General features: G+C 34.1%; 3 protein-coding genes across 4 annotated transcripts in view; 2 read left to right on the top strand and 1 right to left on the bottom strand.

Annotated features, from left to right (window-relative positions):
* LOC145247370 (5'-nucleotidase domain-containing protein 3-like) overlaps window positions 1-6,793 on the top strand; it is a 293,359-nt gene extending 286,566 nt beyond the window's left edge. The window contains exon 16 of the mRNA XM_080109050.1: window positions 6,509-6,793. Coding sequence (XP_079965176.1) covers window positions 6,509-6,722 — 214 coding nt within the window. The 3' untranslated portion in view covers window positions 6,723-6,793. The remainder of the gene's footprint in view (window positions 1-6,508) is intronic.
* A 21,320-nt stretch (window positions 6,794-28,113) lies between these two features.
* Window positions 28,114-93,963, bottom strand: LOC145247369 (serine/threonine-protein kinase 40-like). Of its 2 annotated transcripts, none has more exons than XM_080109048.1 (9): window positions 93,825-93,963; window positions 92,872-93,022; window positions 89,673-89,758; window positions 87,331-87,465; window positions 61,573-61,809; window positions 59,797-59,965; window positions 43,922-44,066; window positions 38,519-38,638; window positions 28,114-28,817 (listed from the first exon to the last, which is right to left on the bottom strand). In XM_080109048.1, exons 2-9 carry the CDS (start codon window positions 92,999-93,001, stop codon window positions 28,628-28,630), a joined length of 1,212 nt encoding a protein of 403 aa, XP_079965174.1. In that variant the 5' UTR covers window positions 93,002-93,022; window positions 93,825-93,963; the 3' UTR covers window positions 28,114-28,627. The 2 variants fall into 2 exon arrangements, with proteins under 2 accessions (XP_079965174.1, XP_079965175.1); XM_080109049.1 differs by having other exon boundaries at window positions 93,780-93,907.
* A 28,376-nt stretch (window positions 93,964-122,339) lies between these two features.
* On the top strand, window positions 122,340-127,395 carry LOC145247365 (E3 SUMO-protein ligase ZBED1-like). Its single transcript, XM_080109044.1, has 2 exons — window positions 122,340-122,571; window positions 124,442-127,395. The coding sequence occupies exon 2, from the start codon at window positions 124,442-124,444 to the stop codon at window positions 126,461-126,463; it is 2,022 nt and encodes a 673-aa protein (XP_079965170.1). The 5' UTR covers window positions 122,340-122,571; the 3' UTR covers window positions 126,464-127,395.
* The last annotated feature ends 16,784 nt before the right edge of the window (window positions 127,396-144,179 follow it).

Here is a 144,179-nt window from a genome sequence, read left to right as displayed (position 1 = left end):
CATACCAAGATGATGACTTATACAATAAACACAGAGAGCGACAGACGCGGAGAAATTTTCGCTAACATAGACTACGAGGATGCGGAAAATAAAATACACAAAATAAGAATGAAGGTCGACACAGGAGCAAACAGAAATATTTTACTCGTTCAGATATATAAAAAAATGGGCAGGATTGCAGTTTACAGGGAAATCAAGGGACGCAACTCCTGCCAAACTAAAAAGGACGCAAACAGAATCACCGGGGGGCACCTGTTTCAATTTTTCTTTTTCTTGTTAATTTAAATGAACTGTTTGAATAAGTTATTTTTTTAACAAAGGAAGAACATAGAACTTTATAAAACAGTTATAAATTATTTTAAGAAAGAATTATTTTAATAACATAGAATTATTTGAAGAACATAGAATTTTATTAAACAGTTAATTTTTAAAACGAAAAACAGTTATGAATTATTTTAAGAAAGAATTATTTGAAGAACATAGAATTATTTTAAGAACATAGAACTTTATTAAACAGTTAATTTTTAAAACGAATACTGTTCGCGGATGCATCTGATGATTCGTGGAAAACATTCACCCTTCTCTCTTTTTCGCCATAAAAATTCCATCAGATGCAAGCCGAACATATTTTGTCGATTCCCGAACTTTCGTATATGTTTTTTGGCGTGTGACCATAGTCCTTCAATAGTCTGTGTGTGCACTGAAGGGTCCAACGGTTCAACAAAGTTGTCTTCGTGGACGACAGTGTCGTGCTCATAAATTCCTTGAGCGAGTCGATCAAGTCCTTGGTAAGCCGCCCAACCGTCAGAAATAATTCTTGTTCCTGGCAGGCACCATGAATTTATGATTGGAAACAGGGTATCTCGATCCCTATTTTCCACTATTGCGAAATTGCACAAATTCGAGCCTCTTTCCACTGCGCCAAAAAGCCAAACGCCCTTCCTCACACGTCCCCTATTATACTTTCGTCGGAAAAAATATGACTCATCCACCTCCACTTCTTTAGGTGTCGAATGTTCGTCTCTCCCACCTAACATGATGGGATGGTCCAGCATGTCCTGTTCACAGACTTCTCTTATGAATGACATCCAATCTACGATTGTATGGTTACTCACACTTGCTTCCTGTTTAATTTTAATCTGCGGCATCTCCATGCTCCAACTGAGCAAAATAACTAAAATCTGCTTTATTGTCAGATGACTTCTCTGTAAGAAGGAACCCATCCTTGGCAAACCACCCTTCTTACAGACAGGACACTTCCACGCAAAACCATCCCCTTTGGCTCCGTTTTTATAGAGAATTCGATCTCTCTCACACGAACTGCAGAAACTCCTATTCGGTATGAGTCCCAATGAGGCCGCTGTTTTTCGTTATTTGGTGGCAGCAAATTATACAAATGCTCATAGGTCCACTTCTGCTCTTCCACTTCAGTCGTAGACATAACGTGGTCAACGATAGTAGTTCTCATTTTGGTAAAAAAAATAAAAACGTAAAGAATAAAAGTATAACAAAAGATTGTAAAAACAAAAAAATTAAAGAAGAAAATAATTTAGAAGTAAAACGAATAAAAAACAAAGGAATTAGAAAGAAATGAACTATTCAAAAGAAATCTTAAAACTTGTTATATTATTCCACGTGTAGTAGGTTCGGTTAAAATTCGTAATTTAAAAATTGAAACAGGTGCCCCCCGGTGATTCTGTTTGCGTCCTTTTTAGTTTGGCAGGAGTTGCGTCCCTTGATTTCCCTGTAAACTGCAATCCTGCCAAAAAATGTACCCAAACAAATGGCAACGGAACAAGAAACAAAACGGAAGATGGACAAAGGGAGCTAACTCTTGGATACTGAAAACAAGAGTTAACTACCCTATGGCTGCAAACGGAACCAAGATAAATCAATATGGATCAATATGATCTTAAACCTCCGGAACTATCAGAGCAAAGTTCTTCATCTTCGACAGCGACACCACAATACTGGGTCTAAAACCAAGCATCCGACTTGGTCTCGTAACCATCAACCGTAGCATAAGCAACGTGCACACAATAAAACAAATAAAAAATATAGAGGAATACCCAGACAGATTCCAAGGCATAGGAAATTCCCAGGCGACCAAAAGATACATCTTGTTGAAGACGCAATACCGGTAGACAAAATGGAACACATGGGTGTCATAAAAAAAAGTGACAGAGCCTACGGAATGGGTCAATGCTATCACATGCAGCAGAAAGAAAAATGGAAACCTACGAATTTGCCTGAACCCCAAACCATTAAATAAATGCATAAAAAGGACACCTCGTAAAACCCCAACGTTGGAAGAAATTTCACACAGACTAGCAGGTGCAAAACATGGGTACTGGGCAATACAACTAGAAGAGGAATCAAGCCTGTTCACCTGTTTCAACACCCCGTTTGGGAGGTACAAATATTTGAGATGTCTGTTTAGTCTAAAGATGTCACAAGACATTTTCCAACAGAAAATGGACCAAATAATAGAAACATGTAAGGAAGCCATTGGAATATCTGATGATGTATGTATATATGGTAGAAAAATACAAGAACATGATGAAAATCTGATAGAAACAATGGACACAACCCAAAAATACGGCCTAGTCTTCAACAAAGAGAAATGTGCCATCAGACAAAAAAAAATAAAATTTTATGGTCTCATCTGGGATGAGAATGGCTCTCACCCAGACCCCAACAAATGTGATAGAATCAAATCAAAACCAGCACCAACCGAGAGAAACTTCAGCAACTCCTGGGTATGATACAATACCTAAGTCCCTTTACACTGAATCTCAGCACCAAAACAGCACCACTGAGGTCACTACTCAAAAAAGGATGCAGAATCACTGGAATGAGACACACGATAAGGCTTCCCAAATGTTAAAAGACAAAAATCTTTCTCTAGCATACTTCGATCCCAATACAGAAACAACTAAGTAGACTCAAGCATGTTAGGACTAATTAGCAACACTAATTAACAACAACAAAGTTGCCGCCTTTGCAAGCAAAAGACGAACCGATACGGAATCGCGTTATGCGAACATAGAACGAGAATTACTAGCAGTAGTTTTCGGATGTGAGAGATTTCACACATATGTATACGGGGAAAAAATAATAATGGAAACAAACCACAAACCATTGGAAAATATCCAGAACAAGAATATATCACAGGCACCCCCACGGCCTCAACGAATGTTATTAAGATTGCAGCCATATGATGAACAAATTATATATAAACCAGGAAAAGAAACGTGCATTCCAGACTACATGTCAAGAGTCCAACCAACTTCAGGCAAAGAAATTGAACTTGACATAACTATAACACTGTAGACATAACAGCTCAGAAACAAACCGAATTACAAAATGCAACAGAAGATGAAGAGCTCATAACACTCAAACAGGTGATATTAAATGGATGGCCAGATGACATAAAAAACACTCCTAAAATAATTAGAAGCTACTGGTCATTAAAAGAATGCCTATTGGTCCAAGATGGTCACAAAGAGACAATCCATAGTCATACCCAAAAGTATGCAACACACAGAGAATACAGAGAATCCACGATGGACACCAGGCCATCGAAAAATGTCAACTGAAGGCGAAAAACAGTTCTGGAGAGGAATGTATAAGGACATGTGAGATCTGCAGAGAACACGAGAGGAAAAATCCAAAAGAAACAATCATTAAGGAACATGCAATGCGATCATTCCAATACATCGCAGACATTTTTTAATTCAGTGGTCAACAATTCCTATTGATCGCCGATCAACATAGCAAAATGCCATTTGTCAAAACACTGAAAAGCATAAATAGCACCAGTTGCTATACTTCAAAGCAATCTTTGCTGTCCACGGCATACTTACTTGTACTTGAAACGACATTCACCCTGGAGGAGTTGAGTCGGCTTCATGAAGATGCACATCTCGTATCGCTGCGGCCCAAGCCCGGCGATCGGAGGCAAGATCCAGAGTGAGCAACAGCCAGTCACGTCTCCAACGAGACAGGCCATAGATGAGCGGGCCCGAAATAAGTTCAGCGTCGGTTTTGATAGTCCCGAGCCACGTTCTTAGCTGGCCACCGACACGTTTTTTCCAGCCGGGTAGAGGACGTGGGGAGATAGCCTCGTGGATAAAGACCCCTGCATCACGGCGAGAGGCATGGCCGAACCATCGAAGGCGTCGGGCCCGCAGTAGGTCAGTAATTGCCTGGAGATTGCAGCGACGCCGGACTTCTTTGTTGGCGACGAAATCCAAGGGACGGACATGGAGAATGCGGCGGAGATTGTAGTGGTCGAAAACTTCTACGCGTCGCAGATCCGCTTTTCGTATGGGCCAGGTCTCACATCCATACAAAAGTATTGAGCGGACGAGGGCCTGGTAGATTCGTATTTTTGTCCTCAGACGTATTTCAGGCCGTGACCATAATCGCCTTTGGAGTCGACAAAAGGCAGCTCGTGCGGCATTAATGCGCGTTTCAATCTCATTCATGCCTTGACTGGTACCAATGAACGTGCAGCCCAGGTATTTGAAGCTATCCGTCTCCTCGAAAGACTATATACAGATAATGCCAGGTACTTTGTATCAAACGAATTCCTCAATTTTGCCACAGAATAGGAATTCACTCACATCACATGAAGCCCCAGGTACCCACAATCAAACGGGTTTATAGAACACATGGTTCAAACCATAAAAAAAAAAACATTTATAAAAGCCAAACAATCAAAAATGGATTATCAAATGGCTCTTCTTTGAACAACCCCAATTGACAGTCATCTGCCATCCTAGGAAAATAAGAACAAGACTTCCAACCTTTTTTAAACAGAGACACCCCAAAAGACGCTGAGATCAGAGAACGATTGTGTGCCAAAAGCAAAAAACAGCAACAACAAAAACGCAAAGGATCTCCCAGAATTAGTTGTTGGTAGCAAAGTGTCAGTCCTACAAGAAGATAACACCTGGTTGACAAATTCACTGAGCCGTGTAGTTACATCGTCAAGATGCATGGTGATGGAAGAATACTGAGGCGCAACAAACGACATTTACAAGATGTATATAACCGTCTGAGACGAACTGCGCTCAACACACACATTTAAAATACTAGTTGGGGTGATACAACACTACTGCCCCAACAACACACCGACTCATTGGAAGCCAGTACTCCGTCCAATACTAACAATGGATACATTCCATTAGACAACCCGGGACAACCAGAGGAGGCAAAACAAAGGCCAGAGATACTGACCCAAAACCGACCCAAAAGAACACGGCAAGTCTCCCCCAAATACAAGGACTTTATATACAAATAGATAAGTAAAAAAAACAAAAAAAAACAAAAAAAAAACACTTTTTCTTAACAAAGGGGATGTAATAAATAAAGAACCCTTCAATAAATCGAGTTACTTCCCCTTATATAAAAAAAAGAAGCTATTCACATATTAATAAACATGTCTTCATCATAATTCTATCCTGTTTCAAGTGTCTTCATTAACATCCCTTGGTACTACACTGTGTAAATAATATAAGAGAGTATTCATTTTTTTTAATTCAAAAATAAGATCAATTAAAGTAAAAACTAAAAAAAACTTCAGGGAATTGTAATTTAGATAATGACATCGTTTCAGTTATAGATACAGTCTCCATTATGACTAAGAAATAATAATCATTTGGAATAATTTTATTTGTACAAGCAAGAAACAATCATCCTTTTAATTTGATATCTGTTTACATAGAATGTGTGTAGAAGACACATAAATTTGTAATTGATTGTTTCAAATCACATTTCAAATGTAAATGGCAAAAATACTTGGGAAAATGGACAACTTGAGCAATTGAAAATGTGGAAAAGTGACATGAAAACCAAAAAAGTGAATCTGCCAAAGACAAAAATGATGGCTTCAAATCTGCAACAATTGAAATATTCGCATTAATATTCTATGTACAGGAAAGGAAGTAGGATTCAATGCTATACAATGCTGTCTTTGTGCATGATACGTCCACAAAAAGTGTAGTGACTTGTCCAGAAACCTAACACCACACTCCAACTATAAGTATCTTGGAAGGCATGCTAACTTGATTGCTGACCTTACCCTGAGGCTGACAGCCCTTTGGTGAACTTCTTTCATTATCCTGGGATATGTCGAATGCTGAAGGTAGTTGTGAGTTTAATTTCATTAAAATTTTGATGAAATTTACATTTTTTTTAATTTGGAAAATTTTTATCATGCATATTTTTGTTTTATTAACTCCAGTAAAGCAATGATTTTTGTTGGACTCCAATTCTGAAGAGGAAAATTTTGAATCCAATCTGTAGATACTCTGTTCTGTAAAAATATTTTTTTTTCTATGAAATTTGTGATACAAATAAATATTTACTCTTCATTTGAATTATTCAAAGAATTAAAAAAAAAAAAATCTTGTAATTATCTCCAAATCCAAATACATTTATATTTGAAATATTTTCTTTAAAATCATGATAACTTTCTCTGTACTTTTTATTTATTTTTTAGGACATATGCGAAGCAGATGTTTAACCCGCGTTTTGGGAGTGTTTTTCGTACGCATCACAATCCTACCTACTTTTCACGCCGCTTATCTCGATTTGCAGATCTCTACATGTCAAACTTGACTAATTTGCTGCGATATTCCACCGATCACACATTTTACCCACGTCGTCTAGCACTACCCCATGAGGCACAACCATTTGCCAGTATGTTCACCTGAATGCTCCCCCCCCTCAATGTTCTTATGAGGTTGCCACAATTACATGTTGTCATTTAGGATAGCAACAAAAATATTGAAACGAAAAATCTATTCTTGCGATAGAAATGCAGTTTTTCATTTTTTCTCTGTCATCATCAAGTCATTGATGTATGATCTTGAAAAAGCAAAGTAACCCAATCTCCAACCAACAAAAGATCTATTTTTCAATGCATTGTAGCAACACATTCAGTAGAAGTTGGTTGTTGTGGTTCTTTTCTCAAAATCATTGACACATTTCTTACAATTGGTTTAGACATCAGAAAAAACTAATAATTCACAAGTTATAAGGCATCTTATTGAAACAAAAATAACAAAAAGCTGAAGTTTAAACTCTGCCTTTTATTTATGAAGCAGAGTAATATAAAGCATTTAGTTTCTCATATTTATTGAAAGAATGTCAGTAATAATAATAGGAATTATTTTTTTTTTTTTCTTAAACTGTTCTGTTGTATTAATCGTTTTTATTTTGATAATTTTTTTGATTGTACAACGTTAGAGTACGCATATGTACTTTTGCATGATCTGATGATGTGCAGTGGAAGCTTGTCACCTTGTGCCATTATTGTCAGATTGCACTGAATACATAATCCAAATTAATGAACGTGTGTAACAGAAAGCAGCATACATTCAGCTTTTGCAGACAATACTCGAGCAAATACTGTGTGGAATGAAAAGTCAACCTTTGTATTTACAAACACTTTATTTACAAAATAAATTTATTAGTTTTGTTAAAAATGTCTTCATTTTTTTTTTTCAATTTATTGCCATCTCTTTTTTTGGTCTCATACAGCAACAAAGAAAAGAAAATCTACTCAGTGGTTAATTTAAAAGCAGTGGAAATAAAAGTTTTAACAAGAAAGCTAAAAGCTTCTCAAAAATTAATTCTACACATAACTGGTGCTTAGAACAGATGCCCGTTCATTTATTTGAGGGTTCACCGATTGGATAAGACTCCTAATTGAGATTTCCGAGCAATTCACATTAATGAGTAAGGCAAAATGATGGACAGTTTTGAGGGACCCATCCCCAGATATGTTGCGTAAGCTCAAGAAAGATGAGTAAATAGAAATAAGAAATTGGAATTAGAAGTTAGCGAGAAAAAGCCAGTTGATAGGAATAACCTCTGAACACATGGTGGATAATGTGTTTCAGGAGGAAATGCTGAGAGAATTACCAGCAGAAGCGATGGTCATGACGTCAAATCAGATCGTAATCAAAAAGGTTAGAATAATGACTAGGATGAAATTGAGAAAGCTTGGATCGAACAGGAAATTAGAATAAGTGAGCTGAGGGTTGTAATGCACGAATCAAATGAGAACAGGTAAAGTAGAATCGATGTGGCAAAACAAGTTCACCTGATTCCAAAGTTTGTGGAGAAAGAAATAAACGATTATTTCGCACAGTTTGATAGAACCACCCTCAACATGAACTGGCCAAAGGAATACTGGGAAATGCTTTTGTAAACAGCATTGAGTGGCAAAAAAAAAAAAAAAAACACGTCTTCCCAGCAGAGAACTGCATGAACTATGAGACTGTAAAGAGAGCTATCCTAAAGGCATACGAACTAGTACTGCAGGTGTTCCAGAGTGAGGGTCAGACATATGTAGAATTTGGTATTTCAACTGGTGATGCAATTCTAAGAACGTGGATGAGAGCTCTGAAAGAGTGAAACATTAAGCAAAGTTCCAAAACTAACGTTCCCAATGATAAAAATCTAGAGACTTTGGCAGACAAATATGTGATAACGCACAGAAAAAATAGATCCAAACCCTGAGAACTCCTCACATCTGCTGGTCAGCAAGAATTATATATCTAACAAAAAAAAATTATATATCTAACAAAAAAAAAATTATATATCTAACAAAAAAAAAAATTATATATCTAACAAAAAAAAATTATATATCTAACAAAAAAAATGACAATCTGTGTACACCTATTGAGAACCATTTACAGTTAACCGACCGTTGCGAGAAACCAGACTCGTAGTGTATTTCAACTGCATGAAGCTGCATCATACACTTGCAAAATGCCAGGTGAGGCAAATTATAGAACCTATTTGGGTTGTCCCACAAGGAGTATTGTGTCAGCAAATAGATAAGGAGTACAAACACTTCATGTCAAGAGGATATGTTTCTCAAGACGGTAAGCTGGATGAAATGAATTTGCATTCCTTAGTGAGAAAAAAGCATATAGCTAAAGAAGCGAGAATGGTTGTAGGTAAATCAATCACAATTAAGGGTGTAAGAAATAAACCAAAGAATCAAAATGGGGCTCAAGAAAAGTTACGATAGGGGTGATTGATAACTTACAGATGACAGGCATGGTAATGATACTGGCTAACAATATTGCCAAAAGCCAAATAGAACGCTGTAAATCAAACTGGGCAAGGAATAAATGCGAGGCAGAAAACAAAAGAGGTGGGAAACAAAGCATGGGAATAAGACCAAGAAGTAAAGAAAGGTGGACAAAATATGTCATAGGTTGACGGATAAAGTGTTTATTTGAGGAGGGCAGAAATTGTAACCCAACCTGTGATTTATCCATGTCGCAACAAGAGTTAATCAAGGAACAACAAAATCATGTTCAACAGAGTTGGAGTAAAAGACTTCGAGAGCTCGAGAAACCAATATTTCTTCAACACTGGAGTGCTGATGAGGAAATGTAACTCTTCCAAGTTACCGGAAGGAGTACAAGACAGACGAAAACAGATGATGGTACCTGGTATATATTGTGAGACATAAAGCCACACACAAGATACTGATGACAGGTCACTAAGATATAAAAAGCTGACCAGATTCTTTTACTGGCCAGGAATCCTGGATGACGTGAAAAGGTTTTGCAGAACCTACAGAATATGTCAGATAACGGGAAAATTCAACCAAAACATTCCCTGACCACCACTTTAATCCATGCAAGTTAGTAGCGGAAACACTCAGTTGAGTGATCGTCGACTTTGTGGGACCCTTGCCTCGAACTAAGACATGTCACAATATGTGTTGACCATAATGTGTGCATCTAGGAAATTCCTGGAAGTGATTCCATTACACAGTATCTTAGCACAGAAGATAAAAGATACCCTTGTAAATTTCTTTACCAAAGTTGGACTATCAAAGATAATACAGATGTTGAAAATCTTCAAGCAAGTAACAAAATAATTGGGAGTCGCACATATAAGATTGAGTGCATGTCCTCAGTCCAAGGAGGCATTGTACGATTTCATGGTGCCCTGAAAACTATGCTAATGACATACTGTATACAACACAACATTCAGTGAGACCAAGGGATTCCTTTTGTGCTTTTCGCAGCTCACAAAGCAGTTCAAGAATCATTAAGATTCAGCCATTTCAAACTAGTCTTTAGACATACAATACAGGAGCCATTAAAAAGGAACAATAGATCAGGGATGAGTCTGTCAAGCAATATGTTGAAATATGTAGTTAAAATGCGACAAACCTTAGCTGAAGTGCAAAAGTTGGCGAGAACTCATTTAGAAAATAGCCAGAGTTATGAAAGCTGTATAAGAAGTTTTGATACTCCTATCCTTGAATGGTCAGCCATTCAAAGCAAAATACCAGGAAACTATATATTGTTGCAAAAAAGATTAATCCCCTCTAAGCATAGAAGAAAAATGCAAAAATGTCATATCAATATGATGAAAAAATGTCATAGGCACCTGGAGCACCACACTACTGTGAAGTTGTGGAACAAGTCTCTCCCGAGAGAGCAACTTGCATAGAGAAGGAACCACCCATTAAGTTCAATAATTTGATAATTCTGAGAAACTTGGAGTCCAAACTTGCACAGCTACCCCAAGAAGAATCTTGGAGATTAAAAGCAATATGATAGAAATATAAAGTTTTATTCTTAGACTCGGGCACACAAACGCAGTGGAACATGATGTGGAATTGAAGGAAGACAAAGCAATTAGGCAACACCCATACTGGCTGAATCTGAAAAAACTAGCAATATTGAGTAAGAGATAGAGTATATGTTGAAACACAAGATAATAGAACCTAACCAGAGTGAATGGGTGTCACTGTGCGTACTAGTAGACAAGCTTGACGACAACCCTAACAAATAAACATAAAGTAAATGCACTCACTAAGGCTGATTCATATCCTATTCTCAGAATGGATGACTGTGTAGACAGTACAGAACGGGCAAAGTATATCACCAAATGTGACCTCATTAAAGGATATTGAATGGCACCTTTAACAAAGCATAACAAACATCAGCATCTGTCATCGCAGAGGGAACATTAATATCGAGTAATGCCATTTGAAATGAGAAATTCTCAGGGGATGTTTGTAATTCGCCGAAATTGTAAACATAAGCAGGCGTACAGATGATAGAGTGACATATAGACAGAACACGTCAAAATAATTATTTCAAAGGATGCGGATGGCCAAGTTAACTATAAATTTGTCAAAAAGTGAATTCCACCAAATTGAAATGCTTAATGTACATGGTTGGTTGGTTGTTTTTGTTTTACGGCATATCAACCCTTTTCGGGTTATTTAATGCCGAATCCAAAGATTTTGAAGAAAAATTTTTTAATAGAATATATTTGTTTTTTTCAAATCGGTTTCTATTTAACCCATTGTTGGAACCCTAACAGGTACTACCACTCCGGGTCAGAGTGGACCTGTGAGCAATGGTAATTAAAGGGTGGCTCCACACTCCCCAAAGCCCACAAGCTGGGGCCTCACCACTGGATATAGTTTAAGGTCATATCCAGGACCATAATGCACATGGTAGATCACGTCAAAATAATTATTTCAAAGGATGCAGATGGCCAAGTTAACTATAAACTTGTCAAAAATGTACGTGGTAGATCACATCAAAATAATTATTTCAAAGGATGCAGATGGCCAAGTTAACTATAAACTTGTCAAAAATGTACGTGGTAGATCACGTCAAAATAATTATTTCAAAGGATGCAGATGGCCAAGTTAACTATAAACTTGTCAAAAATGTACGTGGTAGATCACGTCAAAATAATTATTTCAAAGGATGCAGATGGCCAAGTTAACTATAAACTTGTCAAAAATGTACGTGGTAGATCACGTCAAAATAATTATTTCAAAGGATGCAGATGGCCAAGTTAACTATAAACTTGTCAAAAATGTATGTGGTAGATCACGTCAAAATAATTATTTCAAAGGATGCAGATGGCCAAGTTAACTATAAACTTGTCAAAAATGTACATGGTAGATCAGGAAATAATCACTTTTTATAACATCATAATTATGTTGTTTTTTTTTTTGGTTCACTCCCACTTTGGTCACCGAGTTGTTTTGTGGAAATTCCATACCAGTTGGATTCCTTACTGTAATAAAATGATCTTTTTTACAAAAATAAATAAATTTGTCTTTTTTTCTATGAGTTTTATTTCCTGCCATCCATATGCATCGCTTGGAGATCTGATGAAGAGAGCTTATCTTGAACCAGATATGTCACAAAGGTCGTAACAGGCTAACATCATTTTATATTTTTTTTATTTATATGTTGTAAACAATGAAGGGAGAACTGTCAATATGTAGAGTTAAAGGTTCTGTACAAGGTACTACACACAATTCTAGTCTCTCCAGACTCATATCGGTCTGCAATTGAAATTGAAGCTGTCCAGCAACAAAAATGTGATAGGTAATCAAAATTATTTTTCTCCAGAAAAAATCGACAGAGATAAAAACCTTTAAATTAATTTAAATTAAAATGTTTTCTAAAAATTTGCTGGTTTATTCTCGGCTATATGCCACTTCTGTCAGTTCTTGGAAGGTCATCATTTCCACATACTCACATATGCTTTTATTAGACACGTTGCAACATTCTTCACATAAATACTATCCTTTTGAGCTTTGTCAAATGAACTACATCCTATAATTCATCTTCAACGTATGTCATATCAAGAGAATAGATAACATCCCAGCGCACTTTATTGCACAGACTTAATTTCTGCCTGGTAGAACCTTGTATTGTTGTAAGCAACAAAAAGACAAAAAATTTTGAAAGCTTCTAAAAAAACAATTGCATCTGATAACCATCACCTATCGCAAAAAAAAAAAAAAAAAAATTATGTGACAGCAGCACAAACAAGCTACGTCCAATTCACATTTAGTGCAGTACATGGCCGAGCACATTCTCTACGCTAATATATCTGTATGCCTTTTAATGGACAGATATGTCTGGATGAAGATGTGTGTGAGATGCTAGAAAACCAAGATTAACTATCATACTCGAGCTCCTTTCGTTACTGAAAAGAGATTCACAGACAATTTCCAACACTGTTATATGTTGGCTTGTATTAAGAGATGCCTTTGAGAGTTTGAAACATTACCAATGCCAAACATGACAGCATATACAACTGCCAGAAGATTTTTTAATAGCTGGGTGTAAAAATTCAATGTCCTGGAGAATCTAATGACAGAGATTGACAGTTTGAGTTCAAGCTATTTAATAAAAACTGTTAAGACTTTTGAGCATGAGGAACATCACTTTACTCGAACTCGCAAGTAAATGTCAGGTTGAAAGAGTACATTGCAGTTTGAAAGTTCTTTACATACAGATCCAAATATATGGTTAAATAATAAATTGTATTCTGTACTTTCATCTAACAATTTTGTGGTTAAAGTCGTCACACTGTTGTCCAAGTTCAGGAGTGCAAATTCGCTCCAGTCTCAGGAAAAGAGGTTTTGTATTCAAGCTGGCAGCATTTCATTTGCATAGCTAATGAGATCCACTGGCAAACTAAATGCAGCAGATATTGTTTCTTTTTTATCTAATATGCTGCATAAAATTGGAGGAAATAACGTAAAAGTAGATTTACTTTTATAGACATATATTTGTGATGCACCATCAACGGAGTCATATAGGATGTACATAAGTTGGGGGGGGGGGAGCTAGAAAACAACATAAAGGATGTACATAAGTTAGGGGGGGAGCTAGAAAACAACATAAAGGATGTACATAAGTTAGGAGGGGAGCTAGAAAACAACATAAAGGATGTACATAAGTAAGGGGGGAGCTAGAAAACAACATAAAGGATGTACATAAGTTAGGGGGGAGCTAGAAAACAACATAAAGGATGTACATAAGTTAGGGGGGGGAGCTAGAAAACAACATAAAAGAAGGACATAAGTTAGGGGGGGGAGCTAGAAAACAACAGAAAGGATGTACATAAGTTGGGGGGGGGAGCTAGAAAACAACATAAAGGATGTACATAAGTTAGGGGGGGGGGAGCTAGAAAACTACATAAAGGATGTACATAAGTTAGGGGGGGAGCTAGAAAACAACATAAAGGATGTACATAAGTTAGGGGGGGAGCTAGAAAACAACATAAAGGATGTACATAAGTTAGGGGGGAGCTAGAAAACAATATAAAGGATGTACATAAGTTAGGGGGGGAGCTAGAAAACAACATAAAGGATGTACATAAGTTAGGGGGGGCAGCTAGAAAACAACATAAAGGATGTACATAAGTTGGGGGGGGAGCTAGAAAACAACATAAAGGATGTACATAAGTTGGGGGGGAGCTAGAAAACAACATAAAGGATGTACATAAGTTAGGGGGGGAGCTAGAAAACAACATAAAGGATGTACATAAGTTAGGGGGGGAGCTAGAAAACAACATAAAGGATGTACATAAGTTAGGGGGGGGAGCTAGAAAACAACATAAAGGATGTACATAAGTCAGGGGGGGAGCTAGAAAACAACATAAAGGATGTACATAAGTCAGGGGGGGGAGCTAGAAAACAACATAAAGGATGTACATAAGTTGGGGGGAGCTAGAAAACAACATAAAGGATGTACATAAGTTGGGGGGGGGCTAGAAAACAACAAAGGATGTACATAAGTTAGGGGGGGAGCTAGAAAACCACATAAAGGATGTACATAAGTTATGGGGGGAGCTAGAAAACAACATAAAGGATGTACATAAGTTAGGGGGGGGAGCTAGAAAACAACATAAAGGATGTACATAAGTTAGGGGGGGGGGAGCTAGAAAACAACATAAAGGATGTACATAAGTTAGGGGGGGGGCTAGAAAACAACATAAAGGATGTACATAAGTCAGGGGGGGGAGCTAGAAAACAACATAAAGGATGTACATAAGTCAGGGGGGGGAGCTAGAAAACAACATAAAGGATGTACATAAGTTAGCGGGGGAGCTAGAAAACAACATAAAGGATGTACATAAGTTGGGGGGGGGCTAGAAAACAACAAAGGATGTACATAAGTTAGTGGGGGAGCTAGAAAACAACATAAAGGATGTACATAAGTTGGGGGGGGAGCTAGAAAACAACATAAAGGATGTACATAAGTTAGGGGGGGGAGCTAGAAAACAACATAAAAGAAGGACATAAGTTAGGGGGGGGAGCTAGAAAACAACAGAAAGGATGTACATAAGTTGGGGGGGGGGGGAGCTAGAAAACAACATAAAGGATGTACATAAGTTAGGGGGGGGGAGCTAGAAAACTACATAAAGGATGTACATAAGTTAGGGGGGGAGCTAGAAAACAACATAAAGGATGTACATAAGTTAGGGGGGGAGCTAGAAAACAACATAAAGGATGTACATAAGTAAGGGGGGAGCTAGAAAACAATATAAAGGATGTACATAAGTTAGGGGGGGAGCTAGAAAACAACATAAAGGATGTACATAAGTTAGGGGGGGCAGCTAGAAAACAACATAAAGGATGTACATAAGTTGGGGGGGGAGCTAGAAAACAACATAAAGGATGTACATAAGTTGGGGGGGAGCTAGAAAACAACATAAAGGATGTACATAAGTTAGGGGGGGAGCTAGAAAACAACATAAAGGATGTACATAAGTTAGGGGGGCAGCTAGAAAACAACATAAAGGATGTACATAAGTTAGGGGGGGGAGCTAGAAAACAACATAAAGGATGTACATAAGTCAGGGGGGGGAGCTAGAAAACAACATAAAGGATGTACATAAGTCAGGGGGGGGAGCTAGAAAACAACATAAAGGATGTACATAAGTTGGGGGGAGCTAGAAAACAACATAAAGGATGTACATAAGTTGGGGGGGGGGCTAGAAAACAACAAAGGATGTACATAAGTTAGGGGGGGAGCTAGAAAACCACATAAAGGATGTACATAAGTTATGGGGGGAGCTAGAAAACAACATAAAGGATGTACATAAGTTAGGGGGGGGAGCTAGAAAACAACATAAAGGATGTACATAAGTTAGGGGGGGGGAGCTAGAAAACAACATAAAGGATGTACATAAGTTAGGGGGGGGGCTGGAAAACAACATAAAGGATGTACATAAGTTGGGGGGGGGGAGCTAGAAAACAACATAAAGGATGTACATAAGTTAGTGGGGGAGCTAGAAAACAACATAAAGGATGTACATAAGTTAGCGGGGGAGCTAGAAAACAACATAAAGGATGTACATAAGTAAGGGGGGGAGCTAGAAAACAGCATAAAGGATGTACATATGTTAGGGGGGAGCTAGAAAACAACATAAAGGATGTACATAAGTTAGGGGGGGGAGCTAGAAAACAACATAAAGGATGTACATAAGTTAGGGGGGAGCTAGAAAACAACATAAAGGATGTACATAAGTTAGGGGGGGGCTAGAAAACAACATAAAGGATGTACATAAGTTAGGGGGGGAGCTAGAAAACAACATAAAGGATGTACATAAGTTAGGGGGGAGCTAGAAAACAACATAAAGGATGTACATAAGTTAGGGGGGGAGCTAGAAAACAACATAAAGGATGTACATAAGTTAGGGGGGGAGCTAGAAAACAACATAAAGGATGTACATAAGTTAGGGGGGGAGCTAGAAAACAACATAAAGGATGTACATAAGTTAGGGGGGAGCTAGAAAACAACATAAAGGATGTACATAAGTTAGGGGGGGGCTAGAAAACAACATAAAGGATGTACATAAGTTAGGGGGGGAGCTAGAAAACAACATAAAGGATGTACATAAGTTAGGGGGGAGCTAGAAAACAACATAAAGGATGTACATAAGTTAGGGGGGGAGCTAGAAAACAACATAAAGGATGTACATAAGTTAGGGGGGGAGCTAGAAAACAACATAAAGGATGTACATAAGTTAGTGGGGGAGCTAGAAAACAACATAAAGGATGTACATAAGTTAGGGAGGGAGCTAGAAAACAACATAAAGGATGTACATAAGTTAGGGGGGGGAGCTAGAAAACAACACAAAGGATGTACATAAGTCAGGGGGGGGGAGGGAGAAAACAATATAAAGGATGTACATATGTTGGGGGGAGCTAGAAAACAACACAAAGGATGTACATAAGTTAGGGGGGGGAGCTAGAAAACAACACAAAGGATGTACATAAGTTAGGGGGGGGAGCTAGAAAACAACATAAAGGATGTACATAAGTTAGGGGGGGAGCTAGAAAACAACACAAAGGATGTACATAAGTTGGGGGGAGCTAGAAAACAACATAAAGGATGTACATAAGTTAGGAGGGGGAGCTAGAAAACAACATAAAGGATGTACATAAGTTAGGAGGGGGGAGCTAGAAAACAACATAAAGGATGTACATAAGTTGGAGGGAGCTAGAAAACAACATAAAGGATGTACATAAGTTAGGAGGGGGGAGCTAGAAAACAAAATAAAGGATGTACATAAGTTGGGGGAAGCTAGAAAACAACATAAAGGATGTACATAAGTTAGGGGGGGCAGCTAGAAAACAACATAAAGGATGTACATAAGTTGGGGGGGGGGCGAGAAAACAACATAAAGGATGTACATAAGTTAGGGGGAGGCAGCTAGAAAACAACATAAAGGATGTACATAAGTTAGGAGGGGGGAGCTAGAAAACAACATAAAGGATGTACATAAGTTAGGGGGAGCTAGAAAACAACATAAAGGATGTACATAAGTTAGGAGGGGGAGCTAGAAAACAACATAAAGGATGTACAAAAGTTAGGGGGGGAGCTAGAAAACAACCTAAAGGATGTACATAAGTTAGGGGGGGAGCTAGAAAACAACATAAAGGATGTACATAAGTTAGGGGGGGGGAGCTAGAAAACAACATAAAGGATGTACATAAGTTAGGGGGGGGAGCTAGAAAACAACATAAAGGATGTACATAAGTTAGGGGGGGGGAGCTAGAAAACAACATAAAGGATGTACATAAGTTAGGGGGGGAGCTAGAAAACAACATAAAGGATGTACATAAGTTAGGGGGGGAGCTAGAAAACAACATAAAGGATGTACATAAGTTAGGGGGGGAGCTAGAAAACAACATAAAGGATGTACATAAGTTAGGGGGGGAGCTAGAAAACAACAAAGGATGTACATAAGTTAGGGGGGGGGGAGCTAGAAAACAACATAAAGGATGTACATAGGTTAGGGGGGGAGCTAGAAAACAACATAAAGGATGTACATAAGTTAGGGGGGAGGAGCAAGAAAACAACATAAAGGATGTACATAAAATAGGGGGGGAGCTAGAAAACAACATAAAGGATGTACATAAGTTAGGGGGGGAGCTAGAAAACAACATAAAGGATGTACATAAGTTGGGGGGAGCTAGAAAACAACATAAAGGATGTACATAAGTTAGGGGGGGGAGCTAGAAAACAACATAAAGGATGTACATAAGTTAGGGGGGAGCTAGAAAACAACATAAAGGATGTACATAAGTTGGGGGGAGCTAGAAAACAACATAAAGGATGTACATAGGTTAGGGGGGAGCTAGAAAACAACATAAAGGATGTACATAAGTTAGGGGGGGGGAGCTAGAAAACAACATAAAGGATGTACATAAGGTAGGGGGGGAGCTAGAAAACAACATAAAGGATGTACATAAGTTAGGGGGGGAGCTAGAAAACAACATAAAGGATGTACATAAGTTAGGGGGGAGCTAGAAAACAACATAAAGGATGTACATAAGTTAGGGGGGGGGAGCTAGAAAACAACATAAAGGATGTACATAAGGTAGGGGGGGAGCTAGAAAACAACATAAAGGATGTACATAAGTTAGGGGGGGAGCTAGAAAACAACATAAAGGATGTACATAAGTTAGGGGGGGGGGGCTAGAAAACAACATAAAGGATGTACATAAGTTAGGGGGGGAGCTAGAAAACAACATAAAGGATGTACATAAGTTGGGGGGAGCTAGAAAACAACATAAAGGATGTACATAAGTTAGGGGGGGAGCTAGAAAACAACATAAAGGATGTACATAAGTTGGGGGGGGAGCAAGAAAACAACATAAAGGATGTACATAAGTTAAGGGGGGAGCTAGAAAACAACATAAAGGATGTACATAAGTTAGGGGGGGAGCTAGAAAACAACATAAAGGATGTACATAAGTTAGCGGGGGGGGGGAGCTAGAAAACAACATAAAGGATGTACATAAGTTAGGGGGGGAGCTAGAAAACAACATAAAGGATGTACATAAGTTAGGGGGGGAGCTAGAAAACAACATATAGGATGTACATAAGTTAGGGGGGGGAGCTAGAAAACAACATAAAGGATGTACATAAGTTAGGGGGGGGGAGCTAGAAAACAACATAAAGGATGTACATAAGTTGGGGGGAGCTAGAAAACAACATAAAGGATGTACATACGTTAGGGGGGGGAGCTAGAAAACAACATATCGGATGTACATAAGTTAGGGGGGGGAGCTAGAAAACAACATAAAGGATGTACATAAGTTAGGGGGGAGCTAGAAAACAACATAAAGGATGTACATAAGTTGGGGGAGCTAGAAAACAACATAAAGGATGTACATAAGTTAGGGGGGGAGCTAGAAAACAACATAAAGGATGTACATAAGTTAGGGGGGGAGCTAGAAAACAACATAAAGGATGTACATAAGTTAGGGGGGAGCTAGAAAACAACATAAAGGATGTACATAAGTTGGGGGGGGGGAGCTAGAAAACAACATAAAGGATGTACATAAGTTAGGGGGGAGCTAGAAAACAACATAAAGGATGTACATAAGTTAGGGGGGGTTGAAAACAACATAAAGGATGTACATAAGTTAGGGGGTGAGCTAGAAAACAACATAAAGGATGTACATAAGTTAGGGGGGGGAGCTAGAAAACAACATAAAGGATGTACATAAGTTGGGGGGAGCTAGAAAACAACATAAAGGATGTACATAAGTTAGGGGGGGAGCTAGAAAACAACATAAAGGATGTACATAAGTTAGGGGGGGAGCTAGAAAACAACATAAAGGATGTACATAAGTTGGGGGGGAGCTAGAAAACAACATAAAGGATGTACATAAGTTAAGGGGGGAGCTAGAAAACAACATAAAGGTTGTGCATAAGTTAGGGGGGGAGCTAGAAAACAACATAAAGGATGTACATAAGTTAGCGGGGGGGGAGCTAGAAAACAACATAAAGGATGTACATAAGTTAGGGGGGGGGAGCTAGAAAACAACATAAAGGATGTACGTAAGTTAGGGGGGGGAGCTAGAAAACAACATAAAGGATGTACATAAGTTAGGGGGGGGGGAGCTAGAAAACAACATAAAGGATGTACATAAGTTAGGGGGGAGCTAGAAAACAACATAAAGGATGTACATAAGTTGGGGGAGCTAGAAAACAACATAAAGGATGTATATAAGTTAGGGGGGGAGCTAGAAAACAACATAAAGGATGTACATAAGTTGGGGGGGAGCTAGAAAACAACATAAAGGATGTACATAAGTTAAGGGGGGAGCTAGAAAACAACATAAAGGATGTACATAAGTTGGGGGGAGCTAGAAAACAACATAAAGGATGTACATAAGTTAGGGGGGGGAGCTAGAAAACAACATAAAGGATGTACATAAGTTGGGGGGAGCTAGAAAACAACATAAAGGATGTACATAAGTTAAGGGGGGAGCTAGAAAACAACATAAAGGATGTACATAAGTTGGGGGGAGCTAGAAAACAACATAAAGGATGTACATAAGTTAGGGGGGAGCTAGAAAACAACATAAAGGATGTACATAAGTTAGGGGGGGAGCTAGAAAACAACATAAAGGATGTACATAAGTTGGGGGGGAGCTAGAAAACAACATAAAGGATGTACATAAGTTAAGGGGGGAGCTAGAAAACAACATAAAGGATGTACATAAGTTAGGGGGGGCTAGAAAACAACATAAAGGATGTACATAAGTTAGGGGGGAGCTAGAAAACAACATAAAGGATGTACATAAGTTAGGGGGGGAGCTAGAAAACAACATAAAGGATGTACATAAGTTGGGGGGGGAGCTAGAAAACAACATAAAGGATGTACATACGTTAGGGGGGAGCTAGAAAACAACATAAAGGATGTACATAAGTTAGGGGGGGGAGCTAGAAAACAACATAAAGGATGTACATAAGTTAGCGGGGGGGATCTAGAAAACAACATAAAGGATGTACATAAGTTAGCGGGGGGGAGCTAGAAAACAACATAAAGGATGTACATAAGTTAGGGGGGGGAGCTAGAAAACAACATAAAGGATGTACATAAGTTAGGGGGGGAGCTAGAAAACAACAAAGGATGTACATAAGTTAGGGGGGAGCTAGAAAACAACATAAAGGATGTACATACGTTAGGGGGGGAGCTAGAAAACAACATAAAGGATGTACATAAGTTAGGGGGGGAGCTAGAAAACAACATAAAGGATGTACATAAGTTAGGGGGGGAGCTAGAAAACAACAAAGGATGTACATAAGTTAGAGGGGAGCTAGAAAACAACAAAGGATGTACATAAGTTAGAGGGGAGCTAGAAAACAACATAAAGGATGTACATACGTTAGGGGGCGAGCTAGAAAACAACATAAAGGATGTACATAAGTTAGGGGGGCAGCTAGAAAACAACATAAAGGATGTACATAAGTTGGGGGGAGCTAGAAAACAACATAAAGGATGTACATAAGTTGGGGGGGAGCTAGAAAACAACATAAAGGATGTACATACGTTAGGGGGGGAGCTAGAAAACAACATAAAGGATGTACATAAGTTAGGGGGGGGCTAGAAAACAACATAAAGGATGTACATAAGTTAGGGGGGAGCTAGAAAACAACATAAAGGATGTACATAAGTTAGGGGGGGAGCTAGAAAACAACATAAAGGATGTACATAAGTTGCGGGGGAGCTAGAAAACAACATAAAGGATGTACATAAGTTAGGGGGGGAGCTAGAAAACAACATAAAGGATGTACATAAGTTAGGGGGGGAGCTAGAAAACAACAAAGGATGTACATAAGTTAGGGGGGAGCTAGAAAACAACATAAAGGATGTACATACGTTAGGGGGGGAGCTAGAAAACAACTTAAAGGATGTACATAAGTTAGGGGGGGGGAGCTAGAAAACAACATAAAGGATGTACATAAGTTAGCGGGGGGAGCTAGAAAACAACATAAAGGATGTACATAAGTTAGCGGGGGGGAGCTAGAAAACAACATAAAGGATGTACATAAGTTAGGGGGGGAGCTAGAAAACAACAAAGGATGTACATAAGTTAGGGGGGAGCTAGAAAACAACATAAAGGATGTACATACGTTAGGGGGGGAGCTAGAAAACAACATAAAGGATGTACATAAGTTAGCGGGGGGGGGGAGCTAGAAAACAACATAAAGGATGTACATAAGTTAGGGGGGGAGCTAGAAAACAACATAAAGGATGTACATAAGTTAGGGGGGGGGAGCTAGAAAACAACATAAAGGATGTACATAAGTTAGGGGGGAGCTGAAAAACAACATAAAGGATGTACATAAGTTAGGGGGGGGGAGCTAGAAAACAACATAAAGGATGTACATAAGTTGGGGGAGCTAGAAAACAACATAAAGGATGTACATAAGTTAGGGGGGGAGCTAGAAAACAACATAAAGGATGTACACAAGTTAGGGGGGGGGAGCTAGAAAACAACATAAAGGATGTACATAAGTTGGGGGGAGCTAGAAAACAACATAAAGGATGTACATAAGTTAGGGGGGGAGCTAGAAAACAACATAAAGGATGTACATAAGTTAGGGGGGGAGCTAGAAAACAACATAAAGGATGTACATAAGTTAGGGGGGGAGCTAGAAAACAACATAAAGGATGTACATAAGTTAGGGGGGGGGAGCTAGAAAACAACATAAAGGATGTACATAAGTTAGGGGGGGAGCTAGAAAACAACATAAAGGATGTACATAAGTTAGGGGGGGGAGCTAGAAAACAACATAAAGGATGTACATAAGTTGGGGGGGAGCTAGAAAACAACATAAAGGATGTACATAAGTTAAGGGGGGAGCTAGAAAACAACAAAGGATGTAAATAAGTTAGGGGGGGGGGAGCTAGAAAACAACATAAAGGATGTACATAAGTTGGGGGGAGCTAGAAAACAACATAAAGGATGTACATAAGTTAGGGGGGGAGCTAGAAAACAACATAAAGGATGTACATAAGTTAGGGGGGGGAGGTAGAACACAACATAAAGGATGTACATAAGTTAGGGGGGGAGCTAGAAAACAACAAAGGATGTACATAAGTTAGGGGGGAGCTAGAAAACAACATAAAGGATGTACATACGTTAGGGGGGGAGCTAGAAAACAACATAAAGGATGTACATAAGTTAGCGGGGGGGGAGCTAGAAAACAACATAAAGGATGTACATAAGTTAGGGGGGGAGCTAGAAAACAACATAAAGGATGTACATAAGTTAGGGGGGGGAGCTAGAAAACAACATAAAGGATGTACATAAGTTAGGGGGAGCTGAAAAACAACATAAAGGATGTACATAAGTTAGGGGGGGGCTAGAAAACAACATAAAGGATGTACATAAGTTGGGGGGAGCTAGAAAACAACATAAAGGATGTACATAAGTTAGGGGGGGAGCTAGAAAACAACATAAAGGATGTACATAAGTTAGGGGGGGAGCTAGAAAACAACAAAAAGGATGTACACAAGTTAGGGGGGGGGGAGCTAGAAAACAACATAAAGGATGTACATAAGTTGGGGGGATCTAGAAAACAACATAAAGGATGTACATAAGTTAGGGGGGGAGCTAGAAAACAACATAAAGGATGTACATAAGTTAGCGGGGGGGGAGCTAGAAAACAACATAAAGGATGTACATAAGTTAGGGGGGAGCTAGAAAACAACATAAAGGATGTACATAAGTTAGGGGGGGAGCTAGAAAACAACATAAAGGATGTACATAAGTTAAGGGGGGAGCTAGAAAACAACATAAAGGATGTACATAAGTTGGGGGGAGCTAGAAAACAACATAAAGGATGTACATAAGTTAGGGGGGGAGCTAGAAAACAACATAAAGGATGTACATAAGTTAGGGGGGGAGCTAGAAAACAACATAAAGGATGTACATAAGTTAGGGGGGGAGCTAGAAAACAACATAAAGGATGTACATAAGTTGGGGGGAGCTAGAAAACAACATAAAGGATGTACATAAGTTAGGGGGGAGCTAGAAAACAACATAAAGGATGTACATAAGTTAGGGGGGGAGCTAGAAAACAACATAAAGGATGTACATAAGTTAGGGGGGGAGCTAGAAAACAACATAAAGGATGTACATAAGTTAGGGGGGGGGAGCTAGAAAACAACATAAAGGATGTACATAAGTTGGGGGGAGCTAAAAAACAACATAAAGGATGTACATAAGTTAGGGGGGGGAGCTAGAAAACAACATAAAGGATGTACATAAGTTGGGGGGGAGCTAGAAAACAACATAAAGGATGTACATAAGTTAAGGGGGGAGCTAGAAAACAACATAAAGGATGTACATAAGTTAAGGGGGGAGCTAGAAAACAACATAAAGGATGTACATAAGTTAGCGGGGGGGGGGGGGAGCTAGAAAACAACATAAAGGATGTACATAAGTTAGCGGGGGGGGGAGCTAGAAAACAACATAAAGGATGTACATAAGTTAGGGGGGGAGCTAGAAAACAACATAAAGGATGTACATAAGTTAGGGGGGGGGAGGTAGAAAACAACATAAAGGATGTACATAAGTTAGCGGGGGGGAGCTAGAAAACAACATAAAGGATGTACATAAGTTAGGGGGGGGGGAGCTAGAAAACAACATAAAGGATGTACATAAGTTGGGGGGAGCTAGAAAACAACATAAAGGATGTACATAAGTTAGGGGGGAGCTAGAAAACAACATAATGGATGTACATAAGTTGGGGGGGAGCTAGAAAACAACATAAAGGATGTACATAAGTTAAGGGGGGAGCTAGAAAACAACATAAAGGATGTACATAAGTTGGGGGGGAGCTAGAAAACAACATAAAGGATGTACATAAGTTAAGGGGGGAGCTAGAAAACAACATAAAGGATGTACATACGTTAGGGGGGGAGCTAGAAAACAACATTAAGGATGTACATAAGTTAGGGGGGGGGAGCTAGAAAACAACATAAAGGATGTACATAAGTTAGCGGGGGGGAGCTAGAAAACAACATAAAGGATGTACATAAGTTAGCGGGGGGGAGCTAGAAAACAACATAAAGGATGTACATAAGTTAGGGGGGGAGCTAGAAAACAACATAAAGGATGTACATAAGTTAGGGGGGAGCTAGAAAACAACATAAAGGATGTACATAAGTTAGGGGGGGAGCTAGAAAACAACAAAGGATGTACATAAGTTAGGGGGGAGCTAGAAAACAACATAAAGGATGTACATACGTTAGGGGGGGAGCTAGAAAACAACATAAAGGATGTACATAAGTTAGGGGGGGGGAGCTAGAAAACAACATAAAGGATGTACATAAGTTAGCGGGGGGGAGCTAGAAAACAACATAAAGGATGTACATAAGTTAGGGGGGGAGCTAGAAAACAACAAAGGATGTACATAAGTTGGGGGGGGGGAGCTAGAAAACAACATAAAGGATGTACATACGTTAGGGGGGGAGCTAGAAAACAACATAAAGGATGTACATAAGTTAGGGGGGGGAGCTAGAAAACAACATAAAGGATGTACATAAGTTAGCGGGGGGGAGCTAGAAAACAACATAAAGGATGTACATAAGTTAGGGGGGGAGCTAGAAAACAACAAAGGATGTACATAAGTTAGGGGGGAGCTAGAAAACAACATAAAGGATGTACATACGTTAGGGGGGGAGCTAGAAAACAACATAAAGGATGTACATAAGTTGGGGGGGGGAGCTAGAAAACAACATACAATAAGAAACAAATGATAAAAAGTTACATTTAACCAAGAATTTATCCATCAGCATTTCATTATGATTTTGGATAATATTTTGATATATGAAACAGATGAATATACCAATAATCATTAAAAACACATTCTCCATTCAGAAACACAAAAATGAAAATGGACTGCTTTATCAACTGTAGTTAAGATAATTTTCAGTGGAATCATTTGCAATCAGTTCAGAAACAAAATAACACCAGAATGTGCCAAATATTTTTATCTTCTGAATTATAAAATACTTGAAATAACATGTTAACCATTGAACTTAATTTTTACTGCAGTATTTAATGATTTAATGATTTTCTGGGAATTTTTACTGCAGTATTTAATGATTTAATATATTCTGGGAATTTTTACTGCAGTATTTAATGATTTAATATATTCTGGGAATTTTTACTGCAGTATTTAATGATTTAATGTATTCTGGGAATTTTTACTGCAGTATTTAATGATTTAATATATTCTGGGAATTTTTACTGCAGTATTTAATGATTTAATATATTCTGGGAATTTTTACTGCAGTATTTAATGATTTAATGTATTCTGGGAATTTTTACTGCAGTATTTAATGATTTAATATATTCTGGGAATTGCTAAAATCTCATTAACACATTTGGTTTTATGTGATCGCCTTGGAATATCGACATGCATTTCTCTTCATATGTTGCAGCAGAGAGTGACTTCCACACCACCATGTTTTCAGCAGTGTATAATCACATGCGCTGTTGATTTCAACTTCAGTCTTTGAACCGCTCTCCCATACCCAATGTCCTACATTTTCTAGATATAAACACAAACTAATAAACTCATATTTTAAGCTATGTTAGTACATTTCGGTCTTAGGTTTACAGTTTGTTGAAGGTATTTCAGTGTTCTCTATGTACGATAACCTGTGGACAGTTCAGTAGTGGATATTTTTAATCCGTCAGCTTCAGAATTTGCTACCTACAAATACCGTTTCTGTTCCTACAGCAGATGAACAGCTTCTGTAAGATTATTTTGAACCATTGCAAATCTGCCTATTCTTTGTTGCAAGAACATATTCACATCAGAATTTCAGCAACAGTGAAACTTATTTCAGTTAGAATTCTCTAGATGAATACGAGATCTGAATTTACTGCCTGGACCCTTTCCATCTTTCTCTGTTCAATATTGCTGACGATATGACTACATCCACATGAACCTTGGTTAGTCAAGCCTATGCAAAACAGTTATCACTTTTCAATAAAAAACATTTTCTACTTTTTTAGCAAAATTTCATTTTGCAACTTAAATACACTTTTGATCATTGTGTTAAATAGTATTAATTTTATTTATTGTGGACTATTATCCTCATCTTAAGCGTCATAAAACAACTAAGAAAAGATGAGGATAATAGTCTACAATAAATAAAATTAATAAGTAATACTCCTCTCAATAATGAATTCCAATTAAAATAAGTGTTAGTATTGTTATTGTTTTTATATATGAACAAGATGTATTTGAATGAATTAGCCTGAATATGCTATCTAGCATTTCCCTGCTTGTAGTGATAAGATAAAATGATTAAAAAGTTTGTGTAAATCTGGCTAAAATATTAATTCAACTGAATAAAAATGTGATGCATAAGGTTTTACATTTTGAAAGTCTTACCTTCAGTGTGAAAGTGATTCAGAAATATTAGTGTTCAGAGGTTTTAGAAGATTTGATCATATATAGATGATTATTATTTTAATAACCTTTCAAATATCAACTTATATCACTAATAAATTGAAATAAACAGTTAAGCTTCTTATGAGGAAAATCAGAAAATGTTAGGAATTTAAGATTTAATCTTTCACTCATAAAAAATGTAATTTCTTTTTAAATTTATTAGTCACATTTAAGAAATGATAGGATAAAACTTTGGTATATCAAAATAGTCAAATCATATTTTTAAACCGTTAACAATTAAACAAGTAAAAATTGTAAAATCAATTTGACATTTACCAACATGCTTGAATAAAGCAATATTTATATAATAGATTAACTGCTCCTTGATTAGCAGCCAATCAGAACCCAGAGAATATTTTCCCATCCAAGCAATAATAGATTGTCACAGTGTGTGCTTATAGACCAACATCTTAAGCTTCTATCTCAGTTTTCTAATTCAGCTTAAATGGTTAGACAACAAACACCAACTATGAAATTCAAGACAAATTATGTATAAAAAACAAAAAAGTTTTTTCAAATCTCACAACTATTATTTATTCTTTTTTTTTTGTGTTACTTTGATATCAGCATGAAAATAGTCATTATCACATGTGTTTTAAATTTACAACAAATACTTTCAGACATGTCTTTTTCAAACATAGTATTTTAGGAGAATTACAACATAAATTTCCCTAAAGCTGAAGTAAAAACAAAAGTTTTGTCTCTAGAGAAACAAAACAAAATTGTTAAAACTTTTGGTTGAAGACATTTTTAGAAACTTAAATCATTTGAAAGAAATATTAATGCAAAATTTACAAAAGAAAAAAATTGAAATTAATTTATACATTTGTTGTTTAAAAAAAATGGTATCATTTGCTCAGGTAGCACCCAACTGTTTTCAGTTTTTCTGACTGTGATAAATTCTGTGAATTTTATTCAGATTTGATGAAAATTTATGACAGCCATCTTTGCGACTGAAGACGCAATGTGAAATGTAATTTCTGAGAGATCCATTAGATCTTAAGAATAAAATGAAAGTAGCATCAGAAAGCTATGAAGGCATCGCTGATGTTATCCACCTCACTCTGCTCAGGGGTTGACGTCTGGACTGGTCTTTGGGGCATATAGGCGGGAGGAACTTGCTGAGGATTTGGTTCCCATTCTGATTTTGGGATTTCATCATCAATATCCGGCACAGTCTGGAATGGAAGATTCCGGCTGGATTTGGCTCTCCTAGTGAAATGGAGACAAAAAGAAGCCAAGAGTGAAAAAAAAAAAAAAAAAAAAAAAAAAAAAAAATTCAAATCAAAAATATCTCTTGCTAAAAGAACATTAACAGAAAAAAAATATTTGGAATAGGAGGTAGGATTCTATGAAACAAACATTCAACTTGTTGACAAACATGAAAATTGTGTGTGCAATACTTGAAATAACATTTTTGCCCTCAATATACTTTCACAATATCTTGCTCTATATAGTTAGGTATGTTTATATATTTGGTTGATTAATTTATGAGAGCATCCTGTACATGCAATCATTATAAATTTTAAAACAGCTGACAGGCATAAGGAACTCAAATGTGGGCTACATTTTGTTGAATGCAATTTTATATAAATGTAATGAAGGCCCTTGAAATTACAAAATGTATGATTTTTGTGAAATTTTAACATTAGGTATTAGTCATTAATAAATATTATTTTTTCAACATTAGTCATTAATTAATAAATATATTAACATTAGGTATTAGTCATTAATTAATAATTTTTTTTAACATTAGTCATTAATTAATAAATATTTTTTTTTCAACATTAGTCATTAATTAATAAATATTTTAACATTAGGTATTAGTCATTAATTAATAATTTTTTTTAACATTAGTCATTAATTAATAAATATTTTTTTTTAACATTAGTCATTAATTAATAAATATTTTTTTTTCAACATTAGTCATTAATTAATAAATATTTTAACATTAGGTATTAGTCATTAATTAATAATTTTTTTTAACATTAGTCATTAATTAATAAATATTTTTTTTTAACATTAGTCATTAATTAATAAATATTTTTTTTTCAACATTAGTCATTAATTAATAAATATTTTAACATTAGGTATTAGTCATTAATTAATAATTTTTTTTTAACATTAGTCATTAATTAATAAATATTATTTTTTCAACATTAGTCATTAATTAATAAATATTTTAACATTAGGTATTAGTCATTAATTAATAATTTTTTTTAACATTAGTCATTAATTAATAAATATTTTTTTTTAACATTAGTCATTAATTAATAAATATTTTTTTTTCAACATTAGTCATTAATTAATAAATATTTTAACATTAGGTATTAGTCATTAATTAATAATTTTTTTTAACATTAGTCATTAATTAATAAATATTTTTTTTTAACATTAGTCATTAATTAATAAATATTTTTTTTTCAACATTAGTCATTAATTAATAAATATTTTAACATTAGGTATTAGTCATTAATTAATAATTTTTTTTTAACATTAGTCATTAATTAATAAATATTATTTTTTCAACATTAGTCATTAATTAATAAATATTTTAACATTAGGTATTAGTCATTAATTAATAATTTTTTTTAACATTAGTCATTAATTAATAAATATTTTTTTTTAACATTAGTCATTAATTAATAAATATTTTTTTTTCAACATTAGTCATTAATTAATAAATATTTTAACATTAGGTATTAGTCATTAATTAATAATTTTTTTTTAACATTAGTCATTAATTAATAAATATTATTTTTTCAACATTAGTCATTAATTATAAATATTTTAACATTAGGTATTAGTCATTAATTAATAATTTTTTTAAACATTAGTCATTAATTAATAAATATTTTGTTTTAACATTAGTCATTAATTAATAAATATTTTTTTTTCAACATTAGTCATTAATTAATAAATATTTTAACATTAGGTATTAGTCATTAATTAATAATTTTTTTTTAAAATTAGTCATTAATTAATAAATATTATTTTTTCAACATTAGTCATTAATTAATAAATATTTTAACATTAGGTATTAGTCATTAATTAATAATTTTTTTTAACATTAGTCATTAATTAATAAATATTTTTTTTTAACATTAGTCATTAATTAATAAATATTTTTTTTTCAACATTAGTCATTAATTAATAAATATTTTAACATTAGGTATTAGTCATTAATTAATAATTTTTTTTAACATTAGTCATTAATTAATAAATATTTTTTTTTAACATTAGTCATTAATTAATAAATATTTTTTTTTCAACATTAGTCATTAATTAATAAATATTTTAACATTAGGTATTAGTCATTAATTAATAATTTTTTTTAACATTAGTCATTAATTAATAAATATTTTTTTTTAACATTAGTCATTAATTAATAAATATTTTTTTTTCAACATTAGTCATTAATTAATAAATATTTTAACATTAGGTATTAGTCATTAATTAATAATTTTTTTTAACATTAGTCATTAATTAATAAATATTTTTTTTTCAACATTAGTCATTAATTAATAAATATTTTAACATTAGGTATTAGTCATTAATTAATAATTTTTTTTAACATTAGTCATTAATTAATAAATATTTTTTTTTAACATTAGTCATTAATTAATAAATATTTTAACATTAGGTATTAGTCATTAATTAATAATTTTTTTTTAACATTAGTCATTAATTAATAAATATTTTTTTTTCAACATTAGTCATTAATTAATAAATATTTTTTTTTCAACATTAGTCATTAATTAATAAATATTTTAACATTAGGTATTAGTCATTAATTAATAATTTTTTTTTAACATTAGTCATTAATTAATAAATATTTTTTTTTCAACATTAGTCATTAATTAATAAATATTTTAACATTAGGTATTAGTCATTAATTAATAATTTTTTTTTAACATTAGTCATTAATTAATAAATATTATTTTTTTAACATTAGTCATTAATTAATAAATATTTTAACATTAGGTATTAGTCATTAATTAATAATTTTTTTTTAACATTAGTCATTAATTAATAAATATTTTTTTTTCAACATTAGTCATTAATTAATAAATATTTTTTTTTCAACATTAGTCATTAATTAATAAATATTTTTTTTTCAACATTAGTCATTAATTAATAAATATTTTAACATTAGGTATTAGTCATTAATTAATAATTTTTTTTTAACATTAGTCATTAATTAATAAATATTTTTTTTTCAACATTAGTCATTAATTTATAAATATTTTAACATTAGGTATTAGTCATTAATTAATAATTTTTTTTTAACATTAGTCATTAATTAATAAATATTTTTTTTTCAACATTAGTCATTAATTAATAAATATTTTTTTTCAACATTAGTCATTAATTAATAAATATTTTAACATTAGGTATTAGTCATTAATTAATAATTTTTTTTTAACATTAGTCATTAATTAATAAATATTTTTTTTTCAACATTAGTCATTAATTAATAAATATTTTAACATTAGGTATTAGTCATTAATTAATAATTTTTTTTTAACATTAGTCATTAATTAATAAATATTTTTTTTTCAACATTAGTCATTAATTAATAAATATTTTAACATTAGGTATTAGTCATTAATTAATAATTTTTTTTAACATTAGTCATTAATTAATAAATATTTTTTTTTCAAAATTAGTCATTAATTAATAAATATTTTTTTTTCAACATTAGTCATTAATTAATAAATATTTTAACATTAGGTATTAGTCATTAATTAATAATTTTTTTTTAACATTAGTCATTAATTAATAAATATTTTTTTTTCAACATTAGTCATTAATTAATAAATATTTTAACATTAGGTATTAGTCATTAATTAATAATTTTTTTTTAACATTAGTCATTAATTAATAAATATTTTTTTTTCAACATTAGTCATTAATTAATAAATATTTTAACATTAGGTATTAGTCATTAATTAATAATTTTTTTTTAACATTAGTCATTAATTAATAAATATTATTTTTTCAACATTAGTCATTAATTAATAAATATTTTAACATTAGGTATTAGTCATTAATTAATAATTTTTTTTTAACATTAGTCATTAATGAATAAATATTTTTTTTTCAACATTAGTCATTAATTAATAAATATTTTAACATTAGGTATTAGTCATTAATTAATAATTTTTTTTAACATTAGTCATTAATTAATAAATATTTTTTTTTAACATTAGTCATTAATTAATAAATATTTTTTTTTCAACATTAGTCATTAATTAATAAATATTTTAACATTAGGTATTAGTCATTAATTAATAATTTTTTTAACATTAGTCATTAATTAATAAATATTTTTTTTTAACATTAGTCATTAATTAATAAATATTTTTTTTTCAACATTAGTCATTAATTAATAAATATTTTAACATTAGGTATTAGTCATTAATTAATAATTTTTTTTTAACATTAGTCATTAATTAATAAATATTTTTTTTTCAACATTAGTCATTAATTAATAAATATTTTAACATTAGGTATTAGTCATTAATTAATAATTTTTTTTAACATTAGTCATTAATTAATAAATATTTTTTTTTAACATTAGTCATTAATTAATAAATATTTTTTTTTCAACATTAGTCATTAATTAATAAATATTTTAACATTAGGTATTAGTCATTAATTAATAATTTTTTTTTAACATTAGTCATTAATTAATAAATATTTTTTTTTCAACATTAGTCATTAATTAATAAATATTTTAACATTAGGTATTAGTCATTAATTAATTATTTTTTTTAACATTAGTCATTAATTAATAAATATTTTTTTTTAACATTAGTCATTAATTAATAAATTTTTTTTTTCAACATTAGTCATTAATTAATAAATATTTTAACATTAGGTATTAGTCATTAATTAATAATTTTTTTTAACATTAGTCATTAATTAATAAATATTTTTTTTTCAACATTAGTCATTAATTAATAAATATTTTAACATTAGGTATTAGTCATTAATTAATTATTTTTTTTAACATTAGTCATTAATTAATAAATATTTTTTTTTAACATTAGTCATTAATTAATAAATATTTTTTTTTCAACATTAGTCATTAATTAATAAATATTTTAACATTAGGTATTAGTCATTAATTAATAATTTTTTTTTAACATTAGTCATTAATTAATAAATATTTTTTTTTCAACATTAGTCATTAATTAATAAATATTTTAACATTAGGTATTAGTCATTAATTAATAATTTTTTTTAACATTAGTCATTAATTAATAAATATTTTTTTTTAACATTAGTCATTAATTAATAAATATTTTTTTTTCAACATTAGTCATTAATTAATAAATATTTTAACATTAGGTATTAGTCATTAATTAATAATTTTTTTTTAACATTAGTCATTAATTAATAAATATTTTTTTTCAACATTAGTCATTAATTAATAAATATTTTAACATTAGGTATTAGTCATTAATTAATTATTTTTTTTAACATTAGTCATTAATTAATAAATATTTTTTTTTAACATTAGTCATTAATTAATAAATATTTTTTTTTCAACATTAGTCATTAATTAATAAATATTTTAACATTAGGTATTAGTCATTAATTAATAATTTTTTTTTAACATTAGTCATTAATTAATAAATATTTTTTTTTCAACATTAGTCATTAATTAATAAATATTTTAACATTAGGTATTAGTCATTAATTAATAATTTTTTTTAACATTAGTCATTAATTAATAAATATTTTTTTTTAACATTAGTCATTAATTAATAAATATTTTTTTTTCAACATTAGTCATTAATTAATAAATATTTTAACATTAGGTATTAGTCATTAATTAATAATTTTTTTTAACATTAGTCATTAATTAATAAATATTTTTTTTTCAACATTAGTCATTAATAAAAATATTTTAACATTAGGTTTTAGTCATTAATTAATAATTTTTTTTAACATTAGTCATTAATTAATAAATATTTTTTTTTCAACATTAGTCATTAATTAATAAATATTTTAACATTAGGTATTAGTCATTAATTAATAATTTTTTTTTAACATTAGTCATTAATTAATAAATATTTTTTTTTCAACATTAGTCATTAATTAATAAATATTTTAACATTAGGTATTAGTCATTAATTAATAATTTTTTTTAACATTAGTCATTAATTAATAAATATTTTTTTTTAACATTAGTCATTAATTAATAAATATTTTTTTTTCAACATTAGTCATTAATTAATAAATATTTTAACATTAGGTATTAGTCATTAATTAATAATTTTTTTTTTAACATTAATCATTAATTAATAATTTTTTTTTTTTTAACATTAGTCATTAATTAATAAATATTTTCCAAACTTCAGTGTCTTTGGAATAGTCTAAACGGTTTTTTTTAGGAGGCATAAGGACACAGCTTCCAATTTGTAAAAATTAAAATATACCATTTAATTTGATCCACAGTAATTATACAGAATGAAACAAAATTCTTTGAATTTAAATTTCTTAAGGTCCTCAAACTTAATGTTTATCTTTTAGACATTTTCTAGAATGAAAATCATGTAATGGATTTTGATCAAAATTAGAATAAGGATTCTAGACACAAGGTTTAGTGTCATCAAATCTTGATTTCAATCTTTGCAAAACGGATATAAAAAGTAATACAAAACTATTCTGTTCAGGAAATTCATTTTAGTATATATATATATATATACACATATATCAGTTAATTTCTCATTCTCATAATTATATATTTATTTTTATGATTTATATTTAGCAACAACAACTATGATAACAAGAGCAAAACAATAGAATCTTAATAAAATTCAGGATGACAGTCCAGATATATTACAGAAACTTCATGATATATATGGCTGGTATTACTGAAATACTAACTAACAAATATCAAGGTGGAAAACATGTTAATGTCAAGACTTAAAAAAATACTGAAACCACTTGGAAATATTTGATTGCTCTCTTTATGTCAATTTAATGAAAGAACATTTGATATTTTAAAGATTTGGCATTTTTTACAAATGGTTGATAAGTTCAAAGGAAATTTCAACAGGTTGAAAAACTCTTTCAGATGCGAATAAAACTGGATTCTATCATGAATTTATTTGTACCATTAGTAAGATAAACATTTAATGGTTCTTTGCCATTGTGTAATCTGATGGTGGACCGGGCAATGCTGAATGACCTTGCTTGTTAGGTTAGGAAGCAGTCAGCATCTGGGTTGTCCTTTTGACAGAAGTCGAGGGGATTTCACATAGTTAAATGTAACAGTGATGATGATGATGATGATGATGATGAAAAGAAGAAATCTGTTTTAACAGAATCAAAATGACTATTGCCACACAAGCTGGATAGCTGAAGGATCTAAGTTGGAATCATAAAATGTTTTCAGACTGAAGATTGACTAAGTTTTATTTGCGGGACCATCAGAAAATCAAGTAGATAAATTGTCGAGTGGATTTTAAATATTGGATTGACTGTGAAATCACTTTTGGAAAGAGGATCAATTATGATGACCGATTCACTTATCCTACCATACAGATGGCTTTTGAAAAACTATCCCACCAGTGATAAAAAAAAAGGGTAAAGATTTAACGGCAATGGGGATGAAGGCACTGGGGCCCTCACACTTTAGTAATGATGAGAGGTATGTACTAAGAAAGAGGAAGAAAAGGAAAAGGTCCCTCAAAGCTTGAGAAATACAATAATTTTTTAGATTGATTTATGGTGAATAGTGAAATAAAGTTCTGTTGATTGGGGTGGGGACTAAGCCTACATGGTTCTGAATATAATGAGAAGCAACAATAGTCTCAAGGACACCTCTGCCTAACCGCCGGGAGACCCAGACCTTAAGGGAAAACATATTTCACTTGGGTCTCACTCTGCTCCAAACCACCGAATCCACACTGTGAAGAGACAGGCCCGTCAGACTTACGGTTGGTCGCCCTGACTTTACTAACAAAAGCCACCAGTCCCAGAGTATTTGTATCTGGAGTCAGAAATGGTCAAAATTTGTAACTACCACTGAATAATTATCTCGTTTTTGTTATACAAGTCAAGTTTTAGTCAACAGAAAAGGCTCAATTCTCATCCATGACAATGCCCAACCGCATGTTGCTAAACCAACCCTGCAAAAGTTCAACGAATTGGACTACGAAACTCTGCCTCATTTGCCATACTCTCCAGACCGCTCACCTACCGGCTATTACTTTTTCTTGATAACTTTCTATGTGAGAAATGCTTAAAAATTCTAAGCGATATCAAAAACGCCTTCAGAGACTTCATTGCCACCAGAACGCAAGATTTTTACGTTACTGGTTGGCAAAAGTGTGTTGATTCTGATAGTGCTTATCGTGATCAATAAATTTTTGCTTGAGCCAAGATATGTTTATCTGAATTTAAAAGTTAAAAATCGCAAGAATCTTCTTGTCAACCTTATACCTTATTGTTTTCAGTAAGTTTTGGATATTTTTTATTACTGCAGCATTACAATTCAGTAGATATCACTGGTTTCACTTGAAATTCAATCTTTCAATTTTTGAATTTTGTTACAATAATGAATTTATTAGAAGGGAAAAATTGTTAGAAAAAACTTAAAATAAATGATTGAAAAATCTGTTTGTTTACATAATTAGAATTGAATTCGAAAAACAAAAAAAAAAATGGATGAATGAAAGAATTTTTGGATTTAATCAATATTTTATTTAGAAAAGATTATTCTAATTTGAAATTATTTAACAGACTAAAAATACCTTTATTGACCAACATTCATTTAGATGTTCACAATTAATTAGTTTGTTGATTCCATTAAATTTAATATTTTTTCAGCAAAAACAGATTTTTTGGCTTTGTCATTCAGATGGTTAGGAAACAAAAATATTAAGGAAATTATGTTATTTTCTAGACTTTAAGAAATACTGTTTTGCTTTAGTTTAGGAACCAAAAAGCAGCATAATGTGGGACTTAAGATAAATTACAATTTTTCAAATATAAGTTTTGCACCAATTTTGTCTTTTTATGAAAGTTAAAAATCAGGATATAAAAACCTTATGTCTATAATTCTTAATTCAATTTTAATCAAAATCTATTACATGATTAAAATATTCTAGAAAATGTCTAAAATTTAAACTTAATGGATCTTAAATTAAAATTCAGGAAATTTTAAATGGTGCCAAATGACTATGGATCAAATTTAATGTAAATCTGAACTATTTGAAGTGCCCTTATGTCTGCAAAAGGTTTCAAATTGAAATTTTGGGCATATTTATTTATAGAATTTCACAAAAATTAAAGTTATTTAAATTTTCACAAAAGGCTTCCACCTCCACTGTTCTCATCTTGCATAAAACTAAATATAAACCAAATTACAATTCCTTATGCTTAACAGCTGTGTGCTAAAATTCATAATTATCGGTAATTAGTTAATTGAATTTTATACATAGAAATATAAACATATACACATACCTAACTTTATAGAGATTAAACTATTAGATTTTTTTTCTGTAAATGTTAAGTGTATACACCTACTCGATATGTTACACAATTGTTTTGCGCATACATTTACTTCTAAATGGATTATTTTGTGATTTTTTTATTGATTAATATTTTTGATAGATTACTCCTAAAAATACTGATGAAACTTGGGAACATTATCATTAACTTATTAATTTGTATAAATGATGTATTCCAATTAGCAAGTAAAATGTTAATTTGTAAAATGATTATATTTTAAAAATTTTAGTTTGAATATGCAACAGAGCTAATCAAAAAAGGCTGAGCAACATCTTGCTGAAGCAGCAAAAAATAATCAGAAATTATTTTTTTCATCAGAGAAGTCAGAACAACTTTATTAAATGTAATGAAATTCGGTAGAATAGACAAAATTAACTTACCATTGTCCGATGATCGTGGCTAATGAAGCAAGTACTTGCGACGCAGTCAGTCTAGTTTTTGGATCAAGAATAAGCAATTCTCTTATAACTCGAATTGTATTTTCACACACTTGTGTATCACTAAAACAGAAAAATACTTTTCCAAATCAAACTGGGATTGCAGGACAAAGAAGTACAGATTACCCCCCCCCACACCGCCACCCTCAATGTCAGTCATGAAATTGTTAATCCTTTCTGTAATCTAACTATATTCAGTACAAGATTCTCATCTTGTCCACCAGAGATTTTGTTCATTGCACACGAAAACCATATCACTTTAAATACCAACATTACAATATTTTAAACTTGTTTTGCTTCCAAGAACCATGTTGAAAGTGTTCCTTTACATGCTAAAGTTTTAACATTTTAAATTTACGCTGTTCACAAAAAATGTACCTTTTTCTCTTGGCATTGTTTATGTTCCTCTATTCTTTGCCGGTTTTATAAATTATAAATTGCATATTTTTATACAATCTTTTGCATCATTGTTTCTTCAGTGTGTTTTATTAATGGATATCTATATATCTATACAAGTGAAAATGTGTGCGTGTGTGTGTACATTTCCCTATCAAATAACTCAATTTTCGGTCTAGAGACTCGACATTTGACAGGAATATTGAGATTTGGGAAAATCTTTTTAATCAGTTTTTGGCCAGATATTTGGCTGTCAAGGGGTCAAAGTTCAACGATTTGACCTTTGACAACTCTACCAAACTCCTTCGTCAATTTTGGGTCTAAACAATTGAAATTTTAAATGTAGGTTACTTGGATACGGACCAAATTTTTAATTTGATTAGAGCCCAAAAAATAAATGTTAAGGGGTCAAAATTGGGGTCAAAGTTAAAAAAAAGTTGACCTCTGCAGTCTCTACCAAATTACTCAGCCATTTTCTGGTCCAAACATTTAAAATTTTACAAAAAGGGTATTCAGAGTATTGGGATCAGACAAATTTATAATGCAAAGGGGAGTAACTCTTTGCTTCTTTGGGCAAAGTCGCCTCCTTTTGTCCAGTAGTCCTAAACTTTAATTGCTCGCGATTTCAACAGCCGGAAGTGGAGGGAAAAGACTGATTTTGAAAATGGCGAGATGAACATCATTTCCCGTTCATCCATTTATCATATTTGGACTTCTTTCATCTATCAGGTTTTGAATTGTAGGTACGTGTGTGTGCGTGTCTCTTAATAAACGTATATCGTTATGTAACAGTGAAATGTTTCCTTATTTGTTCGTAAGTGTCACGTTCTTTCCTCATGAGCTGCTACACACCGAACATGAAGGTTGGACTCCTTGCGGCAAGATATTTTATGTTATATTGATCTAACGCATTCCACAATATAACACAGAGATAGGGCAAGCTTTTTAATCAGTTTAGGTAAAAAATTTGAGCTGGCAAGGGGTAACAGTTCAAAAGATTTGACCTTTGTGGTGTCTAGTAAACTACTCAGCCAATTTTGGATCTAAACATTTGAAATTAATACATAACAAGTATTCAAACATACGGCAAGCATTTTAATCAGTTTATGGGTGAACATTTGGCTGCCAAAAGTTCAAAGTTGAAAGAGTTGGCCTTCGCAGATTCTACCAAATTCCTTTACCAATTTTGGGTCTAAAGACTTGAAATTTTAAATGTAGGTAACTTGGACATGGATAAAACTTTGTATTTTGATTTGAGACCAAAATAATAAATGTAAAGGAATCAAACTTTGGGTCAAAGTTTTTAAAAAATGACCTCTGCGGTGTCTACGAAATTACATTACAAATTTTGGTCTAAACACTTGAAATCTTACATAAAGTATTCACACGTAGGGCAAGTTATGAACAGTACATAGGGCCCGAGCAAAGCCAGGCTGAACTGCTAGTCTTTTCTAAAATGCAAAGTGGAATTTGAAATGGATAATCATCTTTTTACTCTCATTTGAATATTGCTCATTTCATAGAGGGACGAATCTGAATGCTTGTGGGAAAGAATGCAATATATAATTTTGAATGGATTGGAAATGAAAAGAGAACAGATAATGTTGGTATCTTTATTGCAAAGAAATGGTAAAAAAAATGAAAGTCAAACATGTAAGTGATCAAATCATATTGATGAAGTTGATGATTGGTGAGGAAATGTCCATAGCAATATCTGTTTATTTGCCACAATGTCATCCGAGTGAAAATGAGTTTTATGATAGGCTTATTTAAATAACTAGTAAGGTTGAGGAGAAGAAAGTATATGCTGGCAGGAGATTTAAATATTCACACAAATATCCCTTATAATTTTGAGAGTATATATGTAAAAAAAAGAAAAAAATCATCAGATTTGGTTTAACTTCCATTTTACATGCTATCATATGTTGCACAGCTTTAAAAAATTTTAATAAGAAATAGTCAATCACTCCAATGTGACAACAATAGATTGTGCATAAAAATTTAGAAATTTGCATAATGGTTGGGTGATAAAAGTGGAGAGACACATGGGACAGAGGAATCAGAATGTACAAATAGCAATAAGTGTACAAACAGCAATAATTGTACAAATAGCAATAATTGTACAAATAGCAATAATTGTACAAACAGCAATAATTGTACAAATAGCAATAATTGTACAAACAGCAATAATTGTACAAACAGCAATAATTGTACAAACAGCAATAATTGTACAAATAGCAATAATTGTACAAACAGCAATAATTGTACAAATAGCAATAAGTGTACAAATAGCAATAAGTGTACAAATAGCAATAATTGTACAAATAGCAATAATTGTACAAACAGCAATAATTGTACAAACAGCAATAATTGTACAAACAGCAATAAGTGTACAAACAGCAATAATTGTACAAATAGCAATAATTGTACAAACAGTAATAATTGTACAAACAGTAATAATTGTACAAATAGCAATAATTGTACAAATAGCAATAATTGTACAAACAGTAATAATTGTACAAATAGCAATAATTGTACAAACAGTAATAATTGTACAAATAGCAATAATTGTACAAACAGTAATAATTGTACAAACAGCAATAATTGTACAAATAGCAATAATTGTACAAATAGCAATAATTGTACAAACAGTAATAATTGTACAAATAGCAATAATTGTACAAACAGTAATAATTGTACAAACAGTAATAATTGTACAAACAGCAATAATTGTACAAATAGCAATAATTGTACAAACAGCAATAATTGTACAAATAGCAATAATTGTACAAATAGCAATAATTGTACAAACAGTAATAATTGTACAAATAGCAATAATTGTACAAACAGCAATAATTGTACAAACAGCAATAATTGTACAAATAGCAATAATTGTACAAACAGTAATAATTGTACAAACAGTAATAATTGTACAAACAGCAATAATTGTACAAATAGCAATAATTGTACAAACAGTAATAATTGTACAAATAGCAATAATTGTACAAACAGCAATAATTGTACAAACAGCAATAATTGTACAAATAGCAATAATTGTACAAACAGCAATAATTGTACAAATAGCAATAATTGTACAAACAGTAATAATTGTACAAATAGCAATAATTGTACAAACAGTAATAATTGTACAAATAGCAATAATTGTACAAACAGTAATAATTGTACAAACAGTAATAATTGTACAAATAGCAATAATTGTACAAATAGCAATAATTGTACAAACAGTAATAATTGTACAAACAGTAATAATTGTACAAACAGCAATAATTGTACAAATAGCAATAATTGTACAAATAGCAATAATTGTACAAATAGCAATAATGACGGTTTATTGTTAAGAGATCGTCTTAGATTATATTTTTGTTTTGCATATTCCATATTTTCAGTAACCTATATCTGGCCAGGTCTTTATTCTTCATGTGCATTTTCATTATTTCTTCTCATGTGTTCGTTGCCAAATGACCCTGCTACCTCAACTGTCTCCCCAAACTCTCATCCATTCTTTTGACACAGTCATACCATCAAAGTTTCCTGTTCTGCACACATCTAGCTATAAATTTTAGATTTAATCTTCCTCAGAAATCATCGGAACTAAGTCTGTAAAGATTCTCATTACACACTTATCGCATCATTTTCAGCCTTATCGCATCATTCTCACACTTGTCGCATCGTTCTCACACTTGTCGCATCGTTCTCACACTTGTCGCATCGTTCTCACACTTGTCGCATCGTTCTCACACTTGTCGCATCGTTCTCACACTTGTCGCATCGTTCTCACACTTGTCGCATCGTTCTCACACTTGTCGCATCGTTCTCACACTTATCGCATCATTTTCATACTTATCGCATCATTTTCATACTTCTTTCCATGCAACACTCACTTACCACGTTTCAATTCCATATGTCATCACACTGCGTATAAACATGCCTGATCATCACTCTTCCATTGGTTGATAGTGGTAACACTCTGCAAGTTAGTAATGGCAGAATTCTTTAAACATATTCAAAATTCTTGTAATCACACTTGTACTTGCTCCAAAGGTAACAAAACTTACTCATAACTTCAACAGCTTTGCCATCCAAATATATTTTCTCCACATCTGAGTTCTCATCCATCTCCATTTTCTTCCACGTCTTGAAAACAAACTGGTCATCTCTCAACCTACTAATAACTCTGCTGCAATTCTTGTGTACTTACTAATGCTTTCATAAAAAAAAAATTGCACTCAACTTCCTTTCTAAAAACTGAGCAAGGAAACTTTTTTTTATAAACTTTTCAACACTAGAACAACTGATCATCATTTTGGTCATCATAACATTCATTTTTACATCATTATTTTCTACAGTATTTAAAAAGAGATTATTTGCACAGATTAGGGGCAAATGAGTGATTGAAGGTTGTTCAAGCAATGTACAGAAATGCTTAAAATCATGTTAAGATCGACAAAACATTTAAAGATATTAAATGTTAAAGTGGGATTACATCTGGGTTCTGTAGTGAATCAGTAGCTTTTCATTTGTGTCTTACAAGTATTGTCCAAAGAGTTTCATATGGATTGTCAGTCAAGTTACATGCTGCATGATTCAGTACTTGTTTGTGAAATAATGGAAACGTTCACTTATAAAATTAAAGACATGGATGAATTCTCTTTTTTTTAAAGGTATAAAAGTGAACGTTACCAAGAACAACGTGATCAGTGATTGTAGTGTTGGAAAGCGCCAGATAGAGTAAAGTACCTTTTAGCAATAAGGTTTCAACTCATTTCTTCAACCAAACTATTAGTAATGAATGGTGCGGCTTATGACACTTTGTAGCCTCAAGTCATCTCAACTCCTCTAAAAAACTTCTGAAACTCAATATGGCTTAACTTTGGTACTCAAACGAAAACCAATGTTTTAAATGCTAACTTTTTTTAAACCAATACTCACGGTGGAATGCTGTACTCAGCCACTTTAATTTTTCTAAATAATTCTTGTGGTGCGCTATCATAGAATGGGAATTGCCCATAAATCATTGTAAACAAAACCACACCAAGAGCCCACATGTCACTCGGTTTTCCAAGGTAGGGTTTTCCTGAAAGAGCAAAAATGCAAAATTCATTTATTATGGCTTTCGACATTTTTAATTAATCTCATTTCAAATAATGAAATCTTATAGAGAATAAGCAATCCATAAAAAATCTTATAGAGAATAATCAATCCATAAAAAATCTTATAGAGAATAATCAATCCATAAAAAGGCTCAACCATGCTGTAAATATTGTAATTTTTTCATTTTCTTTTAACTATAATGAAAATAAATTTTCATCTTCCAAATAAACAAATCTGAAATTATCTCTTTTTGCTTGCACAAAAGTTTACTAATTCAGAACAGTTTAAAGAAAATGTAACTTAATTTGAAACTTCATATTAAAATAACAGTATGAAAACCATACTACTAATAATAGAACTTTAATAGAAATTTTATATGTATGCTTGAAAAAGTATAATATATAACTAAAAATTAAGAATGCAATAATCTTAATTTCTAATATGTCATTCTTTTCCTTCATCTATAGGTAAAATGTTTAAGACTTGAATAATAGAATAATTTATTAAAATGTAAATTGTTTGAAATATTGAAGAATTGTGACTAAAGACAATTTTCTAATATTTATTCTATAAGAATAAAAACTCAGCTTTAAAAGGAATTTTTATAAGATTTTATAGTAGATTGCTAATCTATTACAAATTAAGGTAAGTTCAATTTTACTTCCGCTTAATTGCAAATTAATTGATAGATTAGAATTATTTCCCTTGAACAGACTTTTGGCCACAATGAACATATCTACTTGGCTCCCAGAAATAATTAATGAACTTTGAAATAATTTTTAAAATTTTCTTTGAAATGCTGATGTGACAATTAATCTTTGTTCAGTGTTTGTGTCTTTTACTGGTTTTATCTGTTTTTACTTTTTTCCATGAGAAGCAATTTTGATTCTAAACTCAAAAAGAAAAACAAATGACACGTTTGTGATTTCTTGCTAAATACTGAAGTTGAATCAAACTTAGAAACAAATTGGCTTTTTGAAATTTGGTTTGGTACTTGTACAGTTTAATCATGACAGTAAAAAATGAAAATACCAAAAAAAGGTTATATTGTACGTATCCGTTTTGGACTGAAGATCTTTGGAAAAAAATTTCACTTAATTTGATCGAGTAGTTTTTTTTTGTTTTTTTTTTTACACCGGAAAAACACTTTTTCATGTTGAACGGAGCCATCTTTGAATTTTTTTTAACACAGATTAAAGCGCCGACACTCCCTCCCCATCTTTAATACTAGCTTTTCTTCTTAAAAGTCAAACCTTTTACTTGGTATCATGAATTGTTTTTTCGTTATAAAAAAAAAAAAAAAAAAACTACTTGATGAAATTAAGTTAATTTTTTTGGGAGGCAGGGGGGGGACTTTTTTTTTTTTTTTTACATAGGCATTACCACATTATCAACGCCAAGAGGCCACTCAAGGATAAGGGTTAAAGAGTGTACAGTAGAAATTGGATAATATAGTAATCATTAGTAATGAAAATTTGGTAAATTTGATAACTTATATGGAACGGCTCATCAAGAACTTATTTACGTTAGACTTGAACACAACCATATTGTAGTCAGCCGGAAAGCAGGAAAACGGAAGACAATTCCACAGGCGTGCAGTTCTAAGAAAGAAGCTTTGTTCATGGAATCTACGTTTAGGTTTAGGCACAGATAAAGAGTGGGGGGAATTATTGATAGTGTTTACAGCTAGACGAGTGTTTCTTGTGAAAGTTTGGCGAGGGAGAACCACAGATTGAAGCTCAGTCGAACACTTTCCATGAAAATAACGATACATCAGAGACAAACTCGCAACATCTCTTCTGTGAGATAGAGGTTGCAAGGAGGAGAAAAGGACATCTCCTACGAGGCTACGAAGTCTATTTTGAACTCTATCAAAGCAGGACAAGTCCTTTCTAGCAGCTCCTGCCCAGATGTGGCAACAGTATTCCATCCTTGGACGTACCTGGCTCTTATATAGATAGAGAATAGAATCAGCAGTGAGATATTTACCGGATCGATAGAAAGATCCCACCATTTTTCCAGCGGCCTTGGCAACAGATTTGATGTACGTGTTCCATTTAAGATCAGGAGTAATGGTCAAGCCCAGAAGCTTGTCAAAACTTGAGGCCTCCTGAAGACGAGAGCCATTCATTTCAATTGATGCCAGATGTGGATTAGAATGTTGATGATGTAAAGAGAGAAGCTTGGTTTTAGATGCATTAAAAGTAACCAGCCACTCCTTTCCCCATTGTACTACGTGCTCAAGATCAGAGGAGAGAGAATTGGAGAGAACTTGGTCGTTTACTGTCTTAGATGTGCTACCATAAATGGTCGTGTCGTCAGCATAAATGTCTACAAATGATGTAAGGATGTGATTTGGAAGATCATTAATGTAGATCAGGAAAAGAGTTGGGCCCAGGATGGACCCCTGAGGGACACCGGCATTAATACTGTGAGCTTCTGATTTTTGCCCCTCAACTACTACTCTTATGAATCTATCAGAAAGAAATGATTTAATAATTGAGAAGACTTTTCCAGCTATACCATAGCTAGCGATCTTATGAAGTAAACCTTTATGCCATACCCTATCAAAGGCTTTAGATATGTCAAGAGCAATTGCCCTAGAAAGATTGCCACCGTCGAGAGATTTGCTAATCCTATGCGATATAACTGTAAGCACATCTGCTGTAGATCTAGCAGAACGGAAACCATATTGAGTGTCACTAAGAAGGTTATTTTTGTTGAGATGGTTGATTACTTCTGTATTCAACACAGATTCTAGCAACTTACTCATGACGCACAGGAGACTTATTGGCCTGTACTGAGAGGGGGATGAGCGATCACCTGAATTCTTAAATACAGGGCATAGTGATGAAATTTTCCAGGGAGATGGGAAACTATTCTCCTTAAGATAACGTTTAAACAGTTTTGTAAGTATGGGCGCTAGTTCAGGTTGAAGTTTTTTGAGTACTATAATTGAAGCCGTCAGGGCCAGTTGCTTTACTAGAATCAAGGTTTTTGGTTAGCTTGGCTACATCACGTACAGATATACGTATATCACATAGCGTGTTTTCTGATACAGGAGGAAATATTGGGGGTTGGCGGCCTTGGTCGCAAAGGGTAGAATTAGCTGCAAAGTTCTTGACAAAGAGTTTGGCTTTGTCTGATGCTGACGAGATTACCTCAGGTCCATTGATAATAGTTCGGATGGAGCACACGCTTCTGTTCAGGATTAGGGGTGGGGGACTAAAAAGGATAATATAATGGATTGATTATACAATATTTAAGATCAACTCGGTAGATAAACATTTATGGACGAGAAAAAAAGCTAGCATTTAATACAACAGAAATACATAAATTAAATACTGAAATAAAATGTAGTTATTAATATTTGAATCTAAAAATAAAAAGTGCGAATTAGTATTGAAATCACTTATCTCAAAAACACTTCCGTCTCCAAAATGCAAACTAGTAAAGAATTTAACTTTTAATAGCGTTCAGAAGATTTTTTTTTTTAAATTAACCGTTAAAAGAAAAGCGTGATTTTATTCTGAACTTTAACTAGTCACATTTTAAGAAACTTACAATATAAAAGAAAAGCGGATGGGGAGGGGGACTTCATTCCATAACAGATACGTACAACCTTTTTTTTAATATTTTCATTGTTTATTGTCTTCATTAAACTGTACAAGTACCTTTGGTTTAAATTTTTTTTTTTTTTAACTATATCAAACACATTGCTCAATAAGTCTTAAGCTTAACCAATAAAAGAACTTTTAGGACAAATTTGGACTTTAATCATTAATATAGTCTCTTTCTGGGGTGATACACTGATTGCAAAACTTGTCTAATAATTCAATGCCTTACTGGAGAAGCTTTTATCTTTGGCCTCAAAATACACCCCAGTTTCCAATATGGCTTCTTTGGAGCATTCTTTTAAAGTCTGCAAATAATCAGCAGTTGCGGTAGACTAGATCTGAAAAATAAAGTGTGGAAGCAATTTGAAGTGAAATTCATGCAGTTTTGTCATCGCTGTGATCAACTTTTGATAGAGTGCATGGTTTTAATGAAAGAGCACATATTTCTTCTTCATTTGTGACCATTTTTTTGATAATTTCTTTCTTCAAATGGACCAACAATGATATATAATATTCGCTATTGATGATTCTTTCTTAAAGTAATCGATAAACAAAATAGATTGTCAATCCAAAATATATCAACAACAAATGCTGCTTTGGATAGTTTTCACCTGCTGTTGGCCACTCAATTGACCGCCAATTTGACTCTACAGTGATGAACTATTGAATCCATCTCACATATTGATGTTGCATCGAAACAATTGCATACAATGCTCGGAATCATTGCCATGCTATTGTTTTGATTGACTGTAAACAAAGCACAGATTTAAAATACAGCTTTTTCATTGACAAATGTTCATGAAAAATAATTTTTTGCATTCTAATATTTTAAAATCTTCAGCTAAAAAACTTGATGTTTAATCTTTTTTTTTTTTTTTTTTTTTTTACATGGGGGGGGGTCACCACTTATCAAGAACCGGCAACCACTCAGGGATAAGGGTTATTACGTGTACAGTAATCAATGAGATAGTATTGTAGTAATCATTAGTATTGGAGATTTGATAGAGTGTCTTACTTAAGGGGGCGGTTTGTCAGGAGCTTGTTTATGTTGGACTTGAAGACATCCAAGTTGTAGTCAGGTGGGAAACAGGCAAGCAGCAGAGAGTTTGTGTGTGTGTGTTTGCGTGTACAACTCCCAATGACCAAAGAAATATAAATGCCATATGTGTGTACACCTCTCCTAGTCAAGAAATATTAATGCCCATGATAGGATACTTCTGTCAACAGAGACATTATATTGTATACGTAATTTCAATATATAGCATTCTTCAAACCACATTTACATTATTGAGTTACGGTCATTAGCATATCACATTAAATTAAATCTATTTAAATAATTAGCTCGATGACATTACTTATTCAACATAATAGCTTTGTTTCAACTGTACTAATCAAAATTTTTTTAATTATTTAGTTTATTTAAATTTCAAGTTATATTTGATTTAACTTATTTTATCTGAAACCGTTTTATTTTCAAACCAAAAACCAGAAAACCAAAAGGGGAAATAATTGTGATAGTTTAATTGAAAAATTGTTTTAAATGGAGCACGTTATTAAATATTTTCGGTAATAGATTTGTTTTCATTTCGAAATATTATTCTAAGCTGAATTATTATTTTTATTTCGGAGGAAATTTTTTTCCGCTTATTCTTAATTTTTAAGTAATCTTTTTTATTTGTTAGAGAAAAATAATTAAAACTAGTGTCCTCATTTACTTGCATCCTCACGAGAGCAGAGTTAGTCAGAGACATGTGAACAAAATCAATCATCCCCTGCTCCTTTTGTTTTTTGTTCATAAAATTTAATCGGTGTTGCCCAGGATTTATTATAATAATTATACCATAGCAAGTGTGTTTAATTGCCTGCGAAACAGATTTTCTTTATAATTTATTTAATATCTTAAATTAAAAATGGTCAATTTTTACGACGTGACCCAGCGTCGTTTAACCGCTAGAAAAAAAAGACCTGTTTTTTTGTGGCCGAATAAGTTTAAGCAGTCTTCATATATAAAAAATGTGAAAGAATAAATTTTGAAAAAATAAAAATTAATATTTTAGCATGGAGAATAACTTTTCTATACAAATTTAACGTAAAATCAGCACCCACTTTTTGGCCACAAAAGTTCAACCAGACATGTCAGCTCTAGCATTTTTTCAAGTTTGGCAATCGAGAGGGGGGGGGGGGGACAAAACATGACAAATACAAAATTTTTTTTTTTTGGGGGGGGGAATTACATTTGAAACATAAAATAACGATAAATTTAATTCATTTTTATGAAACCATTCTGTACTTTCACCTAACAATTTTATAAACAGAACGAACCCCAAAATATGGCAAATTCAATTTTTTTTGGGTGGGGTGGGGGGTGGGGATTTACAATAGAAATATAAAATAACGAAAATGTCATTTAATTGTTTTTGAATTAATTTTTGGTAGACTTTTTTTTCTTTTTTTTTTGCGATCGCACAGGCATTCACTGCTATTTTTATTGAAACAAAAGTTGTATAATGATTTATTTTTAATTATCTTTTTTTTTGGGGGGGGGGGTCTTTCCAGTGCTCAATATCTGGAGAATAGTTTCTTCTCTTTGTAGCCCTTCTGCCGAAATATCTGGTGGAGAGGGTATCACATACTTCTTTTTTTGGGCGATTACATTTACATGTTTTCATCCGTTCTTTTATTTTTGTTGTGGGAGTATCCACATTGCCCATGATGAAATTGATTAGTATACAGGTGTGTTTTAAACAGAACTTCATGTCAATCCAGGCAATGCTGGGTACCCATGCTAGTTCTTACTAAGATCTCTGGTCTTATTTTTATAAGAGAAAAACATTATACACCAATTGTTAAGAAAATGTCCCAAGTAGTCTGGAGGAATTGAAAGTTTGTGATAACTTTGATAAATAAAGCTTCAAACAATTTCACATTTAGATACAAATCATATGTCAAAAATTATTGTTAGATGATGTAAATCAGTAAAAACATACAAGAAACAATTTGATAATGTATCAAATTTTTAGTGAAGGCCTGGAAAACATCTTCAAAACAAATTTTGAAATGACTGAAAAACTTCCATACAAACGAAAATTTCCTATCATGTATAAAAAAAAAAAATATGCACAAATCACCTGCAGGTAAATTGTTCCATTGCTACATGTAGTATCTAAAAGCATTTAATCTGCTTTTCTTGTTTTTTTAACACAATCACAAATGTTTTACTCGATTTTCTTTATTACAAAGCAAATTCTCTATTGATTATTATATTGTACTCAAATTTCAGATTCTAGACAACACTCAACCGGCTCTTGAGAAGTTGAACAGACAAAACAATTGCAACTAAAAATTTTTCTACATTTGATTTTACAATTTTTGTGCATGAAGATCTGATAGATATTTCAAACAAGGTCATTAACAAATTAATCACAAAAAGTAGGAAAAAATTTTATTTCCTGTTCAGGCAAAAAGGGTTCTGTAGGTAGCAGAAAGACAATATTTTCATTTGAAACCCTCATTCAAAGTTGGTGTTGGGTTTTTAACTGAAAATTGCAATTTTACTACAGAAAATTTACTTGTAAGGCAAAGAATAAGCAAACCAATCTCGCTCCATGTTAAGTCAAATCATTGGTATGAGAATCGATTAATGTTAAAACTGATCTGTCAAGAGAAATGAAAGACAATACATTTAATTTAAACTTTTAGTTTTATTCACATTCTTTTAGATGTAAATGATGTTTCTTGAATCATGGAGGAATATCTATCCTCTAAACTTGGGATTGAAACTTGAGCACAAAGGAAATGGGGTTACATTACTGGTTCTTGAAATCGAGATTCAAAAGATGAATTTTGGTATAAAATGTTTGACAAGATACCATACTTATATTTCAATATATTTCCGTATGGATCACTTTATTGACTTTCTAAGAATTGCCTGATGCACTTCTAATATTGATAGTTTTATTCCAACAACACATAGGTTGTTTCAGAAAATGAAATGTCAGGGTGGAAATGAATTCTTCGTCTTTTAGATAAACTTCATTCGGGGACAGTAGATAAGTTCGGATTTAGCACTTAGGTCAATGATTAAGTTAAGGACATATGGTAGACAATAAAGAAAGGCTGAATTACCTATGGGTAGTACGGAGCAGTCATTCATCATTCTACGATATTGAATTACCTATGGGTAGTACGGAGCAGTCGTTCATCATTCTACAATATTGTTTGTGAGTGCACTTTAGATCTGTAAGCATTTAAGTAATAAGTTATATTCGATGTTAAGCAGCACCTTTCATTAGTGTGCAATATATGACTGGCTTAAATTGCCAACCTCAATTGGTGCATTTTTTACATAATTTTTAACCGTATTAGAAAACATATAAAGCTGGATACAGAATTCACTTTATAATATTTTCATACATTTGTTCTTCGTGACTATGGGATGTGTATTTTGAGAATGAAAAAATATGCCATAAAGTTTGTCTTTTTGTTTAATCAGCATATTGGCCTACTTTGGGTCATTTAATCTATATATCTATAAAAGTGAACGTCTGTGTGTGTACATTTCCCTACACAATAACTGTCAATTTTAAGTCTACAGACTCAAATTTTGATATACAGGGTACTGAGATTTGGGAAAATCTATGTGATCGGTTTTTGGCCAAAAATTTGGCTGGTAAGGGGTTAAAGTTCAACGATTTGACCTTTGAGAACTCTACCAAACTCCGACAATTTTGGGTCTAAACACTTGAAATTTTAGGTATAAGTTTCTTGGACATGAATCTAACTTAATAACTTGATTTGAGCCCAAAACAATAAATGTTAAAGGGTCATAGTTAAAAAAATTTACCTTTTTTTTTTTTTTTGCTCAGCATACACCTCCTAACACCCGGGCAACACTGGGCACCCATGCTAGTGCTGTATATAAAATTTTAATTTTTATATGCTTTTGGAGTTGATTTTTGCTGAATATATTCAAGTAATGTTTTGGTAAAGTTTGTTATTTGATGGTATTTATATTTTATGGTAAAGATTTGCTCTTTTTAGGAAATTAAGAATGGTTTTAGGGTTTTCTTTTTCGAAGAGTTCTTGTGGCCTTGTAGTAGTGTTGATGGATTTGGGTGAGGTCATAGCAGTTAAGTAAAAAATGGTTTACTGTATAAGGTTCGTGACATGGTATACATGGTGGTGAGGGGGTCTTCACTTTTTAGTATGAAAGAGTGAGTTATGCATGTGTGTCCTATCCGGATACGTGATAAGACTACTTCATCTTTATGTGATTTTCTGGAATCCAGTAGTTTTTAAGTCTAGGCATGATTTGGAAGAGTTTGTTGTTTTGGCAATTGTTCCAGTTTTCTTGCCATTTCTTTATAATAAAATTGTTTATTGAAAGTTTTGTAGTTCATATATCGGACCTTTATGATGCTTATTTGGAGTTTTAAAGAATTTTTGGCTCAAATGTCAGCTTTTTCATTCCCATGGAAACAATAATGACTAGGAATCCAACAGAAGTTTTGTGTTGTATGATAGAATGGATCCTTTGTAAGAATTTGATTAGTACGTGATTGTTTAATTTTTGATTTTTTAATAATTCTAGTACTGATAGGGTCTACTAATATTATGCATTTCTTGGAGTTTTGATTGATGATAATATCTAGAACCAAGTTTATGGCTGTAATTTTTGCACTATAGATTGAGGAATTATTTGCTAATCTTTTTTGCTGAATAGTGTTTTCTGAAATAGCGGCACATCCCACTTTATTTTGATCTTTGGAACCATCCGTGTAAATATGTATTCAATTTGGGTAAGAATTCAGAATGTTGTTTAGTTTTTGTCTATAGTCAGAGGGGTGAGTATTGAATTTAGTATATATTGTCAGGTCTAGCAGGTGGGAGTTCTGCAAAATTTTTCTCGTGGATGCTGGTGTGATCTATTGAGTTGTCTATAAGTGGTTTTATAGTTTCTTCCATGTAAAGACCAAAGGGTTTAATTGCATTTTTTTTAATAGATGTGTGTAGTTGGGATTGAAAGTGCATTGATAGGCAGAAGTTTTGGGGTTGATTTGAGTTTTAGATAATATTTTAAGCCTGGTTTTTCATGTCTTAATTTTAATAGGGGATCATAGGCTTCAGGATATAAACTTTCTATCAGGGAGGTTTTGAATGACCCCAAGGCAAGTCTTAATCCTGTGTGATAGATGGGGTCCAGAGTTTTAAGATAAATTTTTCTGGTTAAACTATATATAAAGCTTCCATAGTCTAGTTTGGCTGTTAGCAGGTTCTATATAATTTTAGGAGTGATGATCAGTCTGATCCGCATTCAATTTTTACTATAACGCTTAATAGTTGTAGAGTTTTAAAACATTTTTGTTTTAAATATTTTAAGTGACGGATGAAGGAAAGTATTTTTATCAAAAATAAGTCCCAGAAATTTATGTTGATCAACTATTTCAATTTTTGTTCCTTTTAGGGTCATTGTGCATTTTCCTATGAGTACAGAAATGGACACATTTAGTTTTGGTTGTTGAAAATTTAAAGCCATTTTCTGTGGTCCATTGTGTTAGTTTGTTTATGCACATCTGTAGTTGGCATTCTGAAGTATGAATATTTTTTGATCAATGGCAGATTACAAGGTCATCCACATATAAGGAGCCATTTGTCTCATTGTTTAGACAATTTACAATATTATTGATTTTTATATTGAAGAGCATAACTGATAAAATGCATCCTTGTGGGAGTCATTCTTCCTGTGTTTTTGTGTCTAATTCTTACTTTAAAACTTCTATCAGATAGAAACTCTTATCAGGATGGGTAGTCTGCCCTTGATTCTAAGCTTGTCTGGGTCTTATACCCTATCGCCATGTTGTAGCGTAAGACTTTTCTAAATAAAAAAAAGACAGCTATTACATGTTCTTTGTTAATGAAAGCTTTTTTGATAAAGGTTTCCATAGATTATGTTATCCATTGTTCCTCTTTTGTTTCTAAAACCACTTTGTATGTTGGCAATTGAGTCATTTATTCTTTCATATGTTTTGCAACTTGTCAATGCAATTGGTCTGAAATTTTGTGGATCTGAACTGGCTTAGGGATTGGGATCACGATAGCATGTTTCCAGCTATTGGGTAGTTTTCCCTTGAATTATATTTTGTTGAGTGTGTTTAAAAGATGTGTTATTGATTTGGGAGGAAGTGGTTTCAGAAACTCATAATGTATCTGATTCACACCGATAGCTGTATTGTGGCTTTTAGGAGTTTATTTTTAGAAAAAGGATAGTTGTATTCTTTTTTGTTTAAGTTGAAATTTAATTTGTTTATCTTTTTTTCTGTATCTTGTTTTGTCTTTTGGAAGAAATTGTTTTGAAAAGTTTTGGTGAGAAGATTTGCTATATTTTTTTGTCTCTGTTATTTTAATGTTGTTTTGTAGGAGATGATTTAAAGGAGAGGGTAAGTTTTTGCCAAAGATTTTCCTTATGTTCCACACTTGTTTGGGGTTTGTATTTGAGTTTATTTTATTTGTATTATCTTTCCATGATGTCCTTTTTGCTTTTCTGATAACTTTACGAGCTATTGCTCTTTTTTGCTGTACTTTGTTGGTTGGGAGCTGAATTTTCATAAAGCAGCTTTATGTAGGTGAATTGCTTTTTGACATTCATCGTTAAACCAGCATCTTTATTGTTTGTTAGTTCTGCTACTTTTAGGTATACATTCATGTGCAATGGCTAGTAAAGTTTTAGAGAATTATTCTATAAATTTATTTAGGTTTTCCTCCACTGAGAATTTTTGTTGACATTTTTTTTTATATTCCTCCCAATTTGCCTTTTTATTTTTCATTGGGAGAAACGGTTGTTTGTTTCTAATTTGTTAAAACCACTGGGAAATGGTCACAACCCCATGAATCTTCTAGAACCTTCCAGTTGTAGTCCATGAAGATAGTAGGATCACACAATGATAGATCTAGTACTAAGTAGGTGCCTGAAGCAGGCTGAAGGTATGTGTTGGATTTATTGTTTAAGTCATTGTCGTTAGTAATTTTTTCAAGAATTTTTCCTTTCTTATCCAAATATGCAGATCCCCATATATTGTTATGATGATTAAAGTCACCGAACAATAAGAAGGGTTTAGGTAACTTTTATTATTTTGTTTAGCTGTTTCGTTTATTTGATGAGGTGGGATGTAGATAGTGCATGTATTTATAGTTCTGTGTAGTGTGGCTGCTGTAGTGGCTTGAATATTAATGTATAGATCTATTTTGCTTTGAGGAATATTATTTCTAATAAGAAAAGATACTCCTCAAGAGGCTCACTGTTGGGTATTGTGAATGTGATTGTATTGTTTGTAGCTTTTTATATTTATTTTATCTTCAGTTTTTAAAAGTTTCTTGGAAACATATGATGGCTGGTTAATGGTTTGTTATAAGAACTAATAGTTCATTTATGTTGGGTCTTAGGTGTTGGGGCAGTTCCATTGGATGATTTTTGGGGTTATGGTTTGATTTTATGTATTCATTTTTAACTTTTGTTAGTCGTTGGTATCTGATTTTTTGTGTCCATTTTCTCAAATCTATTTTGGATTGAGTCTTGGATTGGTTTGGATTGAATGTTTTCTATTTATTTTGGTTTTAACTTCTTTGTTGGTTGGTGGTTTGTTTCCTTTTTCTTCATGGGTACTTTTTAGTGTCTTTTTTTTGTCTTTTTTGTGAGAGGGGTTATTTCTATGGATGTTGTAGCACTTTGGGGCTTTATGGGTCTTTTAAGTTAACTTTTGGTTTGAGAGTTTTGTTCAGTTTTGTAATCTTTATTTTCAATGTTGATTTGTTTTGTAATTTTTTTTAAACTCTTCCATTAGTTCCCTTATTTCATTGAGTAATTTCATAATGTCTTCTGGTTTGATGTTTGGATAGGTTTGCTTTTGTTGTTTGGTCCGGTGGTATACTATGTTTTTTTTTTTTTTTTTTTTGTTATTTCAGAGTATTTTGTATTTTCGGCTAGGTTACGAGCTTCTTGGAAGGTTATATTTTTGGTATATTTTATTTAGTAATTTCTTTTTCTTTCTTTCCTTTTTTGCATTCTTTGGAGTTTGCACTACAGCCTTTTTAGTACATTTTGGCTCTTTTTAGCAATCTGTATGGGTCTCGTTTTCTCCACAGCTCATGTATATTGGAGAGCGTATGCACTGGTTTGGATGGTGTCTGTACCTTTGGCAGTTGTGGCACCTGAGAGGGTTTGATATGTATGGTTGGGTGTTTATATTTTCATATCCTATTTACATGCGATTTGATGTTAAAAGTAAGGATGTAGGAGTTTGTATCGATAGTTTCACCATATCTTTTAATTTGGATTCTTTTTACATTGATAACATTTTGGTTTCTCAAGTTAGTTTTGATTTCTTCCAAGGAGCACAGGGATAATTCTGAACTCTTGATCACTTCTTTACTGGTATTGAGCATTTCGTGGGGGTAGATTTTTACTTTTGGTTTGTTAAAAAGTCTCCATTTAAAAATTTCTATTATATGTCTTTGGCTTTCTACTTCTATGAGTAATCTGCTGTTATTTAGTTTCTTGACCATTTTAGGTTTGATGTTTGAAAATATATTCTATTTTGAAGGGAGACACTTTTGTTATCAGTTCTTCTTTGGTTATTTCTATAATTATAAAATAATGAAAATTTTGATTTAGATTTGGGTTTCAGGATTCTGTTTCTGAATCAGAACTAGATTTATCTGAAACTTCAATGGTTACTTTTTAAGGCATTTTATTTGACATTTACATATTTTGGATTTTTCATTTCTCCTGCTCCTCACCCGCCTCGGAGCCTTATAAATAAATATACTCATCCTGCTGATGGACTCAAGCACTCGTTTCCTTCGTCTTTTCCAATGGCCTCATTTCTAGAAAAGATGTAAGTTTTCCAGCCATGTTTTATCCATTCTTCAGTCACCGCTTACTAAATCAATTTATTGCCTAATGTGAGAAGCATGAGCATATTTTCTTGAGTTTGATTGAGTGCTAGCCATGACCAATTGATTGACTGGATCGGACCTATCCAACCACCAGTTTTAAGTAAGAGTCAAAGTGGTGTGTTGCATCTCATGTCCTAATAGGTGGTTGAGCATGATCTGCTCAACCACAAGGATCCCGTTCTTAGTCATTATGGGCTGCCATCCGTGGTCAACAGGTGGCCCCATTGAGGGACTTTTACTATCTGCAGGGAGGCAGTCGGTGTATTCTAATGCCCCACCAGCAAGGCAATGCCATAAAGATAAATAAAAATAAAAAACATTACTTTCAGGAGTCGATAGATTATCTTCACTATATCGGTTAGGTATGTGTACAAGTTTATTTGTATGTATAGGATTTACTTCTAAACTAATTAACCGATCATTATAAATTTTGGAACACAACTGTTAAGTGTGTGATACTATAAAGTGGCCCTGGGGTGGATTTGAGCCACTAAGTGCTTAGAGGGGGGGGGGGAATAAACAAAGAAATCGACAATAGACAAAGGGATAGGAAATAGCTTAGAAAAACAAAGAAATCGGAAATATCCTACAATTAACCATAACAATAGAAACCTACTGATAAAACAGGGAAGGGCAGCTTTCGGTAACCAGGATGGGGTGGGCGACCAGTGATACCAACTTAGAGGGGACAGTCAGTTGAAATCGAGATGCGCTCGAGAGCGGATGGAAGTTGAACAGTGATAGTTGAACAGTTCTAGAGTTGACTGTGAACTAGAGACGTGGACAATTTTGGAGTTGATTGTGAAACAGAGATAGACAAATGTAACATCGATAGAACGGGGGGAGGGGGGGGGGGAAGACACACACACAAGTCGAACAGTCAATTTATATGTGAACATTGGCGTTTGTGTTTTCCTTTCTTTGTTCATATTTCTATTTTGTGAACCGCGTGTGTTCTCATCGACAATCGCCAACAGGAAAAGGACGATCTGGCCATAAGAAGAACAGTCGAATGAAAAATCCACGGTTCACGACGTTGGGAGTTCGGCGATCTGAGGAGGAGCCACACACGTGGGGTTACAGGTGTAAAGGTGGGTAATGTGAGCTATAATTAGTTTTAGTTTTATGCAAAGAGGAAAAGTTAAAATTCAGATACCTCTAACTTTTGTGAAATTTGAACAATAGATGTTAAACATTAAATATTCTTCCAATTTTAATTTTCTTGGACTGTTTTAAAAAAGTGTTTTAGAAACATAGTATAGCATTAGCACGCATTTGAAAATTCAAATATTTTCGATTTGCTTTAAATTTAATACATTATCATTAGACACCAATTAAATAAGATTCCCTCAATTTCAATTTCTTCTTTAATACTTGTTAAGCTTAAGCCTTAAATTTCTGACATTTTTTAGACTTAAAATCATGATGGATTTTTATTAACATTGGAATAAGAATTTTTTTTAAATTTTGTTCACAACAAACAAGGCATATTGCCACTTGGATGTAAGGGATAATGTTTACAGGAGACTATGTAAAGGGATGAGCAAGAGGTCTCTTTACATCTAAACTTTTGCATGCCAGTACATTTAGGGGAGCAGGGAGGGAATTCCAAAGTCTAGCAGGAATTCTAAATTTTGAACTCTATCTAAGAAGGCGAGACTAGTGGTAGATGCACCAATCCAGTTGTGGCAACAATAAATCTAGAAGTGAAGCTTGCTGATCTAAACTATCTGAGATGTTGAAAACGTGATTGTGTAAGGGAATGAGCTTTAGAGAAACTGAGTACAGTGACAAGTTGCATCTGTGTAACTCAAACCAATTACTGTGGTAGATATTAGAAGCAAACAGATATACTTGGGTGTTAATATCTAAAGAAATATGAACTGTCAGGCAGACGGTTGATTCTAGAGAAAAATTTATGTATCATCATTGTAATCTTCAAAAATGGTGCAAAACTATATTTATGAAATGAATTTTAGCTGCGCTGAGATATGAACTTTTCTAGTATATAAATTGTGTTTGAAAGTTGGATACAAGAAGACAAGGTAAACAGAATAAAATATTGAAATTTTACAGAAGAGGGCATTTATGACTATAAGAATGCAAATAGTGTTACTAATTGAGGAAATAAACTTTTCAACTGACCACTTAACACATCAGGGCTGATATAAGCTGGACTTCCTCGTTGATCTTTGAGTAAATCATTCTCTGAAACAAGATGTTTACCAAGACAAAAATTGGTGATGGTTACTCGTCTCGATTTCTTATTCAGCACTATATTTCCGAGCTTCAGATCTCGATGGACTATATTTTTCTGAAAATAAAGAAAAAATAACAATGACAGAATAATCATAATATTTTTTAATAAACATTTTCTTAGAGAAGTTAAAAATATAACAAACATAATTTAAATTTGTGTTCTTATATCCGAGTTATTATGTTTCAGTTGTTCACAGGTATCTTTCACCTTCAAAATATTTCTAGCTGAATACATTATTCAACCAATGAGAATGGCCAGATCTGTTAAAATACAAATTTGGTTGCTTCTTTTTGAAAAAAAAAAAAAAAAAAATCCAATGCACTTGGGAGACTTTGAGAAAGTTTGATTTATATTAAAAACTGAGTTTACACCTCCAAATGAAATCCTCAAAATTTGATAAAAACAAAATTGATTACAAAAGCCGTAACATTTTAAATAGACTGGAAATACACATAAAAATCTAAATATCAAAATGGCAGCAAATAATTTAGAAGAGAATTTGAAAAATTCCATGCACGTTTCATTTTAATTTTCAAAAGTGATGCAAAACTGTTCTATTTATGGAATGAATCTAAATTTGAATGCTACGTCAGAAATGAGATTTGCTAACATGAGATATTAGAACAATTTATTCACTGCAATCAATGGCACATTTTACTTTTGGCAATGAAATCTTGTAAATGAGAAGCTGAAAGTATTTTACAGCAAGTATAAGAAAGAGAAAAAATAACAAAAAGAAATTTTAAACGATCAATTTAAAATGGTCAAATTAAGAATGGTAAATGAGAAAACATACTTGCATCAAAAGTGCAATTCTAAAGTGTCGGCCAATTGATCAATTTTCAAAAAAAATTCCCAGAAAATTCTTTTACATTTTCTATATAAATAAAACAGATGTGTGTATGTCTGTGTCTGTATATATTTAACCGATAAACTCTTAAACTACTGGTCACATAACACTGAAATAGTAATCATACACCAAAGATGGTTTTTAACCTAGTAAAATCTTTGTTTGGATGAATAACGTGTACATACATATTGGCAAGTTGAAATGCAAAATGATCATTTTAACTTACCAACATATTTTTTATTTATGTCTGTGCATCTCCAAATTCAATTCAGTTTTTCAAGTGGTTTGATATTAAATCTTTCTTATCTTTCTCTCGATGGCTACATCAGTAGGAACGTTAAATGTTTTGGTTTTGATTCTAGCTGATGACACTCAAGTCAGTTTTTATTCATTTTTGAAACCACTACTATATATTAGGTACAATATCATATTCAATAGAGAATTAGCTTTGTAATAATAAACATGAAATCTGCATGAACTAAAACATTTAAACATTTTACAACTCAGGAAGTTCATTGAATAAACAATCAATAGAAAGCAATGTTAAATATAAAGAACTTGTTCTAGAAATATAAACAAAAAATATAACTTATAAATGAGCTTAACACAAGAAATTTTAAAGATTATGAAGGATGAGTTATGTTGAGTTTTATTTTGCAGAGAATACATTTAGACTGAAAAAGAGATAAGGACTGTGCACTGAAATTAAGAAACACTAGAAATTAAGTTTTGTATGAAAGCCTCAGATCAAAATATGAGGCAGATTACAGAAAGCAAAACAGAAAAACAAAAAAATAAAATGAAAGATTACTTTATGCAAACTTTCCACAATTCTGACAATATCAGCAAATATGATCACAGCTTCTTTTTCACTGAGTTTCTTTTCTTTAATCACATAATGTTGGAGGTTCATGAGATCAGATGTTCTGCTGCTGAAATCGTGGGGAATAAGACAGTCCAAGACAAGACAGAGACGATTTCGTTTTCTACCAGTAAATTCAAGGTAGCCATTAGCATTCACCATGCCTTTCTCCTCACGAGCTTGGTCCTGAAATTAAAAACTTTTCAATATGATTAAAAAATAAACATAAGTGTATAAACAATTTGCAATTAAACTGAACACAAGACAAAGATAAATGAGCCTAAGTGTTTTTAACAGAATTTTTTTGACACATTCAAATTACTACAAAAAAAAAAAAAAATTCATCTCTTACAAAGCAATAATACTTAATAGGCATAAAATATTATGAAGTTTTTATATTTGTAGGTTTCCAACAAAACTTCTGAATATTGTTTAAACAGCAATGTCATAAAAAATTACATTTTCTACAGGAAAATTTAGACCCCCACCCCTATAACGACAAAAGAAAAAACAAAAATTTTGCAAATAGGTACATATGACATATTTTAAAATAATACTGGTGTTGTTTCAGTACCAATTAAAAAATAAGAAAATAAAAAATTTTTAAATACATATTCTCAAATCTTTCACAAAATTAGAGAAAAACATAAATAAAAAGTTTTTAGAAAATTATATATTTTTTTTTTTTCATAAATCAAATGCTATGTCTCTGATGATTTCACATGTTTGGACTAAAAAAATTAACTTATGAAAACAACTCTGGGTATGGGACAGCCAAACCAGCTGCTCAACATTGACCTGCTTTTTATTGGAACCAACCGAGAGCTCTTTTTAGTATCCTTGCTGTTCCCTTAAGTGCAATTGTCTGGATCTCTTTTGTACTTGGTTCACCAGGAATATTAGTTAGTAGGACTTCAGGTTCTTCATAAGCCCTGTGGCACCTATAATAACTGGTATGATTGATATCTCTCTAAGATTCCAGTTTCTTTTCATATCATACATGAGACCTTGATATTTGGTCTATTTCTCCTGTAGAGTCGAAGAAAATGAAGGGAGGAAGCGCCCACGTGTCTGCGCGTCATGCCTTACCTTGGAACGCTCCTACGGTGTGCGTACGTGCATGGCCGAAACATGAAAGAAATTCCAAAATGGCGCCGTCCTCATCTTGTAGATTGTGCAATCATCACTGGGCCCCACGTGACCGTTCTTTGGCTGCTGATTGGCCGAGGACGAACGCCGAAAGGATAAAGGGAGTGTGTTTGGAACATGGGGGCGTCTTTTCTAGGATCGACGTCAGTGTGATCGTATCGGTGAACTGCTGCAGCTTTAAGAGTACTTTAGTGTGTGTGTGATTTTTTGGGACTTGCTCGTCTGCTGACTTTACAGGACTTTCTTTTCTGCTGATTCTACAGGACCTGCCCTTCTGCATAACTTGGAACAAAACTTCAAGCCTTTTCTTTCTTTTCACACGTAGTCGCCTAAAAAGGTAGAATCCGACTTACTTGTGAAACGGCTTTCAGCTCTGTTCAGACCTTCATTATTAGGAACACTCACTTCAATCAAAGTTGCAACTCTCTCTGACTTGTTTCATATAACTATGTCAGGTTTCACAGCAGTATTTTTAAGGTAGGTGGCTGTGGTCGTAATGTATGGTATATAAGTCACTTCCAACTGTTTTTTCAGGTTGATGTTCCCAGGATTTGCTGCTACATTGGATGTTTAATTTTTTACAGATGGTCCAATGGAGGTAATTTCATACTTCATCATGTCTCACTGTATAGTAGCCATTCCCCAAAAGAACTTTGCAACTTAATACAAGATAACTCTCACTTTCCAATTCTGTATGGCAGAACCTGCATTTGTTATCATTAGTGATCCCTGCCATCTTCTTGAATGCATTGGTTATCAATCTCTGGTCTTGAGCAGCCATTATAACCCTTTCCTGATCGTGGTGGAGGGCAGTCCAAGGAACCTTCTTTGTCTATGTATTCCTGAGAGAGTTCCCCCAGAAAATACTTAGCACGCTGAGGTTGGTCCCACTCTTTAAGGTTCCTTTTTTGGAAGGTCTCTGTATATTTCTGCCGACTCTTGCTATTTCTGTGACAGGCTTGTTTAGTGTTTCAGTCTCATCTGTGAGACAGCCCTGACCAAAATACTTTGCCAGCTGGGTGACTGATGTTGTTCTGCTGGCTCTTGTCTCTTGATGTTCATAGACCATTAAGAAGGTGTGGTTCTGGGAGCTTCTCAGATACTGGCCTATGCTTACTATTGTTGCCCTATGTTGGTGGTTGATCTCTGAGAGCTCTAGTCCTCCTTCTCCCTTGGGCAAATACAGTCTAGGTAGACACTGATTTCTATATATAATTTTATGAAGTGTTGGTAACTTCCATGTTTTGACATCTAGCCGGTTGATGTATTTTTACGGCCAGTTAATAATACCAAAACTATGTTATTACTGGCATGGCAAGTTGGTTGACAGTAGTAATTTTATTTTTTATTTGTAAGCTGTGTTTTGCAGATTTTCCTAACAGTGTATATACTCTTTGCCTATCTTCTCCCTCATCTTCGCATATTGTATGTTGTCATTTTCTTCAATGCCAAAGTATTTATAAGACTCATGCTCTTCTAGATCCCTGATGTCGATGTCTTCATTTAGCTGCATATTTTCTGTGTGGATCTTTTTCCCAGCTCTGAGTGTACACTTGCCACGTTTATCCAAACTTCATTCCGATGTCACTGGAGAATGTGTGTACTACCTGCAGAAGCTGGTGCAGATCCGTGTCAGAGCTGGCATACAGTTTAAGATCATCCATGAAGAGTAGATGGTTTACTTTCTTGCTTGGATCAAACTGTAGGTGCTCGGATTGTTATTCAGGAGCTTGCTGTGTGGGTCTATTGCCATATAGAAGAGTAAGGGAGATAAGCTGTCACCTTGGAATATTCCCCTTTCGCTTTTTACTTCAGGGATGATGGTCTTTCCTCCATTATGACTTAAGGATATTGTGGTTTTCCACATCTGAAGGCGAGCCGCCAGTGTTTATCTAATTACCGGGTGGATCTTGTATAACTCAAGGCACCAAAGTAACCATAAGTGTAGCACGCTATCAAATGTCTTCTGGTAATCGATCCATGCCATGCTCAGGTTTCTTTGCCTCTTCCTACAGTCTTCTAAAATGTTTTCGTTGATCAATAGCTGGTCTTTGGTACCAAGGCATTTTCTTCTGCACCTTGTCGGCTCTTTTTCCAGGTCCCAGAAGATAGGTGCTCATATATAATGTCAGCTATCAGACCAGTGAAAAGCTTGTAGGTAGTTGTTAGACAGCATATTGGCCTGTATTTATTTGGGTGATGTGTCTCTTTGGTCTTAGGTATGAGGCTGGTGTCCCCCTCTGTCAGCCAGAGTGGTGTTACTTCTTCACCTCTTAGCATCCTGCTGAAGCAATCACTGTAGTGGCGATGGAGTGCAGTCAATTGTTTCAGCCAAAACTTTTGGACATTGTTGATGCCAGGTGCTTTGTGGTTGGATAATTGTGCCAGTTTTCTGGTTACTGTACCAGGAGTTATAACTAGTTCTGGCATCTGAGGCTTGGTTTCGTTGAGCCTAATTATATGTTCAATCCACTGGGCTTCTTGATTGTATTTGCCTTCTGTTTCAAATAGAAGCCTACATTAGTTTTTCAGGTCTTCCTCTGCAAGTGGACTACCTATAGTAATGCTGTCCCCTTATAAGCTGCCTGTAAAAAGTCCTTTGGTTTGTTTTAAATTGCCTATTTTGAATCTGGTTGATTGGTTTTACAGCATATCAACCTATGTGGTCATTTAATACCGGAGTCCTTTTTTTTTTTTTTTTTAAACTATTTTTTATTGGGGGGGGGGGACTTTTTCAGCCTTTCCTCCCTTTTTTTATAAAATCGATCTAAGAAATTAAATGTTGTATTTATACATGGTTGTGTATATTTGGGTGACTTTAAATTTCCTTAAATTTTCTTATATAAATTTACTTTCCTTAGGTATGCTAGAATATTTGTTGAGTTGACCTTTTCAAAAAGGTCCTCCATATTGCTTTCTGTATAATATAGTTTTCTAGTTGGGGCAAGGTCATCACACCCAACTAGGATATGTTTTACTGTGAGTGTCTCCTGGCATGGGATGCACTCTGGCGCCGATTCTCCATTTAGTATATAAGAATGAGTAAAGTTAGTGTGTCCTATGCGCAGCCAAGTCAGTATCACATCTCGGCGTGATCTCTTGATGTCCGGACATCGTTCCTTAAGTTTAGGTTTGATTGAGTATAATTTGCTGCCCTCTTGCTGACTCCACCGCAGTTGCCATTTTTCCTGTATGTATGCTTTTATCTGGGGTCTAAGATCAGTATGTGGAATCTTAAAATTGTCAGTTGGAAGGTGAGAAGATCTTTTTGCAGCTGTATCTGCCCTGTCATTGCCTTTGATCTCCACATGGCTGGGGGAGCCAGACAAGAATAATGTTTTTAGTGGTTGAAAGGATATTGATTTTTTCTATTAATTTTGTTGTTAGTGGATTTTGTTTTTGATTTTGTATAGATAATAGGACTGATAGAGAATCTGTGAGAATGATGAAGTTTTTGGTGGTTTCCTCTGAAATTATGTTGAGTGCTAGATCGATAGCTATAGTCTTTGCAGTGAATATAGATGCTTCATTTTGAAGATTTCTCTTCATTGTGGTTTTATGGTACGTTGCTGCACATCCAGTGTGATTGTTGCTTTTAGACCCGTCTGTGTAGATAAAGGTGTAGTCTGAATATCGTAATTTTAAATGTTGAAGTTTGTCAGGGTATTCAATAGGGTTTGTGGTAGATTTGGACTTTTTGTTTAGGTTCAGTTTTATTTCTACTTGTTTCATGGTCCAGGGGGGTGTTTTAGGCAGTATGAAGTTGTGAATGCTGGAGATTGGAATTTTCGATTCTTCAATGCTTTCCTTCATTCGGAGCCCGAAAGTTTTGATAGTTTTTCCTCTCATGTTGAAGAGTTCTTCATATTTAGGATAGAAGGTACATTGGTATGCAGGGTTGTTTGGGGAAGACTTCAGTTTGAGTAAATATTGAAGGGCTAACTTTTCTCGCCTTAGACCTAGTGGGGCTTCATGTGCTTCCGTGTATAGACTGTTCACGGGGGAGGTTCTGTATGCTCCTAGGGCCAATCTTAGGCCAGTATGGTGAATAGGGTCTAGGCTTTTTATATATGATGTTCGGGTTGATCCATATATGAAACAACCGTAGTCTAGCTTTGAGCGAACTAGTGCTCTGTAAAGTTTAAGGAGTGTTTCTCTGTCTGCACCCCAATCGGTATGTGCTACCACTCTCAAAAGATTTACAGCTTTGTTACATTTTTTTTCAGATATTTTATGTGTGGGATGAATGTTAACTTTTTGTCAAATAAAATCCCTAAGAATTTGTACTGGTCAGTAACGGGTATGGGCGTTCCTTCCATGGTTAGGACAGGATCATTATGCATGTTCTTTAGTTTGCAGAAATGCATGCATTTCGTTTTTCTTTTGGAGAATCTAAATCCATTCTCTTCCGTCCATCTCATTACTTTGTTTAAGCTAGTGTTGGGACGATTCCTAATTTTTATACGATTCCGATTCCAGGAAAATATTGATTAACGATTCCGATACCAAGTACGATTCCGATTCCTAGGGAATTATTGTTTTGAAATATACCAGGTAGTTTTATACTTATGGTCGGGTAGTTCCCAAATATGTTCTCTAACTTTGGAAGAGATATTTTATGCCTACACAGTCGTGTTTTGGTTTAAATAAAATTATTATATAGTAAACTGAACGGAAAAATTTGCAAAATTTATTTTAGAGAAAATTTATTTTACTTAATTGGAATACAGAAAAAAAAAAAAAAACAAAGAAAATAGAATTAATCCTTCAGAGCAAAAACAAATAAAATAGAATTTATATAACAGGATAAAAACAAGAAAATTAGAGAATAAATTAACACAATTCATTATTTTGGTCCTCATAATTAACAGATTTAATGAATTAAATAAAAAAAAATATTGCGGAAGAGAAAGAAAATATATACTAATTAAATATAAAAAAAAGATAAATATTTAATTTAATAATTTATAAATGAACATGCATAATTCACAAAGTGTAGTTAACACCTATTGTTTTTTCTTACTTTTTCATTGCTTTTACACGTTGGTTCTTACGTAAAGAATAAGTTTAGCCAAACTAATTTTGAAATAGGGTATATCAAAGGAACACATATAAAAACGATACCACTATAAAAACAAATGAAATACTAGATAAAATTGAGCAAAAATAATTACCAAAATTACAGAAAAAGATAAAAGAAAAACAAAACAAAAAATGGTGAAGTTTGTTGAGTGAAATGAATTATTGAAAGAAAATTAATTGAACTAATAGAAATGTTAAAAAAAAATGTCACATTTCAATATTTTTTTAATAATTAAATTCTCAGGGTTGTCGAAATTAAAAATTAAGTGATTTTTTTTTTAATTAGACTTTTTTCGAAGCTTGTTACCTTGAAAAATGCATTTTAAACCCTGTTTTTTTTAAAAAATAAATTGAAAATAAAACGCAATTAAAAAAATTTAATTAATAATTGAAACTTTAACAACATATTAAACATTGAAAAATTACTTATCTCACAAATTAACGTCCAATAAAGTAGATCCAGTCTTCATACAGGAATTCGGTTATAATAAATATATCTTTCCCAAACCTTAAAAATTAAATTTTTTTTTTGAGAGAGAGTTCTTTAAAATCGCTGGGGAATGCCGCCTAAAATTTTAAAGAAGTAAATTTTAGGAGTTTAGTGCCTTTCAAAGACGGTTATCATAATTTATTATCATCATTTAATTTCCTTTCTTCCTCCCCCCCACACCTTTCCACGTGGTTCAGTAGTTAACCAGTGCTCCTGTTGCTGTCAGTCAGCTATCTTTACCTAAGTTTTAATTTCTAGTTAAAAGAATTTTTCATGAACAGAATCAGCATTTTTAAAAATTATTTTTTTAGTTGTATATATTGTATTTACTCTTTGAAGTTAAGGAGGGTTAAAAAAAATTGGTGACACCTAGATGGTGACTTAGGCAAAAAAAAAAAAAGACACTGCGATTTCGACCCTCACTAATAAAACTGCTCTGAGTGACTAGTTGGTAATTTTGCTAATTTGCAGATTAAAAACCGACATTGTGTCTAACTTTGCCCTCGCGGGGTGCAATTAAATAAGAACCATTAGATAAACAATGCTTCTAAACTGAGGTAATTGTAATCTTTTGTTCCGATGAAAACTGCCCCTTTTTTGGGGGGGGGGGCTGGATATTAAAAATCGACCTTGTGTCTAACTCTGCCCTCGTTGACAGCAAGAAAATAGGAACTTTTACAAAACCCAAAATGAGGTTAGAATTTGGGACCCCATAGCTTCAGTAGCACCTTTTGGTGCCATTTTTACCTAGTTATTCACTTGTGCCATTTTTACCGAGCACCATATATATATCGTTTCTTTCTCATTTTTCCACAGTTAAAAAAAATGAAATGTCATCAACTGATTCCATAAGTATAAAATTTTTCAATAAAAATCGACAAAAGGTTTTGCAATGACTAATTTTCTTAAGAGTTTATAATATTCTAAAAAAAGATTTTAAATTAAAACATAAAAATTCCATAATATATAATAAATAAATTCTATTTTCGCACCTAAGCTTGGCTGAAAAAATTTTTTTTGGAGGGGGGGGGGATTGTCACCCCTCTATGGCTGTCACCCGGGGCTGACCGCCCCCCCCCTAGCTACGCTAGTGGGTATGAGCCTCTGAACCCTCAGACTATTTTCGACCATTTTACAGCTTTCGTTACGGTACGCTCGCGTGCACACTAAGGCTATTCGTGTGCCATATGTGCACCCACACTCGTATTAAAGTGAAATAAGCGTAGTAATCTTTCGCGGACAATTTAAAATTAGATGGAAATTAATGTTTAAAAATTGCGGATAATTTTGGAAAGGCAATTGTTTTTTTTTTTTGTAAATGTCGATTATACACTACTACGACTTGCCTTTAAAATCTTAATTTTCATATAATTTCGGGTGTGTTATAAACAAATATTGCATTCAAAATTGGGGCCGGCAATAGTTTTTAAAATATCGAAGGAAGCATCTAACACGTGTTTTTGATTGTTTATAAAGTTCATGGTGTTTTTTTTGGGGGGGGGGGTACAAAAAACATAGGCCCCATGTCTTTTTTAGAATAAGTTTTATTTTTTCGGGATAAAAAGAAAATTCGAAATAGGTATTTTATAAAGAGTTACTTGAGAATGGGGTGGCGTTTTCAACACACCTAAATCTACTTTCAAAAATATATTTTTCTATACGAACGTGAGACGAGCCCTAAAGTAAAATCATACCAAAAATGTTATTTAATCTAAATTAAAACCAATATTTCTCTGGAATTTGTAACGCTCAACTTGGATTCAGCCATATTTTATTTTATATTTTTTTTGGGGGGGTGGGGATCTGCAAAGAAGTTCCAAAAAATATATCTAATTGCTTCATGAGCTGAATATTTTAATAGAATGTAAATTAAAAAAAAAAAATATTTGAAAATTGACTTACCCAGTAGTAGCTTGAATTAAATATAAAGCTGTATTTAAGAGATAGCAAAATAATTGTTTTTGTTTTTTCATTTTCTGAATACCTTAACTGCAAACCACCACTTAGCATGTGTAGTTGTAATATTATTCCAATGATATTCTTTTTGAAACTTCAAAAGAAACCGACTACTGTCAAAATTTTGCGAAATAATACGTGATCAATTTCATTTTAGAGATATTTCTTTCAAAAGCCTTATTTGAAAAAAGAAAAAAAAGTACATTGTTCTATTAAACCTTTTACTGTTTACATAATTTGACTTTGCTCGTTTTATTTTAAGAAAATACAAGTTGAAAAAGCATTTTCATTCACTATTAGAAGATTTGTTAGTAAAAAAAAACAGTCGCCAAAAAGATAAGCGTATTTTTTTAAATTTTTACTCGCAATGTAGAGCCCTGCATACTTCTTTTCAAGTTAACTCTTTTGTAGTTTTGATTACAATAGATTTGAATGAATGAATCTTGTAAGGGAGGGGGCACTAAGCATTGCCCTGTTAGTAATGAATTTCTTTGGTTTCTTTTTATAACATGCTACATTTCTCTCTTGTGGTTAGAAATATCAGGAAATTTTTTTCTTTTTTTCAACATCAGACTAAAAGAATCGTAATGAAGGAATCGGAAAATTAAGGTATTTTTTAACGATGCGATTCCGATTCCGATACCTCCCAAAATACACGATTCTTACGATTCCGATTAATCGTCCCACCACTAGTTTAAGCACAATTGAAGCTTCCTTTCTATTATAGATATATATCTAGATCTACAGCATATTAGGAAGTCATCCACATATAGGGAGCAATCTACCCCAGGGTTAAGGTTTTTTCCAATGTTGTTAATTCGGATACTGAACAGGGTCACTGACAGTATACTCCCTTGAGGTACTCCATTCTCTTGTTCCTTCAAGTCCGAGAGAGCTGTGCCAACCTTTATTCTGAACAGTCTATTTTTTAAAAAGTTTTCAATAAAAATTGGCATTCTGCCTTTTAGTCCAAGCACCTTCAGATCCCTTGTAACACCGTACTTCCACACAGTATCGTAGGCTTTTTCCATGTCAAAAAACACTGCTGTTAAATGTTCCTTCCTTACAAAGGCTTCTCTGATGAAGGTTTCAAGTCTGACTATGTGGTCTATTGAACTTTGGTTTTTCCTGAATCTTGTTTGAAATTCTGTAATAAGATTCTCTGTTTCCAAGAACCAAATTAGTCTTGTTTATAATCCTTTCCATGGTCTTACAAATGCAGCTTGTTAGAGCTATTGGCCTGAAATTCTATGGATCTGAGACGTTACTTGATTGGGATTGGATGTTTGAGTTTTCAGATATAGGGATTGGTATTATTGTGGCCTCTTTCCAGGTCTCAGGTATGTTTTCACTGGACCATATAATATTGAAAATTTCAAGTAGGTATTTCATTGAGGTTTCTGGAAGTTTTTTGAGGATTTCGTATGGAATTTCATATGGAATTTCATCGGGCCCTGTAGCTGTGTCATGGGATTTGGTTAGCAATTCTTTTAATTCAGGCAAGGTAAGAGGTTGGTTGTATTTTTCGGTATTTTGTGATTTAAATAGAATTTTCTTCTTCTCTTCCTTTTCTCTAATCTTTTTGAATTTCTCTGTCTGTCACATGATGAAATTTTTGATAAATTATCTGCCAGGTTATTGGAAATGTCTTTTTGATCGGTGTATATTTTGTTGTCTTTAGAGATGTGGGATATTGGTGTACTACTACACTTTCCTTCTATTTTCCTCATCATTTCCAAACTGTTTTTGCCTTGGTATTCACATTAATTTTGGATATATAATTTCTCCATGTTGTTCTTTTGGATTCCTTTATGATTCGTCTGGCTTTTGCTCTGTTGTTTTTGAAGAAATCCAGATTTTCGCTTGTTGGGTGCTTTTTGAATTTTCTCAAGGCAGCTCGTCGAGCTCTGATGGCTTTTCTGCATTCTTTTGTGAACCAAGGTTTGTTGTGATTGTTGGTTTTGGTTGTTTTCGGTATGGTATTATTTGCTATGTTTGTGAGTGTTTTAATGAAGTAGTTCAAATGGTCATCTTCATCTTTCTTTTTGATAATTAATTGATTTTTGCACTGTTCCTGGAAGTCTTCCCAATCCGCTTTATGTAGGTTCCATTTGGGTGTTTTTTGTTCAGTACTAGTACTTAGACTTTCCAGGATGATTGGGAAATGATCACTCCCACAGGTGTCATTGTGTACTTTCCAATCATAGTCCATATATATGGAAGGATCACATAAGGTAAGGTCAATGGCGGTGAAAGTACCTGTTGCTGGGTACATATAGGTGTAGTTTTGATTATTAAGGAGGCATAGATTATTTTTATTTATTATGTTTTCTATTTCTTTTCCTTTTTTATTTGTTTCTTTACTTCCCCATATTACATTGTGACTGTTGAGATCTCCTAGTAGAAAAAAGGGTTTAGGGAGTTGTTTTATTGAGTTATCTCAGTTTTGTTGATTGTATCTTTTGGAGGGATGTAGATTGAGCAAAGTGTTATAGTTCTATGTAGAGTCACTGAAACTGCAATTGCTTGCAAGTTTGTGTTTATATTTATTTGTCTTTGAGGGACTTCATTCTTCACGAGTATTGATGTGCCTCCAGAAGCTCTGTCCGTATCTTTATTTATGTAGTTGTAAGATGTGTAGTGTTTTATGTTGATGGTATTATTTTCTTTCAGAAAGGTCTCCTGCAGACAGACAAGTGCTGGGCTCATATTTATTATTAATAATGTGAGTTCATTTTGGTTTGCTTTTATCCCGCTGATATTCCATTGTAATATTTTGTTCATCATTTGGAATTGTGTTCAACTTCCATCGTCTCCAATCCCTCAAATCTATTTTCTGCCGGAGTCCCTGTTCGGGATCTAGATCGGGATCTTTGTTTTCCTGTTTTTTTTTTTTTTTTTTTTTTTGTCTGGGGGGGATTTTTGATTCTTTTCTGGCTTGTGATGTGTTTGATGGTTGTTTTTGTAGAAATGGTTTGTGGTTTTGTTTCTTTTTGTGGTTCAGTAGTGTCTTTACTTAATATTATCCTTGGATTGGTTGCAGACATTGCACTATTCATTTTTCTCATTTCTTCTAATAGTTCTTTCATTTCCTTTATTAGTTTGCTTAGGACATCAATTTTCTTGTCAGTTGTATCCGTTACATGTATATGACCATTTTGATTGTTGATTGGAGTAGTTTTTTTAGTTGCATCTGCATATGTTTTAGTTTCAATGATTTTCCTGGCCTCTGGGTAGGATATATTCTTTATATGTTTTAGTTTGGTCACTTCTTTTTCTCTTTTCCATATTTCACAATATCTAGAGCCAGCGCCATGATTTTCAAGGCAGTTGGCACACTTGAAATCTTTTCTGCAGTCAATGTGTGGGCCGCTTTCTCCACATCTTCCACACACTGGTAATCGTGTGCACCGATCTTGATGGTGTCCAAACTTCTGGCACTTGAAGCATTGGAGGGGGTTTGGAATATAAATTTCTACATTTATTTTCATATATCCAACTTTCACTTCTTTGGGTATGGTGAGGGAATCAAAAGTTAGTATATATGTATTGGTATCGATTTTCTCACTGTTTTTTTTTATTTGGACTCTACGAACATCTAACACATTCTGTTTCTGTAAGTTTGTCTTGATTTCCTCCAAGGGACAAACTGCAAGTTCGTGGCTTTTCACAACTCCTTTGCAGGTATTTAGGGTTGGATGTCTGTAGCATTTGACTGATGTTTTCAAATAATTTTAGTTTCAATATTTCTTTAGTTTGTTCTTCGTTATGGGTTTCTATTAGTAGGCTGCCGTTAAATTGTTTTTTTAATAGACTTTGGTTTTAAAGTTTTAAGATTTCTTTCAATTTTAAAAGGTGATAGTTTGCTCAAAGGAATTTTCTCTATTGATTCTATTACTACGAATGTTGAGTTCCTTGGATTTATCATCTCTTCCTCAGAGCTACTAGGGTCAGAAACATCAGAGTGGGTTCTCTTTGAGTGGTTGGGTGGTTTTTGGGAGGAATAAACCATATATTTTGTTTTCTTTTTTCGTCATCTTTGTTCCCCACCCACCTCGGAGTCCTATTTGGGAAGAGCCTGGGGGGAAACCCATTCGCCCAGCCTTCACAGGGATACAATGATGATATAACCGACTTTGGTGGTATCATAATGATTATCTGTTCTCTCTTGATATTGCTATGGGATCTGCAGCAATCCTGAGGGGTTTACAGCCTCGTCATCGATATTCACACCTAATCGATTGACCCTCAGCCACCGCTTTCCATCATATATTAGGGAGTAGGGTTATTTGTGGGAGAGGGGGAGTGTTGTGTTAGTAGTGAGTTTTTGGAATGGGCAATATATGGTGGGGCTTGGCATGACTGGCCGATTGGTCGGATCGGGCCTCTCCAACCGCCCGTCTAGTCGACGTAAGGGCCAAAGTAATGTGTTGCGGTGCCTAAACTTCTATGTACCCTAATCTAGGTTCGCTCAATCACCAGGATCACGTCCTAAGACATTACGGGTAGCAACCCACGGCTAACTGGTTGCCCCATTGAGGGATTTTTACCCTCTGCAGGGGGGCAGTCGGTTTGTTCTCATGCTCTACTGACAGGGCAAAAAAAAAAAAAAAAATAATTCAATAGAATATATTTGTTTTCTTTTTTTTTTTGTTGTTTCTTTTTCTTTTTAAAATCTGTTTCTATTTAACCAATAGTTGGGACCCTAACAGGTACTACCACTCTGGGTCAGGGTGGACCTGGAAGCAATTGCAATTAAGAGGTGGCTCCACACTCCCCAAGCCCGTAAGCCGGACCTCACCATCGGATGTAGTTTAAGGTCATATCCAGGACCGGGAGTAAGGTAGGAAAAAATAAAATAAAAAGGGGAGGGAGAAAGGCTGTTGTTTTTGTTTTTGCAGAACATAATTAAGTTTTACAAAAAAGATCAGAAAACAAAAAAACGTCAATGTAGGTGCATTTCGTCTCAGGAAGCCACAGGGCAGCCTGATCTGGTAGCACCAGTATTTTGAATTTGGAGGTTGACCATGTTCTCCTGGTTTTTAATCCTCTGGGAAAGTGCTGGTATTTTCCTCTCCAACTCCCTAGCTGTATTATGCAACCCCTCAATGTTCTCATGGTGGTATTTGGTACAAAGTTTTCTAATGGTGGTCTTAAGTCAACCCTATACCAAGAGATCTGCAAGGAACTGTTTTATTTGGCTTAGTTCCTTCCTGCAGAGGTTCAGTTGTATTTGCAGCTTGGTCTTCCAGTGAGGTGTTTGTCTGGAGACTCTGGGCCCTATTCGATGATTGTGGGTGAATATTTGGGAGTTAATTTTTCTATCAATGTAGAGCCCAACTGCATATGTGATTATATGGTTGAGTTCTGTGAGTGTATTTTCCTCTCCAACTCCCTAGCTGTATTATGCAACCCCTTGATGTTCCCATGGTGATATTTGGTACAAAGTTTTCTAATGGTGGTCTTAAATCGACCCTGTACTGAGAGATCTGCAAGGAACGGTTTTATTTGGCTTAGTTCCTTCCCGCAGAGGTTCATAAATCGGTAAATATTAACAATGCAGAAGGCGGGACAACTGTTGCATACAAAATGAGTAAATTAATAATTGACAAATTCATTAATTTTTAATTAAGCTTTCAAACATATCTTCTTATATTTTGTATATATTTATGCCTGTATCTTGATTTCAAAGGTTGTCACAACTGAGTGTGGTAGTGGGGAGAAGTTCCTTTTTCCTAAAATATGCCATCATGGTGTGCATCTCAAAAAAGCTCTGACAACCAACTTCAGCTCCTGGTCTTCTTGTGTGGTTTTATTGCTAAACAACACGAGCCTGGTAAAACTGTTTATACTAACTGGGAGAAGGGGCACCTTAAAACCAGTCACTTTGGGCAGGTGGGGCTTGTCGACTTTGGGCAGGTGGGGCTTGTCGACTTTGGATGGTAGCTAACCTAGGAGAAGCCAACTCTGATTCAAAACCTCTGCTGCCTTGTGGGATGACCCCATTAGAGGAAAGGCTAAGGGAGTAAACCCCAACAGAAAATCTGGAGATGGATTCCTTAAGGTGGATTCCTTAAGGTGGCCCGACTTTATATTGTCATCACCAGCAACTCCTGCGGTGCATTTAGAGCCAAGCTGTATTAACTGTCTTTCTCTTGGATTCTCTGGTTTAACAGAGAAGGGGAGGGGGACTGCTGCAGGGGCAACATCTATCCTCCTATATCACCTTGCCCAGGCTACACTATTGTCTCTAGAGATGAACGGTTACCAACAAATGTCTGTATTAAGTAGAAACTTATTATCTATAGTTAATGTAGATGTGGATATTAAACAAATACTTGTCTTATCTATAGTTAATATCTATACTTAAAATGATATACAAGTAGATAATTCTTATTTTGTTTACTTTCTCTGTGCACTAAAATATGTAGTGGTGTTGTCTGATATTGCACAAAAATTAAATTTGTTCTTATTTTACAAATGGATTTTAACAACCTTTTATTTTATTACTTTTTCAAATCTAATGTCTACAACACATACTTTACACTGACCTGTAGCAATACACATGAAAAAATTGAAATAGCTTAAAATATTTCAATATTGGTATACATAGAAAGAGCTTGATGAGCTAAGAAAGAATCTTTTTAAATTTTAAAAATCTGATTAAAATTAAGGAAGTTATGGCTATTTTTGTGCCTCACACGTTTGGATATTTTTCCCTCTTTAAGACCATATGCTTTTCGTCACATTTTTTACACTACTTTTTCAGTAAAAATGTCATATCTTTGTTAAAACACAAGATTAAGAAATGAAATTTACCATATAAGTGTATTTTTGCACAAGGAATCAGAATATGCAACTGAAAATCTCCAAAATTTCATGGTTTCCAAATAATCTGCAGTAAATGTGCATAAATTTGCTGCAATTCCTTAAAAATGCCATGTATCCATAAACAGAAAAGAAGTTGGAGAACTCAAAGTTGAATTGTAATGTGCTTTATGTACAAAAAACTTGAATCTAAACATAAGACTATTTAAAAATGAATATATTGCAATATTTCTTTGGTATTATTGTCGATTAACACCTTCTGTTTAACCCCACCCAACCCCTTTTGACCCCCCCCCTCCAAAATGTGATTCTACCTTTTTAGGCAATTATGTATGAAATGCCATGAAAAACTTTAATGAAAGATAAACAAATTATTTTAGAATTTAATGTAAAATAATTCCCCCATTACAGGTCATTCTAGCGTTTTAGGGCAGTTAACTGTTTTTTTTTTTTTAATGGGAGATAAATCCTGTATGCTTTTTGTTTTATTTTTTTTGAAGACTATTATGTGTGGTTTTAAGAGGGTTTCTATACAATGAGAATATGGGGAGGGTTGCCATTCGGACTTTGAATTAATTGTAGGGCTAAGGAAAATTATGTGTGAACATACTGAAGACTTGACAGAAACAAAAACAATATTAGAGGAGGGGCTGTTAGTTTCACAAAAATTTAATGTAAAATAATTCACCATTTCCAGCATTTTAGGACAGTTAACCAATTTATTTTTTATGTGCATTTTTCTTTAAGGAAAGATCTATTTTTTGTTTGTTTGTTTTAGACACTTGTATGTGGCTTACAGAGGTATTTTGTTGGGGGGGGGGACCACTCGAACTTAGTGTTATTGTTAGGGTTAAAGAGCGTTTTGGGAGAAGACTTGCCACACATAACTTTAGTAGGTGGGTTGCTAACAGTATTTTGTTTTACTATTTATTTTTAAGTCATTATCAAGACTTCAAATATTTAAGTATCAACTAACTGACATTTGTCTTGTTCTCAGGAAATGCTCACCAGTCAACACTATTTGTGCGTTTGTATTACTTGCCATAGAGGTACGAAAAAGTTGTCCAAAAAATAAAAAATAAAAAAGTAAAAAAAATTAAATTATAACAAATAAATGTTATGCAAAGCATGTTTTTATTTAATGTAACATGTTTATTCAGTTCGAAAAAGATACAGTGCTTACTGATGTATTGGAAAGTTAAAAATGGCAGCTGACTATCTCTTTCACACGGTAAGTTTGGGAAAATGAGTTAAAAATAAAAAACTAGACAAAATACTGTTAAAAACCAGCTGAATATATATCTGCCTATGTCACGGTAACATATATTGAGCGAGTTTCTAACAGTATTTTGTCTGGTTTTTTATTTATAACTCATTTTCCTAAACTTACCGCCTCAAAGAGAGAGTCGGCCGCCATTTTAAATTTTCGAATACATCGGTAAACACTGTTTTTCGAGTTGAATAAACATGTTACATTAAATATAAACACTAAAAACATCCAGTTAGGTAGAAAAGTAACTTATCTTGCCTTTGATAACATTTATTTGTTATATATTTGTTTTTTGACAACTTTTTCAAATCTATGTGTATAGTAATACTAACGAGATTTTTATACATCTTTTGATTTTGAAAAAAACATTTGTGGCTGTTCGCAGTAAAACAGTGTTTGGTACTGGTCGCGATTTGAGTTCCCTGCCGAACACCATAAAAAAACACTGACTTCTCCCTATGCATGAGCAAAGGACATGTTTTAGTTGCCATAGTAACTAAACGATCATGAATTTTTATCGACTTTTTTTTATAAGTTTTACTGTTTATGAATATTGAAATAAATGAAATTACTACACATTTATTAGTAATAATTTTATTGACTTTTTTTAATAGCATTTTCTATATATATATATGATATAGCACGAATCATAAGTGCACTAGCACCCATTTTTTTTTTATTAATAAATGTTTAGTAATTTTTAAAAAGTCGATAAAATTATAATTAATAAATGTGTAGTAATTTAATTTATTTCAATATTCATAAACAGTATTGATTTTTTTTTTGAATAGCATTTTCTTTTTAAATGACGACGTTTTACTGTTTATGTCTCACTTTTATTGACTTTTTTATAAGTTTTTTGTTGTTGCATAATATTTGCGTAAAAAGTTTATAGTAAACACAAAATTATTTCCATATGTATACGTATATATTTTTGTTGAACAAATTTTGCCTACCAAACTCCTCCTAGAGGTTTTGGTTTACAAACATGACACTTCATATATAAGGTATTTGAATCCATGCAAAACTTTATATTTGGGTTTTAGCCCGGAAAAAAATCGGTGCAGTAGTGTGAAAATTTTTTAAAAATTAAATATGCCAGGTGAAGGTCAAACGCCAGCATTACAAATGCATAATGTAGTAGCTATTGGTTCATATTTTAATTTTTAGCCTCGCAGTAAGCATGTTTTCATAGCCCAGTTGTTGTGGCAGAGGAAAAAATAAATCGTGAGTTGAACGTTTTGGTTTCAATTCTCGGTGGTGGCGCATGAGTCTTTTAAATACTTTTAAATCATTACTATATATTGCATCCAATCTATCTATCTATCTATCTATAAAAGTGAATGTGTGTGTGTGTACATTTCCCTATGCAATAACTGTAATTAACTACAGACTCGAAATTTGATATACAGGGTACTGAGATTTGGAAAAATCTATATGATCGGTTTTCGGACAGAGATTTGGCTGTTAAGGGGTCAAAGTTCAACGATTTAACCTTTAAGGACTCTACCAAACTCCTCCACCAATTTTGGGTCTTAACACTTGAAATTTTACATAAAGGATATTCAGAGATAGGGAAGCTTTTTCATCCGTTTGGGTCGAAAATTTTTAGTTACCAATATATAAATGCATGTATGTATGTTTGCATGTCTTCCCAACACTTTCGACAGATTTTCTCAAGATCAGTATCGTTTTAAGTTAGACCTTTCAGACGACAAATACAGAAAAATTGTCTAAAAACATCAATATCTTCACCTTAAACTGGGCACTTTTCTACAGGGGGGGGGGGTTCTCCGATACTTTTGAAAGTCATCCTCTCCTTTTGATTGTCTAGCCTAAATATTAAAAAAATATCACTTTCAGTTTGGCGGTGGTCGTAACAGCATAGACATCAGGTTTTTCCCCCCGTTCTTTTCCTCCTTTGCGGTACGGGTTCGAGCCTGCCTTCCTACAACTACTTTTTTTTTTTTTTTTTTTTTTTTCTCAACATAAACATCCAAACACCCAGGCTGAAATGCTAGTAACATATATTATAAATTTACGATATTACTACTAGCTGTATCCTGCCACGCATTGATGTGGCTCAAATTAGCACAATGGAAAAAGTTCCAAAATGAGAAAAAGCATGTTTCTTCTAGGTTTAATTTTCCATTTCGTATGGATACAGTTTTTTTTGGGACATTTTCTTAGATGATAGAGATTTTGGATCAAGTGAAGAATAGATACCCTGTAGCAGATGACGCTGTCTGGCGGCGACCGGCGCGCATTTCAACTAACACCAGTGATTCGACCTTGACACAAGCACATGGCGTATGTTCTTTTTAAACACGTCAAATAGCAAACATGCTGGAATATTCGGCAGTAATTTTTTCTTTTTTTTTTTTTTAAATATATTTACAAAACTTTTGAAAATTTAAAAGACAAAATATATATTTACAAAACATTTTTTTAAAGTAAGTAACAAAACGAACGTATTTAAATAAAAGATATTTAAATAAATGGGTGTCTTTCTGTTTCGGATTTTTGCGACCAAGATTGATTTTTATGTACCGTGTTTTTTGGGGGGGTTTTCTGTGTGCGTTTTTAAGACAATTCAATATTTATTTAATTATTCTTTAAAACATTAACTTCAGCAACAATTAATATATTTTGAAAATATTTTTAAATATGAAATTTTGACGAATATTCGTGAACAAGATTTTTTTAAAAATAAAACTTTTATAATGACATTATGGACTGTTTTTCAAACATCAAAATTTTAAAATTAAAGTTAGTTTTATTTAAAAAAAAAAAAAAGAAAAAAAGTGGTGTTTTTTTTTTCCATTAAATTATAAACTTTATTTGAACTTTCAACAAACTTTTACAGACATAAAAAGTAGACTTTATAGATATTTTATAATTGTTCTAAAATATATTTAACGAAAAGTTGTTTTTTTTTATCATTTCATTGTTGAATAAAATTTCAAAGTGATAAATGGTGAAAAAAAAAAAAAATATCTCGAAAAGAAAAAACACATCTTTTTTTTTTTTTTTAAATAAAACTTTAATTTTAAAATTTCTATGTTTGAAAAACAGACCATAATATATATTTCATTATAAAAGTTCTATTTTTGTTTGATAAAAAGAATAAAACAGTTAATAAATACAAAAAAAAAAACAAACAAAAAAAAACAGTCCATTATGTTCAAATAAAGACTGCTTGAATAAAACTTATATAAAAAAAAAAAAAAGGTTCATTCTGTACGGTTTTGGCCATTTTTTTTTTCTGCGTACGTTTTTAATACAATTCAATATTTATTTAAAGTGTGATGTATGTCGGTGGTCAGTGAAGGAGAAATCCTTCTAGACCGAGGCAATTTTTATGCATAATAAAATCACAAGTACAAACAATCGAGATTTAAAAAATATATTTTATTCACATATCTATTTATAACTTATTTTTATAAAGATGAAATGTAGTATCACAAGATACAAATCTTATAATTTTTATTAAAAAAAAAAAAAAAAAAAAAAAAAACGCACTCAGAAAGACACGCATTTATTTAAATCTTATTTTTTAAAAAATCTTGCTCGCGAATATTCGTCAAAATTTAATATTTAAAAATATTTTCAAAATATATTAATTGTCGCTGAAGTTAATGTTTTAAAGAATAATTAAATAAATATTGAATTGTCTTAAAAACGCACACAGAATCCCCCCCCCCAAAAAAAAACACGGTACATAAAAATCAATCTTGGTCGCAAAAATCCAAAACAGAAAAACACCCATTTATTTAAATATCTTTTATTTAAATACGTTCGTTTTGTTACTTACTTAAAAAAAATGTTTTGTAAATATATATTTTTTCTTTTAAATCTTCAAAAGTTTTGTAAATATATATTTAAAAAAAAAATACATAAATAAAATTGCTGGCGAATATTCGAGCATATTTGCTATTTGACTTATTTACAAACAACCGACGTCATGTGTTTGTGCCAATGTCAAGGTCGAATCATCGGTGTTAGTTGAAATGTGCGCCGGTCACCACCAGGTGGTGGCATCTGCTACAGGGTATCTATTCTTTACGTGATCCAAGATTTTTTTAGTTTGGTGACTCTTGAACACGTAACATAAATTGTCCATGTTAAAAAACAGTCAGTGTATAGCTGTAAGCCACACAATTGTAAAGATTGTTGCCTGGGCTTTGTTGATGGTTATTGCAAATGACAATAAAATTGGAAAGTGCAATTTCCTAAAGTGTAATGATGTATCCGGTGGAATCATAGGAATGCATGGAATGAAGATATATTCATCTGTGAAAGGTCCTGTTAAGATTGTTGTTTCTATGATATTGTTTGTTAATGTTTTTACTGTAAGCCATATGCCATTGCAAAGCTTGGATTGGTTTATATTTCACATGATAATTAGTATGTCAATTTTCAGTTGCAATACATGCGGTGGCATCCCTTGCAAATCTAGCTGTTGGACAATTAACCACTTTATCTGCTTCCACAACATCATCGATGGATTTTTATTTTATTACCTCACTACGAATTTTACGTTGAATAATAGCGTTAAATTCATGGACGTCTTTGCATTGAGCTGCAAGAATAACTCGTTCACTCAGTCACTTGGAATTCGTATAATTAATTTCAAATTAAAAATATCTGGAAAAACCTTTTTAACCAACTCTTCTTTTGATGTAATAAAATTACAGAAGTTAAGAGTCAAAGAATTTTGCCCTTAACTCAGATCAACCGGCACTTTTCCTTACCTAAATTCCCACACGGGATACAAAAATTTCTGTGCGGATCGAGCAGTCTGCAACTGGACACGCATATTTTGAGTTAAGTTTAATGTCTTAACATGACACCAAAAAGTAGAGTATTTGAGGCAAGCATTTATTTCATCTGCTGGTGTTGATTGAGGAATTGCAGATAACATTTGTCTGAAATCTCCTGCAAGCAATATTACTGCATTCCTAAATGGTCTGACGTTACCATGCAAATCTTGCAAGGATCAATCAAGAGCCTCAAGTGATTTTGTGCGTGCCATTGTGCATTCATCCCAAACAATAAGTTTGCATTTTTGCAATATTTTTCGCCATACTGGATGTTTTGGAGATGCAGCAAGGGTTAAGGCTATGTTATTTTGTCACTGAATGGCTGCCAAAATCAATTTAATTAGAAAGGTTTTACCAATTACTCTTGGTGCTGTTCAAGGTAGCAGTAATTTCCAAATAACTTCTATTCTCACAGTCAGTAAATTAGGTGACTAAAATAGGATTTATCCATGCTTTGCCTTATTCACTGTAATCAATTTAGGAGACTAAAATAGGATGAGGGATTAGAGATGGACAGACAGAGAGGAAGATATATAGATAGAAAAGAGAAAGTGCGAGGGAAATAAAGAAAGAGAAGGAGATAGGGGGATCGGAAGATAGACAGAGAGAGGGAAGACTCAGAAACAGAAGGAGTGAGACAGAGGAAAAAAGAACGGGGGAGAGAGAGAGAGTTAGAGTAAGGGGCTCAAAGAGAGATGGAGAGGGTGATATAGAGAAAAAGATAGAGATAGAGAGAGATATTAAGAGAGGAAAAGAGAGAGAGGGAGAGAAACAGAGGGTGAACTACATTTCACTGTTTATTTCCTCGATCAGTAGAGGAGAAATCCTTCGAGACTGAGGCAATTTTTATTTTTGTTAATATCTAGAGTACCCTTTTATTTTTGGGGAGCTAGATTTTCCACACATTAGAAACCAACCGGGTCATCTGTACTTTCACCTAACAAGTGAATAAACAAAAAGATAGTGTAAAACTTGAATTTAACATGAAAATACTATTCTAAAAAATAGTATGGTACCATAAGTGCATAAGCGGCACTTTATTTTAAATATTTATTTTCCAAAAGAATTGTTTGAATAAACATGACATCAACAACCAGATAAAGCCGAGCATTGTCAATGTAATAACAAAGCTATGTAAAAGAAATTATAAATAAAATTTTAAATGTAGAAACAAAAGATCAACAGAAAAAAAAAACAAAAAAACTACCGTTCATTTGTATTTCTTATTAATGTTTGTAGAAAATGTCATTTTTTTTTTTGTCAAATAAATTTTAAGCAATTTTTGCAACTTCGTTAATTTTTACGACTTGCGTATTATACAACCTCCCCATGTTAAAAACGGCTTTCGGAATACCCCCAACCTCCCCATGTTAAGAACGACTTTCGAGGTTGGGGGGGGTAGTCCGAAAGCTGTTTTTAACATGGGGATGTTATGGTGTTTATAATACGCTGGGTGAAGTCGTAAAAATTAACGAGCAACTTTCTTGTTAAGTATTTTTTTATAGTTTAGAAAAAGTGAAACAAACTTTCTTGTGTATTTTTTTTGCAAGTATTTAAACAACAAACAAAACTGGTGTATATATATTGCCAAATCCCGCCGAGTAGTTTTATTATTATTATTTTGTTATGCCAGGGAGGAACACGTAAAGAAAAAGCATGAAGGAAAAAAAAACAATGCAATATTTTCTATTAAAAAAACAAAAAAACAAAAAGAGGAAATATGGTATATAGGAAAAATGATAGGAAAAGTCACTGAATAATCGGAATAATGAAAGAAACTGGAAGTATTTCCGGTAAGTAGCGTCAAAAGTAGTGGAAATCGGAACGGAAAGTAACAATGTCAAAAAATGTTTTTTAACATGGTAATATTTTTCACTTTTCAATATTTAAAAACAGAGTTAGGTTAGATACTATAATTGTTACAAAATATAACCGCAAACAGATCTATAGTTTTCTAGTTTAGTTAAGGCGAACAAACCAGATGTTCAAAATTTATATACATATATAGATTAAAATGATTATGCTAACATATATAAAAATTATAAAATTATAATACTATTAAAATGATTATGCTAACATATATATAAATTATAAAATTATAATACTATTAAAATGATTATGACAACATATAAATTATAAAACTATAATACTATTAAAATGATTATGACAACATATATAAATTATAAAATTATGATACTATTAAAATGATTATGCTAACATATATATAAATTATAAAATTATGATACTATTAAAATGATTATGCTAACATATATATAAATTATAAAATTATGATACTATTAAAATGATTATGCTAACATATATATAAATTATAAAATTATAATACTATTAAAATGATTATGCTAACATATATATAAATTATAAAATTATAATACTATTAAAATGATTATGACAACATATAAATTATAAAACTATAATACTATTAAAATGATTATGACAACATATATAAATTATAAAATTATGATACTATTAAAATGATTATGCTAACATATATATAAATTATAAAATTATGATACTATTAAAATGATTATGACAACATATATATATAAATTATAAAATTATGATACTATTAAAATGATTATGCTAATATATATATGGCATAATTATGATACTAAAAACATTGGAGTCAATGTGTTATTAAGTAGTCATAGGAAAAAAAGCATCCTGTAAGATTCCATTTTTCGAAAATCACAATTCTTATGGCATATTTACACATTTGAAATGTGTTTTTCTTTTGATTACATATGTAATAGTAAATAGATTTTGACTCAAAATAGTTTATTAAAAAATAAAAACATACTTTTATCACCTTTACGCAATGTCTACATTATCTATCTTAACTTTATTTGCAATTTTCATGAATCACACTTATAAAAAGTCAAAGATAATTTTTATCTTAAACATATCCTCACATAATCAAATGCTGACATCAAAAGTAAAACATTCCAAGAGAATTTTAGTTCACTTTGTTGTTAAAACATTTTTGTAATTTGCTCTGAGAATAACAATGCACTCGGTTTTACTATAATATATTTAATAAATTGTGAAAAAAAAAAAGAAAAAACAACAAAACTAGTGATTATATTTAAAATGAAAATTTAACTAATTTCTAAGAGTAAGAAAAATTCTTACCATAAAATGTATTTAATCAGCGAAAATCAGTAACAAAAAAAAAAATTTTTTTACAAATTCAAATGTTGCTAAAAGTAACTTTGTGGTATGGAAAACTAAAAGAAAAGAAAATGGTTTTATTTTTTAAAACAACAATGGACAATTGTGGATTGTATTTGTTTTTGTTTATTTTTGATTATTTTTATAAATTTTTGAATAATGGGAATGATGGATACTTGAGAACGCAAAAAGATTATATAATTCTTTTAACGAAAAGATGACAACTTCATACAAAGGATAAAATTAAATACATTGCTAAACTATATATTTTATTGGGAATCTCATAAAATGTACTTGAAAAGGATTTTTACTCAATTAACATTTCTATTGACTTTACAAGTTATACTTTCTTTTTTTAAGTTGTTTAAATAAATGTTCACTTTGGGAAATACATCTAAAAGATTTTTTGGGGAATAAAAATTCCAAAGCAGTTTTATAAGAAAACTTGAAAGAAAAACTTTAAAAAAATATATTTTGGTGTTGTTTTGTTAAATTTACATTATGTAAGATGTACATAAACACTTGGTTGGGTGGCAATGTAAGAGAAACTTGTTCAGTCGTATATTGGAATCACCCTGTACATGAACTTTTATTATCTCAAGATGAAAAAGAAATCACTGCATTCATTATAAATGTCTGCAATTTATTATTTGTTTCAATAAATGTTTTGGTTATACATTGAAAAAAATCAAACGTTAAATTCATTATTACTAAGCAGTTTGAACTATGAACATGTCACATCTAACTAAGAATAAAGAATTGCAACCTCCAATTATGAAGATAATGATGCAATCGCTTTTCTCTGATGAGTTTAAATCAATCCTTCGAGCATCAAGCAGAGAATTTTTTTTGAAACATGATTTTACTCCCCGATGCACAAGTGATAAAGAACAGCAAGTTGATGGACACAAGATTCTTACCTTGAACAAACCATGATGATGCACAACTCCATCCTGATTATGTAGCAACGAGAGGAGTGAATACTCTGTATGCATCAACATTTTACCTTGGTGATCATCTTGGTCAGCATGCAATGAATCCTCAAAGGTAAGAATCTAATAATTCATCAAGAGAAAAGAAAAAATTCAAAAATACATTTTTTATCGAGTTAAAATTAGTTTTCAGATTTTATTCATTTATTTTATGACTTGTGATAGCAAAGATTTAAGATTGTAAAAAAGTTTCAGAAAATCAAAAATTACTTTTTCTATGCGAAAAAGTCATTTTTGATTGTATAAATGGAAGAAATGAGTAACTTTGAATCCTCAAAGCAAATCATTTTTGCAACTATTGGGAAATATTCATCATTTTCCAAACAACTTACAGATTCCAACTTTAGCAAAGAGTCAACTTATACTACCAAAACATGTAGATTGGAAATAATGTTTTTAAATTGATAATTATTATTATTTATTAAGTTTTAAGACAATTTTGAATACAAAGTACAGAACATGATGGATTGGTTGGTTGGTTGTTTTTGTTTTATGGCATATCAACCCTTTTCAGGTTATTTAATGCCGAATACAAAGATTTTGAAGAAAAATTTTTTAATAACATATATTTGTTGTTTTCAAACAGTTGGAACCATAACAGGTACTACCACTCCGGGTCAGAGTGGACCTGGGTGCAATAGCAATTAAAGGGTAGCTCCACACTCCCCAAAGCCCGCAAGCTGGGGCCTCACCACTGGATATAGTTTAAGGTCATATCCAGGACCATAAAAAAAATGTTCATTATCGATTATTCTTTTTAAAAAAAAATATTCTTTTCCTATCTATAATTAAAAATGGTACTTCTACAGTTTATCACCAAAAATGGAGACGCCATTTTTTGGGGCACCTGTCATCAAAATGCGAGGGAGCAATCAGTATTTTAAATTATGACTAAAGCATGAAATAATAAAAAAAAATTAAACTAATTACTGTGTGCCCCAGTGTAGTATAAACACCCTCAACCTCCCCATATTAAGAACGGCTTTCGGAATAAACACCCTCCCAATCTCGAAAGGCATTCTTAACCTGGAGAGGTTGGGGGTGTTTATACTACGCTGGGGCACACAGAATTAGTTCTTTCCAGATGTAATCATTATCTAGTTTAATTTTTTTATTTATTGCATGCTTCAGTCATAGTTTAAAATACTGATTTCTCCCTCGGATTTTGACAACAGGTGCCTGAAACAAAATGGCATTTACATTTTCGGTGATAAACTGTAGTACCTTAAAAATTTGTTTTCTAAATAATAACAAAAATAAAACGAATACTTTATTTTCGTAAGTTAATTGACGAACGATTTGTTAACAGATTTTTTGTGCACGTCTCGCCACACAAAATTCATGTTTACATGCAATTGTCACTACTTTTATCGATTCGTGCATAAAAACTTTTTATCCGATTTTTTTCAAATTTTAGGATAAAAGAAATTAATATATTCACTATTAAATAGCGTTTGAACAGTTTCTATCTTTACTTATCTTTGTATTACAAAGCATCAACTTTGAGATATTCTAAGTTTTAACTGGAAAGACGTACGTATTATGTTCAAATTCTGTAGCAAAGGCAATTCTTTTCCCTGATTAGCTAAAACAATTAGAAACGTTGATGTGTACAACTTTTGCTTCAAATATTTATGTGAACACACCTCAACTGCTTCTTTGCAAAAAGTCATCTACCACGAGCGGGCATGCTACGTTGGCATGTTTCGCTGTTAGCAGTTGGATTTTAATAGCAATTTCTTCGAATATACAAATCACAACAAAAATATTAAAATACCATTGTAAAGTAAATTTTTTTGTGAATCCAGTTATATAAGTTTTATTTTGATGGACGTCGGAGAAATGTAGTTATTACTGATTTAAAGACTGAGTGTCAAATTAAGTAGCAGTGTGTGCCTTGTCCAGCGCTGAACATTACGGTGTCTGCTATTGCTATTTTTATGCTACACAAGTTAATTCACCTTTTCTTGATCTTCAAATTGTGTTAAAACATAAACACTTAACCTAAAACAAAATTACATTTGTTTTAAAAATTCAATCTTTGAAGTCCTCTTACCTGCTTTGTGGCCCACATCAAAGTAACTGACCTGACATCTCTACGCATGAAAATCGTATTTTATTCACTCCTATATCACCTTTTTTAGAAGAGATATTTTTCAATGCTAATATTTACAATACAACTCTTGTTTTTCTATCAGCAACGTTAGATTTACCTGCGATCATATGCAGTTACAAACATCAAGATTTTAGAGGTTATAAATTTCACTTACTTTTAAAGTGTAAAATTCATTTGTGCCTTCTTTTCTAGCAAGACATTGTACAATGCTGCGAACTGGAGAAGATCCTAAACGAGGGCCTATAAAGAAAAACATATCACAACCACTCATAGAATACAGAGATACAATTTTGATGAGACAAAGTCAAGAACAAAAAAAAATTTTTAAATAAAATTTTTTTTTTTCTTTCTAAAAATTTTAGCAATTGTCCAGAATAAACCGTTTGTTAGGAGTCTCGAACCCAACCCTTTATTATTATTACGGGGGTACCGTGTTCAGACTCCAGCTAGGCTTTGGGACATAGTTGCTGATTCTCTGTTTTCAATATTACTTTTTCACTGCCTTCGTTCAGGATTGAACTCAGCACCTTTGGGTAACTGTAAACTTTGATACAACATCTAGGACCACTCGGCCATATGTCACTAGGACGAGTGGTCCTAGACGTTGTATCAAAGTTTACAGTTACCCAAAGGTGCTGAGTTCAATCCTGAACGAAGGCAGTGAAAAAGTAACATTGAAAACAGAGAATCAGCAACTATGTCCCAAAGCCTAGCTGGAGTCTGAACACGGTACCCCCGTAATAATAATAAAGGGTTTGGGTTCGAGACTCCTAACAAACGGTTCACCTGACGAAGGCCAGAGGACAAAACGGCCGAAACGTTGTGACAATAACAACCAAGATGAGGAAGTCAGTCCGACAATCTCAATCAATGAAAACACCTCATCTCAAAAATACAGACAATTACTGTCCAGAATAAAGTTTCAAAGAGTTTTTATAAGGAAGATAACTTTCAAATTTATTTCTAAATTCAATTTTTTTATGATACTCGTAAGCATTGGGTGCATAAGAAGTGGAATGGAATTACTGGTAGATCGAGAGATGATAACCAGTTTGTGTGCAAAAAGTACACAAAAATAGAGATGACTGAGAACTCAGATGTGGATAAATTATAGCTGGATGGCGAATCTATTGAAATTGTGGAGTTTTATTACCTACGTGATATGAACAGGAAGCAGGTGCTAGTGTAATTGTAAGAGTTAAGAATGGATGGAGTTAGTTCAGAAAACTTCTACTTTTACTAATGAGCAGAGTATTATCAATGTCGACCAAGGAAATAATCTATCAGACATGTTTACGCAGTGTGACGATGTATGGAAGTGAAACTTGTATAATAAGGGTTTAAGACGTGTGTTACATGAAGAGAAACGATACGAGAATGATACAATTGATGCACATCCTAAAGACAGGTTTAGGTTTGGAATATCTACAAGAAAGATTAAATCTGAACAGATGTGTGAAGAACGGGAGATTTTGATGCTTTGGTCAAGTTGAAAGAATGGATGAGAATCTCCAACTTAAATTCCTTGCAATTAATGGCTGCTTTGGTAGGGGGGAGGGTAATGGTTTTTAACATAGGTTAATCATAATTTTTTTTAATTTTCGAGTACTTTTTTCATTGTATTTGAAAGATTATAGTTTAAAGTTAATTTCTCAAAGAAAAAAAGTGTGAAATAAAAAAAATACATGGAATAATTTTATCTCAAATCTGAAAAACCCTAGATTTCACGTAAAAATTCATTATGACAAAAATCGCGTTTACATTTTTCTGGCAAGAAAAATATAAGTTTTCTGGAATTATTTCCAAGTGAAGTATTCAGTTAAAGTCTTAAGATAATGAATTAATACAATAAATGTACTTAACTTTTGCAAAAAAACTCTAGCAGCTAAATTCAAATATGTATGGAAGGACAAATTAGACATAATTTGTCTTTATTTAACATTATTCCGGTATACCGAGCGATATTTTTTTTTTGAGTCAAACACCCTCCTTCCTTCATTTAAAAATGTATAAAAGTTAATTAAATTCATTAATTATACTACTGACTATTTTTTGAAAAAAAAAGTTAGCACCATTATTTATTAATATTAATACAGAATTACAATTGGTTAAGAAAACAATTTAAAATCATTGAAAAAATTATACACTAAAAAAATACAGACTTACGTTAAAACTTATGTTTACATGAAATTTAAAGTTGATGAACACAAACAGGTGGGTTGTTGAAAAGAGGAGGAGGGTGGGCAAAACAGACTGGTTTTCTTTTCAAGTCTCTGTATCCGTACTTACTGACATGGAACGTTTGTATAATTTTTGCCATTTTTTTAATTAAATTATTTTTCTATGTCCCTGTTTTTCAATTTAATTTTTTTACATTATTTTCCAAGATTATATGAACATTATTTTACATTGATGATTATACGTTCATGCATGCAATGGTAATATTAGAATCTTACATGTAAAAATTACGTTAAAAATGCAAGTTTAAAAAAAAGTAGAATATTTTTGCAATTATAATTTTTTTTGTGTGAAAATATTAAATAAGCAATGCTTAATTCAATGATAATATTGATACTTTGAGAAATTAATTTTTCTTCGAGTTATATCGAATTCATTAATATGGACTTCAGGGGCTTTTTTTCGTAATGTTCCTGTAAAAATTATTTTATTTTTATTGTTACAAATTACGATGCTTTATTTACATAAAAAAAAGCAAAAATAAATTCTTGCGCTTTTTATTTAATACTGAAAACCATAACTTTAATAAAGGTATTTTTTGTTTAAACAAAATAGTACATTTTCACTAAGATTTAAATAAAAATAATTAGTTCATTATATTCCGTGATCATTATTTGATAAATACTGAAAATTTCATTAAAATTGGTTAATTTCCTGAGTTTTGGTGAATTTTTAAGTAAAGGGAGGGGTCAAAATGTTTATACATTTTGAGCATCGGCATTCATTTTGCCCGTACCTATAATTGTTTAATGCAACATCTATATTGTAGTTAAGATATTTTTCTAATTTCTGTACTAATAAAACTATCATATGTCTGTATTTCTCGCCTAAGTGTAACCATGATTAATACACATTAATTTTTTTTTTATTTAAATAATTAAAAGAAAATCCTATTTAAGAAAAATTAAGACATAACTATTAATACTTCGTGATTATTGTGATGAACACTGAATAATATGAATTGTCTCCGTACCAAGAAATTTAAAAGCTTACAGTTATCTCCCTTTGAATTAAAAAAAAAAAAACTATTCTGAAACTTAATATTAAAAAAAAAAAAAAAAAAAAAGACTTAATGAAACGTATATAAAAAAAAAATGTAAAGTTTAAAAACTTGCCTAAAAGATAGGGGCCGGCCTTTTTGACTATCCTGCGAGTCGGAACGGCAATCGGCCGTTCAATGTCTTTGTTTTTAAAAGTTTCCTTCGTTTTCGACCGCTTTGAACTTGATTGACGTCCTCTTTTCATTTCTACACAAATTACAAGTCACTGGAAAATAAAATTTTTTAATGTCTTCATTAAACTGTACAAGTATAAAAAAAAAAAATTAAACGCTTAAAAAAGTGCGTCTTTTTTTATCATGAAGGATAATTTTGGCAATTTGACCAATACCACGTTATATTTTTGTTTTGTTAAAAAAATAAAACAAAATTATAGCTAAAAAGAAAAAAGTTTTTTCTAACATTCAAGTTAAAGGAAACATGGTCTAATTAGACATGCAAACAAGAAAAACAAACATGTTTTAGTGTGATTCCTACATACTTATTTATCAAGCATTTTTAACTTTTCAGTTCAGATTTCAATAGAAGGGTTCGGAATGAACAGCAAATTTATAAATAACCAACACAGCATCGTTATAGCTTTAGCTAGGAAACAAAACGATAGTTTAATAGTAAGTATTAAATAGATGAAATGAATAACGAATAGCAAAAATATCAACTGGAGATGAAGAACGTATTAAACAGTGATTAAACTGGTATGCGAATTAAACTTCAACAATAAAAACAAATTAGTTAGATAAAAGATATAGAAAAGAAAAACTCGGACTGAAATATTGTAACAATATTTGATAAAATTTTGATGATGCAGATTTAAAAACAAAAACAAATCTTATTTCTAATTTGATGTTGCTCCGAGAAGATGAACGAGCAGTGAAAGAAAAAAAAAAACACAAGTCTTGAGGAAATCTATTCTAATAAAATGGCTGTATTCAAAAGAAATCATCATATCGGATGAGATTATTTACTGTTATTTAAATAGCAAAAATGATGATGAGAGTATTATTTGTCACCTAAGCATTTAGAATATATCTCGCCTCGACTAGAGAGGAGGTCTCAACGTGATGAAGGGTGTTGTGATGTGAGTGGAAGGGAGACAATCAGATTTTCTTTTTCTGCCGGTGTTAAATGTAAAATTCCCTTTTGCATTCTTTTTCATTCGTTCGTTATTTTTGGCGAACTTTTCACAGAAATATAAATATATATAGAAATATAAGAGCTCTTCAAATACTAGTAAATCTTACTATCCACAAGGTTTAGTACTACATTTTTAAGGATAAAACCTAAAAGTTGTCATGTTAAAAATAAATACAATTTTAAATCAAATAAATGTGCATCAGACACAGGGCAGAACGATAAAATTGTCGCCCTAGATAAGACGACATGGATTCCGTTTGATGAAAATCGGTTTTCTTTCTTTCTTTTTTTTTTGTTGTTGTTGTTGTTGCAGACCATCTACTAGCAAGCTATATACAAATCCTAAGAGTGAAAGGAGCCTTTTATCATGTCTGAAAGTGACACAATATTCAACAAGCGAGATCGGGAGCTCTACTGATCCAAGTTATAACAACAAAACCATTGCTAGCACTCTCAAAATGCATTGCTGGATTGCCACGAACAACAGGAACATGCCCAGGGTGATAAAAACAAAGTTTCTGGCTATGGTTATGATTTGGTGTGGTTTCAAGTGAAGGTTACATCATGCCACCTCACATCTTCGAAGCCGGCTTGAAAATTAACACCAAAGTGTACTTGGATGCGCTGAAACGTGTGCGCGAGCCTTTTCTAGTCTCACACAAAAACATGCCTTCACATTTCAAGCTATATTACTTGTCATATACATACGCGCCCATGTCCACACACATACATATATTCACGTTCGCGTACATACACTCACATTCACGTGTATACACACACACGCTAACGTACGCACAGATGGACAACGTCACTTCCCCTTTTCAAAGGAAATCCACACATGCGCAAAAGATCACCAGAAACAATTATAAAAGCAAGAGACAAGCTGTTTCCAGCCCTTTTCAACTTAGCTCTCGAGCTGAGCGGTCGTTGGACCATTCGCCCCCCCTTTTGGGGCGCCCACACGCATCACGTCCCCTGCTACTATGTAGGGGGCCCGAGCTAACAGACCGTACATACGCTTTCTATCTCCATGGCCTGTATTGGCTTTTTCTCATTCTCTCTCTATGCTACAAGAGATTTTCCTCCTCACCAGCTAACAGCGAGAGATGCACACAAAACTGGATTGACTTTCTTTCTTTCTCTCTCTACAACAATAGACTTTCTCCTTCTCACCAGTAAACAGCGAGAGACGAACGCGAACATGAACAGGTGATGTACCCTTTTCTTTCACTTGTTTCTTCATGAAATAAATCCTAGTTTGTTTAATTCAAGTAAACGCGTTGTTCGTTCCTTCCTCAAAGCAATTCATTTTTCCTTTCCCAATTCAAATCATTTCTCATATTTTGTACGACTGGTGGAGGTATATAATATATCCACCAGTACCCAACACATGTGATGATCCCGTGGTGCAATCAGGTGGCCGCTAACAGACCCTGGGTGTGGCAGCAGGACTAGTGCTGGTCCACAAGTCCAAACGGACTGAAGTTTGGCTTCAGGAGGAGTGATACAACTCTTTTTCTTCTTTCACTGGCCCTCCCCCTACTTCCGCAACCTGAACCCACTGGACTAGTTCGTTTGCTCATACGTCAAAAACATCGCCAACATGACCTCCTATAACACCCAAGCCAGCCTAATCACCGCCATCCACCAAGTATTTGCCGAGATCCCCTCAGAAGGCAAAGGCATGCTCCCAGTTCCGAACCCATATATAGGCAGTGATTGAGGCTGAAGGCGGCTACAATGAAAAGATGTCAGCTCTACTACATAATCAAATTACCTAAATTGATTTTTTTCAATAAAAGTTTTAAAATAAAGCTGTAGTGTTGTTTTCTTTAGGGCGACATTTTTATTGTTCCAAATAAAATGAAATCCAACACTCAAGAACAACACCAATAATAATCATCTCGAACGCAGCATTTATATATATTATTTATATATATTATTTATATATATTATTTATATATATTATTTATATATATTATTTATATATATTAAAAGCATTTATATATATTAAAAACATTTATATATATTAAAAGCATTTATATATATTAAAAGCATTTATATATATTAAAAACATTTATATATATTAAAAACATTTATATATATTAAAAACATTTATATATATTAAAAGCATTTATATATATTAAAAACAGTTATATATATTAAAAACAGTTATATATATTAAAAGCATTTATATATATTAAAAACATTTATATATATTAAAAACATTTATATATATTAAAAACATTTATATATATTAAAAACATTTATATATATTAAAAACATTTATATATATTAAAAACATTTATATATATTAAAAACATTTATATATATTAAAAACAGTTATATATATTAAAAACATTTATATATATTAAAAACATTTATATATATTAAAAACATTTATATATATTAAAAACATTTATATATATTAAAAACATTTATATATATTAAAAACATTTATATATATTAAAAACATTTATATATATTAAAAGCATTTATATATATTAAAAACAGTTATATATATTAAAAACAGTTATATATATTAAAAACATTTATATATATTAAAAACATTTATATATATTAAAAACATTTATATATATTAAAAACATTTATATATATTAAAAACATTTATATATATTAAAAACATTTATATATATTAAAAACAGTTATATATATTAAAAACAGTTATATATATTAAAAACATTTATATATATTAAAAACATTTATATATATTAAAAACATTTATATATATTAAAAACATTTATATATATTAAAAACATTTATATATATTAAAAACATTTATATATATTAAAAACATTTATATATATTAAAAGCATTTATATATATTAAAAGCATTTATATATATTAAAAACATTTATATATATTAAAAACATTTATATATATTAAAAACATTTATATATATTAAAAACATTTATATATATTAAAAACATTTATATATATTAAAACATTTATATATATTAAAAACATTTATATATATTAAAAACATTTATATATATTAAAAGCATTTATATATATTAAAAGCAGTTATATATATTAAAAACAGTTATATATATTAAAAACAGTTATATATATTAAAAACATTTATATATATTAAAAACATTTATATATATTAAAAACATTTATATATATTAAAAACATTTATATATATTAAAAACATTTATATATATTAAAAACATTTATATATATTAAAAACATTTATATATATTAAAAACATTTATATATATTAAAAGCATTTATATATATTAAAAACATTTATATATATTAAAAACAGTTATATATATTAAAAACATTTATATATATTAAAAACATTTATATATATTAAAAACATTTATATATATTAAAAACATTTATATATATTAAAAACATTTATATATATTAAAAACATTTATATATATTAAAAACATTAATATATATTAAAAACATTTATATATATTAAAAACATTAATATATTAAAAGCATTTATATATATTAAAAGCATTTATATATATTAAAAACATTTATATATATTAAAAACATTTATATATATTAAAAACATTTATATATATTAAAAACATTTATATATATTAAAAACATTTATATATATTAAAAACATTTATATATATTAAAAACATTTATATATATTAAAAACATTTATATATATTAAAAGCATTTATATATATTAAAAACAGTTATATATATTAAAAACAGTTATATATATTAAAAACATTTATATATATTAAAAACATTTATATATATTAAAAACATTTATATATATTAAAAACATTTATATATATTAAAAACATTTATATATATTAAAAACATTTATATATATTAAAAACATTTATATATATTAAAAACATTTATATATATTAAAAGCATTTATATATATTAAAAGCATTTATATATATTAAAAACATTTATATATATTAAAAACATTTATATATATTAAAAACATTTATATATATTAAAAACATTTATATATATTAAAAGCATTTATATATATTAAAAACATTTATATATATTAAAAACATTTATATATATTAAAAACATTTATATATATTAAAAACATTTATATATATTAAAAACATTTATATATATTAAAAACATTTATATATATTAAAAGCATTTATATATATTAAAAACATTTATATATATTAAAAACATTTATATATATTAAAAGCATTTATATATATTAAAAACATTAATATATATTAAAAACATTTATATATATTAAAAACATTTATATATATTAAAAACATTTATATATATTAAAAACATTTATATATATTAAAAACATTTATATATATTAAAAACATTTATATATATTAAAAACATTTATATATATTAAAAACATTTATATATATTAAAAACATTTATATATATTAAAAACATTTATATATATTAAAAACATTTATATATATTAAAAACATTTATATATATTAAAAACATTTATATATATTAAAAACATTTATATATATTAAAAGCATTTATATATATTAAAAACATTTATATATATTAAAAACATTTATATATATTAAAAACATTTATATATATTAAAAACATTTATATATATTAAAAACATTTATATATATTAAAAACATTTATATATATTAAAAACATTTATATATATTAAAAACATTTATATATATTAAAAACATTTATATATATTAAAAACATTTATATATATTAAAAGCATTTATATATATTAAAAACATTTATATATATTAAAAACATTTATATATATTAAAAACATTTATATATATTAAAAACATTTATATATATTAAAAGCATTTATATATATTAAAAGCATTTATATATATTAAAAACATTTATATATATTAAAAACATTTATATATATTAAAAACATTTATATATATTAAAAGCATTTATATATATTAAAAACATTTATATATATTAAAAACATTTATATATATTAAAAACATTTATATATATTAAAAGCATTTATATATATTAAAAACATTTATATATATTAAAAACATTTATATATATTAAAAGCATTTATATATATTAAAAGCATTTATATATATTAAAAACATTTATATATATTAAAAACATTTATATATATTAAAAACATTTATATATATTAAAAACATTTATATATATTAAAAACATTTATATATATTAAAAACATTTATATATATTAAAAACATTTATATATATTAAAAACATTTATATATATTAAAAACATTTATATATATTAAAAACATTTATATATATTAAAAACATTTATATATATTAAAAACATTTATATATATTAAAAACATTTATATATATTAAAAGCATTTATATATATTAAAAACATTTATATATATTAAAAACATTTATATATATTAAAAACATTTATATATATTAAAAACATTTATATATATTAAAAGCATTTATATATATTAAAAGCATTTATATATATTAAAAACATTTATATATATTAAAAACATTTATATATATTAAAAGCATTTATATATATTAAAAGCATTTATATATATTAAAAACATTTATATATATTAAAAACATTTATATATATTAAAAACATTTATATATATTAAAAACATTTATATATATTAAAAACATTTATATATATTAAAAACATTTATATATATTAAAAACATTTATATATATTAAAAACATTTATATATATTAAAAACATTTATATATATTAAAAACATTTATATATATTAAAAACATTTATATATATTAAAAACATTTATATATATTAAAAACATTTATATATATTAAAAGCATTTATATATATTAAAAACATTTATATATATTAAAAACATTTATATATATTAAAAACATTTATATATATTAAAAACATTTATATATATTAAAAACATTTATATATATTAAAAACATTTATATATATTAAAAACATTTATATATATTAAAAACATTTATATATATTAAAAGCATTTATATATATTAAAAACATTTATATATATTAAAAACATTTATATATATTAAAAACATTTATATATATTAAAAGCATTTATATATATTAAAAACATTTATATATATTAAAAACATTTATATATATTAAAAACATTTATATATATTAAAAGCATTTATATATATTAAAAACATTTATATATATTAAAAACATTTATATATATTAAAAACATTTATATATATTAAAAACATTTATATATATTAAAAACATTTATATATATTAAAAACATTTATATATATTAAAAACATTTATATATATTAAAAACATTTATATATATTAAAAACATTTATATATATTAAAAACATTTATATATATTAAAAACATTTATATATATTAAAAACATTTATATATATTAAAAGCATTTATATATTAAAAACATTTATATATATTAAAAACATTTATATATATTAAAAACATTTATATATATTAAAAACATTTATATATATTAAAAACATTTATATATATTAAAAACATTTATATATATTAAAAACATTTATATATATTAAAAACATTTATATATATTAAAAACATTTATATATATTAAAAGCATTTATATATATTAAAAACATTTATATATATTAAAAACATTTATATATATTAAAAACATTTATATATATTAAAAACATTTATATATATTAAAAACATTTATATATATTAAAAACATTTATATATATTAAAAACATTTATATATATTAAAAACATTTATATATATTAAAAACATTTATATATATTAAAAGCATTTATATATATTAAAAACATTTATATATATTAAAAGCATTTATATATATTAAAAACATTTATATATATTAAAAACATTTATATATATTAAAAACATTTATATATATTAAAAACATTTATATATATTAAAAACATTTATATATATTAAAAGCATTTATATATATTAAAAACATTTATATATATTAAAAACATTTATATATATTAAAAGCATTTATATATATTAAAAACATTTATATATATTAAAAACATTTATATATATTAAAAACATTTATATATATTAAAAGCATTTATATATATTAAAAACATTTATATATATTAAAAGCATTTATATATATTAAAAGCATTTATATATATTAAAAACAGTTTAATTTAACACAGTTATTTTTATGAGTGGTGTGGTGGTTTATTATTTAACAAATTTTTTTTTTTTTACATTTTCACCCCAAACAAGGCGCATTGCCACTTTGGTGTAAGGGGCTACTATCAGGGGCAGCAACTACTGGGACACTATGTTGGGATTTGGGCAGCAAGATGTCGGTTCACGTTGCACTTGAACTTCTGCATGTCAGTACAGTTGGGGAAGCAGGAACTTGGAATGGAATTCCAGAGTCTAGCGGTTCTGGGGAAGAAACTACTGGAGTAGAAAGATCTTTTACATCTAGAGATCTCTACTGTGTGGGGGTGGGATTTAGCTGCCTGTCAGATTTGTCGAGGGTGTCATCATTGTAGGGGCACAAGTGTCTGCAGTTCGTCAGAGCATTCACCATTAAAATACTTGTAGAACAGGCAGAGGGATGCAACGTTTCGTCGATGGGACAGAGGCTGAAGCTTAGATGCCAGTTCAGGGCCTATCAGATTGGCGACTCTTTTTTTAACCTTGTCTAGGAGCGAGAGACTAGTAGTAGACGCAACAGACCAGATGTGACAACAATACTCCATACATGGGCGAATGGTGGCCTTATAGAGATACAGGATACTTTCAGGTGTCAGTAGTTTTCTAGCATGATAGAGAGAGCCTACCTTTTTCGCAGCGGTCCTGGCAATGTTTTCAATATAATTGTTCCAACTCATGCTTCCTGTGAACGTTAGGCCAAGCAGTTTGAAAGATATACTCTCAGACAGGGAGTCACTGGCCATTGCTATTGGTGGCAGAGAAGGTTTCTTGTAATTATTGAAGGAAACCAGTTTAGTCTTGGCGGCATTGAATGTGACCATCCATTTATGTCCCCATTCCACTACAGATTGGAGGTCATCCTCTAGTGTTTTTGCCATTTCTTTAGATATGTGTTCGTTTGTTTTCCTGTCATGCCTGTTATAGAGTGTAGTGTCATCAGCATATATACCCATCTCAGAGGCAGTTTTGTCGGGGAGGTCATTAATAAATATTAGGAACAACAGAGGTCCAAGGATAGACCCCTGAGGCACTCCCGCATTTATATCACACTGTTTAGATGTACGACCATCGAGGACAACCTGGATTTTTCTCTTATCGAAGAAGGATTTAATTATGTTAAGTATTCTACCAGTGATACCGTATGATTTAATTTTCCTGAGGAGGTCCTTGTGCCATACCCTGTCAAAAGCCTTAGATATATCTAAAGCTACCTCTCTGCCCTCCCCCGCTTTGTCCAGTGAATGGTATATACGTTCAGAGATTACAGATGATCTGGGAAGATCTACTGGGTCCATCAGTCCTATTTTTTTGTATGGTAATCCGTTATGAAATTAGAAATATGAAATTAAAATCCATTATATTTTTAGTCGCGTGCAAGCGACTCTATAAGTCACTCCGTCGGTCGGTCGGTCGGTCAGTCTATCAGCCGGTCTGTCCATAACACTTTTGTGCTTGGTCTTTTTGGTTAAGATCAAAGGTCTATTGTTAATAGATGCTGTTCTTAATTTTTTAAGCTTTTCTTGGCCTTAAGCAAAGACCATATGTGGGGGCAACTCCACATATAAGACCTTGGTCAATGTAGGGGCAACCCTTCATACCAATTGTCACTATTCAGCTCCCCTACTCCCTGGGGAGTTGGTCCCCATTTCCCCTTCACTCCTCACATGAAAAATCGGCCTTGTGCCTAATTTGCTCGATGTGGGAGCAAATAAATACCCTTCTCTTAGCCTTTTGGCCAAGATCAAAGTGTAGTATCTGTTCTGATACATACATCGTGTGAGGCAGTGCTGTTCTGGCGACACATTCTCGTGCTCAGAACACCCGACGAGCTTGTTGGGTAGTTTTGTCTGTCTTTCTCTGCTCTCCCCCCATCACGGGGGGATCCGAGCTGATAATTTACGACCTTTCCGCAAGGGAGGGTCAGAAAAACTTTCTCTCTTCCCTCCACTATCTTCCCACCACCTCTCTTAGTTCTATCTCCCCTCTTGCCGTCTTTTGGCGCCAAAGTCGACTCCCCACTTTGGACACCGTCTCCACGTCACTCTGTACGGTGATTTTTAAAAGAAGAGGGAACCAAAAGGGACACCTCCAGCCCGGGGGCCACCAACATGGATACCCCCAGCCAGGGGGGGGCCACCAATATGGATACCCCCAGCCAAGGGTCTACTGCTCCCCAACAGGAGGAGCAAAAACAACTACGGACGGGGTGTACCGCCCGGATATGACATTATTGGACACTCACCAGGAGCGGGAAAATTTACCAACAGCTCCCCCCGAGGGCGACTCCCCCCCCCCTCAAAAGGAGAGCAAAACCAAAATCGGTCGTAGCATCTCACTCCGAGCACAAAAAGGAGGAGGTGCCAGGCCAAAAGGACAAAAAACGGGACAGCGCTCCCCAGGAGGGCTGCTCCCCCAAAACTGGAGCAGATCAAGAAAATGAGGCAGTATACCGCCTGGACCTCACAAACGAGGAAGGGGCAGATGGCCTCAAAGTAAATAAAAAAGATCATGCTCCCCAAGAGGCTGACTCCCCAAAACGGGAAGCTGTTGCCGAAAAAGGAGAGTCAGGCTTAAAAGACACTGAAAAGGGAGCCCCCCCCCCTCCAAAAAAAAGGGATACTCCCACAAAAGGACTGACCAAGAAATCTGGGGAGGCAGGAAGCGTCGCCAATAAATAGGCAGGGGCGACCTCCATAAAAGACCAAAAATGGTCTAACCCCACCAAAGATCCCATACCAACACCAACACCACCAAGAGGGTCTGTGTGGGGGAAGACCATAGAAAAACAACTGTACCCTCAAGAGTATAGAGACCTGTACCTGACAAAGTACAGACAGTACATAGAGGGGGCAGATATAAAACCCATACCGGGTGCCTGGGAGGTGATTGAGGGCAGAGTCCTGTCCTCGCCATTTCAGATATATCAGAAAACCACCTCCTGGGGATGAAGAAGGAAGACATGGCAGGGCTACTCCACAAACTTAACATCCCGGTACTATAACTGTACCAGAGGAGCTTCGCCATGTGGGACATCCTCCTACCCACCAAGGATGATGCGGAGAGACTCTACCTCCAAGAAATAAAACATGGGAGAGTCAAACTAATAGCCGAATACCAGGGCAAGAGAAGGACTCGGGTGCAGGTATTTAAACCCAAATACCTGCGGAACTGCTAGGATGCCTCTTCAGCCAGTACAGTGAGGTGGAATAGGTGACCCCAGTACGGTCAAAAACTGGGACTCAGCTGGGCTGCTACACAATAGCAATGAAGCTGAAGAGGGAGGGTGTTCGGGCGATACCAGCGCTGCTGACATACAGGGACGCCAGCATGATGGTAGTGGTGGAGGGCCGTTGTCTGCACTGCTGGTTTTGCCAAAAGCAAGGCCACATGGCTAGGAGCTGTTCCCAAAGGGTAACCCCTAATCAAACGACCCAAAAGGCGGTCACAACCCCTGAGACAGCGCCCGCGCCAAAACAGGCGGCAACAAACCCTGCAACAGTGGCACCAACCCCAGCTCCAAGAAAACCCAAACCACCCAGGAGGCCAAGGGGAAGGAGTGGAGCATGATAGTAAGACAAAAACGAAAGCCATAATCCCTTCTGCCACCATCCCACCACCAGCCCAAAAATCGAGGGAGCAGCCTCTGCAAATGCAGCAACAACAACAGCCACCACAGCCGATGCTGTGAAAACAGCTGCAGCAACAACAACTACCACAGCAGCAAAAGCAGCAAGTGCAGCAGAAGCAGCAGCAGCAACGACACCAGCAACTAGAGGAGCAGACACAACCAACGGTCCCCACACCAATCGAGACGGGGATCAAGCGGAGAAAAACTGCTCCTCTGAGGATGAATATGCAAGTGAGAGGGAGAAGAACTCAATCTCACCTCTGCCTGGTTCATTTGAAAGAATAAAAAAGAAGGAAAGGGGAAGAAAAGGTGGCCCCCACTCCCTGTGAACATACACCACCCCTAACAACAAAATCCACTTCCACCCCCAAACAAGACACTGCACCAGCACCAGACACCACACCAACACCAAACACCGCACCAGCACCAACACCAGGCACCACACCAATGCAAACTGAGCCACCACCCCAAAAAGAAAAGAATGAACCGAGGGATGGGAGAGACTCCTCTGCCTCACGCAGACCAACCAAATTAAAAGCCCTTGCCCCCGAGGAACTATGCTATGTAGACCCTCTATCTGTGGCAACAAACATTTCCCATTGGCAGAGGAAAAACTTAAAACCTCTGCTCGATTACAAACAGATAGAGGGGAAAGATGTAAATATACCCTCAAATTTACTGCTCCTAATAACTTTTGTCAGAACTCCAGAGTCCTGCAAGACCAACTTGTGGACAAAGCTGCAGGCCGCTAAAGGGGCGTTTCCGGGAATCGAACTGGTTAAGAAAAATGACCCTTCTCTTGACGAACTGTTAAAACAATGCAAGGGAAGGGTCCCAGTGTTGGTCCATCCGTCACTCTACAGGGCCATGAAATTAATTTATCCTTTGGACGTCAACGGCATTGCGAGAGAAGGTCAGGATATGAAAAACCTGACCACCTTGAGCGTGGCACATAATGTCGGCGTCCTCTCCCCTGCTGACTTCGGAGCTGAGTGTGACACACCCTAAGGTAAGTACCATGGATTTGAATTTGGCTAGTTTGAATGCGAGGGGGTTGAGATCATCAGGCCGGGCGGCTCGCCTCTTGTCCCTGGGAGTGGATGTGGCTGCGATTCAGGAGATGCATTTCGTTTCCTCTGTGGACTGTCAGGTGCTGGCCTGAGATTTTGAGGTTCTCTCAGCATATGGCAGCCCGCAGGGGAAGGGTGTTTCCATGCTGGTTAAACATACCCTGTCGGCGACGGTCGACGTTATTCATAGGGATGCAGTGGGTAGGCTGGTTGTGGCCGATGTTGCTGTAAAAGATTGTGTGCTTCGGGTGATTGCAGTTCATGCGCCTAGCACCGCTCGTGAGAGGGTCTCATTCTTCAGTCAGCTTGACGTGTTTGTAGATTGTCGGAAGTGGGTAGTGCTAATAGGGGATTGGAACGTCATGTTAGACCCCGAGATAGATAAGGTAGGAGGCGATGCTAGAGGATCGGAGAGGTGCGAGTCCGGTCTGGCTGATCTGATGGCTAGATGCGGTTTGGTCGACAGGTTTCGGGTCGAGCATCCGGGGTGGGAGATGTAGACGTGGGCCAATAGCGTTTCCTCCTATCCAAACACTTACTTGGACAGGATGTTAGTTAGGAGAGGCGAAGTATACTTCTTATCTTGTCCCATGTTCATTTGGTTAGGCCAGACGGACCATAATTAGGCCCGGCTGAAGCTAGGAAATAGACCTAACTTAGTGGCTGACTGGAAGTTAAACACCTCCCTTCTGGAGATACAAGACTTCCAAGAGAAGCTAATAGAATTAATTCAAAAGGCACTAGTGGCAGCGGTTACCGGGAGTAAGTGGTGGGTAGGTCTAAAAGCCAAAATTAGAACCTTTTCCATCAAGTATCCGTCGCCTCACACGAGATAAGGCCAAAATGAAGAAGAAGCTAGAGCAGAAACTAGCCCGGGCTACAGGGGAGGGTGATAGGGTTAGTCAGGAACTAGCTAAGCAGGACCTTCTGTGTGAGAATAGCGAGCGTTATGAAGGTCAAGTAGTCAGAGCTAGGCTTAGAAAGATAGGCAATGAAGCAGTCAACTCCAACACTGATGCGCATCGTGAAATTTCTAGGCGTGGCTCAGACAAGTACATTGCAAAGGTAAGACATCCGGATGGATGCACCCTGGAATCGACTCGGGAGATCTGCGAGGGGTTTTACGCAGAAGCCCGATCTTCCGGTCCTTGAGTTTAGCGACTATTTGGCTGACTCTCTCCGCCTTGAGGCGGCTAGAGCGGCTGGTTGCGAGGGCCGGGTGATGGAGCGGGAGGTTTTTACTGCGCTGAAGCAGGTCAGCTGTGACAGATCGCCAGAACTCAATGGTCTGCCATACAAACTGTATTTGAGGCTGTCGCCCATGTTTCTACCTCTTCTGACGGATGTGTTCAACCATTGGTTTGCTCAAGTATCCACCCCGGGGCAAGTCACCAAGGAAGTGATCACATTGCTGAGGAAATGTGACGGGTATTGTGGGGAAAAGTTAGACGATTACAGGCCCATAACTCTGCTAAACACAGAATTGAAGATTTTGGCCAAGGTCCTTTTGAATCGGCTGCAGGTTGTTATCAATGAGTTGGTTGAACTGGAACAGAACTACGCTGTGAAGGGGAGATCGATTCAGAACAACTTGCACCTACTACGCACGATCCTAGAGGGAGGGATAGATGACGACACGGAAGCCGCGCTGATCAACTTAGATCAGTCCAAAGCTTTTGATAGGGTCGACCATCGTTTCTTGGCATCTGTCTTAGAGTCCACCAGTTTTAAACCGGACTTCTGCACGTGGATCTCTGTGATGTATCGACAGCCCACAGCCATCGTGCAAGTCAACGGAAAGTGCTCGAAACCCGTTGTTATCTCTCGGTCAGTTCGTCAGGGTTGTTCGCTGTCGCCCCTGCTCTATGTCCTGGCTTTGTGTCAAGCTTTAGAGACATCGAGATCATGTCGAAGGTGCTTGCTCGCTCCAAAAGAATTACAGGGACTAAGATAAACCGCAGCATGTCAGTAAGACTGAGGTTGGGCACCTAGAGGGGCAACAGCAACCTCCCGGCGCCCTTCAGCTGGACATATGGCTCGGTTCGGATCCTGGGTCTCCAGCTTGACAAAAATTGGTTGGAGGTATGGTCAAAGGTAGAGGCTGCAGTCAATTTGTGGCTTCCTAGGAAACTTCCCTTAAAGGGTAGAGCTGAGGCGTGTTCCACTTAGGTCTTTCCTTCCATCCTTTACCGACTGGCCATACTTCCCCTGCCTGCACAACACCTAATAGCTCTCGTCGAACGCTTGTCTTCGCTTCTTTGGGACAGAGGAAGACACTGGGTGAACAGACAGTCTGTATTCAACGTCCGTGTGAGAGAGGCTTCGGAATGCCGGACTTGAAGTGTCATCGAGACGCTGAGAGGCTGGCCTTCCTGAGCCACTACATGCAAGATGACCAACTGTGGCACCCCGTGGTTACGGCCGCCTTCCCCGACCTCGTTCTTGAACCTTCTATCGAAAGTTGTCGCAGGCCACGGGGAGAATCTGCCTACATGAAAGAGTGCTGAACCGCGCTAAAATGACTACCAAGGTCCAGCGACCTTGTGACTGCTACCCATAGAGAACTCTACAGGGATCTAGTGGAGAGGGCCACCGACGAACCGCTATGCACGTGTTTGGGTTGGCAGCAGAGTGAGATCCACTCTGCGTGGAGCTGGATGCCAGGTTCGAGTCATTTGAACAATTTAGAGTTCTCTCTAACCTGGCGATCGGCCTGAAATGCACTTCCACTCAACAACATACAATGCAGTTCCGGATTTTTGGAGTCGCCTGATTGTCCCCGTTGTGGGACAACGGCTATAGAAACGACTGATCACGCTTTCTTTGATTGCTGCAAACTCCACCAGTACTTGTATGTCAGTGAGGTGATGGCTTGCATCGATCCTGAGCATCCTCGCCCAATTACCATATCCAATGTCGTGGACAACGTGATGCCGCCATGAGACCAGGAATGACAAATGGCAACCCCACATACCCACATATAAGACCTTGGTCACTCTAGGGGAAACCCTTCATACCAATTGTAACTATCCAGCTCACCTACTCTGCGGGGAGTTGGTCCCCATTTCCCCTTTACTCCTCACATTTAAAATGGCCTTGTGCCGAATTTGCTCGGTGGGGAACCAAATAAATATCCTTTTCTTGGCCTTTTGGCTAAGATCAAAGTGTAGAAGAAATCACAGGGGCCATCTTCAACCGTAGCAAGTCTGTCGGCCTGCAGTTGGGGGCCTGGACCAGGGTAAACTCGCTTCCAAGTATCTTCAGTTGGACCGATGGACCAGTCCGTATTCTCGGTGTCTGGTTTGGACCGGGACTTCAGCTGGAGAAAAATTGGTCGGAAGTACATGGCAAGGTCAAATCGTCAGTCAAGACTTGGATTCGAAGGAAATTGTCCTTGAAGGGTCGGGCGGAGGCGTGTGCTACATACGTCTTTCTGCTCATCCTTTACCGATTGTCTGTACTTCCTCTCCCTGCAGAATGCCTAACCCACTTACAAAAGCGCCTCGACTCACTTCTGTGGGACGAGGGTAAGCACTATGCCTGCAGAGAGGTCTGTGTCCAGAGTCTGAGTGAGGGAGGCCTGGGTCAGCCCAGTCTCTTGTGTCATAGAAACGCTGAGAGATTGGCTTTCCTGGGTCGTTCACTAGAGGAGAACACTCCTTGGGTCCCTGCGGTTGAGAACTCGTTTCCCAATCTCGAACCCGACCCCTCGGTAGAAGGTCGTCGTAGACCGAGGGGGAAGTCCAAGTTCTTCTCCGAATGCCGGACCACTCTTAGAGCTTTGCCGGGGACTAGTGTCCTTGATGATCAGCCTAGGAAGAAGCTTTATCGGGAACTAGTGGTGGGTACCACGAAGGATCCTCTTTGTAGGCGATTAGGTTGGTCAATGGAGGTTATTCGCTCTCAGTGGAGTTGGGTGCCGGGAAGGGATTTTCTGACTAACACTTCACTGACCTGGCGACTGGTCCGAAAGGCACTGCCCCTCTCCAACAAATTCTGCCTGTACAAAAACAAACAAGGGCCTTGTGCCTGCGCTGTGGTGAACACAGGCTCGAAACAGTCGAGCATGCGTTTTTCCGCTGCAGCCGGATCCAGGCCCTATTGGAGTACGTCGGAGGGGTAACGGCTCGCATCGATGGTGAGCGGCCGCTCGAGCTCGACGTAGGTTATTTTGTCTACAACATGGAGCCGCCGTTCCCCAGGGAGGAAAGAATAGTTTTCCTGGTGATCCTAGCAGTAGCGCGCATGGTGATTTGGATCACGCGCCTCAAGTTGGTCCGCGAAGTGATATCTGTTCCAGATCGGGATCTGATCGTTTACTTTAAACATCTGCTTAAAGTAAAGATCAGATGCGATTGGAGGAGGTTGCCTCGAGCGGAGTTTAATAAGAGGTGGGTACACAACACTAGTTTGTGCATCCGTCCAGGAGCCAAGTTTGAATACGTTTTCCCGCCTTGAGCATGGCATGGGCGGTGCTGGGTCCTTCGGAACCCATCCCGCTTAGGTTTTTAGCATAATCAAATTAAGAAGACTCTTGACTGGTGGTACAAATGAGATCCGGTTCCTGATTTTTTATTTTTTGGTACTAGAGAACCTCTGAGTCTGCTCCCCCCCCCATATGCCACACTTTTGTTTTTTGAACATCCCCGGTCACTTCCCTACTCAGGTCACCCTCCAACCCCTCCACCCGTTGCTGTATTTTCACCCACTTGTACTAAGGCTTCTCCCCAACCCGCAATAGGGATCTCCCTGCTTGTTTTCGGCTCCCCGGAAAACAGTGCGGGGGGGGGGGGTCTAATCACTTAGAGTAGTGCAGGGGGGTCTTACTAACATCCCAGTAGGTCGTATATTTTATTTTTTGAATTGAACTTTTTTGACTAGTTTTCCCCACTCCACAAACTTTTTACCTATAATTCACAAACTTTTTTTATAAATGAAATTGAACTTTATTTTCTTACACATACACATACACACACAAAAAAAAATGCATACACAACATACAGATATTTTCTTTATACCAATTGTACATATGTTATTTATACTCTAAACGATGGGGGAATCATTAGTTAGATTAGGAGCCACAGAGTGAATGAGGTATTGTGGTAAATGTTGCCAGTCAAGAGTGAGACTCCAAAATCATCTTTTTATCAATTGTTATATAGTCACAAAGACCCTGAACCCTTCCCCTCCCCAATTTCTTATAGGGCCTTGTGCCTAATTTTGTTGTTTGTTATTTTTGTTTTTATGATTTTTAATTATAATTTCATTTGACAGCACTAAAATATATAAATAAGATCAAAGTGTAGTATCTGTTCTCCCAGTTACTCATTTTTTTATTTTTTTCAAGAGGTCCGCCACTTGACCCACCCGTCAAGTTTAAGGCTTTTACTTTGGTCACTTTTGTGACTTTACTAACCTTGGTTAGTGGGACCGACCCCCTCTTTGGGGAGTCTAGACCCTTTTCGCTCCCCCAGGACCGACACCATTGTGTGGTAGTCTGGAGCCGAAAACCGATCCCATCTTTGGGAGTTTGCTGTTCTCGGGACCGACAACACTTTCTTTGGTAGACGCGACCTGGTCGGGTTTGCTTAACATTTTTTCTTTTGGGTACTTCATTTCCTCCTCCCCCTCTGAGGTTGAAATGGTCTACTTTCTCCCCTCTTAATTGCCTGTGCAGCACTCTGACCTGCCAGGCCCACTCTTTGTCTTCCTTCCCTGCTCTCCCAGTGGATTGAGCAGACCGGGTTTTCTTTCTCGCTTCCTGTGTTTCGTTTCTGATCCCCTCTTTGGGCAGAGATGTCTATCCTCTCTCTCTCTCTTAATTGCAACACGGCAATCTGACCCGCTAGCACCCACTGCATCTTCCTTCGCTGCTCTCCCCCCTTGCGGGGGATCTGAGCTGACTAATCTGACATCCCCGTGAGGGGAGGTCAATCCACTTTCTCTCTTCTGACCTCACCCACTGCCCTCCACCCCCATTTCCCTGCATTTTTCTTTTCTCCCCTGCTACACTTTGGTCTGCGGCAGTGGCCGGTGCAGTTTTTCCGCACAATACCGGGGAAAAGGCATATACCACCGCAAATGCGCAACATCGCACCACTCGAGTACTCCCCCATCGGAGGGAGCACCCACCACGAATGAAGCAGAGGAGGAGAAGGCCAGGGTAGGGTCGCAGCCAGTGGCGCCCCAAGCAGGTCCAAGATCAGGAGGGCAACCAGTCCCGCCCCCGGCTCCCCACGAGGGCCACTCCCCAAACCGGGGAGTCAAGAAGCGACTGACGAGGGAACGAGGTGCGATCAAAAAGTGCTTCTCATGATACAAGAAGTCATTGCAGAAGTGAAAAAAAAGGACCCTGTGAGAGGAGAATGGCATGTAAAGGAGGGCCCTGAAGGGGTGATATGGACTGATGCTAGCAGTGTAGCATTAGGGGTATTATTGGAAATAGGAGAAGTGGCTGTTGAAGATGCTGCTTGGCTATGCAAAAAGGATGATAGCACCCATATCAATGTTGCGGAACTCAATGCTGTGATGAAAGGCATCAATCTGGCTCTGAAATGGGGGCTACAGATAGTGAACGTTAAAACAGACTCTGCAACAGTGGTGTCGTGGATTAAATCGGAGCTGTCTGGTGATAAGCGGATCAAAACAAAAGGAGCAGCGGAGATGCTTATTAAGCGTAGACTTGGAGCGCTGGGAGACTTGGTTCGAGAATTCAAACTAAAGGTAACTATTACCTTAGTTCCGTCACAAAAAAATAAAGCAGATGGGCTGACAAGAGTCAAGAAAGCCTGGCTACACAAGGAAAGAGACAGGGCTCCAGCATGTTGTGCAGTAGAGAATTTAAAAGACCTGCATAACCTGCATAACCTGTATCATTTTGGAAAGGAACGGACCCTTTACCTGGCAAGAAAAGTAAACCCGCACGTCACAATGCAAGACGTCCAAAAGATGGTGGAACAATGTAGGGAATGCCAATCAATCGACCCTGCACTGGCTAGACATGAAAAAGGAGAACTGCATGTTGAAGAGAATTGGCAGAGATTGGCCATTGACATCACACTTTATCAACTTGAACCGCATGTAACTATGATTGATTGTGGGCCTGGGAGAGTAGCAATATGGCGGAAAATCAAGAATGAAACAGCAGAAGAGGTAAAGAGAGTTGTCGAGGAGGTTTTTATGGAAAGGGGGCCAGTAGAAGAGGTGTTGGTGGATAATGGTACGTCTTTCCGCTTGAAAGTTTTTAGAGACATGTGCGAAGTGGAATGTGGGGCTATATTTTAGAGCTGCATACTGTACAAGTGGAAACGGAATTATAGAGAGGCACTATCGCACTATATAAGCTGTGGCATTAAGAAGCCAGATTTCGCCCCAAGAAGCAGTTTTTTGGTACAATATGACGCCGAAGGCTGGTCAAGACGAAAATTCAGTGCCGCACCGGTCTATTTTTTCTTATGAATGGTGACATCCATTGGCTGTAACACAGAGAGAAGAACAGGCCTGCGTGGACATCGCAGTTGGTGGAGAGGTGTGGGTGAAACCACCCAATTCTCGTTGCACGACTCGCTGGGGAAAAGGTACAGTGACTGAAGTACTCTCCAAAAACAAGTTAGTGATTGACGGAATGCCTCGTCACATTTTAGATATACGGAGAGTCTCCTTGCCATCAGAGGAAGAGGAGGTTGATGCTGATGTTGAAGTGTCTGAAGAAGAGCCTCTTCGACGATCGCATCCTGAATGAAGATGCCCAGCGTGGATGGCGGACTATGATACTAATTATTGATCTTAGAGATCAAGAGGGCGTGTGGTTAAAAGTAAAGAACCTTACCTCACGCATCGTGTGGCCAGTGTTAGGAAAGAAAAAAAAAGAGAAAATAAAAATGGCCGCCCCCTGGTATTTATGGACTGATGATCACATGATGTGAGGAGAGGGGGGAGGGTATGCAAATGAGATGTGGTTGGGTCTCTCTATAAAAGAGCCGTCTTTATTTTGGGTGTCAGTGTGGGAAGTGCAGTGAGAAGAGAACAGTTGGATTTTGGAGTTGGAGTCGAGTTCAAATTTAACGTCAGGGAGGGACCTTACTAACAATGCACTAGGAAATTTTATTTTTTGTATATTTTTTCTAGATTTCCCACTCCCCAACACGAACTGTTTTTCTTCCAAATTCAAAAACTTTATTTTCCGATGAATTGAACTTTTTTCACACACAGAGAAATTGTATATATATATATATATATATATATATATATATATATATATATATCCTTTTTGCAAAAACGCTAGGGTTTTCATTAATTAGTTTAGAGTCCACAGATTGAATGAGGTATTGTGGTAAATGTTGCCAGCCAAGAGTAAAGTCGCTAAAGACTCCAATTTTTACTTTAGTTACAAAGACTCCCCTCCCCAAATCTTATAGGGCCTTGTGCCTAAATTTGTTTCGTCGTTTGGAGATTTTACTTTTTTAAATTTTTTAATTTTGTATTGGAATTTTTTTAATTGTAATTTTTTCTTTAAACGAAATAAATTAAATATGAAGATCAAAGTGTAGTATCTGTTCTTACTGCATGCTGTACCTATGTTTGTAACTTTGTGATATAAAGTGGGGGATCACTTTTCTGTATTAATTTAATGTTTATAACCAGTCAGTCTCAAAGCCATTCAAGTCATTCTCCAGATCATTCAAGTTGTTTTTGAAAGATTCCAGTTATTTTTTAAGCATTCAAGTCATTCTTAAGGTCATTCAATTCATCCTTAAGTTCATTAAAGTCATTCTAAGTCATTTACTTTTTATTTATTTAAGTCATTTCAGCCCATTTTTCGGTCATTTCAGTTTATCTTTAAGAATTTCATGTCAATCCTACATTCACACATTCATTCATTACACGAGAGCACGCGACTAATGGCTATCGGCCTTGTTTTATCAGGACAGGCTTAGAAATGTTTTGATGTAGACGACTATATATAAATCCATGTGTCTGAATAAAAGAGAAAGATTTAGAGAAAGCCATTCGCCACTACTTGTGTAAATAGAAATCCCTTGGTAATAAATCACCTTAGCATGTGTATTTCCTGATAAATAATTTTTACATCTCGCAATGGATTTAGGAGGATAGATGTTTCTGTGATATTATAAATAGGAGTATGGTGGCAAGAAAGAACCAGACAAACAATATAAGTTTAATTTTTAGCGATTGATTGCTCAATCGTTTATTTTTAAAATAAATCTAAGAAACTCAAATAAAATAAAATGATCTTCAGTTCAACAACAGTTTGTCACTGCTGTTAACTGTTCATTCAGCATAGTCCTTATTGGCGATAGAAGAGATATACAAGAGAGACAACTTAGCATAAACAATAATTTTGTTGATATATGTCACTATGCATTATTCCTTGTGCTAGGTGGCGTTAACATACCGAAGTATGAGAGCGTGTTTTTTTTTTTTTTTGTTTGTTTTTTTTTTAATTAGAAAAGTGTTCGAAGAAGACCACTTAGCATAAATAATAAGTTTTTGATAAAATATGTCCACGTACGTTATTCTTTGTGTTGGTTGGTTTATACAACAATATTGGAAAACAATAATTTGTTCTTTGATGAAAGATTTTCAAGGGAAGCAACTTAACAATGTTTTGTTGATAAATTATATCAAAATGTGCTATTCTTTTATGGTATTGTTTTGTTGATAATATTGAAGAATAGGAGCTTTCTTTTCAATGAAAAATGTTCAAGGAAGATCACCTAGCATAAATAAGTTTTTGATAAAAATATGTCAACGTATGTTATTCTTTGTGCTGGTTGGTTTCGACAACAATATTGGAAAACAAGAATTTGTTTTTGTTGAGTAGTGCATTTTAGGTGGAATTGAGATAGGAAATGGGTTAAGATTCAAAGGAGGAAATATAAACACGTGTGGAGGGATAGAGAGAAGAAAAGTTATTATAGGGCAAAAACGGATTGTGGGATTTTTACAATAAAGGGGAGACAATCACAGGAAGAGTTCCGCTTGCTCTTAGAATGTTATTGTGTATATTATATAAGAGCATCGTATTTAAAGTCCAAAAAGAATTTCTTTGAATCTATCTAACTTTGCTCAGGTTGGTGGTTTTGTCAAAATGCCCGCTAGCATGTCATTTGTAGGACAATAGATAATTTTTATGTCGCCATTGTTTAGGGCGTCCTTGATGAAGTGGTATTTATGTCTATATGCTTGCACCTCTGTTGGTGCACAGGGTCCCTGGAAACTGCTATTGCACTCTAGTTATCTTCGAATATCTTAATCAGTCCATAATTTTTGCATAGGTCCATTTCTGTAAGTAGTTGTAGAGGTACATACCTTTTTGAGTGTTCTTCGCTAATGCCACATACTCTGCTTCGCATGTGGATAATGCTACCGTAGGTTGTGTTTTTGATTTCTATGAAATGGGTGGGCCGTTTTTTTTTGTCAAACTGAAGCAGTACACAGTCTGTCGCATTGATCTGACACCCAGTTGGCGTCGCTGCACGCAATTAGCTGGAGCGGGTCGTTTGTTTTTGTATAGTATAATTGATATCGCACAGTGGCCTTTATGTATCTCAGTACATGTTTGCCTGTGGTCTACTGCTGTTTGCATGGCTTGGATAAATACTAGGATAATTTTCCGACAATATAACTTATATCTGGTCGCATACAGATCATCAAATAAATTAAGCTACCGACAACTTCACGGTATTTTCTGGGGTCGATCGTATCATTGGAGTTATTGTCGGTTAAGTCCAACCGGCTCACATAGTGTTGTTCTGGGCTTACAGTCGAGCATGTTGAACCTTTCCAGTCGCATACCGTTCCTGGCTCATTAATATATATTTTTTCGGTTATGTTGAAATCTAGTCCTAGGAAATGCCAGAGTTTTCCAAGGTCTTTCATCACAAATTCGGACATCAGCATCTGCTTGGTAGTGTTTAGTGAATCATTTTTATCAGCTGCAATAATTAAATCATCGAACTATGAGATGACAATGACTCATTCTTTACTGCTGTGTCGTATGTAGACGCAATGATCCACTTTCTTCTGAGTGAAGCCATTTTTGGTGAGCCCATTATGTAGGGCTTGGTTCCAGTTTCTGCCTGATTGTTTTAGGCTGTATAGGGATTTGTTTAACATACAGACTGGTTTCTTGCCTGTTTTCCTTTTTACTTCAAATCCTTCTGGTTGCTCCATGTAAATTTCATGGTCGATAGGGGAATGAAGATATGCTGTTTTTATGTCCATTTGATGTACAATGAGATTGTATTGGGTCGCCATTTGCATTAATATGCGGATTGATGTGATGTCGGCTGTTGGTGAGAAAGTCTCTGTATAAATCTACTCCTTTGGTTTGATTATAGCCCCTTGCAACAAATCTTGCTTTGTATTTTGGAGTTTCGTCAGGGTTTTCTTTAATTTTGTATACCCATCTGCCACTGATTATTGTTTTACCTTTAGGTAAAGATATTAGTTCATACACGTCATTTTCTTTTAGGGAATTGATTTCCTCCTGCATTGCTTTGATCCACTGGTGTGCCGCTGGGGAGGTTGTAGCTTCTTTATAGGTGCATGGTACACCATGTGCGACTTTGTAGCAGTAATCGACGTTGATTAGTGTGTGACCGTTCTCGTCTTGAACTGTTGTTACATAGTCCTCCAAGTAGCTGGGTATCTTCTGTTTCCACTCGGTATCTCTGTGTATGGATATCCTCTTCCATGGCGTTGGGTAGTTCATCAACATTAGATTGTTTTGGGTTTTCTGTCAAACGTCTCTCAGGAAAGTCCCCATCATCATCATTTGGTGGGGAGGTTTGAGTGTATTGTTTACTAGTGCTTTTGATAAATTTTACTTGTCTGTGTTTATACCCTTTTCCGTTTTCTGGGTAGTAGATTAGGTATGCTGGGCTGTTTCTGTCATATCCGATAAATATTCCTCTCTGGCATTTTGGGTCAAGTTTTCATCCTATTGTGTTAGAGTAGGCATAGCACACTGAGCCGAAAATGTGAATTTTTGAGAGGTCGGGTTTTCTGACGATTATCTCATAATGAGGCGTCTGTTTTAAGTGGTTGTTGAAGCATCTGTTTCGTATAACTGCGGATATCATAACAGCGTAAATCCATAAAGTTTTGGGCAAGCCGTTTTCTACGATCATGCATCTTGCCATTTCAAACAATGTTCGCCAATTTCTTTCGGCCATTCCATTCTGATGAGGTGAGTATGGCGCCAAAGTTTCATGTTTTATTTTATTTTTGCAGAGTAGCTTCTGGAAGTCATTTGATTTGAACTCCGAGCCATTGTCCGATATTAATATTTTTATTTTACTGTAGGGAGTGTAGTGTCGCCTTTATTCTTAATGAAATATATGAATATGGCGCCAGAAAAATCATCGGTGAACGAGACATCATAGCGGACTTGACCCGGTGATAGGCGCGGTTCACACAGACAAGCTGGATGAGAGTCAAATCATGGATATTCACAAAGATAGTGGACATCCGGGGGTACGATGCACAGCCTACTTTGTCAGGAGAAGTTGCTCAACCATGACAAAGGCAACTGTTAAAACGGTCTTACGAAAATGTGAGGAATGTCTGTCTATTGACCCAGCGCCAGTCAAGTGGGAAAAAGGAAAGCTGGAAGTTAACGAGAATTGGAATGGATATCACGCGTTATGGCACCTTCCATTTTTTAACTCTAACAGACTGTGGTCCATCATGTTTTTCCATTTGGAAGAAATTAGCAAGGCAGGACTCGGCAAGCGTGATTCATCAGTTGGAGGCAGTGTTCCTCGAGCGTGGTTCGCTGCATGAAATCCTTTCAGACAATGACACGACTTTCTGCAGCAACGTGTTCCAAGCATTTGCACATAAATGGGGAGTTCACTTGCGATTCCGTTGTGCATACGCTCCAGCCGGGAATGGCATAACGGAGTGATGTCACTGTACAGTGAAACGAATAGTGGCTAAAATGCGCTGTCCCATACAGGAGACTGCCTACTGGTATAATATCACATGAAGAGACAACACATCTCTCTTCACTGCGCCTGCCAACAGAATTTATTAATACAAAGGTTGAGTAAAGGAGACTGTAGTAATATCATAGTACTACTTTCATACGCGCAAGAGTTGTGGCCCCTGGCGTATGAATATATACGAGATTCTCACTTCCCGTTCGGACATGGGCTAGTCAACGTGTGTATATCTTTTCCTTATGTATATATGTATTAATAAATCATTTGTTCACATAAACGCCTCTGTTTTAATTCAAGCATCAACCCACCCACACACCAATTCAACATGGTGGCAGCGATGAGGATGCTAAAAAGAAAAATTACTTAAAAAAAAACAAAAAACAAAAGAAAACAAGACGTGACGGAAAAAAAAAATAATGGAAAACAAACATTCTTTTGAAAACAATTGAAGATATCTCGCCTGGAATCCGAAAAAAAAAAAAAGAAAAAGAAAAAAAATACACATTTTTCACAGAATACAAATATTTATCAGGTATTTGGATACACTTTTTTTTTCTTTTAACACTCCGTGTAACTTCTCGTATTTTATGGCACCATTTTTTAAAAACTTGTTGCTTCTGCTACTATCTCTTTTTGTTATTACTGTGCCACATGCGCGAGCCTTTTCTAGTCTCACACAAAAAGACGCGTTCACATCTCAAGCTATATTACTTGTCATATACATACGCGCACACAAACATACGTGCGCACGTCCACACACGTACATATATTCATGTTCGCATATATACACTCACATTCACGTGCATACACACACACGCTAACGTACACATATGTACTCACATACGCGCACACATACACACACATGGGCAACGTCACTTCCCCTCCAAAGGAAATCTACACATGCGCAAAAGACCACCAGAAACACCTATAAAAGCAAGAGCAATAAGCAGCTGCTTTCTTTTCTGACCAGCTTCCGAGCTGGGCGGTCTATGGACTGACAGTGTGCCTTGCGCGCACACGCATGCCTCACGCCACTTGCTACTATGTGGGACAAAAAGCTAACAAACAGTACGTACACTTTATACGCTTTCTTTCTCCATGAACTGGATTGACATTCTCACTCTTTCTCTATCTACAACTTGTACCAGAGAACACCTCAGCGTAACTGACTGCTAACATGGTGCACAGCTTAACCCTCTATCCTTTTCTTTGTCTATTTCCATTTTACACTACATTACTCACTTCTCTTCCCACGCGCGAACAAACGACAGTGACCCAAACGCGAGATGAACACACATTTCCTTTTTCCTTCTATACTAACAGTCCTGCAACAAACGATGGTTACACCCGCGCGGACATGAACACGTGTTATATCTAAAATATTCAGTCTTTCAACAGTAAATAAACGACACATTTATCTTATCCAGCAATTGAGTTTTTGTTTCCTTCATTCCATTCATTATTTTCTTTTGTAACGGGATTAGGATTTATATATGCTAGTCCTCTACACTGTCTATATTACGTCTCGAAACGATATCCCCTCAATGAACTGGCAAACAGAAAACCCGGCCGAAACCTTCCAACTTTTCAAACAACGAATGCAACTGTATTTTATTCTTAATAAAATAAAAACAGAACAACAAATAAGTTATATATTATTGCAAATCGGGGATGAGGGGCTTCGAAGATTTAATACCTGGACATTATCAGAAGAAGAAAAAAACTCCCCTGAATTTATATTTAATCGATTCATAGAACTGCTCAAGCCAAAAGAGAATTTTAGAGTAAATTGATTAAAATTAATGTCTTACAGACAAAAACAAGATGAATCGTTCGATGATTTCGGAAATAGATGTAGACGACTCACACAAAAATGTTCGTTATGCGAATCTGATCAACAACAACGCATAATAGAACTTATTATCGCCAGCACTCCAATTGTAGATTTCCAAAAGGAGTTGTTGGGAAAAGACAATACCCTAACATTAGAAGAAGCTATTCGCATCAGAAAAATGTATGAAGCTTCTAACATACATCTAAAACAACTCAGGGTTATGTTAAATAGCAACGGAAATAGTAGCACCACTATCCAGACGATGAGAGCATCAAAAAGTTCTAAGAAATTTAATAACTGTTTTAATTGTGGTAGAAGCCATGAACTTCGTTGTGAAGCTTGCCAAGCATATGGATCAAAATGCAAAACATGTGGTAAAGGTAACCACTAGGCAGCAGTTTGTTTATCAAGCAAAACAAAACTACGGCAAAGATCGAAGTCACAAAGCAGAGACTACAAAAAGTCAAAGCCGCAGTATCAACCACAATATCAGAGAGACCAGTCCAAGAAAAGATGGCCCATCCAAGCTGATGCAATATGCAATACTCAAGGAATAGATGAAGAACTTGAAAGCCTTACTTTTAACATCAAAACGTTCTCTATCACCCAGAGAGACAAAGCTTTTGTTTATGTAAATATTAAATTACCTAACAGAAACGGAGTCCACAGGTTGAGGGTGAAAATTGATACAGGAGCCCAAGGTAACACATTACCAGTCTCCGATAAAATGCTATGGTAGCATCAATATTCCATGCAAATACAATGGAACAGACTGGCACAACAGTGTTTTTTACATTGTAGACGTACAAGGGCCAGCAGTTCTAGGATTACCCTCACTAAAACAGCTCAAATTAGTCACCCTTCATTGCACAATCAGGAAAGAGGATAGACATCAACCTCCTGCTGCAACACCAGTCAATACAATAAAAGACCTGATGCAGATGCACCCAGATCAGCTTGATAAAATTGGTTCCATGCCAGGGTCTGTGCGACTTTCACTCAACAAAAGCATATCACCGCACATCGAAGCACCTAGAAAAACACCAATTGCTCTAAAAGACAAGATAAAGCAGGAACTTGATAATATGATCAAGAAATGTTCAATATGTCAAGAAAATCTTCCATCAGAACCAACAGAAACTCTACAACCACATGGCATCCCCAACAGAGCATGGGAAGTTGTGGGAACTGACTTGTTTCACTGTAATGATCAAGAATATCTAATAATTGCTGATTACTACAGCAAATTCCCAATTATAAGGAAAATGACTAGCTTAACTACAAGCAACATGGTCATCTCAGCAATGAAACAGATTTTCTCTGAACATGGTATTCCCACCAGAGTCATTAGTGACAACAGACCACAATATTTCAGTGAAGCATTCAGAGAATTTGCCCAACAATGGCAATTTGACCACATAATGTCATTCCCCAAATTTCCCAAATTCTAATGGCTTTGTTGAGCGTCAAATCCAAACAGTTAAAAGAACACTAATCAAGGCAAAGCAAGCAGGCAGAGACCCTAATTTAGCAATGCTATGCCTACGAACAACGCAAATCAGTCACAAGTTACCAAGCCCTGGTGAACCGCATTATGGGATCAAACATAATTGCGAATAGGGTTGGATCAAATACAATTGTATTTGTATTTCAATTGTATTTAAATACACTTTTAATGTAATTGTATTTGTATTTTAACATCACAAGAAAAAGTAATTTGTATTATGGCATCCAGGAAAATAGTATTTTGCATTTGTCTTTATATTTGAGAGAGAGAGAGAGAGAGAGAGAAGGATGTACGTCACACAGACGGACTATGACAGTTCACATACATGTTGCGTACGTGTAGCAGGCTACCAGCCCTGTCCACTTCCAGTCACACACGCTGCTGTTAGTTGCGTGACGGTAAGTCTGACTGAGTCAAGTAGTTTCAATTTATTCATTTACTGACAGCATTGCCCGGCTGAAGATAGTGAAGAGCGATGACAAATTGTAATACCTCAATTTTGCCATTATAGAGGTAAGTTGTTTATTTGTTTGTGTGTGTGTGTGTGTGTGTGTGTGTGTGTGTGTGTGTGTGTGTTCATTCTCTTCCAAATTTTAATTTTCAATTACTTCCGTACACCCAGATTTTATGTATCATTTATAATTTTTTTTTACCATAAATTATTTTCTGAATGAATTTTGATCAGATTTATTCATACTTATTGTACATTAGGGACCTCCATTTCTTTGTGAACTTTCGCTAAATATACGCAGATACTGAAGACGTCATCAGTCTATGCGTTCCTCGCTGAACAATAAAAAAATGTGTTTACTTTGAAATACTATTTAATGCTGTAATTTCATTAATAAGAATTTATTTTTCATTCAAATAGTTTACGTAAAGATTAAATTATCGGAATATAAAAAAATATTGATCATTATTATGAGAAATAATTTTGAAAAATCTGTTTTTATTTAGTGGGGGTTGAAAATGTTACATATAAATAAAATATTACGTCTGTTTTTTAGCATCTACGGAAGATCAGAAGGTACAGTAATGTATATTTCTAGTTCAGTAGACATGTTACTGTCACTTGTTTATTTTTTAGTACTTTGGAACGGTTTACATTATTTCTACGAAAGTGCATTTCTTTTACTTGAATGCTACTTGAGAATAATTCGTAGTTAACAGAATTCTCGACGGAAGTTAATTGACCGGAACATTCTAATCTTCCGGTCGAACAGTTTATTTGATAATTAGCTGTTTCCATATTTTACGCGATAATCTTACGGCTGAATCAGACATGAGTTACATGGTTTAAATGTACTTTTTCGGATACTATTATTTTTAAGTGAGTTTTCATCCTGCACTAAAATAGCAGGTAACAGTCCTGTTTATATAATAATTTAATATTTAAAACAAAATTCACAGCCGTTAATTAAAAATTTATGTTGTAACGGAGCACTTTGAAATAATTGATTTTGAATCGTTTAAAAATTAATTAATTTTTAGGAAGTTTGTTTTGGGGGGGAAATTCAACTGACAATAGTAAGTATTAATTGGAAAAATCGCTATTTGAAAACAATAACAACATAATATTACATTTATCATTTTTTTAGTGCAACTTCAAAGTAACGTTGTTCAATGATAGTCCACCTAAATCTGTAATAATTAAATATTTTTTTACTTATTTGAACTCTTAAGCTTTATAACAAATAGAAATTTCTATACACTTGAATATATTTGGGTAAAATTTCGAAACTTGAAATATGGGGGGGGGGATACGCACTAAACAAATTTTCCCTGTAATATATTTTACAAAAACTTCCTTTTATAATTTCATTCAGTAATGGATAAGTATTGAAAATTTCATGAAAATCTGACCATTAGTTGATTTTTGGTAGATTTATTAAACACGGGTGTGTTTTCACGTTCGACGTCGTTTCGAAATAATTACTACATGGCGATATTATTTTTAACGCCACATTTCTGTAAACACGATTTTCGGCTCGCACTTCCATTATTTTCGTACGCTTAAAGAATTTTAAAAATATTATTACTAGTTTATTTTGCCCTTCCTCTTTTAAATGGTACAAGAGTTATATTGATAATATTAATTTATAATAAAGTTACATTGTGTTACACATAGGGGGGGGGTAATTCTGTGGTGACAAGTGGAGGTCCCTATTGTACATGTTTGGAAAAGCAATATGTTTATGTACTGCCATCAGTCTCTATTTGACACCATGCTGACTGAACCCTAAAATATCAACATTAAAACTCATTAGTGTATAACACTTTGATGATAATAATAATACTAAGATAATACTACTACTACTACTCATAATAATAATAACTAAGTAAAATTAAATTGATTCTCACTTCTCATTTTTATTCTTTGCAGATGAATAACAAAGACATTGATACTCCAGATGGCCATTCATTTGGGGACCTACAATTACCTCAACTATCAGCTACACTGGCAAAGTTTTATTGTGTCAATGGCAAGTCTGACATGAATCTCATAGCTGACTGTTTGCAGTGCAAGAAGTCGTATTCGGCATCAACTAAGGCAACATCTAACTTAGTTATCCACCTCAGAAGAGTTCACAAAGTTCAGTATGCTGATTATGAGACAATGAAAGCTGCAGAGGAAAATAATAAGCGTGAGAGCTGTGCATCACATTCACCGCAGCACAAAATGACTTCGTTCTTCAAAACCAAGCCTCTACAAGAGAACAAATTTAGAACTAATTACATCAAACAACGATCTATGGTAAAGAAACTTTTAGACTCCATTGCATGTGACCAACTGCCTTTGAGTATTGTGGAAAGTAAGACTTTTAGAGCTCTTCTACATGAAGCAGAACCACGCTTCGTGTTCCCAAGCAGAACCACACTTAGAAGCAGTTTACTCCTGCAGAGAGCAAATGACATTAAGTCGCAATTGATAAAGGAATTTGAAAACCTCAGTCTTATTTACCTGACACTAGACCTCTGGACAAATCAGAAAATGGTATCTTTTCTTGGTGTCACCGTACACTTCATCAGTTCATCATGGGAGCTGAAGTCGCGTGTCATTGCTTGTGATCAGTTTGAAGGACGACACACAGCTGTAAATATTGTTACAGCATATGAGGATGTAGTCACTAAATTTGGAATTCGTGGCAAGGTGAGGAAAGTGGTTGCAGACAATGCTTCGTCTATGGTGAGAGCATTTGATATCTGTCTACCAGGATTATATGGAAATGAAGTGAAAAATGAAAGTATCAAGGAAAATGGCGACATAGATAACGTTGATATTTTGGAAGAAGAACTTGATCTGAATGAAGTCCTTGCCCTTCTTCCACCGGATCGGTCCAGTTGTTTTGCACGCACACAACAAATCTGCATACGAGATGCCTTCAATGATCCCAGTGTCAGAAGCAGCGCAATTGCAACTGTGATACACAAGTGCTGTAGTATTGTAGCTGCAATACGGCGATCTACTGTGGCAGCACCGTTCTTGGAAAATATTGGGGTTTCACTGCAGGCTCCTAATGCTACTAGATGGAACTCTCAACTGACTATGCTTAAGTCAGTCCTCAAAGATGTTAATGGCGTCAACTCAGCTATTTGTCTCTTAGGATCATGCAAGAACGTACAAGAATTGAAAGTAGTGGAAATAGCAATGCTAAAAGAAGTGGTGCAAATTTCGGACGCATTCCAAGAGGCGATGTCGCAAATGGAAGGAGAAAACATGGTGACACTTTCTTGCGTTGCACCAGTTGTATTTGTCCTTGAACACAGCCTCAAACTATTCATGGAAAGTAAACCAACCTACTGCTTAAACTTGGCTAATGCACTACAGTCTTCTATCAAAAAGAGATTGCATCCGTTTCTTGATAGGACTGATGTCATTGCTGCAGCTGTCATGGACCCCAGGTTTAAGCTGTCATGGCTGTCATGTGAGGAAATGAAAATGAAAAATATTTCGAAGATTGTGAACCTAATTATTTTGCAGTCAACTCAGTTGTCTTTGAAGAACACAGTTCAAGAGAGGAAGTTTTTCATGACCGTGAACACCAATCAAGACGAGGCTGACATGAGTGCTAAACGCCCTCGTCTTTTTGCCTACTTGCCACCAGCTGGGAAGCTAAATGTAAGTCCATCAACAAGCGACACTACAGCGGTAAAGGCAGAACTCAATTCCTACTTAGGTGTTCTGGCTTTTGACGTCAATCTACTGAGGTACTGGCAGGAAAACAAGAGCTTCAACATTTTGAAGCCTTTCGCCAGAAATATTCTAGGGTGCTGTGCAACATCGGCACCATCTGAAAGAGTTTTCAGCAAGGCTGGTAATTTTTATACCCCAGAGCGAGCCAAACTTGGCCCGGAAACTTTCAGAGCTCTAATGATAATAAAATGCAATGCGGACATGATATAGAATGTAATGTAGATGTCAAATTTGGAAGGAAATATTTCTTTTCTTTTTCTTTTTTTTTGCATATTTTCAGATTTCTTTATTACTTTGAAAAAAAAAAGTACTTATATTTGTTTTTGTTTAAATCAGTTATTGTATTTTTATTTGTCTTTTGAGATTAAGGAATAAAAGTATTTGTATTTGTATTTTTAGACTTAGGAATAAAAGTATTTGTATTTGTATTTCTGGTAACCTAAACGAAAGTATTTGTATTTGTATTTCAATTGTTAAAAGTCAGTATTTGATCCAACCCTAATTGCGAAAATTCCAAATCCCAGATTTCCCAACCCTGAACAACTAGAACATAGACAGTATATGCAGAAAATGTATTATGACAGAACAGCTCATGATTTACCAGCACTTGTCACTGGACAAAATGTTCTCAATGCTAGATAATCAAACCGGGAAATGGAAACCAGCAACAGTTTTAAGTAAACGTGAAGAACCTAGATCATACATCCTTCATCTCCCAGATGGATCTTCAAAAAGACGAAACAGAGTCCAAATAAGGGCGACTGGAATATCTACCCGCAAACAGATTCATTTCAATGATCACATCACCTCATCACAAAGTGAACACACTAACACAAACAATAGCTTACACCAAAACAATCAACATATAACACAAAATGTGGCCGTGAAATACATAGGCCAAAAAGATATAAATAACATAAGTACTGGTGTATATAACAGACATTTGAACAATGTTTTTTTTATCTATCTGGTAAGGGGGATGTAGTAATATCATAGAACTACTTTCATACGTGCAAGAGTTGTGGCCCCTGGCGTATGAATATATACAAGGTTCTCACTTCCCGTTCGGACATGGGCTAGTCAACGTGTGTATATCTTTTCCTTATGTATATATGTATTAATAAATCATTTGTTCACATAAACGTCTCTGCTTTAATTCAAGCATCAACACACCCACATACCAATTCAACAGAGACCAATCTCGCAACTGCGTTCCCAGGTCCCAAGAACAGCTCTTACCAGGTTGGAGATCATGTGTGGGTCAAAAGACTGCAAAATCGATGTACCACGAGGTTCAGCAAGGGTAAGGTGACCAAGGTAATCAACCCTCAGTTGATTTTGGTGGACGGTGTGCCTTGTTACGTGAAGGATCTGCGCCCTCACCATTATGTTGTTGTATCGGAGGAAGAGGAAGACTCAGGCAGTACGATGTCTTTGACGACGATGACGGAGAGGATTTTTAGCCATATAATGCACATACTGAAGAAGCGGAAGAAGGACCACCCGTCTTGCCTTTACGAAGGAGTACCCAACAAAGACGGATACTGCTCCCCTACCCTGATTGTGAAACAATGATTATGGAACAGACTAGTGGCAATAACGGTGGCAATGAGGAAGTGCTGCCCCCGGCTCTTTGAAGAAGTACCCAAACCTGTTTGTGATCATGAGATCAAGGGAGAGTGTAGCAGAATTAGCAATAACCGAAATGAGAGGAAATAAAGAGCTTACCTTGGATACGTCTGCGTTGCGGGCTGAGCGGAAGAGAGTTCCAAGATGGCGTCCATGGGTTTTTATTGGCGTTGACCCGATGCAATTCTCGCAGAATCATGTCTGCTCTTGCGCGATTATGCAAATATATAATTCCCGGCCGCTATAAAGGCAGGACTTGAAAGCAGTCAGGCAGTGTCCTACAGGTTGTGTGTAGGTGGTTTTGACGGTTGGATTGTTCTTTGTAACGAACCACGTATCTGTGAGAAGCGAGTTTTCTTCTGCCTTTTTTTAATTTTTTGTTTCTATCTCCTCCTTTCTCTACGGTCATTACAGCCAAGAAATCCCTCTCTTCTAGAGGTGGGCGATACTGACTATTTCCTATCTTTCTTCCTGATTTTGCCTACTACATTTTGCTACAGGTGTTTGTATAAATAACTGAAAAGTAACTTTTATATTCTTTTTTTTTTTGTATAAAAATATTTTGTTATAAAATTTCGTATTTCTCCAACTTTATAAAATCCTGTTTATGTTTTAGGTAGCACTTGCTACCTATGACCCTTCTATTCTATTAATGGTTCATTTATTACCATTTTGATATGCATGCCCATATATATATCTTTTAATTTCTTCCTTTGCTAAAACGTAACTTTTATACCTACTATTCATATTAAATGTTGGTGTGGTTCTTAGCTATACACAAAGACGCTCCAAAATGGCCTCTACCAAGGCCAAGAACCATGCCACAAGGTTTTAGCTGCATTGAAGCATGTTAGTTACAACAAATCACACTACAAATGGCTATCACACATGGCTGTATCTCTTCCAAAAACTATGTCTCACCCAATGGTTTAATCAGGAAGCTATCCCTGATCAAGTTCTCAAGGAACAATCAAAATGTTGGAGAAAAAAAGACAAAAATTGAGAGAAGGAATTAGAATATTATAGATTCATGACTGTTTAACATAGAATTAATGATTTTGGTATGAATTTTTGTGAATCGATTGAGGAATTAGTCAAGCCTGAGCAGAACTAGGTTGTGAAAGCGCAATCAATTCAAAACTTTCACAACTGACATTTTTACACTTTTGTAATAATGCACTTCGGTAGTGTTTACGTCACAGTATTTTATTGCAGGTAGGTGATTACTTTGACCTGACTTTTAAAAATAAATTTTTCAAAGTGTAGTATTCGCTCAGTTATTTCTACAGTTGTAGAAATTTTATTTTCCTTTTTCTCTATTTACCTCCCCTTCCTTTTTTCCCACTATTAGTGTCTTTCTACTCTCTCCACCCCCTTCCCTTCCCCCTTTAATTGGTGTATTTTCTTCTCTCTTTCTCCCTTTCTTTTCTCCCCCTCTCTCGGTGTATCTGGTGCTACTACTTCTTGCTGCGTCACACGGGATTCGATTGGCTAAAACATTGAGCGTGCCATTTTAAAAAGAGTGAAACCAGCGGAAGCTGGGGAAGAAAAAAAAAAACACCAGAGACTGGCAGGATACTAAAAGCACCAGATCGGTATTGGAACTAAAAATCACTATGTTAAAGTGGTTAGAGGAGATGGAGGAGTGTAGGTTAGTTTCACTTAGTGCTAAGATATCTGGGGTGTTTGTTAGAAGAAATGATTCAACATCATCTAAATTAGTTCTAAGCCCGTGGATGTTTGTAAATGCAAGCCTCAAGGGAGGAAGCAAATTGGTTTTGTTTGAGTTTAAACCTGGTTTAATCATAATTTTTGATTGAACTGTCATTTTATTTTATTTTAAAATTTCAGTTAAGGTGAAAGGTGCTGGAAGGTGAAAAGTGGTTGTACAGAATACCAGATATGCAACATATGTAGACCATAAGTGGACTCTTCATCTACAGGATTATAAGGTTGGGAAAGCCCACCAGAGATAGGTGCAGGGTCCCTTTCCATGTGTGACATGGCACTACAATCATCCCGATATTATACAATTGTTAATGGCGCAGCTACTAAGTGCTACCAAAGAGTTAGGGCTCCTGTACTATCAGTCGGAAACAGCAGCCTGAAACTATCAATCCAGTACCCTCAACCCATCAGACAAAAGTCAGCCCAATCCAATTGCACTGGCATATATGGCACTCAAGCACCCCAAAGTGCCCAGTTTAAGGGGAAGGGATGTGGCAGGAGCAGAGAAAATGGCGTTCATTGCCCTAGTCAGGAAATAAGGTCGACCACTGGGTGTTTTTTTTTTTTTTTTTTTTTTTTTTTTTACACAGTGATCACCACTTATCAAGGCCCGGAAGCCACTCAGGGATAAGGGTTATTGTAAGTACATCACGTTAGTGAGGAGATTTTATGAAGTGTTTAATTAGGGGGGCGGTTCATTAGGAATTTGTTAACATTAGACTTGAAGACATCCAAGTTGTAGTCTGGAGGGAAGCAGGCAGACGGAACAGAGTTCCACAGGCGTGCAGTTCTAAGAAAGAAGCTTTGCTCATGAAATCCGCGTTTTGATTTAGGCACAGATATAGAGTGGGGGAAATTTTTCACAGTGGATTCAGCTAGACGGGTGTTTTTCGTGAAAGATTGGCGAGGGGGGACCAGAGATTGGAGTTCAGACGAGCACCTGCCATGAAAATAACGATAAAACAAGGATAGGCTCGCAACGTCTCTTCTGTGGGAGAGGGGTTGCAGGGTAGAGAAAAGGGCATCCCCCACTAAACCACGAAGTCTATTTTGTACTCTGTCAAGGCATGATAGGCTGTTTTTGGCAGCTCCTGCCCAGATATGGCAACAGTATTCCATCCTTGGCCGTACTTGGCTTTTATATAGATAGAGAATTGCATCAGTAGTGAGATATCTTCTGGAGCGGTAGAAGGATCCCACCATCTTTCCTGCGACCTTGGCCACAGACTTGATGTACGTGTTCCATTTCAGATCAGGAGTAAAGGTCAAACCCAGAAGCTTGTCAAAACACGGGGCCTCACCCAGACGAGAGCCATCCATCACAATTGATGCCAGCTGGGGATCAGAGCGTTGATGATGTAAGGATAGGAGTTTGGTTTTGGATGCATTAAAGGTAACTAGCCACATTTTCCCCCACTGAACCACGCGCTTGAGATCAGAGGAGAGAGAATCCGAGAGAACTTCGTCATTTACAGCCTTTGATGTGTTGCCGTAGATGGTCGTGTCATCAGCATAGATGTCAACGAATGATTTAAGTATGTGTTTAGGGAGGTCATTGATGTAGATCAGGAAGAGAGTTGGGCCCAGGATTGACCCCTGAGGGACTCCAGCATTTATATTGCAGGCCTCCGATTTTTGTCCATCGACCACTACTCTTATGAACCTATCAGAGAGAAATGATTTAATGATTGAGAAAACATTTCCAGTTATACCGTAGCTGGAAATCTTGTGAAGTAGACCCTTATGCCATACTTTGTCAAAGGCCTTTGATATGTCGAGAGCAATTGCCCTAGAAAGGAAGCCTTTGTCAAGAGATTCACTAATCCTGTGGGATATAACCGTCAGCACATCTGCGGTAGATCTTGCAGAGCGGAAACCATATTGTGTGTCACTAAGAAGGTTATTCCTGCTGAGGTGGTTTACTATTTCTCTATTTAATATTGATTCAAGTAACTTACTCATAACACAGAGAAGACTTATTGGTCTGTATTGAGAGGGAGATGACTTATCACCTGAATTTTTAAATACAGGGCAAACTGAGGAGGTCTTCCAGGGGGTCGGAAAGCACTTCTCCTTAAGGCAGCGCTTAAATAGTTTCGTAAGTATGGGAGCAAGTTCTGGTTGAAGCTTTTTTAACACTATAATTGGGATGCCATCAGGGCCAGTTGCTTTACTGGAATCTAGGTTTTTTATTAGCTTGGCGACCTCATGCACGGATATTTGTATGTTACCTAGCTTGTTCTGTGTTATAGGAGGAAATGTGGGGAGTTGATGGCCTTCGTCGCATAGGGTAGAGTTAGCTGCAAAGTTCTTTGCAAATAGTTTGGCCTTGTCTGATGCTGACGAGATAACCTCTGGTCCATTGATAATGGTTGGGATAGAACGCACACTTCTGTTCAAGATCCTATTTGTTATTTGCCAAAACTGGTGGGAACCAAGCCGCTGATCAGCTACCTTGGATTTAACAGACTGGGCATATAGCTCTCTTGCATTTTTTATTACTCTTTTACAGTGGTTGCTGGCAGTCCTGAAAGCAGCTTTAGTCTCAGTGCATCTATTACGTTGGTAGTTATGGAAAAAGTGATTTCTGTGCGCGATAGCAGCAGCACATTCTAGGGAGAACCATGGCTGGCTGTTAGGTTTTTGTTGGAATTTTTTAGATGGTATGAATTGGTCTATGCCTACAATTAACCATTCGGTCAGATCTGATACTATAGAGGACACTTCCTTTTTAAACATGGAGTGCAGAGGTAAATCAGATATGAATGTACGGAAGCTATTCCAGTCAGCCATAGAGTTTTTGTCGAGTCCCTGTGATAGCACCTTTGTGCCTAATTAATAGGTAAAGAAGGAGTATGGAAGCCGGGCAATAGACAGAGCCTATCTCCTCCTTAAGCAGTTTAGGTTTACACACAAGTAATTTGTTTGAATCACCAGCTCTAGGAAGGTTGTCATCGAGGACTGAAGAAGCCTCCCTCCCCTTAGGTTTAGCTTCAGAGTTTTTCTTCTCCTAGACAGATGACCTGGGAAGATCTACAGGTCCATCAGCACTGAGAGGGTTTAACCCACGCCTCAGTCCTAAACCACTAAACCAAGTATTTCTGCGACCCTGCATGGTTAGTTAATGTTAATAGGTTAGTTAGTAAAGGTTATATATCTACTGAAAAGTTACACTCCTAAAACTGATTAAAAAGGACATTACTATGCTTTTCATTTCATTGTTACTGGAAGAAGGGATAAGTAAGAATTCATGCAGTGGAAGCAAATTTGCAACAGGTTGGTTTGAGAGAGAGGAGTTAATAAATGGTTAAAATATAGTTCATATGTAAGTTTAGGAATATTTGGTTAAAATATTGTTCATATGTTGGTTTAGGAATAGGATAACATGTTAAAGTATGATTAAATTGATATTAGGAATTAAAGTAAAATTTGATGCCCGAACTCTGGATATTTAAGACGATAGGAGGGATTATAAGGTGTATATTCAAGATAGATACAAGTGACGACATATTTATGATTTGAAGTACAATTCAGTACACGTATAACTGGAAATAAAGTATAAGCTATGGTGTAATCTGTATGTATAATTAAGTATATATAGATATTTTCAGTAGATATGAATATATGGAAATTGTAGATATTAAGTAAGTTTCTTATGTTCTGACTTCTAACAAAGGAAGATAAGAAGCACATGTTCCTATGCAGAAATTCTATAGCAAGGTCCACTCTCCTCAATTGGTTTACTTCTACTTGTGCAACTGTCATCACTCAAAGGCAGCATGCATACCACAGATTTAACTGATATGTCCAGTTCAAATAGATAGAAGTTTATAGAAGCTAGAAGTAATTGGAAGAAAAAAGTAGCGACAGCAGAGAGAGAATATACTGAAATCACCAGAAAATGCATCGAAGCACAGAAATTAGGAACTCGTGATTTTTGGAAAATCTACAACAGTGTAGTAAATAATGGCAATCAGCAATTCCTCCAACAATCATGTGGTTGTTTGCATGGCAACCGAGAAGGCTAACATTTTTGTCAGTCGGTTTGTCCCAAACTCCACATTGTAACCAGCAAACCACTCCCTCTCTGACTTTCCCTTATGATAAATACCACACTAGATGATCTAAAAATTACCCCTTCTCATGTGCATGATATCATAAAAAACCTTGACACCTTAAAAACATGGAGACCGATCTCATTCTGGCTGTGCTGTTAAAAAAATGCTTCACTAAGATTGCTCTAGTTCTCTCTAAACTTTACAACAAATGCCTTAATGAATCTTGCTTTCCTGACAGCTGGAAAACTACTTCTGTTGTACCTGTTTTCAAAATTTCTAGCAAAAGAACTGACCTATTAAATTATCGCTCCATTAGCCTCATCCCACTTTTCAGCAAAACATATTTGAGTCCTTAATTAACCAATCTCTAGTCCATTACCTTATAGATGCTAAACTTCTGAACGACCAACAATATGGATTTAGACATTCTACAGTAGATATCCTAACTGTAATCTCTGAACATATATATACCATAAACTGGACAAAACAGGGGAGAGTAGAACAGTAGCTCTAGATATACCTAAGGCTTTTTACAGGGTATGGCATGATGGTATTCTCAGGAAAATCAGATCATACAGTATCACTGGACGAATACTTAACATAATTAAATCCTTAAGTAAGGGAAGAATCCAGGTTGTCCTCAACAGTCATACATCTAAAAAACATGATATAAATGCAGGAGTACCTCAAGGGTCTATCCTTGGACCTTTATTATTCCTAATATTCATAAATGATCTCCCTGATAAAATTGTCTCTGAGATGGGTATATTTGCTGATGCCACCATGCTCTGTAACAGGTGTGAGGGGAAAACTAATGAACACATATCTAAGGAAATGGCAGAAACCCTAGAAGAAGGCCTTCAATCTATAGAGAAATGGGGACAAATAGATAGTCTTGGCAATATTGAATGTGACTAAGCTTGTTTCATTCAATAATTACAAGAAACCTTCTCAACCATAAATAGCAATGGCTAAAGATAAATTACCTGAAAGTACTTCTTTTAAACTCCTTGGCCTAACGTTCAAAGGGAACACGAGTTGGAACAGATACATTGAGAGCATTGCCAGGGCCGCTGCAAGGAAGGTGGGTTCTCTTTACCATGCTTGAAAGCTACTTATGCCTGAAAATGGCCTGTAACTTTATAAAGCCACCATTCGCCCATGTATGGAGTATTGTTGTCACATTTGGGCTGGTACATCTGCTACTAGTCTCTCACTCCTGGACAGGGTTCAAAAGAGAGTCGCCAACCTGATAGGTCCTGAACTATCATCTAAGCTTCAACCTCTGTCCCATATACAAAATGTTGCATCCCTCTGCCTGTTCTACAAGTATTTTAATGGTGGATACTCCGACAAACTACAAGCACTTGTACTCCCAACGTAAATACATTTGACAAGCCTAACAAGCAGCAAAATCCCACCCCTTCACTGTTGAGATCCCTAGATATAAGAAAGCCTTTTACTCCAATAGTTTCTTCCCCAGAACTGCTAGACTTTGGAGCTCCCTTTCGGGATTCTGCTTTCTCAACTGTACTGACATGCAGAAGTTCAAGTGTAATGTGAACAGACATCTTGCTGCTCATCTCCCTACATAGTATACCTGCAAATTATGTCCCCGATAGTAACCCCCTACATCAAAGTGGCACTGTGCCTTGTTTGGGGTGAACATGGAAGAAAAAAAAAGAAACAACTTCAATACTGGACAGATAACAACAGAAGAACAGGAGTACCAACAGGGAGATAACATGCAGATTCCAGTCACAGCTGTGATTAGACCACTACAGAGAGTTCTTCTTCAGTATGAAGTACACACAGTAAACGGAGGTGAAGGTTATTAAGCTCATCTCTAGTATGTGGGAAGAGCTCCAATAAAATACTCACTCGTGATGAGAGAAATCAATTCTTTCTGTTGATTCTAGGATCAGTGAGAAAGTCATGGTCAAGCTTTTGTAGGATGTAAAAATCTCAATACAATACATTTCTTGCAAGATTTCTTACCATCTGGGATTTGCTGCCCTCCACAATAAAAGAATGAGAAAACTGGCCAAGTAAGGTGGAAGTACTTGAGGCTTGTTGTGGGACTGGATATAAGTATCCTAACTCACTACAAAAGAAAATAATGAAACGAACTATTATTTATTTCGTGAAGAAACAAATGAAAGAAAAGGGTATAGCACATGTTTAGTTTGGCGTGCGTCTCTCGCTGTTGGCTGGTGAGAGGGAACATCTATTGTGGTAGAGAGAGAGAGAGAGAAAGTCAATCCAGTTCATGGAGATAGAAAACGTCTAAGTTGTACGTACTGTTTGTTGACTCTTGCACCACACAGTAGTAGGTGGTGTGAGGCGCGCGGGCGTGCGCACCCTGAAAGGGAGGCGGCTGGTCTGTCGACCACACAGCTCGGAAGGCAAGTCGAAAAAGGAAGGAAACAGCTTGTCTCTTGCTTTTATAGTTGTTTCCGGTGGTCTTTTGCGCATGTGTAGATTTCCTTCGAAGGGGAAGTGACGTTGCCCATGTGTGTGTACATGTGCGTATATGTGAGTACGTTAACGTGTGTGTATATGCACATGAATGTGAGTATGTACGCGAACGTGAATATATGTACTTATGTGTATGTGTATGTGTATGACAATAAAAATGGCTTGAGATGTAGACACATGTTTTTGTGCGAGACTAGAAAAGGCTTGCACAGGCTCCAACCTGAGTAGCGAGGCCTGACCACGACTATTTAAATACTTGGCATCTGCATCTTATTCTACATAACAAAACAGTTTTGTTGCCATGAAGACGTTGATGAGGTCATATTTCTCAGTAGTCATTGTAGTATCATGATGAGAGATTATACCATCGTGTCACATTTGAAGCAATTTCCATGACTCCTGAAACTTATGTGATAGTGAAAAGACAATGGCATATAACAATGAGCTGCTCTTGCTGCCAGCAGCTTATGGTAAAGTGCTGCCTTATCAAATGATTCCTCTGACGTTCAAATTACAAAAAAAAAAAAAAAAAAAATCTGTTGATAATACAGCATCAGCAGCTTATGGCAAAGTGCTGCCTTATCAAATGATTTCTCTGACGTTCAAATTACAAAAAAAAAAAAAAAAAAAAAAATCTGTTGATAATACAGCATCAGCAGCTTATGGCAAAGTGCTGCCTTATCAAATGATTTCTCTGACGTTCAAATTACAAAAAAAAAAAAAAAAAAAAATCTGTTGATAATACAGCATCAGCAGCTTTCCAATGTCTACAGCAGAATAGTACAGGATCGACATTCTTGGTTGCAAAGATAAACTGAAATTTACTCTGAGTCCTCTTTCTCTGAAAGACTAAAATCCGCCCCTAGGCAAAAGTCAATAGTCCCCTAAAACAACATGTCCACTTTCCAAATTTCAGAAGTGTTAACAGAAGCAACACACAGAGAAAACTTGAGGGTAGTGTAATGTGATATTGGTCTGAGATGTTGCTTGTGTTGGAGTGTGTATCAAGTTGATGTGATTATTGTGATTTGTAAATTGGATGCTTCTCTCTTTATTGGATTCTGTTTCATCTCTTTGAAGATTTATCTGTAAATTTAAGAATGTAAGATCTTGGTTTCATTACATTTAATCACTACTGTTGCTGGTTTCCATTGCCCCATTATTATCATTTTTAATGAGACGTAAAAGGGGTGGGGATTATTTTTCGATATAATTTGTATAAAATCTTAAGAAATCGTGGAAAATTTTTCACACAAGAGGTTGGTGCATAAATTGATAATTTTAATCATCAAATTAGATCCTAACTGTTAAGTTCTGTACGTAAAAAAAGTAGCCAATCAGAATACATCTTTCATTTACTTGCTTATAATCAATGAATTACATTGATTGTAGTACGTGTTAAAATCAAGATGGAAGCGTGCAGCGTCGAAAAGAAAATATGTAAACAAAGCTATTTTCGATTTCATATTGGCAATATAACTTCTCATATTTTCTTGCACTTTATTATAATAGATTAAGTCCTGATCAAGTAAACCAATAAAACATGACAGACAGACAGACAGACAGACAGACAGAGAAATATGTTAAAATATTTGTTTTCATTTTAAACAGGAATATTGAAAATATATATGGAAATCTAAGGTCTGCTTCAAGAAATCACAATTGCAAAATAAAATAAACAAAATAAATATAAATTATTGCTTGTTAATTTCCATAATTTCAATGCTTTTAAGTAATCTAATTTTGATAAATTTGTAAAGGAATACTCGCTGTTACTACTCTCCCCACCTCTGTGATTTTCTAAGTATTTATTTTAGACGAGTATTTTTGGTGGTAAGAAAAAAATATTTTAGAATTTAAGTATAGGAATTAGTTTCATGTATAAATGTAATGTAAAATGTTATCTCATTTCCGGACCATTCTAATTTTTTTAAAGAAACTAACTAATCATTTTACCACTAACCCTAAGTCTGAGTGGCAAAGACATAACATGATATGTAATAGCCTAAAAAGTAGACCTCCCTCCCCCAAAAAATATGCATAATTTATCTAACATAGTAAAAAGGAAAAATAGTTATCTGCTTTAAGATGCAAGAACAATTCGAAAATGAGGGATCATTATATGTTAAATTTATATGTGAAACTGATCCAAAATTTAAATTGTCTTTTTTGTTTTTTTCTTTCTGTCAAGTTTTTCAGGATATTCACATGTAATCACCTAAAAATAGAATCTCAAATCTTTTGGAGAGGAGAGCAGACCTACGATATTGCTCTACAATAATTTTATCTCTTAGATTTTGATATGCAAATTTGTTTACCTTTAATATACGGCAACAGTTTGAAGAGCGTTTGTAATCAAAATCTTGCTGATTTTCTCACTTCTGATCTGGAGCAGGAGGTGCAATAGTTTAAATTGTTAAGTTCAAGCTTCTCTGCTTTCACTAATCCTCACACCCATTTTCAGTTCCAATTAAAATTCTAGAACTACATACTAGATCTAAAATAAAAGACCTGCATCCAATTTATTTCTAAGATTGCTGAAAAAAATGTATGAATCTTTCACCTGCTCTAAAAAGTATAAACCCCTGATGTGTTAGCTTTACAAAACTCAGATACATCCTAAGTTGAAGTTCCGTTTTTAAATTGGGGAGGTATCGCTTAGAGTATTACCTGTCACACGTTCATAAGAAAAACATTTACTAACTGCAAAGAATTTTCCTTTTTACATCAGTTTTCACAAGCAGTTTCTTTTCAAGAATTTACCATCTGTAAAACATGTTACCACAGAAATGTTTCCCTTTGGGTTACAACTTAGTCATTTTCAATATCAACAGACACATCATAAATAACCAAATTTTATTCATTTTACTTATCATTTTCAGTATCTTTCAATGAACAATCTATTCATTTCATTAAACCTTATCTTGAGCAGCATTTGGATTCGATAAATACTGACACATCAGTAATAAATGCATTACACATTAAAGTTGTCTAATTTCATGTAGGACTATATAAACATTCATTGGTTTCATGAATAATGATTCACTGGAGGATTTAATTGTAGAATGTAATCTAAGAAATCCAATTTTTTTTCGTGAAATTTAGCTACTGATGTTTTTAAACTATGCAAAAATAATTATTAAAATTTTAATCAAATGTTCTGGATTTATCAAATAAGGGTTGGATATTATTTAAAATTTCAACTTTTTATGTGTTCAAGTTATTGACTTCAAATGCACATGAAGCCCTTGAATATATTTATTTTACATGGTCTCAATATATCAACAATACATAACTACTGAAAAGAATGACCAACAACTAAAAAAGGATGGGCTCCACATTCTAATTTCATTGACTATCCTCGCCAGTTAGATTAAAACATGAAAAAGCTAGATCTGGCAAAATGTAAAAACTATCATGTGCAGAGTATTTAGAAAAGAAACAAAAAAGTTTGTAAAATGTTCAATCATAAATTTGAAAATTACCAGAAGAAAATGGAAAACACTTCATGCAAATGAAAAAAAAAAAAAAGAAGAAAATCAAGATTATGTAGCAACGAGTAGTACAATAATTACTAGTACTTGACGAAACCAAGGAAAATTGAACAGGCTGGTAAAGCATTTAAGGTTTTTGTCAAATTCGTTCACAACTGAATAATTGAAACCAAGAAAATAATAAAACTGGAAAGTTTGAAAGACTTTGTCAAGCAGATTCAAGAAATTAATGGTGTTGATATCCATAAAACAGGACAAAGTTGATTTAAATTTTCTTCAATTGTGTTAAGTAATCCTGAAATGAGGTCACATATGACCTTGACTATGTGAATGACATTTCAATGTCTTCTCTTGTAGAGTATAAATGAGTACTCCATGAGGAAACACAGACCACAGCATCAAGCGAAAGACACTAATAATAAAATTACACAGATTTATTATCACAACAGTAAACAAGTTATGCACACTCAAATTCAAATCCTCTATACAGACATACACTGTTAGATAAATTAAACTTTCAGTGTACTGGCCACCTGACACAAATTTGTAAAAGGCTGAAAAGACAGTACTCCACATTTTAGATAACTTTCTTGCATGGATAGTTAGTGTATCTAAAGCGTTAAGTACAGAAAAAATAGTGGATATATTTGCATCTATGCATAGAAAACTTGTGTATTTCACAAGACGTTTTTAGCTTCTAATAGATGGATCTTAATTGGCATGGTTGTACACTATCTGTTTAAATCTGCACAATTGATAGGTTTGTTAAATGTTTGGGACATTGTGCTTCTAACTCAGTTTTAAATCACAATGTAGTGGAAACTGAAATTGAGATGAATCGTGAAAAAAAATCTCTTCCATCCACTATTAGACAGGTATTCAAACAACTTTGATATGCAACAATAATTTGGGTGAGGAAACTTTCTCAACGCGAAACAACCATAGAAGTGGTATAATTATACAAAACAATTACACAAGATCCCTTTATATTTCAAGTATATCTTTTAAAAGAACAAAGAAAAAAAAAAACATTGAAGCCACTAGAAATATATTAGGTAATACACTCTAATCAGCCTCCATGCAAATCCAGATATCCATCTCTCTGATTGTCATGGTAGGAAATTAAGTTTTAGGGAGTTTAATGGATTTAATAAAATGCTCTACCAAATGTAAATGTACATTAAATGTAAACATTTGATGTTAACAATAAGGACACTGATAGTATAAAATGGAAAGGAAAAAACTGCCAAACATCATCTGGTCGATACAAATGCATAAAAGTCTTTTTCCTTCTCGCAACAAATCCTCGTATATTCGATATCTTTCATCGTTCGCTCTCGTTCTAAGTTGTCCAACAAAAAACTCAACTCAACCCTCATGCTTTAACTTTTAACAGTTACCAACTGTGTACATATGCAAATTAATGGTATACGTTCACCAATGAGCAACCTACAAAATTATACTCTTTTCTTCTTTTCTACAGTCATTTTACAGGCTAAACAAACACGATGTTGTTTGCGAGATTGATTTCTACGACAGATAATAATGATGAAGTGGCATAACAAGTGATGCTTCTTCAATAAAACAATATATGAACTTTTGTTTTTTTTACTTTAATGAAACTGTCATAAATGAGGGTTTCATTTTTATCAATATGATTGTTTAAAATCTGTGTTTTTATTTGTAACTTGAATAATAAAAAAGAAATAATATCTAAATTCCTTTTCAAGTTGCCAATTATTGTATAGTTTGGTGAAGGAACTAACTTGGAAATTATGCAAGAATGCAAATATATCTAAAGTTAAAATAATGTCTATGCACAGCAATTATATATATTTAGTACATTTATATCGGATCTACTTCTGCGTTCCATGTTTAAAAAGGATGTGTCCTCTATAGTATCAGAGCTGACAGATTTGTTAATTGTAGGTATAGACCGTTTCATATCCTTGAAAAAGTTCCAGCAAAAACCTAACAGCCAGCCAGGGTTTTCTCCAGAATGTGCTGCTGCTATTGCGCACAGAAATCACTTTTTCCACTGCTTTCAATGTAATAGATGTATGGAAACTAAAGCCGCTTTCAGGACTGCCAGCAACCATTGTAAGAAAGTAATAAAGAAGGCAAGAGAGTTGTATGCTCAGTCTGTCAAGTCCAAAGTAGCTGAGCAGCAGCTTGGTTCCACCAGTTTTGACAAAGAGCAAACAGAATTCTGAACAGAAGCGTGTGCTCTATCCCAACTATCATCAATGGACCTGAGTTAATCTCGTCAGCATCAGACAAAGCCAAACTCTTTGCCAAGAACTTTGCAGCTTATTCTACCCTTTGCGACCAAGGCTGCCAACCCCCAATATTTTCTCCTGTATCAGAAAACACGCTATGTGATATACAAATATCTGTACGTGATGTTGCCAAGCTAATCAAAAACCTTGATTCCAGTAAAGCCACCGGCCCTGACGGTATTCCAATTATAGTACTCAAAAAACTTCAACCAGAACTAGCGCCCATACTTACAAAACTGTTTAAACGTTGTCTTAAGGGGAATTGCTTCCCATCACCCTGGAAAATCTCATCAGTATGCCCTGTATTTAAGAATTTAGGTGATCATTCATCTCCCTCTCAGGACAGGCCAATAATACTCCTGTGCGGCATGAGTAAGTTGCTGGAATCTGTGTTAAATAGAGAAGTAATCAACCATCTCAGCAAAAATAACCTTCTTAGTGGCACACAATATAGTTTCTGTCAGCTAGATCTACAGCAGATGTGCTTACAGTTATATCTCATAGGATTATTGACATATCAAAGGCCTTTGATAGAGTATGGCATAAAGGTTTACTTCACAAGATCTCCAGCGATGGTATAGCTGGAAATGTCTTCTCAATTATTAAATCATTTCTCTCTGATAGGTTCATAAGAGTAGTAGTTGATGGGCAGAAATCAGAAGCTCACAGTATTAATGCTGGAATCCCTCAGGGGTCCATCCTGGGACCAACACTTTTCCTGATCTACATTAATGATCTTCCAAATCACATCCTTAAATCATTTGTAGACATTTTTGCTGATGACACTACTATCTATGGTAGCATATCTAAGACTATAGACGACCAAGTTCTCTCTGATTCTCTCTCCTCTGATCTTGATTATGTTGTACAATGGGGAAAGGAGTGGCTGGTTACTTTTAATGCATCTAAAACCAAGCTTCTATCTTTACATCATCAATGTTCTCATCCCCATCTGGCATCAATTGAAATGAATGGCTCTCGTCTTGGGGAGGCCTCAAGTTTTGACAAGCTTCTGGGCTTGACCTTTACTCCACATGGAATATGTACATCAAATCCGTTGCCAAGGCTGCTGGAAAAATGGTCGGATCCTTCTATCGATCCATCACTGCTGATGCAATTCTCTATCTATATAAGAGCCGGGTACGTCCAAGGATGGAATACTGTTGCCACATTTGGGCAGGAGCTGCTAGAAAGGACTTGTCCTGCCTTGATAGGGTTCAAAATAGACTTCGTGGCCTCGTAGGAGATGTCCTTTTCTCTTCGCTGCAACCTCTATCTCACATAAGAGATGTTGCGAGTTTTTCTCTGCTTTATCGTTATTTTCATGGAAAGTGTTCGTCTGAGTTTCATTCCCCCCCTCGCCAAACTTTCACAAGAAATACTCGTCTAGCTGAAAACACTATCAATAATTCCCCCCACTCTGTATCTGTGCCTAAACCTAAACGTAGAGTCCATGATCAAAGAACTTAGAACTGCACGCCTGTGGAATTGTCTTCCGTTTTCCTGCTTTCCAGCTGTCTATAATATGGTTATCTTCAAGTCCAACGTGAACAAGTTTCTGATGAGCCGTTACACTTAAGTTAACAAATTACCGAATTTACATTACTATCGATTACTATATTATCCTTTTGACTACTGTACACCCTTTAACCCTTATCCTCGAGTGACCTCTCGGCCTTGATAAGTGGTGACGCCTATGTAAAAAAAAAAAAAAAAAAAAAAAAAAGAACAAAAGTTGTAAGACTGCATAATTCTGCCTGAATAAAGATTGGCCAAGTGTTATCTGTATCTTATTTTTCCATATCATTAAATGCCATGGAAACGTTGATAACTCAAAACTGAAAGTTTGGATAGTGATTACTGTTACAAAATGGTATCAGATTCATACATTAAAATTTAAACTATCGGAAATTGAAATACCACAAAATTTTCAGCTTTGATGAAACTTTTCAAGGTCAAAGCAAGATTACACGGAGGACTTTATTAGCTACCATTTGGGCAACGAGTCTGATGAATAGAACCAAAGTTATTGTCAAAAGTATGACTTTCACCTTTTATTTGACCTTGATCTTTAATCTTTAAACTAAATATCTAAAAATTAAATCAGTTCTAATTTGGATCATGATCAATATTTTGACTAAATTTACTGATGATGGGTCAAGCGATAAGACTATACCAAAATAAACAAATGGTTATAAACATGACTGAAAACAAAACCTCCTCAGTGGAGGTAAAAACATAATTTTGTGTGGCGAGATAT

The sequence above is a fragment of the Euprymna scolopes genome, chromosome 25, assembly GCF_053919585.1.
Source record: "Euprymna scolopes isolate OS-2025 chromosome 25, ASM5391958v1, whole genome shotgun sequence".
NCBI lineage: Eukaryota > Metazoa > Mollusca > Cephalopoda > Sepiida > Sepiolidae > Euprymna > Euprymna scolopes.
Note: the sequence above shows the minus strand (reverse complement) of the source record. Positions and strands in the feature narration are given on the sequence as shown.

Coding starts and splice junctions, on each gene's coding strand:
- LOC145247369 (XM_080109048.1), bottom strand. CDS start 93,001: ATGAAAAGAGGACGTCAATCAAGTTCAAAGCGGTCGAAAACGAAGGAA. Junction 59,966..61,572: donor TTGTGGAAAGTTTGCATAAA/GTAATCTTTCAT, acceptor CTTTATTTTCAG/AAAAATATAGTCCATCGAGA. Junction 44,067..59,796: donor CAGCCCTGATGTGTTAAGTG/GTCAGTTGAAAA, acceptor TTGCTCTTTCAG/GAAAACCCTACCTTGGAAAA.
- LOC145247365 (XM_080109044.1), top strand. CDS start 124,442: ATGAATAACAAAGACATTGATACTCCAGATGGCCATTCATTTGGGGAC.